Here is a 128,576-nt window from a genome sequence, read left to right on the forward strand (position 1 = left end):
GTTTGTTTGTTTTTTAGAAAGTCACTTGTATGCCAGGCTGAATATACAAGGCCCGGAGCAGATAAGACTACTATAGTCCGTACTCTGGGCGGCCCAATCTAGTTGAAGTGACAAGCATATTTTCAAACTAGAGTAAAGGGGTAAGAACAGAAGTATACACACAGAATGATGAAGTCCACGGGAGGGGTGGTCAGAACACATGAATAAAGGGGGTCTTGCGTCTTCAAAATCAGGGAATGAGGAGATGGTTTGGTCAGTAAAGTACTTGCTGACCATAATTAAGCACCAGAGTCCTGATGCCCTGCACCCACGTACTAAGTTCAGCTTGGCAGCAAGAGTCTGTAATCCCTGAAATGCACTGGACAGCCAGTCTGGCTGAATCAGCGAGGTAAACCAAGGTTCAGTGAGAGACTGTGTCTCAAAAAATAAGACCAAGAATAAAAGAAGTACATATGTGCTCCTGTGTGCGTGCGCGTGTGAGTGTGTGTGTGTGCGCGCGCGCATGTGTGCGTGCGTGCCTGCCTGCCTGCCTGCCTGTCTGTCTCGGTTTCTATCTCTGTGTCTCTGTCTCTCCCCCCTCCCTCTCTCTCTCTCTCTCTCTCTCTCTCTCTCTCTCTCTCTCTCTCTCTCTCTCTCTCTCTCTCTCTACACACACACACACACACACACACACACAACACAGTAAAGGGAATGAGTGGGGGAAAAGGGATAATGGAAAAGAAAGGCCTCCACTGTATTTATTCTTCTTTTACTCTTATTTTAAGCATAGTGGCCATGAGATTCCTGGGTAAAGATGGCAGACTGATCTCATGCACCTGATTCTCCTCCTACAAATGAATAAACGATTTGTATATCCGCATATGGTGGAGTAGTATTGGGTCACAAAAGGAATCTGAAATTCGAGCAGCATGGTGAACCTTGAAGACACTAAGCTAAGCCCAAGAAGCCAGGTGCAAATAACCACATAACTGGTGCATCTGGATTCAGAAAATTCACACAGAGGGTGGTGAAGCGCTTTCCGAGTTAAGAGAAACTGGGAAGTGACTCCATGTATATAGGTTGCTTTTTAGGGTGTTAAGTGTGTTTCTAAATTTAGAGTGTGGTGACAAAGCTCTGAATACATTAAATACTCATGAACTGTACACATTAAATGGGTGAGCTTTGTGGTACATAAAAAACGTCTTAACAAAGCTGTTTAGAAATCTCATCCACTAGAGAGATATTGGCAAAACAGAACCGCTGCTAATATTTTTTGCAACACCATGACACATTTTCTCTATTATGATGTAAGACCCTTGGGTACCTTTTCAACTCAAAGTAACCTTGCAAGACATGTTGGTCTTCAAGAGATGAAACAAGCCAGTACTTTGTAATTATAGGTTCTCTGAAGCTCAGTTTTTAAACTCAGCTGGAGAAGTAGGTCAGCAAACATTGCTTTACGATGTCTTCTGGCCTGACCCAGCCATGCATGCTTATTAACCATTCACATGGAGTTAATAACACCCATCTGTCTCTTGGGATGGACTTGAAGAACAGGCAGGAGAAAGATGACTGGCCAGTGGTCCCAGTGAGATTTTTGGCAATGTTGATTATCTATATCCTTTGAAAGTGAGACAAAACAGAATAAGGAACCAATGGGCCACGCTGGTGACAAGGACGGTTGCCACACTGGGGAGGTGAGCTCCAAAAGACTCTGTCTGAAGAAAACAGCATGGCTGGGTTGGGGAGACAGCACAGTGGGCAAAACGCTTAACCACACAAGTGTGACAAACTCGGTTCAAATCCCCAGAACCCACATTAAAAAAAAAAACCCGGATCCTTTAGTGCACGTCTATAATTCCATAGCTCCTGCAGGGAGATGTGAGGTAGAGACAGGAGAATCCCTGGGAGATTGCAGACCAGCTGCCCTGGTGTGGGCAGCAGAGAACAGTATGTGACTGCATCAACGTGGAAGGCTAGAACTGACACAAGAGTCCTTCGATCTCACTCATGCACACACACACACACACACACACACACACACACAAGGTGTGGGGAGAGACTCTAAGGAAAACAAGATGGACTGTGCCTTAGGAGGGACAGCAGAAAGTGTCCTCTAACATCTACACACACACACACACACACACACACACACTCTCTCTCTCTCTCTCTCACACACACACACACACACTCTCTCTCTCTCTCTCACACACACACACACACACACACACACACACGCACGCACGCACGCAGGCACGCACACAGAGTTGCCATTTCTGGAGAAAAGACTTTTTTCTATTAGTTTGGCTTCATTCCGATGACTTTATTATTATTAAGTGGCTTGCTCGAGTACTCTTCTGAAACCATCATCAATAAGTCAGGAAGTCAAGGACTCAAGGACTTCATTCCTTACCAAGGGTGGCTGGACCACTTAGCAACGGAGCATCCAGTGCGGGTGTCAGAGAGAGCCGCGCTGCCGCCACGACTCAACCTTCTTGCCTGGGTGTGTGTCACGGCCAATGGCAGGAGCCAGGGAAAGCCAGAGAGTCATCAGGCATTCCTCAGCTCCAAATTGCCTTCAAAGGTCCTGTTCATCCCAGAGTCTTTGCTGGCTCGGTAGTGTTTTCTTACAATGCACACGGATACCTCCGTGACCACCGTCTACCGTCCGGGGAGTTGCCTTCTGTGTTCCCCACCTCCCGCTTGTTCTAGGACTCCACAGTCTGTCTTTCTGTCTCTGTCTCCCTTTCTCTTTCTCGTCTCTCAGCACCTGCCAACGCTGGCATCCATTCATGGATGCACCACTGCTCAGCCCCCTTTGGGGAACACCTCCATGTCTTGTCCTTGGTGCTCCAACAGACCCAGATTTCAGAGAGGTCTGTGGGTGAGTCCTGCTGCTGTCAGAGCTGGACACTGTGGAGAGGACACAGGGCTGAAGGGTTGGGTGCCCTTGGGGAGGAGGGAGACAAACCACACAACCTGTTGGTTCCCTTCCAGAGACCAACCGGGTGGATTTCGGTCAAGTTCAGTATTTCATCCCTGGAATGCTGAGAATTTCCCCCTTTATCTGTGTTCCTTCGGGGTTCCTAAAGGGGTCGGGAATTAGCGTGTCCACCTAAGTGAGGTCCTTATGAGCAGCTGAGAAATATACAATACTGTTTTAAAAAATCTAATTTATTTAAATATGTACGAGTCTACACAGAGTACAGGGGAAGTGCAATACTGGTGATTTAAATCGGCATCTAAATGAAGAAAATAAAATGAATGCTAGAAATGGGAATTATTTCTTTTTTTCTACTTCTATAGATTGAGTCTCATCACATAGTCCAGAAGGGCTGCAAACTTCAAATCCTCCTGCATTCAGCCTCCTATGTACTAGGATTACAGGCATGTACCATCATGCCCAACTAGTTTTTCTTAAAGGTATTTAAGTTTTCATTACATGGTCAGAAGTTTAAGTAATGGGTCCCAAGATCTCTCAGCAGGTAATGGCATTTGGCACACAAGCCTGGTAACCTGAGCTTGATCCCCAGAGTCCCTATTAAAGAGGAAAGGGGAAAATTAACTTCACAAAGTTGTCCTCTGGTCACCGTAGTGTATCATGGAGATCATGCTCCCACATACATCATGGATATGTGCACATATATACATAATAATAATACATAAAAATGTAAAAAAACCTAAACATTTTAAGTTTAAAAACCATAGCTTTATTCAAATAACTTATTTTTATTTACCAATTATGATTTTACTTTGAATTTTAACGATAATAGGAATTTCATATTTAAACCTTTTACTTCTTTCATAGCTTAGAAGGAAACATATTCATACTTATGTATATAATTGCATTATTTTAGATCTTATAGTTAATTACTGTCAGAAACACGTAGATTATATACTTTGATCATAACTGGTACTTTTTTTTACTATGACAAAAATTATGGGATGGATAACTCATGAAATGTCTTTATTGTTTCACTCACTCAAATATCCCTGAGCATTATGCATACGCACAGTAAAACTGAAATTCGATGGTCTTTGATATTGAAGGTACAGAGTTTTAGTCATTTAAACACTACAGCTTCCAGTTTAGAAATATCTGCTTTTACAAAATAGTATTGTGCTGATGTAAAGAGGTAAAGAGAAAAGGTGACTCGAGTCCAATAGCTGGGTTGGGGCGGTAACACCATTGTAAAGTGCTTGTCTTTCAGGTACAAAGACCTGAACCACAGTAACACAAAGCTAGGCATATGGCCCACGTTTGCAATCCCAGCACCAAGGGGTCAGGTGGATCACTGAGACTGGGGTTCACCACTCAGCTCTACTCTGACCTGAGTTCCTGGCCAATAAAGATTTATCTCAAAAACAAAAATACCACGACTGAAGTTGTCTTCTGGCCTCCATATATATAATACACACACACGTAGGCACACATACACAGCTAGACAAAGCTTAATAGTTTGGCTTATAAATCCTAAAATTCAGGCATACAAAATATACCAGAAACTGCTCTAACTCTACAAATGCTAATCATGGGGCCAAATGCTTTACTCAAACAGGGTGATTGTACTGTTCCTAGAAAATTAGCTGACAGTACGGAGCCTATTGAAGTTGACACGTGACAGGTCATATGCTGAGCACTGTCTTTGTGTTATCAAACCCTCCCAAGAGCCCTGGGCCACCACCCCACTTCACGTGAAGGAAGCTAAGTCTTGAGCATTTGTGTAACTTGTCCCGGGTTGTGCAACCATCAAGTCCTAGCTCTGAGATCCCGCCCCAGGGAAACTGTCTTTGAGCAACGACCTAGGGAAAGATGACCTCAGTGGTCACCTCAGTGGGGACCCACACCCACAAAAGGAGACGTGAGGTCACGGGCTGTAGGGGGGGAAAAAGCGATGTATGGCGATGTTGCACCTTGCCCTTACCCCACACAGTGTGGCCAGAGATCTGCTCCCGCCTCCAAAGAACACTCAAGTGGCTCCAAAGGAAGACTCAGGCGCAACTTGTGCAATCCTTCCTTTGCTCCTACCTCCACAATGAGCCGGCAGGAAAAGTGTCCTATTGCTCTGGCTGCTCTCGAACACTTAGTCATCTCAGTCCTTTCAACAGGCCGAGGGACTGATGCCACCCTGTCCTCCTTCCCTCTCCTCCTCCCCCTCACACTCCCTTTCTCTTTTGTTTTTTTCTCTCTCCCTTCCTTCCTGAAAATACAAGCTAAGTCAGTGCTCTACAGACATCACTACCCACAGGGAGCTCACTAGCAAGCCAGGAGGCAGCAGACAGAACAGAGTACCAAAGGCCACAGCTGGTGTCTGCAGTGAAGGAGAGGCAGAGAGCCCTTGGGATGCGCTTTCCAGGGGGAGTTTGGCTGGGTTGCTGAAGTCGAGGAAGAGCCGGGTGAGAATGTGGCCTAGGAACGGTGTTCTGGGTATTCAGTTAGAGTCGACTGTGCACAAGTTGCTGAGGCTCAGGCTGAGCGGAATCTTAGATTCTGAGAGGAGGCTAGTGAGGTGGACGTGTATACGGGCATACGAGTTCAGAACTTTCACTGGCCGCATCCGGCGCACAGCCTGTATCAGTAAAGTTTTCTTAAAATATAGCCACACCCAGTTTTTTACACACTACCAAGAGCTGATGCTTCCTGCTTTGGCGGCCAGATTGAATAGTTGCCGTGGAAATGCGATGGCCCACAAAACCAGAAGAGTTCTCTCTTCCCCTTCAGAAAACACCTGGGAGACTCCTGACCAACTAGTTAGTGTAAACCAAGATGTTGAAAGCCTGTCAAGGATCGTGGCCTTATCCCAACAATAGTGGGATCTACAGGAGTGCTTGAAGACAGAAGAGGATAGGAAATAATGTGACCCAATTTCCCAGGAAGCATACCAGAAGGATATCCCAGGTAAGATTCCCTCAAAAACTCCTGCAAAGAAACCTGGCCACTAACCCTTGTAGGGGTGTCCACTAAGTGCTTTCTTGTGCGTGAAAGTGGCCTCAGTCAACTTTTGCCTGAACAACCACATAAGTCATTTGTGAGCAAAGTTGGAGGTGATCAGACCAGTTAGCAACGTTAGTAAGGATTTAAGGGCAAGATGTAATGACCCAAAATGGCCTAGCTTCAGGGCACGGACAGAAGTAAACCTGTTTGGAGAGCAGTCAGTGAGTTAAGCCCTTGTCTGTTTGAAGAAGATTTGATTAGAGGTGTCCGAGAAGGGGGACAATCAGGTTGACTCCAGTACTCTCACGACTCCAGGATTATTTCTGTTTCTGAGCAGTAATGAGAGAGTCCACAGCCTCGAATGAAAGATCCGAAGTTTGGAACTGGGCTAGTACCGTAATTAAAGTGCAAAGTAGGCAGAATCTGGTGCTGTTGTTAGACTCTTTGAGATGTATTATTAGAAGCAGTTTTTTCATTTCCACTAAGAAAAGGGAAACAGTCCATCCTGTCTCCCCGCCACCCACCCACCACTGTTCCTTGAAGTGTCCTGTGGTTCCCAGAGAGAGGGGAACCGAATCACCTTTTATCTCCATCCATAAAAGTGATCCCCCACTGAAGGTGGCAAACTTGTCCCAGTTTGCTCAGAACTTTTGGTTTTACTATTGAAGGTCTTACTCCCGGGAGTCATCTCAGCCCAGAGCACACTGAAAAGCTGGGCACTCAACGCTCAGGACTCTCCTCTCAACGCTCAGGACTCTCCTCCGGGGAGACTGTTTTCTGTTACTATCTCTAGCCCCAGAAATGTTCAGCCACTTTAAAGGGACAGTTTCTCGTGTTGATGACCAAACCGAGAACTTTTGAAGTCTGGCATTACTTGGTGTTCTGCACAGTCTTGTCAGGGGAAGGAAAGGGTTCGAGGAAAGGGGGCACCATCCATATTGTCAGAGGGACTTCAGAACTCTCAGGTAAACAGCGACAGAGGAATGGCCAAGAATGGAAGTGGGATGCCCTAGTTTCATTTCTGTTGCTGTGAAAAACCACCCTGACAAAACAAACACAAACATATCAGGGGAGGCTGGGTGGAGATGGCTTAAGAATTTCAAGCCACACTCCATCATTTTGAGGAAATCAAGGCAGGGCGGGATCACACCCACAGTCAAGAGCTAAGGGAATAAACGGGCCATTGGCTGACTCGGGAGCTGAGGCTCAACTGGCTCAGTCTATACAGCCATACAGCCCAGAGCCCCAAACCAGGCCGTAATACTTCACACAATGGGCTGGGACTTCTTAACATCAATAATCAAGAATACCTCTTCTCCATCCCTACCCAGCACAACATACCCACGGCCGATCTCATCTAGATAATCGCTCATTGAGACTCTTCAGCCTGATGATTGGGGGTTGTGTCAATTTGATCCTTAAAGCTGGCAGTGCATGGGGGTTATTGTTCAGACAGAAGTAGGACCACACCGCAGCGGATGGAGGAATGAGGAGAAGCTACAATCAGAGTAAACTGGCTGGTCCTTTCGAAAGGCTTGACTCTAGGTAAGGGAGGCTAAGAAGGAAGTTGGGGAGCTGAAGGTAGGATGCTCATGGGGTTTTGGTTTTTTTTTAAGTAATTTTTAAAGGTTTATGTATTTATTGCATATACACTGTTCTGCCTACATGCCAGAAGAGAGGGCACCAGATTGAATTGTAGATGGCTGTGAGCCACCATATGGTTGCTGGGAATTGAACTCAGGACCCCTGGAAGAGCAGTCAGTGCTCTTAACCTCTGAGCCATCTCTCCAGCCCCGCTCATGGGGATTTTGTTGCATTTTGTAAGTTGTGTGTATGGAAGGAGAGGAGATGGACCTTCAGGGGCAGACTCCACTGCACGAATATAGTGTTACTTTATCTTGTTTGTTTGGTCTTGCTGTATTCTGGGCTGGGTGGTGGGGGATGCGGACATGTTCTTGTATATGCAGGAACACGGCGTATGTGTCCGCACATGTAATGGCCCTAGGACACACTTTATCGTTCCTCAGCCCTCCACTTTTGTGCTGGAGGTGGGGTGTGGGGACACCAGTCCTTGAGCAGAAACCCACTTCCCCTTCGGCCTGGGAGCAGGCAGCTGTGAGATAATGTTTACTGAAAACAATTCAGTGCTATAAAGCTCTTGATAGGGCTCAGATAAGGGCTTGCTCACTGAAACACCATGACTTTGACACCCCCTAAGGCTAGATGCCTCTTCCTGCTCCCTGCTGTGTCTCCCAGGAGATTAAACCACCAGCCAGGAGGGTAAGAAGTCTGGAAAGAATTGTATGTAGATGGATGGCAGAAGTCCTTAAAAAGGGAAGGGGGGGTTTTCTTGGGGAGACTTCTCCTAAGCCGACTTGGGAAGCATAAAGTTTTCTAAAAACAACCGACCGGTCTCTGTGTCATCTATCCCGACCACCTCGCGACATTCTCGGATACAGGCTGCACAGCAGGTGCAACAGTGGGGGGGGTAATAGATGCCATGGTGGGACTATAGAAGTCAGAGGACAACTTGTAAGAGTTGGTCCACTCATGTCCACCTTATGAGTCATCTTGCGGGGCCCCCTGGCTTCATTTTCGAGATAAGATCTTTTACTTTACGGGTCCCAAGTAGGCTGGGCTAACTGCCCAGTGAGCCCCAGGGATCTGTGTCTAGCTAGCTCCTCGGTTCTGGAATTACAAGCATGGGCCACCATGCAAAAAATTTTTTTTGATTGGATTCTGCGGCTTGAACTCAAGTCCTCACGCTTGCGAGGGAGGCGCTTTACCTGCGGAGTATCTCTACCTTGTCTCTGCACTCTTGTTGTGGTTATTGTCACCACAGGAGAGAGAGAGGACTCTGTCCGAGGAGCTGTTGCCAGGGAAGAAGGGAACACGGGCCAGGTTAGCCGACGGGCTCTCTTTCTTCCCTGAAATGGAAGGCTTTGTCCTCCCTTGAGCACGGTGGGGAACGAGAGAGGGGGAGAGGCAAGGGACTGGTCGAGATTTGAGGGCACTTTGTGGGAAGTGGACCGAGACGCTGACTGGGATAATGGAGAAAGCGTGGGGGCGGGGAAGGGATGAGAGCTCTAATGTGCGTAAGGACCATTAGTGTACAGGGGCAGAGTGGAGGTTGGAATGCTGTCTGGGTTGCTCCGGTGTTGACATTTTGCCAGCGGTGGATGGAAGGAAATGTGTTGTTATGCTCTTGCTCAAAAAAAAAAAAAAAAAAAACCCTTCCCACGCTACAAAGTCAGCAAAGTAGAACTGGACCTCTCCCTGAATTTCCCTAGCTCAGCTCACTCCCTTTCCCTACCTGGCCTTTGTCTTCTTTCCCACTGGTCAGACCCAACCCTTATTCATTCCACCTTCTCCCAGGCACCCTACCCCAATTTCCTTAGACTACGTTGGATTTTCAACATGGCAGTTTTGACTCTTTCTAATGAGAAAATTCCTCCAAGCACCGAAGGGAATTCTATTTGCCCCAAAGCCTCCCATATTCCCCAGAAAGAATCCATTTCTTGTTTCCTATCAAACTAGAATGGTCCATAATTTTTTTCTCTTTTTTTCCCTCTGAGGCAGGGTTTCTGTGTTTAACAGAGCCTAGCTATCCTGGAACTGGATTTGTAGAAGAAGCTGGCCTTTGAACTCACAGAGATCCACCCGCCTCTGCCTCCTGAGTACTAGGATTAAAGGTGTGTGCCGCCACACTGGACAACCCATTGTTTTCTTAGCCCCTCTTGGGAGAAGTTGCCTCACTATGCATTTGCAAGCTCAGGGGCACAAAAGATTGATTTAGTGTGGACAATTAAGGATTCTGTCCCAACACTTTTTTTTTTTTTCGAGGCAGGGTTTCTCTGTGGCTTTGGAGGCTGTCCTGGAACTCGCTTGGTAGTCTAGGCTGGTCTCGAACTCACAGAGATCCGCCTGCCTCTGCCTCCCGAGTGCTGGGATTAAAGGCATGTGCCACCAACGCCCGGCTCTGTCCCAACAGTTAAGATTGAACTAGAAGACCTCTCTAGATTCGGGACCAGAGCTGATGCCTTCTTGGCTCCTTGCCGGAGTCTAGAGGGCGGACAGGAACTAAGAGCAGAGCGTCTTGACAAGGTCATAAGGGTAAAGGAAATGAGACACAGCTCTCTCAAGTGAGGGTATAGTGACCAGCCTCCCCATTTTAGCAGCCATTACAGGCTAACATGTGCTTACATGACCTGGCAGCTCCACTCCTGGTCACTAAGGTCAGATGCCTTCCTCTTGGCAAGGCACCAATCAGAAGTTAGCTGGTGGGGCTGTGCTTTACAGCTCTGGGTGTGCTTTACGGACAGTGCACAACAGTGACATGCAGGGCATAGCAACCGCCCTGGGAGGGCCTATGGGCCATAACAACCAGTTGACCAATCAACACAGGGCAGGTCACCCAAACCTGGAAGCGCACCAATCCTGAGACTGTTTCATGCCCCTAGACACACCCCTTATACTGCCCTTTAAGGTCCCTGCCTTGAGGTTGCTTGGAGGTCTTTCTCCAGCCATCCCCAAGGTGGTGGGATGAAGGGCCCGAGCTAATGGGTTAGCTTGTTAAACATCTACAATAAAAGACTCTTTGCTTTTGCATCGAAATGGGCCTCTTGGTGATTTTGGGGTTCAGAATTTGGGCACATGGCAGTGAAGTTGGCCCCAGGCAGCTGCTGTTATCTGCCCCTGAGCTAGAAGGCTCCCACAGTATCTCCCTATGACCCTCCCAGAGCACTGACTCTCTTGTCATTAGAGTTATGTGTGTCTGTGTCTGCCTAGGCCTGGCATCCCTGAGGGCAGGGACCCTGCTGCTCATTTATTACACATGGCTTGGTATTTTTTCTCAGTATGGCATTCTCATTTTGTTTCTCTGCGTTCCCTGGCGACTCTCCTCCCCTGCCCTTCTCCTTCCCGTCATCCTTAGTTTGGTTGCCCCACCTATATACCCTGCTTGGCTGCTGACCAATCAGCGCTCTATTAAACCAACTGGAGTGACGAATCTTTACAGTGTGCAAGAGGGTTATTTCTCAGCGTTTCTCTGTGCAGTTCTGGCTGTCCTGGGGACTCTGTAGACCTGGTTGGCCTTGAACTCCAAAGACTCGCCTGGGATCACAGGCATGTGCCACCACTGACTGGCCAGAAGAATAACTTAGGAAAAGGCTGGGCGGGGCCTGTCCCCAAGGACGCTCCCCTACTGACACACTTCCTCCATCAAGGTTCTGCCTCCTGCTTTCCACCACCTTCTACTAATGTCATCATGTTAGGGGCCCATAAAGGGATGAAGCCAGAGAGTCCTCAGGGCCTAAACCGTTTCTGGAAATGCCCTCACAGACACTATCAGAGGCACACACGTCAGGCATTCTCTGGGTGTTTCTCGATCAGTCTAGCTGACAAGCTTTGTGTTATTTTATGTAATTTTCGTTAAACTGGCTTTCAGGTGGTCCCAAAGCCCCTCCACCCCACCTCCACCTCCACCAAATTTCATAGGTTTTGAGTTTTTTTCCTAGTTGGAGTCCAGTGCAAAGGATTCAGAGTATGGTGACATTAGAAGGCCCTGCCTCTCTCTTGGTGGCTGAGGCTCTGGGTCTTAACAGGAAACCTGTCTTCTCATTGTCTTTACCTCTGGGATGGATCCTGTTGCCTCTGGGATGGATGCTTCCCAGGAAAGCTGCCTGGGCAGTTCCCTTATTATTTTTTCTTCTATTGAAAATCGATTTTCTCTTACAATATTTCCTGATTGTAGACCCCCTCCCTCTACTCCTCCCAGCTCCTCCCTATCTCCCCTCCACTCTGGATTCACTCCCTTTCTGTCTCTCATTAGAACAGATTTTGGGGGGGGGTTGGTTTACGACAGGGGTTTCTCTGTGTGGCTTTGGAGGCTGTCCTGAAACTCGATCTGTAGACCAGGCTGGCCTCAACCTCACAGAGATCCACCTGCCTCTGCCTCCCAAAGTGCTGGGATTAAAGGCGTGTGCCACCACTGCGGGTTTCTAAGAGATAACAACCAAACCTGACAAAATAAAATATAAGATAAAGCGAAAACCATCCGAGTTGGACATGGCAACCCAACGGGAGGGAACGAGTTGCAAAAGAAAGCACAAAAAAAAATCAGAGACCCACTCAATTTTTATGCCAATGAGTCCCATAAAAACAGTAAGCTAGGGCTGGAGAAATGGCTCAGTGGTTAAGAGCACTAACTGTTCTTCCAGAGGTCCTGAGTTCAATTCCCGGCAACCACATGGTGGCTCACAACCACCTTGAATGAGATCTGATGTCCTCTGCTGGCATGCAGGCAGAAGACTATGTATACACAATAAATAAATATTAAAAATAAAAACACTAAGCTAAAAGCTGTATTATATACACAGAGGACCTGGTGCTGACCCGTGTGGGCCCTGTGCTTGCTAATTCAGTCTCTGTGAGCTCATATGAGCCTTGCTTACTTGATTCAGAGGGTCTTGCTCTCCTGGTGTCCTCCGTCCCCTCTGGCTCTTACACTCTTTCTGCCTCCTCCTCGGTGGGATTCCCTGAGATCTGAGGGCACTGGATGGCGACATCTCATTTACACTGTCTCTCCCTGTAATGTCTGACTGTGGGTCTCTGCATCTGTCCCCATCTACTGCCGAGGGGAGGGGCAGGGACTCTCTGATGATGACTGAATAAGACACTGATCTATGAGTATAGCAGAATATCATTAGGAGTCATTTTGACACTTTTTTTTTTTTTAAGACCAGTAGGGTTTGGTTTCACCCCAGGTCTCCAGGCTATCTGGTCTCTGGTTCTTGGTTACCCAAGCAGTGCTGATTCCAGGCAGGGTATGGGTTCCTTCTCATGGAGTGGCCCTTAAGTCAAACTGGTTGGCTACTCCCACAAGTTCTGTGCCACCACGGGGCCACTTAATTTCAATGACGTTACCTGACCGTACATCAGTGGGTCATTCTTCTTCAGATCTACTCAGAATCTCAGATTTTCAGAGTCAAGGACACTGGTCCTCAGATTTCTAAGCACTGATATACCAGCATTATTATGAAGATGAGGGTTCCTGGATTTATATTCATCTAAGAATAGCATTAAAAAACACCAAGCTTCTATTAATAGAGCAGTATTTCCTCAAGGGCATACCACACCCAAATTATTGTGAGTACTACCAACCAAGTATCAAACACATTTGACTATAGAACCATTTTTATTTATAAACTTAAAAAATACATTTTAAAACAATAAAGTGTTGTGGGAGCTCATTTTGCCAGTAGCCTCGGGGTACCAGTCCTAAGGTCTGGTTTTGCCTGCTACCAGACAACTGATAAGCTGAGGGGGAAGGGTCCTTCTCTCTCTTGCTTTCTCTAGGGCGTGGTACTGCAAGGCTACTGGCAAAATGAGCTCCCGGAGCAATAAAGCATTTAACATGCCTGGCACATCAATGCTCTGCTGGATTAGTTACTTTTATGGCCACTCTGGCAAAACTCCTGGCAAAGAAGGAGGGGATTTATTTTGGTCACTGTTTTAGAGCGTCACCATCCATCATGGTGGAGAGGGCACGGCTGAGAAGGCCAAGCGGCTCAGTTCCTGACAGGGGCTTGTAGGTAGGAAGTTGGCCGGAAGGTCAGAGACCAGACAGAAATCAGGGTCCTTCCCCGGTGACCGACTTCCACAAGCCAAGCCAATCTCTTAAAAGCTCCAGCCTTGAGAATAATAGCCCACAAGCCTGGGGATGCAGTGTTCAAAACATGATCCTACGGCAGGCATTCACGCTGGAATCTGTGTTGTTATTACTAGTGTTCCTCTCCCCAACCCCTGATTCTTTCTCTCCTGTTTCCTCAAGGCTTGCTGAGCTCAGTAGACTGGAGTGTGCCCTCTGGGTGACACGGGCAGCTACTGGTGAATCGAATGGCCAATTAGCCAGGGAAGATACTGGGTTCCAAGAGGTTTCCCAGGGAGTAAGGAGGATGGGGAGATGGAATGAGATTGAAGACTCTTCCCACGGGGCTTACCAGCCTTGCTAGTAAGGGGAGAGTACTGGGTGTAGGGGTCATCCGAGAGCCATGATAGATCAACACGTGTGTGTGTGTGTGTGTGTGTGTGTGTGATGTGTTCATGAACATGTGTGCATGTGTATGTATGTACAGGCCAGACATTGACAAGTATCTTTCTCAATCACACTCCTCTTTCGTGCTTGAGTTAGTGTCTCTTGGTGAACCTGGAGCTCAGGGCTTGGCGAGCCCCGGGAACCTCCTGTCTGCTTCTGGAGTTTACAGAACCGTGGTGCAGTGTCCAGCCTTTTAAGTGGGTGCCAGGGTTCCAAACCCGGGCTCGAAAGTTTGAATGGCGAGAACTCTACCGATAGGGCCACCGTTCCAGCCTCCCTGCTGCAAGTTTTAATACCTCACTGGTGCCAAGAACTCCCCACCCCAGCCCTTAGTGTCATGTGTGGGGCAACATTTCTGGTGAAAACTGAGCAAGGGCTTATGGCTCTCACTTGGGTTGAATTAATATATAGCCGCGAAGGCGGCCCAGAAGCAGAAGCAGAAGAGGGTGACGACTAACACAGAAGTCGTCTGAAACTTCTAGAAACGTCAGCCATTCTGGTCTCAGACCTGGCCATGAGTAAGAAAGATGAGATCAAATTGATTTCAAACCTGGCCCAGCTGGGTCAGAACTCTGGTTTAATTCTAGAATCACTCTGTCAAGACGATCCTTGGCCTAGATATGTTCAAGGGCTAGAAAGGATATCCGCACTGATGTCACAGAGGCAGCCTGAGTCCTCCAGACTTTTAGTACCCGAGTATCTGACCCCCTGAGGGCTAAAAGGTTGTGTCCACGTGGAAGGATGTTAAGCTATGATGAAACAACGGGAGTTCTCAAGAAAGCACCAGAGGAGACACTGTTGCCAGGGAACACAAAGGTTTCCAGCTCTGTTGGTTTGGTCCTGGGGCTACCCTGTGCAAAAATCTCCCCCTCCCCCAGTCTCTGCATCTCCTTTTTTTTTTTTTTTTTTTTTTTTTTTTTGGTTTTTCGAGACAGGGTTTCTCTGTGGCTTTGGAGGCTGTCCTGGAACTCGCTTGGTAGTCCAGGCTGGTCTCGAACTCACAGAGATCCGCCTGCCTCTGCCTCCGGAGTGCTGGGATTAAAGGCGTACGCCACCAACGCCCGGTACATCTCCAACTCTTTCTGGAGCACCAGGGACCCGCTAATACACCGAGTAAAAGCCAAGGACCCCAACGACTTCTTTTGGGCCGTGTCACTGTAGTCACCTGTGAAATGGGCGGGTGCTAAAAGCAACCAGCTGCCTCAGGGAGAGCGCGGCTGGTCCGTGCTGGCGAGCGACGGCGGCCTCCGATGCACTCGGTCCTCTGGGCCGGCCTGGGCAGTGTCCCAGCCGCCCGGCGCTCAGGCTCTCTGCGGCAGGGGGAGGCAGCGACACACTGCGGGACGCAGGGCGGCCGCCGCAGAGGTGCCCGCGGCCAGCGCGGGGGATGGGATGGGCGCGGGATAACGGGCGGGCTGCGCCAGGCCCGGCCCGGCAGGCTCTGATCTCTCCAGGTCACCCTCCGTTATCCCCCGCGCTGCGCCCCCACCGGAGAAGACGGACCCGCGGGCTCTCCCTCCGGCGGAGGAGGAGGAGAGGAGGAGTGCGAGCGCGTCGGGAGGGGGGCGCGGCGCTTGGACGCTCGTCCGGGAGGCCCGGGGAGGCCCCGCGCCCGCCCGCCCGCGAGCACGCCCCGCCCGCCGGGAGCGCGCCCGCTCTGACGTCACGCGCCGCTCGCCCAATGAGCGGCGTCCCTGCGGGGAGGCCGCGTTCCCGCCCTCGCCCGCCGCAGCCTCCGCCGCCGCCGCCGCCGGTCACCGCCGCTCGGGCCGCCCCCGGGGGTGGGGTGTGGGGGGGGAAGGAAGCGAGCGTCTGAGGAGGCGCGGGGCCGCGGGCGGACGGTGCAGGCGGGCTGAGACGCCGCACGGCAGCACCGGGCTGCGGACGCCCGGGACGGGCTCAGGGAACCGCTCATCCCCGACCGATGTCCTCAAGATGGAGGCGGCGGGGGCGACGGCGTGAGGAGGGCGGCGCGGAGAGCGCGGGAGCAGGCCGGCGGGCGTCCGGGGCGGCGGGATGGGGCTGCTGCTCCTGATCCTGGCGTCGGCCGTGCTGGGCTCGTTCCTCACGCTGCTCGCACAGTTCCTGCTGCTCTACCGCAGGCCGCCCGAGCCGCGGGCGGACGAGGCGGCCCGCGCGGGCGACGGCTTTCGCTACCTCAAGCCCGTGCCGGGCCTGTCCCTCAGGGAGTACCTCTATGGCGGCGGCGGCGGCGGCGAGGAGCCCGGGGCGGCCGGGTCCTCCGAGGCCGGCGCTAGCACGACCCCGACCTCGACCCCGACCGCGACCCCGACCCCGGACAGCCCTGCGGCCCCTCCGACGCGGGAGACCTGCTACTTCCTCAACGCCACCATCCTGTTCCTCTTCCGGGAGCTGCGGGACACGGCGCTCGCCCGCCGCTGGGTCACCAAGAAGATCAAGGTGGAGTTCGAGGAGCTGCTGCAGACCAAGACGGCCGGCCGCCTGCTGGAGGGGCTGAGCCTGCGCGACGTGTTCCTGGGCGACACGGTGCCCTTCGTCAAGACCATCCGACTGGTGCGGCCCGTGGCGGCCTCGGCCTCGGGCCCGGGCGAGCCCGACGGCGGCCCCGACGGCGGCGACGCGCTGCCCGCCACCTGCCCCGAGGAGCTGGCCTTCGAGGCGGAGGTGGAGTACAGCGGCGGCTTCCACCTGGCCATCGACGTGGACCTGGTGTTCGGCAAGTCCGCCTACCTGTTCGTCAAGCTGTCGCGGGTGGTGGGGAGGCTGCGCTTCGTCCTCACCCGGGTGCCCTTCACCCACTGGTTCTTCTCCTTCGCGGAGGACCCGCTGATCGACTTCGAGGTGCGCTCCCAGTTCGAGGGGCGGCCCATGCCCCAGCTCACCTCCATCATCGTCAACCAGCTCAAGAAGATCATCAAACGCAAGCACACCCTGCCCAGCTACAAGATCAGGTGAGGGGGAGACGGGGGCGGGGGTGGGGGCGCGCTCAGGGGTGAGTGGGGGGAGAGCTGCGGCTGCTCAACCCGCCCGGGGGTGGGGTGGAGTGGGGTGGGATGGGGGTAGGGGGGCCGGTGGCCAGACAAGGGTCGAGGTCCCAGCACGGCCCCCCTGGTCTGCACTGAGCTTCCATCCCTGGACAAGTGTGTGTGGGTCGTCCCCCCCCCCCCAGGCGGAGACGAGTGTGCGTAGTGGGCATTGTCACAAAGACGGCAGTGGGGGCTGGAAGCCCGACCCGGTGCCCCCCGGGAGTGTTGAGGCTCCCTTGCCTGTGGGTGCTGCACCCTGGGGGCTGCAGCTGGGGCGCTGGCTTTTCTGCAGAGTGTCCTGCGCCTCGTGGAGAAGTTGTTCTGGATCCCCTGCAGGCCTGAAGGGCGGGCGGGCTCCCCCAGCCCCAACCCGGTCTGTTCTGTGTGGCACAGGCTCTGTTGAATGCTTTGACAGCCCCCGGGGGCTAAAGGCAGGGGTGGGTGGTTGCAAAAGGGTGTGTCTTAGGAGTTGAGCCCTGTGCCTGGTGGGTGTCCCCTTTGTGGATTTGGAGTGACTGTCACCGGCCGCTCTCCAGTCATCTTGAAGACGGTATTTTAAAGATAGGGATTTTGAGGTTTTAAAAGTCCCCTCTGTAATCTGGTGACCTATTTTTTTTGTGATGCATTGTTTGGATTCATGGATTGAGTTTTCTTCTACTGACATGGAAAGTGGAAGGGGAAATGAACATTTGGAGGATTAGACTTCATCTGTGGGTCTTGGGAGGCTTGTTTGGGTAGAAAGGCTCATGTTTCTTTTAAAACCGCCAGTGTTTTAAAACTTCTCTGTGTGTCTTCCACTGATTCCATGTTCACTGAATTGAGCGTTTTAGATTTCGTTCTTTGAAATTATCCATGTAGTATGGCCTTAAAACTGCCCTTTAGTGGAAATCGAATGTCCCCGGGCATGGGTTTTCTACCACAGTCTCAAGCAGAACGAATTTCTGATTTCTGAAGCTTGGACTTTACCAGTTTATGTTTTGTTAAACTAATAGAATAAAAGGCAGTTTAAAGTGTTGGGTGGCAAGAGAGCTATTGTGTGAGGCACATACTCCCTTGGGTTTGCAGGGGATGGTGAACTGGTCATTCACAGTGCAGGATTTCTAGTTCTGTAAAGTATATATAGTTTATGAAACATACTTTTACGTGATTACATTACCGAGTTGTAGTTTTGAAGCAGTAATGTGTTTATAGTAGTGTTGCTAAGAAAGTCATAAGCAAAAGTTGCAGACTTTGATAATTCATCACAATTCATTGGTCAATCAGATACTACTGCAGAGTGCATCACTCAGTACACATTTTTTGGACGTTTATTAGGTCCTCCTTACTTTTCTCAGTGTTTGGAATTCAGTACTGATCAGAAATAAAGATTGCCACCACCTTCATAGAGTTTGGAGTTCAGTGAGAATTGACTTGTCCACTCACTAACATTTAAACTGGGGTGGAGTGGGTAGAGGGTTGAAATCACTAGAAAGCTGCTTTCAGGTTAGGAAAGGGAAGATAGAAATGTGGGGATGAAGAGTACTGCCTGAGGAAGTCCTAACATTTCTCCAGAAGTGTGCTGCACGGGTGATAGTTGCCGGACTGACTTCGTGAACTACAACACATCTAAGACGAGGCCCCATTCCTACAAAGAGAACGTAGCCAGCATTTATCCTGTCTTGTTATTTGAAAGAATGAAGCACGTAGTAGTTTAAGTCACACAACTGTCAAGTGATGAAACTCAGCTTGGATAAAGTGAGGCTGTCCTTTTAATTTTTTGTAATTTAAAGTAATTTCAACTTCATTTATTCTTTATATTTCTTGGACTGGGAACTATCCACCAATAAATGCTATTGGTGTAAATTTTTGCTTCCTGCTTGCAAAAACTTGCTAATCATTCTGATTAAATGAAGAGATATACACAAAAAGTTTCTTTTGTTTTTGGAGTTAAAAATAACATTTTACACAGGCCAAACTTTTAACCCCAGATCTTAGAACTAAGTCCCATTAAGTGCATCACGATGACTCCATTTAATTATCTTGATTATTAGTAATGGCGGAAAACAAAAACAAAAACAAAAACAAAACACAGCATAAAGGCTCCCAAAGCAGGACAGATTAGCAAATGGGAGAGGGTGCCTTCTTTGGGCACACAAAGTTTTGATCTTGATAACTCGTAACACCACCACATAGAACCTGGAGCCTGGAGCATGCTGGGAAAGCCTTCTGATATTGAGCTTCCCCATCAATAGTTCCACATATCTCCTCCCTTTTTTGTTTTTCTTAAGTGATTTTTTCCAAATTATGATATCATAGCAATAGGCTAGACAGTTTTCTAAATCCACAACTCTGAATAGAATGTAGCTGTGAAACTTCCTACCTGACTTAAACTGGGCCTGTAAAGTTATATTGTAAGGCTAAATCTTTGGGTGGTGTTCTGCACAGCATTTCCTTTTTAATCCCCTAGTTTGTGTTTATCCGTTTGAACATCTAATCTTCTTTAAGAGCTAAAATAGTAAAGCAAAGTATTTTGAGTCTGGGCTCTTTGCTGCCTTAATCGTTATATAACAAGTTTCTTCTTGGTGAACATTGTTGTTCTTTCTAAACTTTTGTTTTTCTTTTTCATCTTCTACTTTATGAACTATTTTAAGGAAAAAGATTAAAACAACGAGGGGAAATTAAGAAACGACTCCTAATACAACAGAACATATTTTTAGGATATTACAGTTCATCTTAGTAAAACCTAGTGTTTTATAAACTGCATCAGTTGGGTAAAATCTAATCAGCCATCATCTGAGTTCTTAGGAAGCTTGACTGTTTCTAGGTCAGACACTGGGGCCCTGGCAGTTGTGAAAGGTCCTTCATCACTGTTGTCGTCTGTCTTCTCTGTGAAGTCTGGGTTATAGTCCTGGGGTGGCCGGGCAGGGATCTCTGGGGCTTGGGAGTCTCAGGAATGCATCTGGGGTTCTCACCCCTTCCAGTGCTGCCACCCTCTAATACAGTTATTCATGCTGTGAAGACCCAGCCATTAAAACTATTTTTGTTGCTACTTCATAACTGTAATCTTGGTACTGTTAAGGTTGGTAATATAAGTACTTGTGTTTTCCCATGGTTTTAGGCGACCCCTGTGAAAAGGTGGTTTGATCTCCCAAAGGGGTCTCTACCCACAGCTTGAGAACCACTGTTTTAGTGTGTGTTTTGCCTGTAGCCAGCACTGGTTGCTCAAGGGAAGTGCAAATTCAGTTGGCCAGCACTGTTATTAGCCCTGCCCTGGTTTCCTAATGCTAAAAGGTGGGAGATTTTTTCCATGAAGTCAATTTTCATGATTTCCATCCATATCTGCATTTGTCGTAACAACAGAAGCAAAAGGAACTGCAGTGGCTAGCAGCTTTGGAGTGAGGCTTGTGTGTGACCTTTTCCCATACTTCATAGTTACTCCTCACCTGCCCCACTGAGCTGGGACCTGCTTTGTTTGGAGTCCTGTCCTCCTTTAATGGAGGGCGATTGTTTTACCTTTTAAATTTTGTTTTTGAAGGAGCTGCCATTGAGCAGTTTACTTTTATTAAAGAGTCTCTGTAATGCTGAATTTTAAAAAGTCATTTTGCCACAAATTAAAAACCTTGAAATATTTCCACTTGATTTGTTGAGTAGTAATAGTAAACAGTGGTGTCTGCCTTTTGTTTGAATTTGGAAAATGTTTTGCTTGAGTGAATTTGGTCAGTAATTAAACAATTCTCAGCTACAAAAGAAGAAACAAAACATACTTAATGGGCGTTATGCTTGAGTTTATTGGATATGGACATGTGAGGATGTCATTTATAGGTGTGGGGTATCTTTTGAGTGTGACTTTGTTGTAACTAATTATTTTGTCCTATCTTTTTATTCCTGTAAACATCCTGAAATATATTTGTAGAAAATTTTCACTTATCCTCAGTGACCGGAAGGCAAAGAAGACCACTGTATTATCCTTGCTAAGGTTGAGGGACAGGGCAATAGCATCATTCATTATATTAATGTAGACACCATTGATTTCCAAGAACTAAATTAGGCTTGGTCTGTAAAACCTCCTACTTTATAATGTAGTTTATACATAATTTATTTTGGGGTCTAATGTGATGAAAAGAAAAGCATTTATTCTTAATGTCAATTCCATTTAAAATTTTTTCCCTGATTATTTGAGGTAAAGATGACTTTAAATAATCCATGCTGTCTTAAAAACTTCCAAAGTAAACTCACAGAAAACTTACAAAACTGTTTGGGAGGTGTATTGTACTTGCTCTTTCAATACTTTTCTCTTTGTGTATAGATAACTTTGGAAAGTTATGTTCCCTTTAAGGTGGCTACTAAAATTTCTCAGTGGTTATGATAATTGTTAGCTTTACTTACTAATATTGCTAGGAAATGTAACGAACCTTTGGTACTTCAAGATAGTAGAAACAATGGCATGAGTGTGTTATTGTAGCTATCCTGAAGTAATGATGTAATATAATGCAAAATTTCATCTGCTGTGTTTTTTTTTCTTGTATTATGGCTCAGAGGAAATATGTTTTCTTCTGTTTTGTAAATGGAATTTCAAGATCATTTTCTCAGAGATGAATCCTGAAGTCATTTTAAAAGTCATTCATTTTTCAGAAAATGCTAATCATATACTGCACATACCTACCTAGCTTTGTTGGGTGTTGGGTTGATAAAAATGGTTATAAGGTATTCGTGTTCTCTAGGGCAAACAAATAGTTCATAACAGCAGCATCTGGATATGTTGAAGATGGTAAGTTTGTGAGGAACAGGAAGAGGAGAGATCAATATCTCTGCTTAAGCAATTAGATGATTACTTGTTTTATATATAGCATAGTATGTCTAGGGAAAAACTTTATATGTAGGGTTCAGTACTACTCAGTTGCATGTATCCACTGGAGTTGTAGAGTGTTGCCACCATGGATCAGAAAGTTCTATTGTGTAAGATACTAACCTACAAAGAGTAAAGCTCTCTGGTTTAATGATAGTTTTATTTCTGGCACATTGGATTTCCTGAAGATAGTATTGTTACAGAAATGTATTGAAATCTGAGGGTAGCTGTATAAGGGGGAAGTCAGGCCTTACTCAGAAATGTGTATTGTATTGGCTATCCTAGAGAGCCACAGTGTTGGAGGAGTGGCCTGATCAAACATTAGTGTTGATGTGTAAGTATTACTAACAGTTCGTTAGATGAGCTGGGCAGTAAAATACATATATATATTATGTGTGTCAACCAGGCACTCTAGGCAGTCAGTCCACACACTTGCTGTGTCTCCCCCAAGTGAGAGAGGTAGGCAGCTTCTTTTTACAGATTCAGAAACTCAGGCTTATAAGGGATCAGTGACTTTCTCAGAATCCTAAATAAACAAATAGTAGAAATCCAGGAATCTCGAAGTCCCATGCTGTATTTCTGTAGCAATAAAACAATCATAACATCCAGAGGGTTGTGCTAGCTAGATTCTTTTAGCCCTATAAGTTCCATTTCTCTCTCTCTCTCTCTCTCTCTCTCTCTCTCTCTCTCTCTCTCTCTCTCTCTCTCTCTCTCTCTCTCTGTGTGTGTGTGTGTGTGTGTGTGTGTGTGTGTGTGTGTGTGTGTGTGTTTAAAATTTAAGAGATGATGAGGAAACTATCTCACTGGAAAATCCTGAACTATTCACTGCCTGGCCTTCAGGAGAGCTTTGCCAGTCCCTTGATCTTTACCCTCAAAAACAAAGACAAAACTAACATGCTTTTCCACAAAAATGTTTCTTAGCATTTTAAAGGGCCTTTGGGGTTTATGGAAAGCTAAAGGGGGCTGTGGATCATTTCTGCAGAAGAATACAAAAACAAATTTTCACAAATGTAGTTTGTTTCCTTGAAGCATATGTAGGGTTCCTACATTTTGGGCTGAAAAGTAAACACTGAAAGGAGATAATTTTGTTGCAATAATTTAAACTAAAACTAAAAAGAGTGCACATAGAAGACACTTCATAGTCTAGTTAGCCTTCTTAGAATGTACACAAGATTGTGTGGCTCAGACATTTCTAAACAAACTTCCATATAACTCTATTCTCTCTCTCCCTCTCTTTCCTCCTTTCCTTTCTGTCTTTCTTTGTCTTTTCACTCTTGGTGAAATTTCCCTATAGAATGCTGAGGCATTCAACTCAAATAATGATACCATTAACTTCCTACCACCCATGTCATTGGGTAAATGTTGAATTTTTGACAGTATTTTGCCAGTCATTTACAGACATTCAAATAGTGTGTAGTAATTAAAAATACTTGTAGTTAAAAATCTATTCCTGCTATCCTCAGCATTCTTTTGAAGTATACTTAAATGATCAAACAAACACACCGACACCCAGTCATTTTGTGCAGAGTCGATGCCTTGCAGTTCTTCCTCTTTCTCTCTGTACCTGTCCTCTCCTGCTGCTTCCCCTCGTCTCCTTAATAATAAAGTGCAGTGTTAATGTGACCCTGCAGGCGCATCTGTGAATAACGTGGGCAACCCTCTCAACAGTTATGCATGGATCCAATTCATGTACTCTTCATTCTTGTATTTTTATTTTATTTTAAGCAGTCTTTAATGAAAGTTGTCCGTGTGATTCCTCTTCTCCTGCATCTTCTCAGTTGTTCTTCCTTGTACTTGACCTTCTCCTTTCCTACTTATTGGGACTTATTGGGACTTGGCTTTCCTTTCCAGGGTCTTTTTGAGGTCTCCGTTCAGCTTTAGCTTGGATAATTACCACATGGATAATGTGCCATTAAATGCCTTTTCTTGCTGTACTGTTTAATGTAGATGGCATATTTCTTCCTGTACTCCTGAACCCCTTTGCCAATCTGCTGGCCTTGGTAGTGTCCTTGGACAACCTGAACTTCATCATCCTTTCCAATGGAAACAGATCAAACATTATGCTCTGTCTCAGCTCTTTGGAAAGAGGGGAAGACATGATCTTCCCCTGAAAGTGAGAAGGTGCTGTCTTTGGTTCTTGCTTTGGTCAGAAGTCACAGGAATTGAACTTCCTTTTGGCGGCTGTGGGTCCAGTGATGGCCACAAAAAGGAAGAAAGTTTAATCTTTACTCCTGCTCTTTCTTTGGATTTCTTAAATAGAACATAAGGAGTGTGTTTAACACACACACACACACACCCCTTTTTAGGTGTGTGCGCACGAATGCATGTGTATGTGTGTAGACATGCATGTACATGTATATTCATGTGTCTGTTCATGTACAGTCCAGAGTTTGGTGTTGGGTTCTGACTCAGTCATTCACCACCTTTATTTTCTGAGATAGGTTGTCTTACTGAACTTGGAGCTTGCAGATTTGGGTAGACTGGCTGGCCAGTCATCCTCCTAGCCTTAGGATCTGTCCTACCTCCCTGGTCTTTATGTGTTGGTTCTAGGAAATTGAACTCATGTTTACAGGAGCACTTTACTGATTGAGCAACCACTCCAGGCCTGCCTTGTTTTTTCCCCCTTAGTGGTTAAAGATTATTGCTTATTGATGGTTTATAAATAAGTACTTTTGTATAGTCTCTACATAGATGTGTGCCTCTTCTAGTGACTTGCATGCACACAGTTGTACAGATATTAATTCAGTACCAGGACTTTGAGCCTTATCTTAGCCCCATATTGTGTACAGGCCTTTCTTTTCCACACACAATGAAAAACCAAGCACAAGTGTTTCTACAACCTTCTCTAAAATTCAAAAGGCCTTGGCTTTTAATTTTACATTCCTAGAAAAGTCAGTATTGATTTCATTGTAGATTATTTTCCCCTGAACTGATATAGAATAAAAAGAAATATTTTCATTGGTCTCGTGTGTAATTACCAAGTTTTGTGAAATCAGTAGAATGTTTAGAACATATTTCTCTTTATTTGTAGTCAGCACATTGGGCGTCATGAATTCTTCATGTATTGTACGAACAATGAAGCTGATTTTATGGCGAGTGGGATACTTAAATAGCAGGGCTCTGATTTCCTTAACTTTTAGTAAAAGAGCTAGAAATATCTCTCTCCCAAGCATTATCATTCTTGTTGTTGTATACTTAAACATGTTGTGGTTACTCTAGTAAAAATAAGGGAGGAAGCTTTATTGTTTTGCGTTAAGTATTGTCTTACTTTTCTATTACTACAATAAGACAACATGTCCAAAGGCTTACAGTTTCAGAGGGTTAGACTCTATGACCATCATGCCAGGAACATGGCTTGAATGGCACTGAAGCAATAGCTGAGAGCTTACATCTGTGACACAATCACAAGTTCCAGGAGCACACACTGCAACAAGGTTCACACTTCCTCATCTTTCCCAAACAGCTCTACCAACTGGAAAGCAGGTATTCAAAATATGAGCCTCTGGCAGCCATCCTCATTCAAAAACCCACAAGTGCTTCATGTATTTCCATGGGTCATTGCTAAGATCTGTACCAGTTAAACAGTCATTTGTGACTTAGGTATGATGTTGCTCCTAGGGTCAACACCATAGTTACCTCTGCAACCTACAACATGTAACTACATGCTTTTGCTGGAAAGTCTTTTGTAGCAGTAGTAACTCCATGGCTCAGAAATTCACCTGCTTCTGCCTCCCAGGTGTTAGGATTCAAAGTGTGTACCATACTTGGTTTAAGATTATTAATTCTTTTTTGGTTTTTCAAGACAGGGTTTCTCTGGCTGTCCTGGAACTCAATCTGTAGACTAAGCTGGCTTAAACTCAGAGATCTGTTTGCATTGCCCTCATGAGTGCTGGGATTAAAGGCATCTACTACCACTGCCTGGCCAAGATGATTAATTCTTTGTGTTCAACTTTTGACATCGGAAGAATTAAGCTAAATATAGTAAAATGATTTCCTTTTGTTTTCTAATGTTGATATGGTAAGCAGTATAAACTTAAATTTAGTTCAGATATTTTGAGATAAGGAGAAAAATTTTGATGATCTTAATTTGTTTTTTGTTTTTTTGTTTTTTTTTGGTTTTTCGAGACAGGGTTTCTCTGTATTGTTTTTGAGGCTGTCGGTCCAGCCTGGCCTCGAACTCACAGAGATCCACCTGCCTCTGGATGATCTTAATTTGTAATAAACTCTACAAAGAACTGTTTATATCAGTTATAGTTTTTTTAAAAAGTAAATTACTTAAAATAACTGAATACTGACTAAAATATTCGCGTAAACAAAACAGCTGAGTAAATTATTTAAAACTTAAATTTTAATAACTTTAGAGCTAGGATTTAGACTGTTTTGAGAGTCTTGGAGGCCAATGAGAATTTATTGAACCAAACTCTATGATAATAATTGTTGGAGCTTAGGAAATATCTGTGCTCTTAAGGTTTCTATTAAGAGTAACTCAGCCTCTGACCCTGAAATAGTAGGATTAGCAGATAAGGAATTTGTGGTCTATTTCTATAATTACTATTGGTTTCTTGGTTTAGTTTATCCTAGGACCAATCATGCTCTTATTGTTTTTGAGACTAAATAAAATGAAAATTTGGTTTTTAAAGTTGAGAGAAAGAACTTCATGAATATGTGACTTAGCAATTGTTTCCCTGTTTTGTAGGCTATGTCTTCCCATAGAGTAGACTTCATATAGATTTCTCAAAGTGTAGATAGGAGGGTTGTTAGTCTTACAAGTATTGTGTAATTTGTTCCGGCTTGAATGAGGTGATTATTATAAACAGATGTGGAGAGAATGACTATATTAAAATCAGTTATACTTCAGAAAATATTTTGATTTTACTTGGGAGAGGACACTTAAATAACTGAACAGTTGGCTGGATGGTGGTGGCGTGTGCCTTTAGTCCTAGAACTTGGGAAGTAGATATAGGCAGATCTCCTGAGTTCGAGGCCAGCTTGGTTTAAAGAGTGATTTCTAGAACAGCCAGGGATACACAGAGAAACCCTGTCTTTAAAAAAAGAAAGGCTGAACAGCCATAACCTTAGAGTATAATGTTTTCCTCGTTGCTCTGTTCCTCTCTCTGCCTTCACAGCTGGATTGTAGCTTGTGTTCTGTCTGCGCCCAGACTAAACTTTAATTCTCATACTTTATTGCCCCTGTCTTTTCTACAGTTGGGAGGCAGTAATTTACCTTAAGTTGTTTTCTCTCCCTGTTCCACAAGAGTTCAGTTTATTCAATAACTATAAACCCTGCCTTGCTAAGGGTACCATGCAATCCAGAAATAATTTGTGGTAAAGGGAATACATTGAAACTGTCCCTTTTTCAATATTTAAAAAAAAAAATCTAGTAGTAAGAAACAATGTAACTAGGTAAAGTTCCTGTCGAGTGCAAGCATGAGGACTTCATTTGGGATCCTGAGCACCCATGTAAAAACTTAGTGAAGTAACATGTACCTGTAATCCCAGCCCTTGGTCATAGAATGTGTGGACAGGACTGTGAGAAGGTGGATCCTTAGAGCTCATTGGCCAGCTAACCCTGCTGAATCAATGAGTTCCAGGTTCAATGAGGGATCTTTCAAAAGATAAGGTGGAGGGGCTGGAGAGGTGGCTCAGCATTTAAGAGCACTGGCTGCTCTTTCAGAGGACCTGGGTTTGATTCTCAGCACCCACATATCAGCTCACAACTAAGTATAACTCTAGTTCAGGGGATCTGATGCCCTCTTCTGGCCTCTGCAGGCACATGATGCATAGACATACATGCAGACAAAATACCAATATACCTAAAATAAAGTTAAAAGATTTTTAAAAAGATAAGGCAGATTGTGACAGAGGAAGACAATTAACATTGACCTCTGGCTTCCACAATTATGTAACTCTAACACGCACAAGCCTTAGAGTCTTAACTCTTTTCAGAATGTAGTTGAGTTACTTTTTTGACTCTCCTAGACCTTCGTGGAGGGGGGCTACCAAGTCAAAACTGTACTCAGTAATACAAAAAAATGTAATTTGCCTTTTCCATTTAGTCCATTACAATGGAGTTTTCCAGAAGTCAGATGATATGACATCATTACCCTGACAGCTAATGGAATGTAAGCTTAATTTCACATGGGAATATTAATGGATATCATCCCCATAACAGCTCTTTTTTGGGTCCTTTATAATTGAAAAATACATATGAGGATCCTAAGAGCAAAGTGTTTGCAAACCCCTAGTTTAACCTGATGTTCATTTCACTATACATAAAGGAACTACTGTTCCTGTGTTAGTCACCTTTGGTGAATATTGGATATAGACATTATTTTCAGTTACTGTTTAGTACGGATAGCCCATGTTGATGGTGTAAGTCATAAATAGGAATGAATGGGTCTGCTGCAGTTTTGACTGTGCCAATTGTACTGTAATGGCAAACAAGATGCTTCAGTGCCTCATCTTTAGTCTTCATCTATAGAAAATATGTTGTTATAAGTTGTCAGAATCAAGGGTACATGTGAAAATACAGTGTGATTTACAGAAGTGCTGGGAATGTATCAACTGATACTTTTAAAAAAAGATTTATTTATTTATTATGAATACAACACCCTGCCTCCATGTATGTCTGCATACCAGAAAAGGGCACCAACTCTCATTATAGATGGTTGTGAGCCACCATGTGATTGCTGGGAATTGAACTCAGGACCTCTGGAAGAGCAGTTAGTGCTTTTAACCTCTGAGCCATCTCTCCAGCCCCCAAATGATACTTTTGTATTCTCTTATTCAAAGATAGGTGTTGGAGGTCCATGGTCTAGAGGAAAAGGAATGTAGATTTGCCAGCCTTTTTGCTTTTTAAAAGCTGATTTTCTTTTTGGGAGGGGATTTCCAGACAGGGTTTCTCTGTGGCTTTGGGGGCTGTCCTGGAACTAGCTCTTGTAGACCAGGCTGGTCTCGAACTCACAGAGATCTGCCTGCCTCTGCCTCTCGAGTGCTGGGATTAAAGGAGTGTGCCACCACCACCTGGCAAAAGCTAAAAATTTTAGACCATAAATTTTATAGGGGACACATGTATATAGGGCTCTGTGTATGATTTTAGGTCAGAGGACTACCTGTGGGAGTTCTATTGTGTGGGTCCCAGAGATTGGCCTTGGGTAGTCAAGCTTAGCAGCAAGTGCCTTTACCTGACAAACCATCTTATCAACCTTTGATTGATTGATTTACTGCTTTTTAAAAAAATATATGTTTTATTTAAATTAGAAACATGCATGCTTCACATGTCAATCTCCGCTCCCTCTCCCACCCCTCCTCCCTTGTCCATCCACCAGTACCCCCAAGCCCCCATCTAATACCCAAGCCATTCCCCAGGGAGGGTGAGGCCCTCCATGGGGGGATCTCCAGAGTCTGTCATTTCATCCAGGGCAGGACCTAGGCCCTTCCCCATGTGTCCATGATGAGAGAGCAACCCTCCATGTGGAATGGGCTCCCAAAGTTTATCTACTACCCAAGGCCCCAGAAATTGCTGAGGCCTCCTCACTGATACTACATTCAGAGAGTCTCCTGCTGGCCTCTCAGCCATCAGTCTGGGGTTCAAGAGCCCCCTCTTGTCCGGTCAGCTGTCTTTGTGGGTTTCACCAGCACAGTCTTGACCCCTTTGCTCATCACTCCTCCATCTCTGTCACTAGGTTCCAGGAGTTCAGTTCAATGTAGTATAGGATGGCATATAAGGTAGTCATCAATTGTATCATCAGGGAGGGGCTATTAAGGTAGTCTCTTCGCTATTGCTTGTTTGCCAGTTGGTGTTATCCTTGTAGATCTCTGGAAGTCTCACTGTTGTCAGCTCTCTCCGCAAACCTATAAGGACTCCATCTATTATGGTATCTCTCATCCTGCTCTCCTCTATTCTTACCCCGACTCAATCGCTTCTCGGCCTTTTGGCTAAGATTTACTGCTTTTTGTGTTAGTGGTTGGGAATGGAACGTAGAACCTTGTCCATGCTGCGTAAGCATTTACCACTGAGCTACATTCCCAGGACTAAACAGTCTTGATTATTTTTGTAGAACTAAGAGTTTGAAAACTAAAACTACTCCTAGATAGAGGATATGATTATTGAGGGAAGGACTTAAGACAGTATTTGCTGTTCTTGTTCTTAGTACCCTAACTATTTAGGAGTACTTTCTTTTCCTTCATAGGTGTATAGAAATTAAATATTTTCTTGAAGTATGGACTTGGCCATCAGTAGTACACACCAAGAAGGTTCATGAATAAAACAGTCCTCCGTGGGTTTCCTTAAGTCATTTTAAAGATGTGAATGTAGTTGTAAAATTTAATGGCTGGGAATACTGAAATGGGGGAGGCTTACTGGCTATTGTTGATTTGTTCTCTTGCATTGTTAGTTGATACTTACCATGCAAGGTACAGTTTTAAAACAATTATGGGTACTGAAATTAGGGCTATCTAAAAATCTAAAGTTGAGGGAAGAGAACTAGCCATGATTGTAAAATCTTGAGAACATGGTAAAGTTCTGAAATGCTTTGTTGTGGAGGAGGATGAGTTTGCTCTCTGACTTGTCTGTAGAAGACCTGCCTTAATGTTTGCTAAGAGGTATTTCTAGAGCGTGTCACTGTGTCACATGCTTCTTTTTTTAAAAGTAGTTTATTTTATTTTATATACATTGGTGTTTTGCCTGTAAGTATGTCTGTATGGAGAATGAGATCTCCTGGAAGAGGAATTACAGACAGCTGTGAGCTGCCATGAGGGTGCTGGAAATGAACCAAGTTCCTCTGGAAGAGCAGTCCAGTACCCTTAACCACTGAGCCATCTCCCCAGCCTGTGTGTCACATGCTTTATGAGAAAATTCTAATCTGATGCTTAAAATGCTTGCGCAAGATGAGTGCTATTACTATCTTACAAATGAAGAAACTGGACCTCTCAAAAGCTGAACTTGCCTAGAAGGTCTCAAACCTATTAAGTAGTAGAGCCAAAGTCTAAGAGCAAGTAAACAGCACTGCTTTAAATTGCTTTGTTAAAAACAGACAGACATGGGGAAATCATAGAAAACCCAAGAAGGAATTCAAAGAGAAGACAAAGATGGGGGTTATGGACGTTAAAACGGACATGGAATGAAGCATTGGAGAGTAAGGGCTAGCAATGAGTAGAGAACATTGTTCATTCAAGTGAAGCAGACATGAAATCCCAATGAAAGATATCTGAGCCATATCTAAGTTAACCCTCTTCTGTTTTGTTCCTCTTTGACTCTTACCACCTACTTCTCAGATACCTACCCTAAGAGTAGATGGAGTACAGAACATATTATTTTGTTAGCATACTGCTCTAACTTAGCTTTCGCCAATGGCGTTAAGAGTAAGAACAACATATCACCCACCTGAAGTGTGGGTGGGATTATCAGATTGGTAGGTTCAAATGCAGCTTTATTCTGAAAGGAGCACTGGCCTTGGTGTGAATACACTTCTGCTTTCAGAGTTGGTTGTATCTCTGTTCTCTATAGTTTCCAGTTTTCTCCTTTACATTATAGGATATTTGTAAATTAATCTTTCACATATTGGCAATGTTTTCATTTTCATGATTCTCTTCTGACTGAGTGTTACATGTAATACATGCTGTGTTTTTAGCCAGTTAAAAATTAAATGAAATACTGTTGCATGTGTCTTTAAGAGTTAAATAAGTTAATAGTATAGACAAAGCTCGTAGTGCAGTGCCTCCCACGTAAATGCTGGCTGGGTAAGAAGAGGACAGGCTCAGTGATGATAATAGTTCTAATAAGTTGGTTGTGGAGGCCCATCACTTTACTTTTCAGTGTCTTTGGTTCCTTGGAGAAAATGAGGAGCTTACCCCAGATAATGTTGTTGACTGAGTGTTCACATTAGTTTTGATTATCATGTAGTAGAAAAAAGTTGCTCTTAAAGAAAACATGCTTTTGTACAGTCCTGCACTGAAATCCTGTATGTGGGTGTAGAAGAAAACACATGTCCTTTATAAATACAGAGCAAACTTTTAAAGGTTGTTGACAGGCCCTTTAGAGGTAACATAGACACGTGAAGAATTCTGTGTTTAACAGGCAATGTTTATGTGACACCTTGCAGTTTATAAAGTGTTAGGATACAGTATATCTCCTCACAGATAGAGAGTATAGCCTCCCCAACTTTGGAACAAGAAATAGATGAAAAGCCTTACTGGAATCATGTGCTTTGTTTCATAATGGAGTTAAGCGTGCCGTCTCTATTTGTATTGTTTTAAATTTCGTGTTCTTTTCATAATACTTTGCCTCTTTGACAAGTCCTCCACTTGCCCTTGCCTGGGTATTTCTAGAAGTAGAATTCTTGCTTTGCATTGAGGTGTTGTGTCCTTTGTAAAACCAGCTCTAATTGTTAGGGTTTGCCTTTTACTGGGCTGAAAACTAAGAGTACACAAGCTGACTAAAGTTGAGTAGCTCTAGACCTCGGCATATTTTTATTCTGGGTTTGTAGTAAACCCTTCTCTAAAGATCACAGTGTTTGCAAACAGTTTTACTGCTGCCATGTGATGGAGATGTCACCAGCTGGCATGCAGGGTGTTTTACAGAACAATCCTGAAAAGACATCGTAGAGAAAAACATATTCTAGATGAGAAGAAGGCTTAGCTTCTTAAGTATAAGATTGAAATAACATATTCTAATATATTTTTAATATACTGAAGTAACACAAATTTAAAAATTAGACTTGTTTCTTGTCCTTAGACATTAATTGAAGATTTAACTCATTGCTTGAAAAGTTTGTAATTGTGACAGTTTAGCTCAGAATTTTGGCAAGATAAATAGTCATAAAATCAGCATGAGGATCTGAGTTCAGTCTTCTAAACCCAGATGAAAATGCTGGGCATGGTGGTATGCTTGTAATCCAGTGATGGGGAAGCTGGGACAGGAGGATCTTTGGGGTTTGCTGACCAGCCAGTGAAGTGTACAGAATTGGCAATCTTCAAGGCAATGCAAGACACTCTCAAAGGAGATGGATAACCTTATTGAGGACAACACACAAGGATGTCCCCTGGTGTCCACACACCTGCGTACCTGCACAGAAGAACACACAAGTACACACACACACATACACACACACAGGCACATGCACACACGCACGCACTTGTGCACACATTAAACAAATGAAGCATGGCCTGAATTAACTACTCTCCTGGCTTCTGATTTTTAATACTTTTTGTCCTGGTTTTTAACTTTATAAATTGAATTGTGTTATGTACTCATTTGGGTTCATTTTATTTTCTGTAAAGTATGTATAATTATAACTTAGTAGAATGATGGTAGACAATTGCTTAGTGTTATTATGAATGGCTCTACACACGTCTCTTCATGAGCATTGTGTACATTTCTTTTAGCTACTACTTGGACTAGGATTTCTGAGTCTTAGGCTTATATGTATTTTCAGATTTAATAGAGAATGACAACTTTCTAATTGTCTAATTTGGCAGTCTCACATCCCCTAGTATTTGGTTCTGTCTCCTCATTTTAGTTAATGCATATAAGCTTAAAATAGAATAGAACAGAAGGATTTATTCAGGTGTTGAGAATTTAAACCAGAACCTACTTTACCATTAAGCCACATCCTAAAGAGAAAAGATTTTATAAAAACTGCCAAGTTACTGCTCTAAACCGTACTGTCTAGGAGTGATCACTTGTAGCTATTTCTCTTTTTAACATCTGCTAAATGGTGTAATTCTAGCTTCAGTAATGCCACAGCTATTTTTGATTCAACTGTAATGTTCTTTACTGTTTAACCTCTTAAGATAGATGATATAATGTATACCACTTCTTACCATCCCTCTGCCTTTTTCCAGTATAAATATTACTGTTTTAAATTGATGACATCTATAGTCTGTTAACTCTCACAAGCAGTTTTTTTCTATTATTTTCATTTCCATGCTGGATGGATCATGTTTTCCTGTTTGTTTGAATATTTTGTAATTTTTTAAGTAAAAACTAGAAGTTTCAGGTAGTATGTTTTAGGAGTTCATGAGTACTGGGCTTTCCCACCCCAGTGCTTGTAACTGCTTTGTTTGTTTTTGAGACAGTATTTTTAATGGCGTTTTCACACGTGCTCGACTTTGGTTTACCCTCCCCCAGCTCCTTGTACTACTGCACACCTCAGTAAACTCACCTTTCTTGTTACCACATGTGATCTTTGAAACAGGATCTTATCGTGTAGCCCAGGCTAACCTTCAACTTAAGATGTGTGCTGTGTTTGTCGGGGTGCATCAGCATGCCTGGTTGTTTGCCCGTTTTTCCCTGTTACTGTCTAGAGTGTTGTAGTACAGTGTGTGGCTCCTTTCCAGGCTAAGCCTCTGGTCTTGAGTCTGTTGTTTATGACAGTTCTGCCAAGTGTAGATTGTTGTTCTTCAGCCTATCAAATCAGTGTGGCTCCCTCGGCGTAGGCTCTTTATATTTGTGTGATCCCAGGAGAGATGCTCCCAGCTCAGGAGACTCTGTAGTCCTAGGGGCTGTATGTTCCCTGAACTCTTGAATCTTCAGCAAGTTTCTATAGTCTATTGTACACCAAATTAGCTTTGCTAGGAAGAGATTTGTAGAGAGATTTTCATGCTCTTTCCTTCTCCTCTCAGTACAGTATCTGACAAGACTCTGAAAGTGGTGGTGAAAAGGAAGCTTCTCTCTGGGTGAACCCCAGCTTCAGGAACTGAGCTCTGGGTTGCCCCAGACAGGCTTATGTTGTGCCCAAAGTAGACATCTCATTCCACAAATCAAAGGACAGGGTCGTCACCCTCTACTGCACTGATGAGAACTTAGCCTTGTAACAGGCAGCTGGGGAATTGACAAGAATACTGATCAATCTTTCCCTTCTAGAGACAAAGCCCTTCACAGTCTAGAGCAGAGTCTGTCTCCCTGGGCTTATTAAGCAAGAAAGGGAGCCATCTTGGTTCAAATGTCAGACTTGACTTTCTTGCTAAGTTTTTCTAGAATTTTTGAATAGATGTTCCTTCATTTACTATTTGTCCTTAGGACCATTTCAGAGACTGTGTTTTGTTTTTAATTTCCTTTAAAATATTTTTTTTTCACAGATTTTACTGGGGAGCAGGTTAGATGATCTCACTGTCTCCCTTAATTCCAGTCTTCCTAAGATTAGTGTTTTCTAAGTTTTCTGCAGCAGGAGGAAGTGCTGGTAGCTTGCTAAGGAAGGCCGATTTTCTGCGAGCCTGAGTGGGAAAACTAACGTTTTTAATTGCTAGGTTGGCAGGAGATGGTCGAAGGGAAAGTAAAGGCAGAGCAGAAGTGGCCTGCTTTGTTGGAGGGCTTCCTTATGGGCAGAGAAAGGCTCTGTCTTGAACAGTTTTGAAAGTCAAATGTTCTTTCTTCCACCCAAGATTTACCCTCTTTATTTTTTTAAAAAATGAATTTTTAATAATTTTATATCCTGGCCGGTACCTTCCCTCCCCACCTCCCAGTCCGTCCTCCCCCCCCCGTTCCCACCTCCCAGTCCACTCCCCCTTGACATCTATTTAGGAAAGGGCAGGGCTGATTCTTTTGACTGGCTTGCTGAATGATGGCTTATCCTGTTCAATGTATTCATCTTAAATGGAATTCATCCATTTTCTGATTTTAATGTATTTTATGCATAAACATTCTTAGCAAAACACTGTAGGTATTAATAAGTCCCTCATACACCGTTTAGCTCATGCTCCTTTGAGAATTGTGACGACTTTTGACAAGGAGAATGGATTCTTAAGGCAGCTGTAATTTAATTTAGCTAAATAACTCTGAGTATTAGCATTAAATTTCTAGAGAATAATGATATTTGGAAATTTTTAAAGAGCTAATGGATTTTTATATGTGCTTCAGAAACTGTAAGGCTTATATGGTCAAAGATATCAGATATAACATTGTATTAATATATATCTCATTTCTGATCTTTTTTTTTAATCTTAAGGAATTTGGAATATGTCTGAGTCAAATGGCTGCAAAAGCAAATCAGTGCAGTCTTTTGGAGAAACTGCAGAGCCTTCTGCTTTCTATCCTACTTTAAAACCAGGAGAAAACAATAAGCATTGTCTGTTACTGCTTCTTCCTTCAGTAGATTTTCCCTTTATTCACATTTACTGGTAAATAGGACTTCCCTCCTCTGTCAGTGTTCTTCAGGATAAACCACAGTACACTGCTGATACTTTCCAAGTGTTTAATTTTTAGTGTTTGCTTTTTATAAATCAGCTCAACAACACTGAAACACTGAATGAACGAGAGGCACAGACAGTTGTGAGATGATGCCATATTGGAGATTGCAAGGCGCAAGTGGCCAGCACTTTAAATGACTGTCAGATAAGAGAAAAGAAGCCTGTGTGTTTAGTCCGCTGTGGTCTGGGCTCTGAAGCCAAGTAGAAAAAAGAAGCATGAGACCTTGAGGACCTTAAGGAGCCAGGAAAATAAACCTTCAGTTGGCACTAAAGGTCCAAAGTTATGTGCATGGTGCCTTCTGGGAGCCTGCAGTGACTTCCTAGGCTGAAAGGCTTGCTGCATTCAGAGGGTGTATGATTAGAAAGATGAATTGTGGCTGAGCATGGTGGCATATGCCCGGGGGGCAGAATCAGGTGGATCTCTGTGAGTTTGAGGCCAGCCTAGTCTACTAAGAGTTCCAGGACAGCCAGGGCTGTTACACAAAGAAGTCCTGTCTCGAAAAATAAACAAACAAACAAACAAACAAAAAACCAACCAAAAAAGGGAGGGGAGGGAGGGAGGGAGAGAGAGAGAGAGAGAGAGAGAGAGAGAGAGAGAGAGAGAGAGAGAGAGAGAGAGAGAGAGAGGAGACGAGAGGAGACGAGAGGAGAGGGAGAGAGAGATTGTGATGGCCTTTATATGTGAAACTGAGAATCTCAGTGTCAAAGTCTCTTAGAATCAATCTTGCTTTGTTGCATAGACGGGTTTTAAACTCCTGGTGAGTTCAAATAATCAAGAGGTCTTAACCCCCCCCCTTTTTTTTTTTGGTTTTTTGAGACAGGGTTTTTCTGTGGCTTTGGAGGCTGTCCTGGAACTCGCTTGGTAGTCCAGGCTGGTCTCAAACTCACACAGATCCGCCTGCCTCTGCCTCCCGAGTGCTGGGATTAAAGGTGTGCACCACCAACGCCCGGCCGGTCCTAACCTCTTTTAGTTGCTAGGATTGCAGATGTATGTCACCACACCCAGGTGTTTTCTGTTTGTTTCTTCTTTTAAACTTTAGAATTTTTGTAAACAGGTAAATGTCATGGCTAGTGTAGATTGAAAAATCACAGAACCTCAAGCCCAGTTTTCTCTTATATTCTTTGTCCTTTGCATTAATGGGGGATTATGAGTTGTGGTTGAAGTTCAAGTTTTGCTCTTTTTAGACTCCTACAATTTATAACCGAGCACAGGTCATCTCCATAAGAAAAAGGTTATTAATGTTAACCACAGAGTGTCCAGTAAGCCATAGATGAGATGTTTTGTAGTTTGGGCTTTGATAAAGTCAGCTTAGCTTGAATTCTGGTTAGGCCCTGCTTTGTAAAGTTGAATCAAACCTTTAGCAACCTTTCTGACCTTTACTATCTAGAGAGGGGAGTAGGCAGTAACACCCAGTATTGAATGTGAGCGTTAAGATCACTCATATAAAGCCATTCCCATTGCTAGCAATTACCTTTGCTGCTGTTTGTTATTATTTTCATTATTATGTACTAATCACTATCATCTTGTGTCCACTGACCATGCATTCTGAATTTTGATCATGTATTGTAGGGATGTCTCATCTGATCGAAAGAATCTGTCTCCATTCAAACCTCTTGGTGTTTCCCTTTTTGATATTCAAGTTACCTGGGCTTGTCAGTAAGGGTATTCACAAAACCACAACTCCTGGATGATACAAAGAGGGCTCCATTTGTTTTGGTTTTGTAGAGCTAATGTGTTATTAAGTGTTTTGAATCTTTTGTTAAACAGGTAGATATTCATTATGCTCTAATCTATGGTTATTATACAGAAATTTAGACTTATCTTTACTTTTGTCAGGTTTAAGCCGTTTTTTCCATACCAAGCCTTGCAAGAATTTGAAGAAGATGAAGAACTTATCCATATTCAACAGTGGGCACTTACTGAAGGCCGGCTTAAAGTTACTTTGTTAGAGTGTAGCAGGTATGTCCTTTGTTTTCTCTTTACTCCGTGTGGGCAAGAAAGTATGATAGAAATGTACTTAAAGACTGTTATGTTTATTCTGTTTCTATACTAGTTTATATCGTAGTATTTTATCCTTTAAATAGTTTGAACATAAATCTAATGAAAACAGTGTTTTCCAGTTTGAAGAACACATGGAAATAATTTATTTTGCAATAATCCCCAAATTTTCACATGCGTAGGTGCTATGCTGACATTTTATTGGAGAGTACTTGTAGCATAGCAGTTTTGAGAATTATGATTAATAAAAATGATCACTAAAGCCAGGAGGTGGTGGCGCGCGTGCCTTTAATCCCAGTACCTGGGAGATAGAGGCAGATGGATCTCTGTGAGTTCAAGACCAGCCTGGTCTACAAGAGCTAGTTCCAGGACAGGCTCCAACACTGTCTCGGAAAACAAACAAACAAAATGTTCACTAAAGTGACTAACCCATATTTTTAACCCTGTGCATTTGGAACTAGTCTTTCCTAGCCTCAGTGTTTTACCACCAGAATCCAAGTTGTATTAATTTCTTGCCTAAATTAATTACTACACTAATTTTATCACTCTTAACACTTTTGGTTTCCAGTATGAGAGCCAAAAGGACCTTTAAAATGCAAATCTAACTGTCTCTCTCCTACTTAAAGCTCAGTAGCTTCCCTCTCACTCCTAGGATGGCATCCAGATCTACTCCTGATCTACAAGTGTCCTTTTATCCAGCTTCTTTTCCACTGCCTTCTGTTCAGGCCCTCACTCATAGCGTGTCAGATATACAGGCCTTCTTACGAGAGGGTTTGACAAGACTTCCTTCAAAAAGCTAGGTAGCAAGTATTAGGGGTACTGTGTTTCCCTTGGTGCCTGTCATATCTCCCCAGCTCTGCTGTGTAAGGCAGAATCAGTCACCAGCAACGTAGAAATGAGTGGGCTGAAGTACTGTGATGACTTTTTAACCACTTAAAAATGTAAAATCTATTGATAACCTACATAAACAGTTGCTTGAATTTGGTCCATAGCCTCCCACTTTCAGCCTAGATATCTTTTTTATTTTTTTGAGACAGGGTTTCTTTGTGTAGCTTTGGCTGGCCTAGAATTAGCTCTGTAGACCAGGCTGGCCTCGAACTCAAAGAGATCCGCCTGCCTCTGCCTCCCTAATACTGGGATTAAAGGTGTGCGCCACCACCGCCCAACTAGCCTAGACATCTTAAAGGATAGCTCCTTACTGCTTGTCACCTGCCTTCTTGGCCCATATTGTCTCATGCTTTTTGAAACTAGCCTGTCTTGGTACACTCAAAAGCTACCTTCTTAATGTCTGCTCAGCATTCTAAATTCAGTATACTGTCCTCCAGGCTTACATTCTTGTGACACTTGATTATACGACTATTTAATCACTTTCATATTTTATTTCCAACTCATAATACAAATAAGCACTTGAGTTATATTTTGTTCCTAATACAGTTGAGTCTTGCAAATAGATTCATTCTGATTATACTGATTATGTAATAACTCATTTTTGCTGGAGTTTTTCTTGTCCTGCCAGGTCCCTCGACTGCTTGGCCCCCAATGAACACACAGACGCTACATTAGTTATAAAACTGTTGGCCAGTGTCTAGGGCTTCTTATTGGCTAGCTCTGTCTTAATTATTAACCATTTCAACTAATTTATGTATTTCCACATGGTTTTGGCTTACTGGAGAAGGGTCCAGACCTGTTATTCCTTTGGCAGCTACATGATGTCTGTCTCTCATGGTCTCCCTCTGCCTACTTTTCCCAGAATTCTCTTCGTCTCCTAGTCACGCCTAACTTACTGCCTCTATTATACAATTTTATTCATCAATCAATTAAGAGAAACACATATGCAAGAAGGACATCCCCATCAACTCATTTTTTTAAGTCCTGTGGTTACTGAGGATTGTGCTTCATTCTGTCAGAAAGTCTTGACAGGAGTCTTTAACTGAAAAAGGGAGGCCAAATATGCCACATGTGTCATAAAAGGAACCATAGTATACACTAAAACAGACACAGTAGGTATGAGGCTAGGTATTTAGAAAAACAATTATTTCTTCTGCCCCAGTGCTCCTGGGGGTCTCAATGGTTGATTATGTGTCTGTTAGCTTGTGGTCATTGACTGTGCCTTTGTTCACATTCCTGCTGTGCTTAAGCAGCTGTTCACTTAAAGCCTTGCTAAGGAATCAAAGGCTGTGTTAGGCATTGAGAAAGAATAGGTGGGCATTAATATAGGCCATCTTGAATCGAAATAAATGATACAAAGGAAAACATTAGGATTTGTGGAATATTTGCAACCTTCTGTATTTTAATAAAGAACGGCTTGCTGAATCTCAGAAAGAATATAGAAGACTTATTTAGGGAAGTGTAGGGGAACTGGGCTTATGATAAGGGCCAGGGTCAATGTGACAGCCTAACTCTTCACTATACATGTTTTTATATTGCATTTTTGTGACTCTGTCACCTGTCAAAAATTAGATTGGAAGTTTTGTTTGTCTGTTTTTTTGTTTTTTGAGACAGGGATTCTCTGTGGCTTTGGAGCCTGTCCTGGAACTAGCTCTTGTACACCAGGCTGGTCTTGAACTCACAGAGATCTGCCTGCCTCTGCCTCCCAAGTGCTGGGATTAAAGGTGTGAGCCACCACCGCCTGGCAGGTTGGAAGTTTTATGGAGTACAGAATTGACTTAAAAGAGAAAGTAGGGAAAATAGTTTATTTTATCAGTGTTCTTATGTTAGCTCTGTGTGCTTGGGATAGTAACCAATATTTTTAAGCAGGTGGTAGCTTCATATTTGAAATGTGTATACCATCAAAATAATTTTCTAGGTATTATTTTTATAAGTGCAAACAGATAAATTTTAACCTTATGATAAAATGTCATTATTCACATAATTTAAGGATTAATTAGAGTTTTTATATAAGGGAGAAAATAAGTTGTTGTTCTCAACTCATCCTAGTATTTTTGTCTCAAAAGACTGGCATACACAATAGGGATGAGTTGGTTCAACAGTGGCTGGCTGTACACTAGAGATGCTAAGATTTGTGCAGTTTCTCGGTCTATGAGGCTGGCTGACACTGAAGACCTGACATTCAGTCTGTGTTGGAAGGCTAAAGAAGCTGACTTCTGATGCCAGCAAAGGATAACAGCATAGGATAGGTGTTCTCACCAGTAGGGAGTAAAGGCAGGCAGGCAAGCAAAAGCAGTGTTGTTTTTCACCTGTATCTCTTTACATATAGGCTGCTATGGGAAGGTGTTTCCTACCCTGAGAGAGTATCTTTCCCACTCAGTCGGTCCTCAGGAAATAACTTTATAGACCCACACAGAAGTGTGTCTTAGAGGATCCCACATTCAATTAAGTTGGCAGCCAAGATTAACTATTACATATATTCTATTTTTTAAAGATTTATTTATTTTCATTTTATGTGTGTGAGGATTTTGCCTGCATGTATGTAAGTGAACTGTGTGTGCCTGGTGCTGGCAGAAGCCACAAGAGGATTCTGGATCCCCTGGAACTATAGTTAGGAACAGTGAGCTGCCATGTGATGCTGGGGCCTGAACCCAGGTTAGAGAAACAGCAGTTTCTCCTAAGCACTGAGCCATCTCTCTGCCCACCTTCCATTCTTATTAAAGCTTAGATTGTTCCTTAGTATAGATTTCCTTTTACTTAATATAAAAGTAGAACTTTCTATTCAGATAGGGTTTGTGTGATTCAAACTAAAGGAATTCTCGTATTATTTCAATCTTGTTCAATATAAAAATCACAGTTTATTATTATCTCTGAAACAAAATGACAGCAAAGGAGTAAAAGAAAAGAACAATGAAAGTGCATCTTTTATAGAAGACAGCCCAGAAAATACTTACAATTTTACATTTAGAGATGATATAAAGGCCTAACACCTTTTGAGATAATTTTCACCATAATTATTTAGTGATACGAAAAAGGTTGTAATGAATAGAATATTCAAAAAAATTTTAAATGCAAGACAATTAACTAAAAGTGTTTTTGTAGACCATTTGGATATAGATAGCTAAAGTTCTAAATTGGCTTGCTTTTGCTGGGGTTTTAGTACTTACACACACACACACACACACACACACACACACACACACACACCAATAAATAAATACAAAGAAAATCTTCCACTAATTTTCCTCCTAATCTCTGGAATGGAATATGATACTCATTATCTATGGTCAACCATGGCTCTTGTAAAGACTTTATTTTTTAAACTGTTCACTTTGAAATAGTGAAAAAGTTATGTGTGAATAGTACTTATACATTTCTAGCTATTTATTTTGAAATCATTTTAGACTTAAGAGCAAGCATGAAGTTTTTTTTTAAAGATTTATTTATTGATTACATATACAGTGTTCTGCCTGCATGCCAGAAGAGGGCACCAGACAGATTGAATTGTAGATGGCTGTGAGCCACCATGTGGTTCCTGGGAATTGAACTCAGGACCCCTGGAAGAGCAGTCATTGCTCTTAACCTCTGAGCCATCTCTCCAGCCCCCAGCATGAAGGTTTTTATCCAACTAATATGCTAAAAGATTTGAGATAAATGAAAATTTTAAGATATACTTTTTTAAAGGTGTATGAGTGGTTTGCCTGCAGTATTTATGTGTATTATGTGTGTGTCTGATACCTGCATAAGTCAGAAGAGGGTGTCTGGTCTCCTTGGGACTGGAGTCAGAGATAGTTGTAAAACTCAAGTGTAGTTATGTTAAGAAGGTAAATTTCCTCAAAAACAGCTGTGTAGAGATCAATTTCCCTGATACAAATGAAATTTAATGAATTTTTTAGTTTGTTTTTTTAAAATTTAACTTTTTTAACTGACAGTGTTTATCTTATGTAACATGCTTTAAAATACGCATACATTATAGAGCTACTAAATGGAGATAATTATTTTCCTGAAGTTCACATTTTTTTTTTTTATAAATTACACGTGTTGAAGAGAAAATGATTCTGGCTCTAAATTCTAAGAGGGATTTATCATATTATGTGAAAGATATTGGGTGACATAACAGATACATTGAGGGGCTTATTTTATCAGCCAGTTACACTTTGAAAAACAAATTGAAAACATGACAAGTAAAGTTTTGTTGTGGGAGTTCCATACTCCAAAGTAGCACACTCAGGATAGTCTGTTCTCACTTTAAGTGGATTATGCTAATTCCATCAGATCTTCACAGAGTCCTGTGCTCTCAGCAGCTTTTAGGATGTTGTTTTGTTTTATTGGGTTCTAAAAACACAGCTTTAAAAGTATGTTGTTTTCAGTGTTAAGTATGATACACATACAGAAATCCATCACTTGCCTTACCACCTTTATTTCTTGTTATTGTAATCTCAAGACTTCTAGTTTTTCTCAACAGTTATAATTCCTTACTATCTGTGTTGCTGCGATTCAATCCCTGACTAAAGCTACTTAGTGAAGGAAGGGATTATTTTGGGCCACAGTTTGAGGTACAGTCCATCATGGTGAGGAAGTCATTATGTGGCAGGAGTGTGAAGTTACTTATCACATTGCACCAGCAGGTGGAAAGCAGAGAGAGAGGGGAATGATTTGCTCAACTCCCTTTCTCCTTTGTCCAGGAGATTGGTGCTGCCCATATTTAGGGTGAGTGTTCTGTCCGTGTCAGTTCTCCCTCATATGACCATATGTTTCCATGGCGATTCTAAATCCCACCAAACCTAACAATGAAGATGAACACTCACAAGTCTGCTTCTCAGTGTGACACTCAGTCACAGCACTTAAGCTGTGATCTCACAATGCAGAACGAATGTATTCAGTCCAACTGCAGAAGTACCCCAGTCTGTAACTTTAACCCAGCACTGTCTGAGTGTCCAGAGTTGAAGTCTAGCACGAATTCTCTTTGGTCTTAGTAATAAAAACCCAGAGACAGATATTGTGGTTAAAGCTGAAGATCAGAGAAGCAAAGCGGCCAGCCAGTGAGTTCTCATCTCTACCAATGCTCAGACTGAAAAGGTAATCCTGTCCTCATACTACATCTCACATCTCTAGACTACATCTGTCTTCATCAGACCTCAGACTGCCTTCTGCCTAGACTGAGTCTCTCTTTTCTCTCCTCCTGCCTTGTATTCCTCTCTCTGCCCAGCTACATCACTCCTATCTTCACCTCCTTAGTGCTGGGATTAAAGGATGTCACTCGTTTGTGTGAGCTCTGTTTCTCTCTTAGAATGATTCAATCTTGTGTAGCTCAGGGTGGCTTTGAACTTCTGCCTCTGTCTCCTGTGAGTGCTGGGATTAAAGGTGTGTACCACCACTGTATGGTCTCTATAGCTAACTAGTGTGGCTAGCTATGCACTCTGATCTTCAGGCAAGCTTGATTTGTTAGATCATAATCAAAATATCTTCTGGATGATTGTTATACAAGCAAAAAGACATGAGTTTTAATCCCCAGCACCCACTTAAAAGCTGGGCATAGTCGCATGAAGCTATAACCCCCTCATTGTACTGTGGAGACAAGCAGATCCTGGGAGCTTGCTGCCTGCTCAGCTCTGCTGAAAAGGAACTTCAGGTTCCATGGGAAAGCACTAGAGGATGACACCCAAAATACCCCCCCCTCATGTGCTTGCTAAACATGTGCTGGGTATGTCTGTGCTCCCAAGGGCTTGGGTATGTCCACCCCAGTCCTGTTACCTATGTCACACAGCTTCTCTCTCAGGCCATCTGCTCCTTGCCTTCAGCTTTTCTTAGCAGATGACCTATGGTTCCGGGGTGTTCATTACAACTTGGCTTCAGCTTCACAGCTTCAGGCAGTGTCCTCTTTGTAGATGCTCTACCACATATTGCCCCCTAAATCTTGCAACTTTTGTTTCTGAAAAACCAGTGCCATGTGAATCATGCTGCCAGGTTTTACATTTGGCTGGGATGAAGCCTGGTTCCCTTGGACCACAGTTCCAACTACCTGGTGAAATACTTCCTTAGGCAGAGAACCCCTTTAGCTGCATATCCCCTTAAACTCTTTTCAAATTTTACAAGACAGAGCCTTTGGTGAGTGAACACCTTTCCTCTTGCTCCAGTACAGAGCAATGTTTCTCTTTAATGGTGCTAGTAATAGCTAGTTATATACAGCCAGTTTTGAACCTGCCTCATCTGTAACTTCAAATTCACTCACAGTTTTTTCCACTAAACTGCACATTTTTAATTCCTTCCTGCTCCACTTTTTGCTCTTTTTCTCTGTATAGTTGGAGGAGAGCAGAAAGCAAAACCATGACACAGCCTGAATGAATACTTTCCTTCTTGACATTTCTTATGCTTAATGGGTCAGCCTTGCACAAGTTCTCAGGATATTGGCAGAAGGCAGGCACACTCTTTACCAGAATAGAACACACAGAGTGTCCAGCCCAGTCCCTGATAGAGTCCCCATCTGACGTATCATGACCTAGTCTTCCAGTCCTAGCGGAGTGGCCCATTTGATTTTGCTTTTCAAATTCTCAGGCTTTTCTGTCCCTGTGTTCCTGACTCCTCCACATTCCTTCTTTAAACCAGGTCTAAAGGCCTACGACAGTCAGGTTATCACAGCAGCAGCTCTGCTTCTTGGTGCCAGTTTTCTGTATTAGCTACCTTTCTTGTTAACTCTGATATAATACCAGATAAAAGCAACTTGACTCACAGTTGAGGACACAGTGTAGCACGAATAATAAAATCCCAGAGACAGATATTGGGGCTCAAGGTGAAGATCAGAAAAGCACAGCAGCCAAGCCACCAGAGAGCTCTTACCTCTACCAAGGCTGGGAGATCCTGTCCTCAATGTGGCTGGAGACAAATTGCCTAAGACTGAATGCCAGCTCTGAGACCTTGCTCCTGTCTTAAATACCTCTCTACTGCTGGCCCTTTAGTTTATTCTTCAACATTCTTAAGTACCCAACCAAAAGTGGGGACATGGCAAAAGACTTGTATTGTCATGTGTAAGGAGCAAACAGACTTACTTCCCTTAATCCTCCAGGCATTTGGTAGCCACACCTGTTATCCCTTCTTCAGGGTCAAGAGCAAACACACCTGAGCTCAAGTCTGTTGTTGTTTGGATAAGACACCAACTAACAAGGCTGAAACATCCTGCAGTAGCCAAGCCTTAGACCTTTAGGCCTTTTGACTTATTAAGGACAGTTTTGAACTCTCTGACCTTGAGGAAAGATGAAGCAGACCCATCTTTATGGGCCCCAACAGGAAGGACAAAGAGGGAGAGCAAGGAAAGAGATATCTTGATTGAGGGAGTCATTATGGGGCTATGGAGAAACCTGGAACCAGAAAAATTCTCAGGAATCCACAAGAATGAACCCAACTAAGACCCTAAGTATCAGTGGAGAGGGTGCCTGAACTGGCTTCCCCTGTAATCAGATTGATGACTATCTGAAATATCATCATAGAATCTTCATCCAGTAACTGATAGAAGCAGATGCAGAGATCCACAGGTAAGCATTTGAAGAGAGGGAACAAAGATGTCAAGATTATTTTGGGGATATCCACAGAAACAGCTGAACTGAACTAGTAGTAACTCATGACTCTGGACTGACAGGGGTGGGGGAACCTGCATCGTACCAAACTAAGCCCTCTAAATTGGGTGACAGTAGAGTGGCTTGGGCAGTCTGTGGGACCACTGACAGTGCGACCAGGATTTATCCCTAATTCTTGAATTGGCTTTTTGGAGCCCATTCTCTTTGGAGGGATACCATGTTCAGCCTAGATATGGGGAGGGAGGGGCTTGGTCCTGCCTCAAAGCAAGGTGCCAGAGTTGGTGAACTCCCCATGGGAAGCCTTACCCTCTCTGAGGAGTGGATGGGGTAGGGTGCGGGGAAAGAGGGGTTAGCAGGAGGAGGGGAGGAAGTGGGAACTTGGATTGGTATGTAAAATGGGAAGAGATTGTTTTTAAAATAAGAAAATGATATAAAAACAACCCACAAACTAGCAGTTTTTAAAGGTTAGTTATATCAAAGCAGGCTTTTGTCTGCTTGGTGGTTTTCGGTGTCTGTAAGCATGGCTTCCGCATTCTTTCTGCCCAGTTCTTGTCATTGCAGTGTTGTGAGTTTCACTACTCTGACATAAAGTGTGTGCTTATTGGCTTTTATGCAGCTGTTGACTTGTTTTTGTTTTCTGGTTGCATTTGGTGCTTTTATGGGAGAGATTTAAAGAGTCAAGCCACTTACTTGAAGGCTTACAAACAAACACTTGTCAGAAAACAAAATATGTCAATGTAGTTACAGACCCTGTTAACTTTTATTTTCAGTTCCTTAACCCCAGTTATGTAAAATACGTGAGCATGCGCACTGGACACTAGCTGAACAGTGGGTTTTGTAAAATTGGAACAAAACAACAACAGTGAAGAAAGCTGATGAGTTAACATCAGGTTGCTTTTTTCTTTTAAAGTTTTTTCTTCTTTTTTATGTGTGTATGAGAGTGAGTATGGGTGCTTCATGGAGGCTCAAAGGGTGTAGGGCCCTCTGGAAGAGCAGAAAGTTTGTAACCCTGAGCCATTTCTCTAGCTCCAGGTTACATTTGTTTGTCTGTTAGTTTGTATGTTTAAGTTAAAGCAGAAGGAGTTAGCAGAAACCTGTTTTCAGGACAAATTGATCAGTTTGGGGATGCATTTACTTCCTTACTGTTTGTATTTAACTGTGTGGCATTGGTGTAAAGTATGTGCGGGTGAAGTAGGGTGGATGTTGGGTATCTTCCTCTGAAGGCAGAGTAAGGAAGTCCACGTACACACGAATAAGAATAGCATATTTATTTGGGGAGCACTCACAATGGAGATAAATAGACGTCATGTAGGTGCTGGAAACCAAACCCAGGTCTTCTTGCAGGAGCAGCAAATGGTCTTTATTTCTGATCCAGCTATCTAGCCCCCTCCCTCTTATCTGCTCTTAAATTGTGTTATTTTGCTTTTTATTGTTACGTCATAGCTTTTGTTCCTCCTAAATACTTGACCTTTATCAAATACATTTGAAAATATTTGCTCCTAAGGTCTGGGAATTGTCTCATTTATGTGATATACCCTTTAAAATATGAAAGTAATTCTCTGGGGTTTTGTGTGTGTTTTATCCCTGTGCTGGGACCCATCTCAGGACCTGTTATATAAGTGCTCTGCCACTGAACTAGAGGCCAGCTGTTTGTGGGTCTGGTTTTATGTCTTTTTGTTTGTTTTGTTTGTTTGTTTTGGATTTAATACTTTGTATCATAATAAAGCATAGCTTAGTCTAGGACAAGATTTTTCTTCTGAATTTTGTATCTCATATTTAATAATGTGACTGTTTTGATTTAATTTTTTGCTGTGTGTTATGTTATCTTTAAAACATTTTGAAATCACTATGAAAAATGTAGAATAGCTGATTATGACAAGAAGAATTCCTGAGACCTCTGCTTTCTGGTTCTTGACTGTCAGGAGCTTGGAGCTGCTATTGATACAGAGTTCTGTGCTCTTGGGGAAGCCTGAGGCAGTTCACTCTCTGAACAGATGATGGCAGTAGAGCTCTAGTGAATGAACATTCTTGGTAGTCTCAATCATCAGCATTTTTAAAGTTAGAATTTCTTAATATGTTTGACCTGTGTTCTATTTGGTAGTAGGTTATTAGGCACTAAGTGTGGAGTCATTTTAAAGGTTCTTTAATATTTAAATTTAGGGACTTTCTCTCCCATCATAAATCATTCAGTATTCTCTGTTTATAAAGCCAGTTTGTGAGATGTGGGTATGATCTGCTGATCTTGCTCAGTGTCTCCAAACATAGGACAAAATTTTCTCAAATGCACATGGTGCTTTTTCTACTTTTCTTTCATTATTTCATTCCTCCCTATGCTCTTTATGTAGTGATAAAGTAATAGAGTAACAGCCAAATCCTGGTAAATACTAAAGCTATTCACTAATTTATTCTAGGACAAACTGACAGGTTGCAGGGTATATACTATGATTATGAGGGTATATACTACAGAAGTTGGACATATGTATACTTTCCTTTTTAATTTCAGTAATAAAATTTTATATCATCTCAGAATTAGAGGTGTGTCTTTGTAACTGATTATTAGGCATAAGTTAGGTGTTTCCTTTATTTTGTGGCTATTGTGTTCAAGACAGGGAAAGACAGTCTGAAAAGATGGCTCAGTGATTAAGATCACTGACTCATCTTCCAGAGGGTCCTGGTTTGATTCTCAGTACCCACAACTGTCTTTAATTCTACTCCTGAAGAATCTGACTCCCTCTTGGCACCCAACATGCACGTGGTACACAGAAAGGCATACAGGCAAAGCATTTATACACATTTTTTAAAGGGAAGAAGTAACAAACATCAAGCACTCATTAATACTGTGCTAAGTAATATATATGTGTGTGTATGCGCGCACACACACACACACACACACACACAGTCTTTTAGCTTTAAAAAATAGCAATGCTATTATGCTATTTTTGTTCTGTAGTGTCCAGAGGGGAAAAGAGATTAAGACAACAAATAATTTAACTAGGGTTACAATTTTACAGAAATGATATACCTATATGCATCACTCTGCAACTTTTCTTAAATCCAGCAGTTTGTCTTGAAAATCTCTATCTTGCTTACTGTAACATAGATATCTGGCCAGTTGTTTTATATGATTCTGTTTTTTAAGCCACTGAAAACAGCTGCCCAGGAAACCTCTAACTTGAGCCTTACTTGACTTTTCCACTAGAGGGTGTAACAAATGATTCTTTTCTGTTATTGTTAGTAATGGAGTAATATGTTGCTTCTCCTTATGATTATCAGAAAGGAAGTATTTATTGCGTATAACTGGTATGATACCCTTCCTGTTCTGTGTTTTTTGCAGGTTACTCATTTTTGGATCCTATGATAGAGAAGCAAATGTTCATTGCACACTTGAGTTGAGCAGTGGTGTTTGGGAAGAAAAACAAAGGAGTTCTATTAAGACGGTAAAACTAGTTTTATATTTATGTAAGATTTGTTCTATGAGCATGCCTTTATTAGTACTTCTGTATTCCTAGATGTATTTATTATTGGTCATGAGCAGATTGCTATTATTTGTCTGCCTAACAGTAACTGGTAGCAGCATCACTAATAAAATAGATCACCCGGAATTAATTTGGGCAGACTGAACAAAAAGTGGTCTGTTCAGCTTTCTTTTAAAAATGGTAACACTGTTTCAGGTAAGGAATGAGAGGTCATAATTTTTGTATGTGTGTGTAGGTGCACATGTATGAGCCCACATGTAAAGGCCAGAACTTCCTGCAATTCCTTAGATGCCATCTACCTTTGTCTTTTCAGACAGGGTCGCTCACTGGCCTGAAACTCACCAAGCTGGTTAGGTTGGCTGGCCATTGAGCTCAGAAACCTACCTATCTTGCCATCTCTAGTGCTACCATGCCTGATTTTTAAAACAAAAACCAAACAAACATGGGTTCTGGAAAGTCTAACTTAGAGTCTTCGTGCTGACAAGGCAAACACTTTACTGACTGAGCTATCATCTCAGCCCATAGAAGGAATTAATTTTAATTCCTCAGGAGGCTTGTGAGTTCACAGCATTTATTAACCCAGCAGTGTTTTATGAATAATTACTTTATGGTAGGCACTGTTTCTGATGCTGGAGAAACAGTTAAAGATGAGGAGATAGTACTGCTCCCGTGGGACTGGTGTCAGCCATAAATGTGATGTTGAAGACTGGGAGAGAGGGGAAGGAGCTGTAGGTAAACCACAAAAGTGAAGATGGCTATCCCCAGATCTTGACAACCACCCCAAAGAAAACAGGGTTTTGAAAGTGATGCTCTTTAGTTCTTACCATGGGGAACAGCCTTAAATTCAAGAGTGGGTGGGATACAGTTTTCTTGGAAGAAATAGAATAATTTTGACTTGAGTGGGAAATAGAAATGAAATTAAGCTGGCAAATGATGATGTGTGCTTAATTTTGAGAAAGTTGCAAGAGTTGTTGGAGATTGTGAATGTGGTAGAAGAGGATTAAAAGTTGTGTGTGTGTGTGTGTGTGTGTGTGTGTGTGTGTGTCTGTCTGTCTGTCTGTCTGTCTGTCACTTTCCATCCCTCCCTCCCTCCTCTCTTCTCCCTTCCTCCTCCCTCCCTTTCTGATCATTTTTCCTACCTCAACTGTTTTCATTTTCAGTCAGTTTGAATTAGGGTCTCCAAGGATCGAAGTAGCTAGTTTTAGAGTTTGTGTTGAAACACATAACTGTATGAGAAAGTGTTATTATTTTGTCTGGTTAAATTTTGACTTTGAGTTGCTCATAACTTGCCATTGCTACTGGCATTTTCAATTTCCTTTATTTTATTTTTAAAGACATGAGATTAGACAGCTTTAATATTTTGAGATAAAAGTTAGTAAGACTTTTAATTTTGAATCATTATTTTAGATCTTAGCATATGTCACAGGTAGTTTTCAAGAAAGAATTTTAGGTTACTAATTGTACCAGATGTTGAAAATGTCAGCAATAGTATTTGCAATCAATAAGCTGAAGCTCTGTGTAGCTAATAATTTTAAGAAGGCAGATTGCTATTTTCCAAGGGAATTTAAATTATTAGGAGTAGAATTTGATACTCTGGGATATATGTGGGAAATTTGAGCATTAAATCTCACATCATTAAAAAAAGATGCTAAATAATTTGATGGTTTTAGGAAGTAACATACACACATACACACACAATTTTCAAGTTTAAGTCCACTTTTTTGTTGTTGTTGTTTTTTTTTTTTTTCTTTCAAGACAGGGTTTCTCTGTATTGTTTTGGAGGCTCTCCTGGAACTTGCTTTGTAGACCAGGATAGCCTCGAACTCACAGAGATCTGCCTGCCTCTGCCTCCTGAGTGCTGGAATTAAAGGCATGCGCCACCAGCGCCCGGCTAAATCCATTTTTTTAATGTTGAAATTTATTCAGTGAATTTGGCTATTAATTGCAGTGAATATGAAGCATGAAAGGAAGTCACCCACCTCTGTTCCCCTATCACTGGGGATTCAACCCAGGGTATCACACATGCTAGGCAAGTATTCTACTACTGAGCTTATCTTCTACCCTTTAACTTTTTATTTTGTGATAATTTCTCTCTAAGGCTGGATTTAAACTCGCTGACCTCCTGCTTTAGCCTTCTGAAAAGCTGGGATTACAGGTCTGCTTGTTTTGGGATGTGTCAGGGGAGGAAAGAGGAGAGAGAGTGCATGCTCAAGTGAGCATAAGTAGTAGTACAGGTATGTATATGCCACAGGACAGAACAACCTGGGGTGTGGTACTGCCAACCTGTCCAACAGTACCTGAATGGGGCAATGAAGATTAAGAAAGGAAGAGACAACAGACAGAGATGGAATTGGGAGGGCTCTCAGGGAATACTGCATCAGCCCCAAATTTATTCCTCATAGCCCTTTTATATCCAAATGGAAGGGGAAGGGCAGATTTCCTTACCATGATAGAAGAAACAAACAAGCATAATTACATTCTTATTCTCTACATATCTAGTAACCATGCCTTTGCCCAAATATCCTATTATTTGGCCTTGAGGAGCAAGAATGAGCTTGAGGTCTCTGACCTTAAGATGGAATGGAGTCACTGTGGGCTCCCACATGGTACCACCCCTGTCCCCACCTCTTACCGCTGCTGCATGTTCTAGATTAACTGCCTGTGAGCTTCTGGGGTTCTTCTGCCCCTATCTTGCATGTCATGGGATTATGGAAGTTTGCTGTTGCACCTGCCTTTATTCAGGTTCTGGGGAAAACTCAAGTCCTCCTGGTTTTGCAGCAAGTGCTTTACCTGCATCTCCTACTTAAATGCTTTTTAGACACTATTTCCAGGGGTTTTCACCTAACAGCTCTCATTGGTAGAACTGAGCCATATAGTATGGGAAACCTGTGTGTGTGTTAGTATGTATTCGTGTAGAGGCCAGAGGTCAACCTCTGGTTCTTCTGGGGCTGTCCACCTTTGTTTCTTCAGGTGGGATCTTTCACTGGCCTGGAACCCACTGAGTAGGCTAAATTGGTTGGCCATTGAGCAGTGAGCTCCAAGGATCTACCTGTCTCTGCCTCCCCTGCACTGCGATTACAAGTGCGTGCCAACAGGGTGTCTTCTTGTTTGCTTGTTTGCCTGCTTGCTTTGTGTTCTTTTAATGTGGGTACTGGAGGTCAGATTCAGATCCTCACTCTATCCTGGTAAGCACTTTTATCAGCTGAAGAATAGAATTCTGAATGATTTTGGGTAGCTAACACACAAGAAAACAAACCTGCTTGACTGTTTGATAACCTTTTTTTTTAAGTTAATAGAAGTAGGCGGGGTGGGGGAGGCATTCTAGAAGTGAGTGCGCTAATGAGCTGGACAGAGGTGTGTACCCAGAAGCACTGTGCTAGCAGTCTTAAGGCCCTTTGTACCTACACCCTTTCCACTACACCTGTCTTCTCTAGCATTTGTAAGTCTTAGGCTGTTTTCATGGTATTCATTCTTGCATGTAGCCCACGTGGGGAAATGTTTCCTAACCTCTGCCAACTGGCTTTTGTATGCTAATAATCTTGATGCTGTTTTCTCCTGTTACTATTCCTGCCACAACTAACCCCATGAAATAACTATGTAAAGATAAATGGATGAGGGGAAAACTAGTGTTATCAACTGAAGAGATAGGTGACTAGTAAATCCAGGTATTACCAGGTGGGGAACTCAGTCTGTGGAATTATGAAAAGAAATCTCATGCCCCTGACGATTAATGCTAATAGAAACCTTACTGCAAGTCACACAAATGTTGACACACAAATATTAATATGCTTCTTATGCGATCTGTTATGTGATTCATTGAGTGAACGTTCTGGAAGGAAAGAGGAGATCTGATTGGCAGAAATTATTGTATCACAGTGCCTGATTAAATCCCTGTGTGATTCCTTATTACTCTAATGATAAGGGCAGATTCCTTGGTAGGGTCAAGAAGGGGAACTGCCTAGCCTGGTTCCTGTCTTTTTTCTTGCTCATTTTCTTCCCTCTAGTCTCAACTTTAGTCATACTAGCTTTCAATCCTTCTTACTGACCTTATTCTGTACTGTATATCTCAGATAATTGTGCACCCTTCCGAAATTGTCCTGAAATTCTTTCTTGAAAAGTGTGGTATGCTAGCCCATCTTGTTTCTCCATATACATTTATATTCTTCAGAATTCTGCTTGTGCCATCTCGGCCTTAGCTTGCTTGCTCTTGTTTAGATAAATTCCTGGACTTTTGTCCTGGTTCATTCCTGGAGAGGGCTGACCTCAGACTGTGGTGATATATTATTTATGATTTATTAAAGTTTGCATGAGGATTCAGAAAGCAAAGCCAGCCACACATCTTTAATTCCAGCAGCCATACTAGCTAGCCAGGCAGTGGTGGCATACACCTTTATTCCCAGGACTCAGGAGACAGACAGATGGATCTCTCTGAGTTCAAGGCCACCCTCACCTACACAGGAGTGAAGAATAACAGAGCTCATGCCTTTAATCCCAGCACTAGGCAGGTGGAGACAGGAGTGATATTGATGGGCAGAGAAAGGAGTAAAAGGAGGAGGAGAAGGGAACTGAGAGCTTTTGCCTGTGAGGATTTGTGGAAACGGGCTTGCCGTTTCGGCTTGGTAGAGGTAAGATTACTGGCTTGGCTGCTTTGCTTCTCTGGTCTTCAGTTTGAAGCTTGAACCCCAATATCAGTCTCTGGGTCTTTTATTTTTCATGTTACATCACACAGCTGTATTTCAGTTTACAGTGTCAGTAGCGTTCAACTATAGTTGGTGGATGTGAAACACTCCTAGGAAATGAGAATGGACTGGAGAAAGAAACCAGGGTATTCTTCCTCTAACCGTAAACCTGCCTGGCAGCTGGTTTATCTTCTTTGGCACATGCTTCTCACAGAACAAGCCATCATTCCAGTTTCTGTTCTTAACCTCTATCCTTCAGTCTAAAGTTGATGGTGACTTCTTTTACTGGTATCTGAGTTTAATACTATTATCCTATTTGGAACTCAGTTCTTCTGTCACCAACTAGTTTTTCCATTTGTAGATTGCCCTTGCTTTCAGATATTGAAGAATTTTCACTTTCTGTGCCAGTGTCATCTGTATCCTATAGTCCTCACTTCTTCTGGGAAACTTCTCCTAATGAGCACAAACCTGCTTATTAATTACTTGTCACACTGGAGTATTTTAGTTATATTTGTATGATAATTTGATCAGTGTTATCTCCAGCAGTATCTTCCATTACACTAAGTGCCTTGATTGGTTTTGTTCTGCATATTCAGTAAATATTCTGGGAAAACTAGATGTGACTCTCAAGGACAGGAGCCTCCAAGTAGCAGTTTTTGTTCTAGACCTTTATAGTTTTAGCATGACTTTTAGTTGTACTTTGATCTCCTTTCTCCTTCCCAGAATATTTCCTGTCTCTGTTAAGCAAAGAAAAATTTAGAACGAGGAACTCTACGAAAATGAGATTTACTGCTCAATATTGCTTTTTGTGAAGAGCTGTTTTTAAAGTGTAAGAATGTTAGTTTACAAATGTAGAGCCAAGTATTTTCTTTCTGACAATACTAAAACATCAACAGATTGCCTCCTGAGTGTAGTTCAGCATTGCTGAAATAAATGGCTTGTTGTTAGTTAAAACTGAACTGTCTTCACTTCCTTTTCATTTTGGAGACTTTCAGAACCTTGTTGGGTAATAATGAATTAAAAATCTACATTTCCAGATCTGTCTACGTACTATTGACAGTGCCTACAAAGGATTTAAAAGGACTCTGAAAACTGTAATTTTAAGTGAGAACATTTGAACAGAGACAGACAGACTTCTGAATACATTAGACCAGATGCCTAGGACTTGGCATTTTGGTGTATTTACTCAAGGCCAGCATGCCTGGCAGGTTGAATTTTGGTGTGCCTATTTAACCATTTGCCATTTGCAGTCTTAATCTTATCAAAAGGAAGAGAAAAATTAAAGCAAATAAAGCTTTGTTTAAAATGTCAGTCTTTTATGAAAACTTTGGTTTAGTTCAGCTTGATAACATTTGAGAATGCAGTAGGGACTCAATGAAATTTTAACCATATGTAATATTTTATAATTGGTTTCTTAAGTGAGTCAAATGCCTTTCAGCTCTAATAGTAAGTCCTGTACAACATTTCCATTCTTAAAAGTTCTTCTTAGTTAAAAATAAGGAACAAAGTTCTCTGTCCAGCTTTCTACCTTCTGTTATGATTGTGACATTCCAGGAAGGAGTAAGAATTTATGTTAAAATACTGTTTACTTCAAATCAAATTAGTGTAAGACACTAAGAATGAGGGGGAATAAACAATACGGGGTACAATTTATTTTACGATCCTTCTTGTCAAGAATAGATCAGCATTCCTGTGTGCATCATGTATTGCTACTAGCAGCTCAGACTATATCAGAGCTTCAGTGCAAGGGTACTGTGAGCTTCCGGTGAAGAACAGTAGCATTCTTTGGGAAAAACTAGTAAACAATGTGTTAAAGAGGTGACAGGTAAAAAAAACTTCAAGAATAAAAGTTTTAAATAGCATCTGAAAAGTGCTATTACTTCCAAGGCAGTACAGACTATGGAGGCGTTTAGAATAAAAGAGTTTAAATCCGAATCTCTCTTAAGGCAAGCTAAGAGTGGGACTCAAGTCTTAGCAAGGCCTCCTTTTGGCAGCAGGCCAAGTTAAAGTCTAAATCCATCTCATCTACAAGCACATTGTTATTTTGTAACTAAGACTGTGTTGCTCCTCACAGTCTCATGAGAGGCAGGTCCTTCTGTAAATGTCTGGCACAGCTCCTAGAGTCAAGGATGTGGTCAGCTAAGGGAAAGACTTGAAATAGTAGAGGAGAATAAAGATCTAAACTAGGTTGGTGATTATGGAGATAAATGGAATCAGGATGACTATGGATATTTCTGGAAATGGGAGAGTTTTAGAGAGGTAGCCAGGGAGTTTTAAGGAGGTAGACACAAGAGGAAAAAGCATGTATTTTGAGCAACTTAGGTTTGAAATGATAGTGACTAACAAAGAGCACTCCAGAGATGGAGTTTTCTGTTGATTTGCTGTTTTTGTTTTTATATTTTCAGTGCTATTATTTTAGCTCTCTGTGAACTTTTACATTGAACATTTTTTTGGGGGGGGCATCATGCCTGCTTTGTAAGCCTCTTCCTTCAAGTAGGATAGGAGAAATAGTGATTTCATAATATAGTGGTGAAAATTAAGATTCATTTTGTATTTTGGCAGTGCTAGGGATCAAACCCAGGGCCTTACACGTGCTAAGCAAGTGTTACAGCAGATCTACATCCCCAACTCTAATTTTTTTGTTTTTGTTTTTTGCTTTTCAAGACAGGGTTTTCTCTCTGTAGCTGTGGATCCTGTCCTAGAACTCCCTCTGTAGACCGGCTGGCCTTGAATTCACAGAGATCCACCTGTCTCTGCCTCCTGAGCACTGGAACTAAAGGCAGTGTCCGTCACTATTGCCCGGTGCTCTGTTGTTTTTTAAGGGCTGTTGAAGGGGCTTGGGAAATGGCTAGGTGAGCTGTGCTTGCCAGTAAGCATGAAAAAAACTGTGTAAAAGCCAAGAATGGTGGTAGGAATCTACAACCTCAGCCACAAGGACTTTGGGAGGAGGGTTGACAGCCAGATCCCTAGAGCTCACTGGCCAACCTGTCTCTGGACAAATTGCTGAGATCTGGTTCGGTGAGAGAGCCTGTCTCAGAATATAAGGTGAAGGTGAAGAATAATGGAAAATACCCAACACTGACCTCTGACCTGCACATATACATAAACATGTGCAGAAAGGAGCTGTTGAGAGAAAACTAGAGAGGTAACAGTCACAAAATATAAGCATTACTTTTAAGTTCTATTTGTTAATATAGAAGAACTGAACTCAGGAACTAACATGCTTTTCAAAGCACAGTAGCACCTCATAAAATCTTTTTCACAGGGTAGCTTGTTTTCTGAGTCATACATAGATGCAGAGCTGGGTCAGGAATGTGGTAAAGGTACTGCCAGGATTCATGCAATTAAGTGGTATCCACCTTACTACCCACAAATACTCAGTCAAACAGAAAATAATGCCCAATTAGCAAGCATCAGAGGCATTCTGTAAACCCAGACTGAGTGATCCACAGCTGGCATTCTGACATAACAAATTTGACTTCAACAGAAGTAAGAAAACTGGTGGTTTTGGATCAAATATGAATAACCATGACCAGGAAACATGAATTTGGGTTACTCTGAATGACATATTCCATCATGGAAACAGTTACACAAAACAGTTACAGTCACAGAACAAAAAAGTAAAGTCATAAATCAGGCAAGTGGATCATAAGTTAGGGGAAAATTTCTCATACAGATTTCAGATGTTATAGTACACTTTGCATTAGGATTGATTAAGGTTCTACTAAACTTACTCAGACACATCCTGAGAAGTTTAAAATTGATATAATAGAAGAATGTTAAGCCAGATATAGAAATTAAGATGGTTGGCTAAAAGGAACTTGTAACATCCATAGATTTTGGTTATGAACCTGCAGCATTCCATCTTTCCAAAATTGTATTCTAATTAGTCAATGTCAAGCAAGCAGTCTATAGGACATGTAATATCGATAACAGCTTCTTCAGAGAGAATCATGTTGCACTGTTACATCTTCTCCACAAATGGAATCCAGTATGCCTAGGTTCCAATCCACATTCTTCCATTTTAGTTTTATGATGGTGGTGCGCACTTTATTTCATGCCCTCCAGAGAAGAGGAGCCACTCCTGCCCAAGTCCTTTGTCCTGTGTCTTCAGGAGGAACTGTAACAAGGTGAGGAGGGCAAGAGAAATACTCTATATGGCCATGAGAGAAGGTGGTGATTTTTCTTTGGTTTTAAGAGTAAGAGATCCAGGGCTGGAGAGATGACTCAGTGGTTAAAAGCACTTGCTGGAGAGAATCTGAGTCCAGGTCGCAGCACCTGGTGGCTATTTTATGGTTCATAACTATCCATAACTCCAGTTGCAGATATCCAGTTATGTGTTGGAACCCTCTTCTTATCTCCAAGGGCAACAGGCATATACATGATACACACACAGGCAAAATATTCATGAAATAAAATCTAAAAAAGGTTTTGAATTAAAAACTATTGTTAAAGATAAGAAAGACAAGTGGTGACCTTAACATAAACAGGTTTACTATAATAAGGGGCATGGCTTATTTGAGAGAATGTCCTTGTTAGGGAATATTGAAGTAGCTAATGAAAAAGGGAATCATGTCTGAGCTTTATTGTTAGGTGATTCAGAAAATATGCAAGAGAAGAGAAAATGTGGTGAAACACTAGTCAAGACATATGGCTAAGGATAAATAGGAAAAATTGTGACTTTTCTGTTACTTCTGAGATTATTTCAAGATATAAAGTTATTTTTAAGAAAATCATATTTTTAAAAATCTTTCCCTACATCTCCCCTCAGACTTGGTCACATCTGAATCACTTTGCAGAAGTGTGTAAAGGTTGACTTGGTGACTCAGATTAAGAACTGTTTCTCTGACAGGAATTTCAAAGGACACAAGTATTCTATAACAACCTTAGCCTTTGACTACTTTTCTTAGCATTTTATTTCACTAGAATGGTTGTGTAAAATTTAAATTTGTTTCATATCAAAGCATTAATGAAGGCTTTAATCAAATTTAAAAAGAAACTCTAAGCATATTGATGATTCAGATGGAATTACTTTAACAGCCCTTTGAACCTAAGTAGAAGACCAAAGCCATTTATTTTTACTCCTTAGATCTTTTAGGTCATTTGTGTTTATAGAAGGAAGTTTCTGTTCCCAGTGTATTTCGGTGTCTCTGTTGTATCTTTGTGACTGAAGGATATAGTCCTGCTTTACCATTCAGTATCTTTAGAAGCTAAGTCACCTGATGGCCAAGCTGCCATTGTGTTTGGAGAGGTCTTTCTTGTTTTTCATCTAAAAGAAAGTCTTTCTGAAGAAAGACTGTGGGGATATCCTGTTTGTGTTTGACATTTACGCCCAGTTTCATTTAATCATGACAACAGCCCAGTGTCCTAAGATAGTGGCCTCTTCACTGTGCCTTGGATATGGTTTGTTTCTCCTAAAGGTTAATGTGTTGGAAGCTTGACCACAGTTTGGCAATACAGAAGATGATAGAACCTTTAAGGAAGTGAACCCTTAGGGGAAGTCCTTGGGTCACAGAGTTATTCTCAAAAAAATTAATGTAGCTCTCATAGGACCCCTGAAACTCTCAGTCTTTCTGGCTTCCTGCTCTTTTCTCTTACACATGTTCCCGTTGTAGTAAGTGAGGCCACTTACTATGCAGTCCTCACAAGAGCTGACTGGTGCCATACCAGTGAGCCTCCAGAATAGCTAAGTAAACCTCTTTTCTTCACAAATACAGATAAAGATCCTGATACAAATTCTGATACAGATCAGGATTTTTTTGTTATAACAAATATGAATTAAGATATTCTCTTTATAAATAAATTCTACAATCCAGATGTGATGGTGCATGCATTTTAGTCCCAGCACTGGAGACAGAAGCAGGTAGGTGTCTGTGAATTTGAGGCCATCTTGGTCTATATAGTGGGTTCCAGGACAGCCAAGGCTAAACCAGGGTTATATAGTGAGACCCTGTCTCAAAAGTAGAAAAAGAAAGGAAGGAAGAAGGGAGCGAAGGAAGGAAGGGAAGAAAGGGACATAGGAAGAGATAGAAAGAAAGAGAACAACAGAAAATAAGTCCCATAGGACTAAATAACTTTCCAGATTTGATAAAACTAATACTTTAAGCCAGAATTCAAACCCCAGCTGAGTACAAAACTATCCTAGGTAACTTTTAGTTGTCCTTCAGAGTTTTTTTCAGTATGCCATAACTATTGGGACTTGGGAGACTAAGCTAATTTTGGTGGGTTTTCACTGTTCATTGAACATTAACTACTAAAAAGGCAAACATCATTCCAGTAAGGAAAATTTTACCTCTATAGTTCATATGAGAGAATTTAATTTAGGATTCATTTTTATCCTATACAGATCTACCCATTTAAACACCATGGCATATGAGGGTATGGGGCAGGAGATTATTGTCATCATTGAGACAAGGATATAAACATTTACTTCTCCAATTTTACTTTGTAAAAATTTATGAATAGGTTAAACTGTAATGATAGACATTTGAAACTATAGACAATTTAATTCTACATATCAGGGACTTATCTATCATTATTATATTAAATATTTATTTTCAAGCTCTGAATTATAATTGAGAGGTCAAAATTTCTAAAGCTAGGGCTGTACAAGATGGCTCTTTGACTAAAATCTGACAACCTGAGTTTGATCCCAGGACCTACCCGGTACAGAGAACCAACTTCCCTTGAGTTTTCTCCGACTTCCACATGTATCTCCTCCACACACATACAATGAATAAGTGTAATAAAAATGTGCTTTTAAGATTTCTAAAAAGAACAACTTTTATGTTGCATAAGTTTAACTGTTTGCAAGGTAAACATTTATGTACTTGGCAGACAAACATGTTAGAAATGTAACTGTTTCACTGAATACCAGTTGTTGGTTCATTTGCTCATGATTACAGAGCACAGATTGTAACCAGACTGGGAACTAACTGCTTTCTACTCAAATAGAAAGCAACATGCCTGTGAAAGATCTATATGGATAGATGTTGTTTCATTTGATTTTATAATTCACTGCCTTTAAAAGTCACAACCATAATTCATGAACCTACTGTCTCCATTAGTACAAGTCATAAAGAGAAACATATTCTTGTCCGTGTTCATTTTCTACACTCCCCACATACAAGTATAAGATAAACAAAAACGTGGTTCAGTTAGAAATGACTGAGTTAGATGTATTAGTACAATTGCTTAATTTTTAATGAGTTATAATTCTGAGAAATTAATAAAAAGCAACATTTAGATTCTATCATAAAGAAAAATCCAAAATAATGAATCTCTGCAGATCATCCTGGTGTTGGTCTAGTCTCCTAAGCAAATATAGATTGGAATTCTGATCCAGTTTGGACAAGTTGGTATCCCTAAACCATCTATCAAGGCAAGTCAGTAGAATTGTGTCATGTGGCATGCATGGCTGTGCCTATTAACCATATGCAGGATAGGAGGATAGCAGAGATGATTACTCAAGCAAGGAGGATTAGAAAATATTAGTATCCACAATAGGTATATAATGGGCATTTAATATTATTGGTTTTATTCCTTTTTCTTAAAAAAAAAAAGCCATTAAGTATCTCAGAAGCATACTGAGTAGACTTTGTATACACCATATATTTATTGAAAGATAATGTACTATAGGATCTTTTATTAAATAGAATTGTAGAATTCTTTGATAGGTCCATGCAGTGCTGCGGCTTTTCTCTAGTAAAGCCAACTCTGTTATAATCAGGATTGTAGTCTCAGTTAAGTCAACTGATAACTAGACAATTTAAATTTCCCATTGTGCCTATCACCACTCTCCAGTAGTGCCAAAACTGTAACCCTAAATGATAGCCTTATCCATTTCCCCAGTTTCTCATGCTTTAAGACATAGCCAAATGCCATACCTAGACCTTCCCAGAACACTCACCCAGAGGCAGGCACTTCCTATCCTGAATTCCCATCGCATTCTTGGAGTGCAGCTTAGTCTCTAACGAATTTCTGACAAAGATAGGGTTCTGTGATCTTAGCTATCTAAAGCCCTGGAGTTATATGTCTTCTATCATAGAATTGATCTTGAAGGGTTTGACCTGAAATTTTTCAAAAAAATCCATGAATATAGCAAGCTAGTTAAAAGTGTTAGGAATACTGATATGGAATGAGGTGATTGCAACAGGTGGTGCCACCAGGTGGCAGGTCCCGCAGCAGGCGAGGGACAGCAGGCAGACAAACACCCCATCAGGCAGAACATACATGGAAAGGAAGTTTTGTTGGGAAGGGATTGGGGGAAGGGGGGGTGACAAAACAGACAGGGATCTGTCTGCCTCCTCAGGGAGATGGTGGGACAATAGAGGGCAGATGAGTGGAATTTGCCTCTTAAAGGGCCAGGGTACAAAGTATACCAGCCATGCTCACAGAGGGATGGTGCACTGTGCCAGGGTCCCAAGGGATGGAGTCAAGTTTGCCTGAATTACAACAAAAGTCAGAGGTGTAGTGGCTTCATTTATTCCTGTCCCACTCCCCACCCCCCAACCCAGCCATTCTGTCCTGATGCTTGCTTGGGACAGTGAGGAAGCTAGGTTTTCATAGTTTTCTAAGAGAAAAGCAAAAGACACATTTCCACAGTGCAAAGGGACTTTGAACAAGGTGTTCTAGCAATATGAATTGCCTTGCTGCCTTGTTTGTAGTTTATCTCTTTTCCCTCCCTTGTCTATGCCTGTCCTGGAACTCACCAATTAAGTTAGGCTGGTCAGCCAGCAAAACTCAGTAATCCTGCTGTCTCTACTTCCCCAGGATGGGAATTACAAGGCACACCACTTCTTTTCCTTCCTTCCTTCCTTCCTTCCTTCCTTCCTTCCTTCCTTCCTTCCTTCCTTCCTTCCTTCCTTCTTCTGGGGATTGAACTCAGGTCCCCATCTTTATAAAATGAGCAGTATGACTTGAACTCTCTTCCAGCACCACCATATATACTTATATTAAATATATATTATAGTATAATATATAACTAAACATGTATGTTAACCATATATAGATGTCTTATAGGCATACACACACAAAAATAAAAATAAGCCCTTAGAAGTTTGACGTTTATCCTAATTATTTTCATAGAATAAAATAAAAACTTAGAATGTTTTTTGTGGAATTTTTGCTTTTGGTACAGTGTTCTTTTTTCTATCTATATCTGGCTTAATCTAGTATAAATTAAATAAGTAAAGTTTCCTCTGAAATAGTGCTCTGTGAGTTAGGTACCTTAAGACAAAATTGACATATTTGGGGGATTATCCATTCATTGCTATCTGCAGTGACAAGTTTTCTCCTCCCTTCCCAAGACACATACTTCCCCTTTTTCCTTTGTTATGTGTAGTCCTTCCCATATGGTGTTGACATGGTGTGGTGATATATTGATTGTACTCTAACAAATAAAGCTTGCCTGAAGATCAGAGGGTGGAGCTAGCCACTAGCTAACCAAAGAGGTCGGGAGGTCTGTACAGACAGACAGGAAGTAAGATTGCTGGGTGGAGAGAGGAATATAGGCAGGAGGAGACAGGAACCAGTCTCTTTTCAGTCTGAGGATTTCATAGAGGTAAGAGCTCCAGTGGCTGGCTGCTCTGCTTCTCTGATCTTCAGGCAAACTTTGTTTGTTAGAGTATAAGGTAGTAGAAATGCCTTGTTACTCAGGCAGGAAATATTAACTCTCTCATCAATTAGCTTTATGTTGTTTATAGATTTTTATAGTTCTTCACAATCAAGTTTAGGAAGTTCTCTTATATTTCTAGCTGGCTAAGAGTTCTTATTATGAAAGGGTGTTGGGTTAAATGGGTTTTCTTTTGTATTTGTTAAAATATTTTTGGCTTTATCCATTATTTTGTTACTGTAGTAAACTAACTGATTCCTGAGTGGTTGCTAACCTCTAGTTATAGAGTGAACTCCACTTACGATGATTATACTTTGTTATATTACTGAAAGGGATTTTACATCCATATTTGGATATTACAGACACTGGTATATAGTTTTGTTATTCTTGATTTGTCCTTATCTGTGTTTGGGATCAGTGTAACATTAACATTTGATTAGGTAAGCATGTTTTTATTTCTTCATGAGGAACTACCAACAGCTAAGTCTGTGTACTGTAGTTAGGAATCCATGGCCTGCTGCCTCTACATGGTTTGAACCCAGCTTGTGTTACAAGAGACCCTGTCTCAAAAAATAATTCTCTAAAGGTTTACAAAGCCTGTCAACACAAAAACTAAAGAACAGTTTTTAATAAGGTCTCTTTTACCAACTACCAGTCACCAGTTAGGAGAAGCGAATTTCTAACTAAGCAGAATTTACATAGTAAAGCTCTAAAAACAGAGATAGCTATCCTTGGATATTAGCAGGAGTTTTAGAAACATATCCTTAAAAAGCAGGACCCATAGGCGTTGGCTAAAGAATAATGCAGCTATCCTGATTCCTAATAGAGCACCAAGTGAATTATTGCCATCTGGAAGGATGTGCTGTGTTGTCCTTTTCTTCTTTTTAAATCAGCAAGTTGGATGAGAGAGAACAAATTGATAGTGCTCTTACTAATTTACAGGTGATGTTAATCTGCTGCATACATCCCTGATAATTTTAATGACAATTGTCAGATTTAGTTAAGAAAATGCTCTAAATGAGATAAATGACATCTTACTCATCAGATAAGTCTAGTAAAATATATTGGTAAACTTGCTTCCTTTACATCCCTACAGAAAATTCAGCAATATAGTCATCTCTCTGCAGTGAATTAGTTCTTGCTCGGAACTCCTCACCCCTCTTTAATATAAAATGGCATTTAACTTATACATATCCTCTTTATACTTTAACTTCTTTGGGTTACTTACAGAAATCATCATAGTGTGTTATTTAAGGAATAATGATAAGGTAGAAAGTCTGTACACTATCAGTACAGATGTATTGTTTTTCCTAATGTCACTTTCCTTCTTTCTTTCTCCTTCTCCCCCACCCCCCTTCCGGGGTAACCCTTTCTCTGTGTAACCGTGGCTGACTTGGAGCTCACTATGTAGACCAGGTTGGCCTCAAACAAATGATCTATCTGCTTACCTCTGCCTCCCTAGTGTTGGGATTAAAGGCATGTGCTATCACACCCAGCTTTAAATGTCTTTAAAGATTTTGTTTTATAATGTATATGGGTGTTTCGCCTGCACCTAGGTCTGTGAGCCACACCTGTGTATTGTCTGCAGAAGCCAGAAGGGGACCTCAGGTCTCCTGGAACTGGAGTCAAGACAGTTGTGAGCCACCATGTGGCTAGGAGTCAAACCCTGGTTCTCTGGAAGAGCAGCCAGTGCTCTTAACTGCTGAGCCAACTCTCCAGCCCCTTAATATTTTTGATGTGTTGTTGCTTGAAAGTAGAAGTCCAATTCGGTACTATAAAAAGTAGAGTTCCAAAGCCCATCTAACAACATGGATTATTCCCACTGGATTTGAGAAAAGCAATATTCAGAATTATATTCACCGTATATGATTATATTCACCATGTCTCAGTTTTGAAACAGTTCTCAATTTTGTATTAAAGTATAAGCAAATGCAAATTCTAGCAGTAGTTCTAGATAGTATGATTAGGGGTGGTTTTCTTTAGATTTTGTTTCTTCCAAAAGTTTTACTGTAGGTGTGTTTACTTTAAAAAGATTTATTGAATACATTTTGCTATTTATTGTTTGGCAATTTCATGAATGTATGTATTTTGATATTTGATGTATATCTTTTGATCATATTCAACACAAATCCTCTCCCACTTTCCCCAGGACCAGTATCACCCTACTTCCCTCTCCCACCTTCATATCTTCTTTTTTTGATAAACTTTTATTCTTTGAGAATTTCATACATGTATGCCAGTATTTTGATCACATTCTCTCCTTGCTCCCACCTCCAGTTTTCCCAGGCCCTCCCCCGACACATCCTCTCTGCCAACTTCATGTCCTCTTAATTTTTAGTAACTCCCTGAGTCCAATTAGTGCTTATCATAAGTGCATGGGCAAACTACCAGTGATGGCCACACACAAAGAAAAATAACTGCCTCCCCCTACAGCCAATAGCCCCTCACCCAGACCGCCCCACAGCATCTTCGTCTCCTTAGTTCATGATCGTCTCCTGCTCCTCCTTTTAAGAAATAATCCACTTGGTCCACTTGGGGTTGTTTGTGTGCACATGGGGGTGAGGCCATACACTGGAGCATAGGCAGCCTGTAATTTTTAGGACTACATTGAAGTGTTCATAATCTAGAAGTGTGTTAATTTAAATTGTTACAGTAATGACTTCATCTCTCATTTATCTGTAATTATAGTCACCATGCTTCAAAAGTCATGGCTGACTAGGGTGCTCTCAGGTGTATTACTTTCATCTCAATGTTTTCTTTTTTTTTTTAACCCTTTGCCAAAGGTTGAATTAGTAAAAGGGAATTTACAAAGTGTTGGACTTACACTTCGTCTTGTTCAGTCAACTGATGGGTATGCTGGGCATGTCATAATTGAAACCGTGGCCCCAAACTCACCTGCTGCGATTGCAGATCTTCAGCGAGGAGATCGGCTCATTGCTATTGGAGGTAATTACATACTATGAAGTATAACTTACATGTACAGAGAAATTACAAAATAGACTGGAGTGTTTTTCTCTCTTCCTTCTCCCTATACCTCAAACAGGCATCTGCTAGTTTTATAACAGAAAACCATCATTATAAACAGAATTGTAAAAGCTACCTTAGTATGCTTGTAAAACATTCACTAGGATAGTCCTGATCTCTAAATCTTTAACATATTTCATCTTTAAACCACTTTACTTCTCTAGTCTTCTTTCCCTTCCCACCGTCTCTGTGCTTATTATTGAATGCAAAATTTAGAGTAAGCTATCCCTTCTTGTATATCCGTCACCACTGTGACCCTAAATATGCTGATATTAGCACCACTGGCATCTTGTTATAGGACTAGAAAGTTAATGGGAGAGGGACTAATATTCCTGTCCCAAGAGGAAGGGTACACCCAGCACTGTTCTGAGGCTCTATACTATATGAAAGGCCAGTGGTTTGTTACTACGCTGTTATTCAGAATCCAACCCAAATCTGTGGTAAATATGTAACCTGCATACCTTCCTGCCAGCTAGATTGTTGTAAATAATAAAAATAAAAACCGGAGCAAGCTATTTGCTTGAATGTATATACCTGACAGTAGAGCTCAACTGTGCACAGCAGCACAGAAATAATACAGGCCTTTCAGACTTTGTAGTACCTGGCCCACATAAAATTGTATGTCATTTTCTTTTAAGAATATATTGTGTTCACTGGGTGTTGATGGCACATGCCTTTAATCCTAGCATTCAGAAGGCAGAGGCAGGTGGATCTCTGTGAGTTCAAGGCCAGGCTGGGATACAGAGTGAGTGCCAGAACAGGCTCCAAAGCTACACAGAGAAACCCGTCTCAAAAAAAGAATATATTGTGTTCTTTCACAGCTAAGACAGTAAAGTAGAGCAGGTAGGTCCCAATAAAAAGCAGTTATCCTTGGTTACATTAGAGAAACACTGCCTTTGGTTCAAATCCATCTTGACATTGAGATAATGGAAAGGATTTAGTTGTGCACCCAGAGGTCAATGAAGTTAGCGTTGTCACATGGAAACCCCTCTGGACCTGGCATGTACAGTGCCTTTCAAATCACAGTCACCAGGGAGAGTATTCAAAAGTCCAAAAATCTGCATATCTCTCTCTGCTTTTTTGTTTGTTTGGTGGTATATTGTGTGGTTTTTGGTTTGTTTTTGCATGTTTGTTTGATTTTTCAAAACAGGGTCTCCGTGTAGCCCTGGCTGCCCCGGAACTTGCTCTGTAGACCACACCGACTTTCAGTTCAGAGATCCAAATCCTCTGCCTCCAACTACCCAGCAAGAGTCTGCATTTCTAACAAGCTCCCTAGGCCATTCTAGTGCTCCTGGTTCACGGACACTTAGGAGGACAAAGTAGACTTTGTCTACTACATGGCTCTGTATATAAATATAAAAACCATGGTTCAATAAAAGTGTTTTGCATTAATACATATTCTGTCTTGGTCTTACCTATAGGTTACTTTAATTATTTCTTTTAAGTTTATGTGTCTTTTAAGTTCTGTTTTCAATTATACAAGTAGCAAATACCAATTACCCAAAATAAATAAGTCTAAGCCATACAAATATTTACAGAGGAAAAAAAAAGCAAAAATTACCTTTTCAAGATATCCAACATTCATAAAAGTACAAATTTTATTGATTGAAAAGTCAGATATTATATACCTTCGTTGCTGAAGTTTTGAACATAATGGAAAAACTGTTTTTTTATTTAATGTGTATGCATGTTTTATCTGCATGTGTACCACATGTATGCAGTGTTTGCAGAGACCAGTAGGAGGCATCACCTTTCCTGGAACAGGAAGTACAGAGGATCATGAGCCACAATGTAGATGTTAGGAATCAAACTCCATCCTCTGAAAAAGTACTCTTAACTGCTGAAGCTATCTCTCTAGCACCATAGAGTTCAAGTCCTACAATATATTCTTAGTGACTCTTCTTTCTTTAAATATGCAATAAACTTTGCCCTGTATTATTAGGTATTTCTTAAACAAATTGTAATTCATCTAGATTTATAATAGTTCTATTCATAGATTAGTAGTAGAAATAAAATTGGCAAAATATTATGTTTAGGTTCAAAAATAGAGTCAATTTTGCTGCTTTCTAAATTTCTGAGCATGTTTGAAATATCCTGAAAAAAAAAAATCCAGATTCCAGTCTTGGTATAGTGACCACCTCCACAAAGCACCTGAGATGAGATGAGGACAAGTTTCCCCATGGACAAATAGAGAGGTGGGATTGGGGTGGAGCCTTTGCCTACTTACTAGAGTTCATTAGATGATGCTTCATTTGTCCATATGTCAAGCTACCGTGCTTCTGGAACATAGTATTCTTGGATAGAAGTAGTAAGGTTTGTAAGCTAACTGAGTCAGGAAGAGCCTTGTGAATTACACTGGAAGCTGGCAGCATGTGCATCACAGCAGAAAAGCTCTGATGAGACACTGCAGTTAAAGGTTGTTTATGGCTGTAGTCAAGGCCAGTGATCGGGAGGAGAAAGACCAGAACATTAAAGGCCAGGAACCAGAGCTCTGAGTGGGTTAAGAGGGCAGTAGCCTGTTGATTTTTAGTCAGGACAAGACGACGTGCATTATAGTCACCTTGTTTAACTTTAAAGCAACTTTCCTCCCACTCTTCCATTCTCAGAAAGGCTAATCAACAGGATCTGTGATAGGGTCTATATATATTACAGTATTTTGTCACATTGGTTTCTAAATTTGAATCATTTGCTTACAAGCCCTGGAGTTATTTGAGAATTTCCTTCAGTAAAGTGACTGCTTTCCATCATTCAAAGTGTGGCTTTTATTTTAGCAGCCCTGTTTGAATAGGCCTCTGCTCACTTCAAGCATTCAGCTGAGACATACTGTTTTTAAGACAAAAGGGAAAGGGAGCCGTTAGGAGTCAGCAGCTGTTCAGGGTTTGTGTCACTCAGGTAACACAGTGTTCCAGGGCATCATGCACTGATTCATTCAGATTTAAGTAAAATGTTTTTTCAGGTTTATTATTGCTCTTCCATTTATTAAATAACTATGAGGTAATGGCAGTATAGGCAAATTTTATTGCAACAATTTACATGTTTTCCCTTTTGAATCTTAACCCAGGTGTGAAAATCACATCGACCCTGCAGGTGTTAAAACTCATCAAGCAGGCTGGGGACCGAGTCCTGGTGTACTACCAGAGACCTGTGGGCCAGAGTAACCAAGGGGCAGTGCTGCAAGACAGTCTGGGCCAGTTGGAAGAAAACTTCTTGTCAAGCTCCTGCCAGCCAGGTTATGAGGAGGAAGCTTCTGGGTTGTCGGTGGATACTGAGAACAGAGACCTGGATTCTGAATTTGAAGACTTGGCAAGTGATGTCAGAGTACAAACAGAGTTCAAAGAGGACCCACAACTGTCAAGTCATAGTCCCAAACGCACTCCAACAACACTCTCTATTAAACCCCTTGGCGCTATATCCCCAGTTTTAAATCGTAAACTAGTTTCAGGAGTCCATCCACCACCACAGAAACTTCCATCTAAAGAAGGAAACAAACCATCGGCTCTAAAAACTTCCGAGGCCACAGAAGCAGCACCAGTGTCCAAACCCCAAGGACCCCCTTTCAAACCACCTGTGCCACCACGGCCACAGGTGAAAATTCCTTTGCCTTCCACTGACTGTGCCCCCACTCAGGCCGACCTGGAAGCTGTTGAAAAGCCGGAGAAGGTGCTGCTCCCTCCTCCACCTGCAGAGAAACCTGCTGAGAAGCAGGGGAAAATCGTGGATCACGGGGAAGATGTGGCAGCAGGGAAGCAGTCTTCAGCAAAACAAGAAGTAGTGAAGGATCTTCCTGCAGAAAGTTGTGGGCCTACGAAGGACACTTCAGATGACCATCAGATGTGGGAGTCGTCAGAGGTTCTTTATCGTAATAAGGTAGGAAAGTGGTCAAGGACCAGAGCATCCTGCTTGTTTGACATAGAAGCCTGCCACAGGTACCTGAATATTGCACTCTGGTGCAGGGATCCTTTCAAGTTAGGAGGCCTCATCTGTTTGGGGCATGTTAGTTTAAAACTTGAAGAGGTGGCTTTAGGATGCCTAGCTACATCAAACATGGAATACCTGTCAAAGTTCAGACTGGAAGCCCCTGCTCCTAAGGCCATGGTCACTAGAACTGCACTACGCAATCTGAGTATGCAAAAGGGCTTCAATGACAAATTTTGTTATGGTGACATTACTGTTCATTTCAAATATTTGAAAGAAGGAGAACCAGATCACCACATAGTTCCTAATGTAGAGAAAGAAAAAGAACTCCATTTGGTTGAGGAAGTTCCTACACTCCCTAAAGAGGAGCATTTTGTGGGACAGATGAATTTGTCAGAAAATAAACATAGTTTCCAAGACACTCAGTTCCAAAACCCAACTTGGTGTGATTACTGTAAGAAAAAAGTTTGGACAAAAGCGGCTTCCCAGTGTATGTTCTGTGCTTATGTTTGTCATAAAAAGTGTCAAGAAAAGTGTCTAGCTGAGACGCCTCTTTGTGGAGCAACTGAGAGGCGAATAGATCGTACCCTGAAAAACCTCAGGCTAGAAGGACAGGAGCCGCTCATGGGCCTTCCTCCTCGTGTTGAGATGGAAGCTAACAAGTCAGTCCATAAAACAACAGGTTTGACAAGGCACATCATTAATACTAGCTCTCGTTTACTAAATTTGCGTCAAGTCTCTAAAACTCGCCTTTCTGAACCAGGAACAGATCTTGTGGAACCATCACCAAAGCACACACCCAACACATCCGACAATGAAGGCAGTGACACAGAGGTGTGTGGTCCCAACAGTCCTTCCAAACGAGGACACAGTGCGGGAATAAAGTTAGTGAAAAAGGAAGGTGGGTTGGATGACAGTGTTTTCATTGCAGTTAAAGAAATCGGCCGTGATCTGTATAGAGGCTTGCCAACAGAAGAAAGGATCCAAAAGCTAGAGTTCATGCTGGATAAACTGCAGAATGAAATTGATCAGGAGTTAGAACACAATAATTCCCTTGTAAGAGAAGAAAAGGAAACAACTGATACAAGGAAAAAATCCCTTCTTTCTGCTGCGTTGACTAAATCAGGTGAAAGACTGCAAGCTCTGACACTTCTGATGATCCACTACAGAGCAGGCATTGAAGACATTGAGACCTTGGAAAGCCTGTCTTTAGACCAGCACTCGAAAAAAATGAGCAAGTACACAGATGACACAGAAGAAGACCTTGACAGTGAAATAAGCCAACTGATAGACTCTCAGCCATTCAGCAGCATCTCAGATGACTTGTTTGGCCCATCCGAGTCTGTGTGACAAACTGTTTAAACTCTGGGTGGTTGGGGACAAATGCATCTGGAATGCCACGGGTATAGCCATGTTTCAGTTCTCTCATGGTGCACTTTGGCCTGCTTCTACAGTTACTTGCTTGTAAAGAGTGAAAGGTGGTTTTCCGGCAGAAACATGTAACGAGCTCACCAGATTGGTGTTTGGATTGTGTGTATACTTAATGGTTTGGGGGTTTATACTGGGAATTGGGTTTTATTAATTTATTTTTAACCTTTTCTAATTATGTAAGCTAACTTTGTGTTTATCAATGTGTGATGTCTCACTGTCATTTTTTTTTTTTCCTTCCTCCTGGTTTTTGAATTAATGTTGAGTCAGAAGCTGTCCAGAGTCCTGAAATATTTTCATTCTCATTTTTATCACGGTTCTAGCAGCAGATTTGTTGCATGCCTAAATTGACAATAGTGATCATTGAGGGAGCAGGTTTGAGTCTTCTTTTGTCTGTGTTGTGGGGTTTGTCATCTGCACTTGCTTGAGGTTTTTGTTATATAGGGTTTGGGGGATTTTTGTTTTGTTTTCTTTTGCTGTTGTTGCCAAATATAAATGAAAGTGGACCCTACAGCTTTAAAAATGTTATGCTGATTTAGTTTTTTTTTTACATATATTGCTTGCTTACACTTCTGTGATATTTTTAAGGCTTTTACGCAGCTGAAGTATAGTGAAATTAAGTAATTAGCTAGAAGTTGCATTGAATAGAGGATAAATGCAAAATCTAGTTGGTCAAGAATTTTGTAGATTGGGTAACAGGATTTTATTATTGAAGAACAGTAACCAGTAGGATTTTTAAATATCTCTCAAATGTTGATGCTTTCCTTTTAAATGAGCACTCGTGATGATTTTTTTCATCTTTGGTTCTCCCATAGGAAATAAAGCATGTGCAAGGATATTAGAGTTTCACAGGACTTGTTCTGACAATGGCTGCATTGATAACTGGCTTTGTTTGAAAAAAATTTAATGTAGAAATATGATGTGGAGGACAATTATACAAAATGTTTACTATATCATTTAGTGTCTTGTGGCCTTAAAGGAATGTCAGTCATTCTGAATACTTTAGTAGTTCAGACCATCTTCATTCATTGTAAAGAAAAATAAAGATAGACAGTGTACATAGTACTTGGGGCTAGTTCCTCAAAATGAAGGCCTGCTATGACACTGGGTTCATATAATGGATGCTGGTAACACACAACTGAGAGAAATATGTGAGCTTGACCCCTATTGATATATCTTGAAAAGTCTGAGCCTGTTATACCTGAATTCCCTTTTACAATAACTACTATGATATCACATAAACCAACTGAATTTAAAACTATGGAACAGCTCTTTGGCAGCAGGAAAATTCATAGTATAATAGTAAAAGACTGGCCCATCTGTAGCCCCAACTCCACCAGGAGTTTAAGGTCAAGCTTTTTAGTGAGCTCTGTAGCCACAGGCAGGTTACAAAGGGTCACACAGCTTCTCCATCTCTACAGGTACTTACTCTACCTCACGGAGCCATTGTGAGGCAAACAGGAGCATAACTGCAAAAGTGCTTTGAACAGTAAAAAGCTGTAAAAACAAAAGGTATTATATAAGAAAAGCACTGCTGAGTGTAGAAAGTTATTCCAGTTTTAAACTCAGTAGCGAACTCTCATTCCTGTTATTAAGTGACATATTAGGACACTAGACACAAACCTGTCTTTGGCAGATTTATAGAAAAGACTGTATCTGTGTAATCCCCACCCCACTCCTGCTTTTTTTATCGTTTATTTAAGCATGCTCACAATTTAAAAGAACAACGTAATAGAAAACTTTCCACAACAAATCCCAGAAGCTAAAATGTTGTTCCACATCTTATGCTTGAAACAATCTGCTGATATTATATAGCCATGTTTCATCTTGTAAGCAGTAACTTGCCATTGCTACTAAAGATGATGTGTCTGTAAGTGGCTGGTGTGCTTATGGGTCAGACCATGGAAGTTTCAGTGATGCCCAAGCATGCTCCTGCGCTGACCCACTTGAAAAAGAGCTGTAGAAATAATGCAAAGCTTTAGTTCTGAGAATCTACTCATGCTTTCACGTATTTATCTCTGTAGAACCACAATCATGGAAAGCTCAACACTGCTGCTAATGATGTTTGTAAACTATACCTTTAAATGTAGTGCAATATTTTTCTATTGGGAGAGACCATAGGGGCATCACAGTTGTACTTTAGAGCAGGGAAGGAGGGGAAACTCCAAATATCCTAGAGCATAGTAAGGGATAAAGGCTTCAATTTAAAAGGTTGTATTATATTACATTACTCATGTAATCTTGCTGCCATGCTATGTTATCTATAGCTAAAATAACAATAAAGACTACCACAGAAAATAAGAATATCTTCATTTGATGGCATCTGAAAACAAGGTAATTGGTTCATCTCTGTGGCATTAGCCTGGCTTAATTTGGCCATGCAGACAAGCTAACAATTCACTTTTACTAAACAAATTTGCAAAAGCATTCAAATTTTTACTGTCGCTTCCTTACCTTTTGAAATAGATATAGATTTTTTAATGCTATATGATAATAAGTAGGTTATTCATAGTGAGACCTGTCTCAGGAAAGAAAAATTAAACTATTTAAAGTGTATTCTTTTCATTAGCATTTAGATGAATGAGTGTGATAGATAAAATGAGCAACATTTTAGTATTATTTTGTAATCACAATATTCTATATTTCTTTTTTATTTATTGTGTTGGTTTTTTGAGACAGTCTCTCTCCATAGGTCTGGCTGTCCTGGTCACTGTATAGATCAGGCTGGCCTCGAACTCAACAGATACCTGCCTGCCTCTCTGCCTCTGGAGTGCTGGGAGTAAAGGCATGTTCCATCATGTCCAGCTATACTGTATTTCTTAGTATCAAACTTCATTCAATAATACTAGAACTTATTGTATAGATGCTTTCTCATTCCAAGAAAAAGAACAGCCTAAAGTTTTGAGAATAAAGTCTATCTAAAAAAAACTTTTAACATATTTGGTTCTAATAGTAAGACAATAGAATTTAAAATTTTAAGTCCTCTAAAGCAAGTTTGAAATCACTTCAATTTTTAAAAGATGTATTATCTTAATTTCTAAATTGAGATGATGGATTTCCTTATCCCCTCCCCTCAAAAGGCAAATAATGATGAAAAGGGGATTGATTACCTTTATCTTGTTTGATCCTGTGTTCCTTAAGGTCTGAACAAAAACAGCAGGCTACCCTAATCCTGGGAACTATTCCACTCAAAATGATCCTAATTTCTACATCTTGCAGAGCCTGTTCTATCAAATGGCTAGATGTTAGAGCTCTCTCTTCATCAGGTAATTATCTGCTCACAGCAATTAGAACAATATTTGAGGTGAAGTCCAGGGAAACTCACTGTTTCTCCACACTGATAGGTTATAATTGGTCATATGTTTCATTTAAAGCAAGCAGTGGAAAGCCAGAGGATGGTTCACCCTAGTCTGGAGTGACTTTTGTCTGACGCCTGCAAACACAAAGAATGCTTTTTAATTAAATATCTACAGCCAAAATAATATTTATGTATTTTATTTCAACAGCAATGTTGATGCAATGGCTTATGAAGGAATATAGGCAGGCACAGCACAGTGTTCAACAAGATTTATTAAGTAATTTAAAGTGCAACCAGGCTGATACACTTAGCAGTCAAAAGAAAGTTATCCATTGCTACCTCACTAAGATTTTTGTGTCTGAATTACCAAGTATAAACAAAAACCACCTCTACTTTGTAAACACAATCAGAGAGCTGTAAGTTTTTTTTTTCTGGTACATGCACAGTATTTTTTAAACACCCTATTTTCTCATGTACCCAGAATATCAGTCATATAAATGTCTTCCCACTGGGTACAAGTTATCTTTTGTTCTTCAAACAGTTATAAATGTCTTATCTTTTCCCTGGAGTTGAGTGACAGGCATGCCTTTGCTGACTGTTCTTGCTGAAGCCTCAGAAGCAAAAATGACATCAGCATCAATGATTGTATATGGTATTGTGAGTGAGGAAAGCTACAAGCCCTCTCTAATCACACTACTTCTGAAACTGCCCTGGAGAAGTATAAGTTCTGCCCTTTGATTTTAGTCATGTGAGAGTCCTCTACAGCCATCCTTCAGAGTTGCAGACCTGTGTGACTATCTAGTAGTTTAATGAGTAGGAAGCCTGTTTCCCTCAAACACACCAGATTTCAAATCACCAAGGTCTCACAGAAAGTTTTATAAAGCAAAAGAAGTATTAGCCACTTTCCTAAAGAATATGTAATTGCCAATAAGTGTGAGGGGTTATTATCCTAAAGTTCTCTTAATGTCCAAGGTCACACAAACACAATTCAGCTTAACAAAACTTACAGGTATTTTTTATAATTACACAACTGCAGAATTAACACATACTATTTGAGACATTCCATACTGTATTTGTATTCCTGAAGGTTGTAATCTCACACAAAGCAATTACAGATAATGGTCACTAATAACATTAGCACACTAGCACACTGGAAAGGTGTATCAGTGTCATGCTTAGAAAAATTATTCTACCCAGCACACAAGATGATACAGTAACACATACACATTTGTAGATGGTTTTTTCTTTCTGCTTCAAAAAGGGAAAGTGTCCTGACCACCCTATAATCTTTTTTAACATAATCATGTTAGACATGAACAATTTCATTCCTTCATCTTTGTTTGAAATTCATTTCTATGTTGATATGAACAACTTTTAGGAGTCTAAAAAAATAACAGCAACTCAAAATTAACAAATCTAGAAAAAACACTTGGATGACCTGCAAGCAGGTGAGAAATGTAATCTGATTTTTCACATATCAGCTTGATAGCCTTGTTTCCTTTTCCAAAACATGAACTAGGTTTGATAAATCATCGTGCTTTACCTTGCCATTGTATAAAGTGCATACTTGATTTTCACCCAATAAGACCATCAAGTATATATCTGTCAAAGAAAGCAACATTTAGATTATTTTTTCTGCTTTCAGAACATGTACTTTTTACCCCTTGTTGGCTTTAATGATTGCTGCCAATGATATGACACAGAAAACAGAATTTACAACCATCCCTTTCTAGGTAGGTGGTCGTAATAGAAAACTAATGACAGCAAAGGTTTATGAGTAAGTTTGAAAGATGGCTGACACAATTTCTTGTCCTCTGCGCTTGAATGACTAACTTTTAACTCATAAATACATTGATACTAATTACAAGTTAAATAACAACACATTCAGTGTTGCTACCTAATGGCGCTGTCTTACATGATCTGTTTCTCAGACTTCTAGTTTCTTGTTGGAGAGTCTCAGATAATGTGTGCTTTAAACACTCATTACCAGTATTCAGAAAAAATACAAGATTTTTTTTGTCCAAGTGTTCGTGAATGTAAGTTAAAAAATTATATTTGATTTGGATTCAAATATTTATACATTTACAATAGACCTATCTCGTCAAAATATATTGTGTAATATTTAATAAAATCAAATACATAAAATAAAGTTTTCAACACTATTTATACAAACCCCTAGAAAAGCTGCTTTTTCTTTATAAGGCTGTTGGCAGTCTATCATAACCATGGAAAAGAAAGTATCACCTTTGGTTGTTTTACTCTTTGCCAGGAATGGATGGTGTGACTAAGACAGCTCTGCACAAGTCAGTTTACTGGAAACATTGCTACACAGTTAAGCACTTGGCAACTTCAAGGGTTCTCAGTCACTTTCAGATTCTTCATCATCACCGATAGGGTATGACTGGACGCTATTCTGAGTGTACATTTTTGTCTTAATGGGGCAGTTGTGATCCATGAGGATAGCCTGAAAGCAAAATGCAAGTACATTAGCTTCTTGTGTAAAGAGAAAATGGTTCTAACCCACTGCTGTGAAAGGTTAATATTTTGAAAGCAATTGCCGTGTCTTGACCTCAAAGACCTTGAATTCTCCACTTAGTTTTAGGTAATAAGAAGTAAAGTGGTCTCTAGGATGTTTTCATTGTACCTGTTGGAGGAGGTAGAAGTTGAGTTTTGTGAAACAGGATGGGTGGACTAGTTTAAGAAAAGTTAAACTGGAAGCCTTGTGAGGGGTGAGAGCTGTAGACCACCACAACAGGAAACTTCATGAAGATGTTTGAAGGGAACTCTTTCTGGAAACTGAAGTCTGAACTGAAGTGCACTCTTATTTCTAGTTAGGACTCTTGCTCTGTTGGTAACCAGCTACATAGATTGTTTTACAGTAGGTTAAGACCACATTTTACCATGGCCTTTTAGATAGTTTTCCAAGTCAAACATCCCAGGGCTTTGTTCATAAATGTGATGTTCAGATCATCTCTCTCCTAGCTGTTCTCTTTTAGCACAAAGTACACACATAAAAGCCCTCTCCCCTCTTGTTTCTGAAAGTTAAACCAAAAATAAGTGTACCTGCAAGAAGGAGAATACCAACAAAAATGCTTTCTTTTCTAAGCCTCCCTCAACAAGAAGTGCTTGTAGTCATTATTCCTGCTGACAGTGTGCGGAACCAAGCAGGAATCTGATAACACAGCTGGCCTCCTGTCAGGAATGGGACTACAAAATAGGTGGAAGCCTTAGCTTCACAGCAAGCCTAAGTGGGGAACTGAGAAAATGGGCACACAGGCTTACAGAACTTGGCCTAAGGATGTTCACCTCCCAGCCACCAAAAGCTACAGATGGTCAAGTTCTTTATGTAGAATAGTGTATTTGCATAGGACATACCTCCATGTGTATTTCAATTCAGCTTTACAGTACCCAGCACAATATAATGCAAATGTGTAGTGTAACTAGGTGATGATTTTAAAATGTACAAATTAGTACAGATAATTGATTTTTAGACATTTTGGGTTCAAATTTGTTGAGTCTACAGATCAGAACTAGTGGGTGCAGAGAGGAAAAGTGTAGCCATACATAGCTGAGGAAGAAGCCCAGGCAGCCCCAAGACAAATTCCACTGTTTTAAAGCATCCTATGGCAGCTGGAGAAGTGCAGTGTGAGGCCTTGTGCAAGCCACGTGAGTCAGGTATGTCTTAGCAGTCTTTCTCCTTTATAGAAACCATTCCCCCCAAGGGGTGTGTGTGTCATCTGTGCCTGTGTGTGCGTGCGTGCGTGCGTGCATGCATGCATATGTGTGGTCTGCAAATCTGAATGGATTAAAATGTGATCCTGCCTGTGGCAGTCTGTCTTGGTGTCTATTCGTTATCCCCAACTTGTCCTGAAAATGTGATAAGAACACTCAGTTCTTAACCCTTTTGTCATTTCCCAAGAGATTCTCAAATGATCTGCTGTGTGACACACAGATAAGGACTTATGTTACCCTAGTCAGGCTGTCATCTCAAACCGCCAGCTTCAAACCAACTCCCTTTCTAATTACGCTGCTTGCTGAGCAAGTTGATAGTTGTACTTAAAAGATTTGATTACTAAAATAGTTGAGACAACAGACGTTGTATATGTCAGTCATTCTCCCTGTGTTACTCAAAGGTTTAGCCTTTGATATCTAAAGGTAATCTCCGCAGATTATGTGCCTAAATATCACTATGGAGATGGTCTGGGGGTCGAGTGGAACATGATAAAAATGAAATCCCAGGTATCCTACCTTCACAGTGACAGTGCTATCAACAGTCCCCAGAACACTGCCTTGGTTACAATACATTATATAAGACTGGCAGTCATCAGCTGGTCTGGATTTCTAGGGCACCTACTGTGTGTATGACCTTACCCTGAAGGTCCTATACCAGTGACTTAACTCCAAAGGTATGGACAGGTCCCCCAGGGTCACAGGTGCCGCTAACTTGAGGTTAAGGGTTAGCAAAAGTTCTGCAGGGGGGATGAGAGCTTAGGTGAATCCTGAAAGACGGGAGGATTTGCAGAATATAAATTTGAATGAGTACATCAGATTATGGAGGTAAAACACACTAATTGTCATGACCACCAGACATCTTAGCAGGCAATGGAGACACAGTTGGAAAACACCACCAAAGCCAGGAGCACCAGGCATGAGCCTTGGCCTTCACTTAGTCCAAAGGAAGCAAGGCAACATCAAAAAGGGTGACCAACATTGCCTTATTCATAACCACCTTAGACTTCTATAGGTAATCTCTAGAAATCCTGGACTGTAACATAGAATAAAACTCAATAAAAACTGATCTGGAGGTTGCTGGATGTGGTAGCACATATCTTTCAACTCAGCACTGAGGAGGCTGAAGATAGACAAGAAACCTTTTTAAGTGTGTAAACTTTCACGTGTGTGGGTGGGTGTGTGCGTGTGCGTGTGCATGTGTAAAGGCCAGAGGTTGACACCAGGTGATCTTCATGCTTCACTTTATATATTGAGGAAAGGTCTTTCACTTGAAGCCATAGGGTGTCAATTTGTGAGTTAGCCAGCCAGCTTGCTCCAGAGGTCCTCTGCTGAGGTTACAGGTGGGCCACCACATCTGCCTGACATTTACGTGGGTGCTGGGGATCTGAACGTGGATCTTCTTGAGGCACCAGCTTTACCTATTGAACTATCTCCTCAGCACTGGACTGGGGTCTAAGCTAGGAGGACCTTAGACAGCCATACGCTTAAAGGTGCCTGCTAGCCAAAGACCACTTCCTTTCCCGCCTTGTCACATCCTACCTTTTAAAAATAGTTCTCTAAATCTGAAAACCAAAGCCCGTCTTGGAACACCCTGTTCTCACCGGGGTGTTCTGAGAAGTAGGAGTCCTGTGTCATTGTCTTGTTATAGGGGCAGTTTTCCAAAATGGTGGTGCTGATATACATGCCTTACACTTGACAGAGACTGAGTAATAAGGAGGATCTCCCCCTTTGCCATTATCAGTTGCATTATTTTTAAAAGCAGAAACAACTGTCGCTTACAGTCCTACAAAACACCATTGCATAGGCCACTGTCTCACACAGCCGCAGGGTGAGTACCTGCAGGAAGTACTTGGGGAGAGAATTCTTTGCTCTGGGTGGAATGTCTTCTGGCCCCCATGTCTCTGACACTCGGTGGCTCATGATGTTGCACTTTAATGGCATCCCTCCAATTGTGGGCTTTGATTATAGGCAGAGAAATGCCCACCTTAAGAGCTGATGATTTATCTCAATGGGCACTGGCTAAGGATTGGGACATTTTACAGTGAAGTGGCTTTGAAAACCCTGTCGTTCATGGTGTTTTCCCTTTCAGGGCTGCTCCTCCGCTTCCCTCAGTATCTTTCAAATGAGCCAAAGCACTGGTTGAAATAAAGAAGAGAAACTGGCTTTCTCCCATCTTCTTTCAAAACACTGTGGCAGCCGGGCGTTGGTGGTGCACGCCTTTAATCCCAGCACTCGGGAGGCAGAGGCAGGCGGATCTCTGTGAGTTCGAGGCCAGCCTGGTCTACAAAGTGAGTTCCAAGACAGCCTCCAAAACCACAGAGAAACCCTGTCTCGGGAAAAAAAAAAAAAAACAACACTGTGGCAACTGACTAGACAAATACCTCCCCCCTCCAGCATCTCCTCAGCTAGTCTTCTAACCTCTTTCATTTCCTCCACTAGCTCATGCTGGAAGCCACATATAGATAACACAACAGCCACTAACGTATACTGTCTCGGTGCTGGATGCAGATTCCAAGCAGCAAAAGGAAACTCTTGCCTTGAAGAGCAAAGACATCTGGGTGCTACTGGGTGGGCAGAGTAGAACAGTGCTTTCGATAGAGCAGGAAGGGTACGTGGGTGACACTGGAGACGGTTACTGTTGAGACTCTCAGGACACTCCCGTGGGGTGTTATTTTCTAGTGCAATGGAGAAAAGTGAAGATTGCAGAGTCCTGAGGGGGGGGCAGTGCAGCTGCCCCCAGGCCCATGCCAATTCTTCATTGTCCCTAACAGCCTTAACTGTCTCCTGGGTGACAGAAACATTTACTGATAATTCAATGTCTTTGGTCAAAAAGGTTTGGGAGTAACCTTCATTTAACCTTAATCAAATTATTGATAATGTGTCCACGGAAGGACAGCCTCCCAGCGCTGTGTTGAGAGTCTTCCATCCATTCCTGAAGGGTATAGGCTCAGGTCAACCAAACAGGAGCCACAGTGATGCATACAACCAGACAGGAAGCAGGAAGTTAGAGGAGGAGTGATGCTTCCACCAGAGGGTCTCTACAGCACCGCCCTCCTTTCCTAGGAGCCCAGCCACGAAAAAAACTGAAGTCTGTAGTCAAATCCTACACAGTTAAGGGCACAAAGTCAGTGGCTGGAGATCAACTTATTTTTAAGCTATAACAAATGGACAGGTGAGGGTAAAATGCCTCAAACTTAGGTTACACAATCTAAGTTTTGGTTCTGTCTTTAAATTTGCTTTTGGAGGAAACCATCAAGAAATGATAAAATATCAGGACCTGTTCAGTTCATGTCAGAGAACCATTCTGTGCTGGGCTTGGTGGCAAAAGCCTGTAATGCCAGCTACTCCTGAAATTGAATCAAGATCCTAACTTCAAAGCCTGTCTGGTCACCTACAGAGTAAATTCAAGGACAACCTGGGCAACTTAATGAGACCCTGTCTCAAGATAACATTTTTAAAGGTAAAAAGGCCTGGAAATGAAACACAATAGAAGAGTGATTTGCCTGGCACACTCAAAGCCCTAGATTCAACCCACAATATCAGAGAGGGGAAACCTACAGAAATCGCGTCTGATCTACTCCAAAAGAACATGACAAAGAAGCCTTAGATCTCTCCCTGAACACAACACCAGCACTTCCCATGGACTTCTCCTTCATCCTTAGTTCAGACAGTCTCCTTTCAGCTAAACAGTAAGAGCATCTGATGCTTTAGTCTGGGGCACCACTTCCAGGACAGACGACGCAGCAGCAGCAATGAGCTCTTTCTGTTGGGTAAGGTAAGCACCTTAGAAAGGGCACGAGACCTAACATCTCCCACTTCAGATTTAGAGCCAATAATTTGAGCTGGTTGGAAAAAGAAGCACTTAATTCCCTATAGCTTGCCCCGTGACGGTGATTCTAGTCATGAAGACAAGAATTACATAGTCCTTTGTGCTCACGTGCTCGGCCCAGAGTGTAAATGTAATCAGCTTTCACAAAGACTCCTAAGAGCATCTCCAGACTCTCAACGCCTGGTGAGGACCAAGACACCACCTATCACCGAGTGCTGTGAGGATAGAAGAAAAGCAATGGGTACCACACCCTAGGAATCAGGAGGATGTTAAAGAACCATAACCAGTTAGATTGAATTATCTCAGGGTTATATTTGATTGGCAAGAATCACACAGTGTTAATCTGAATACAAGAGTAATTTCATTGTTCAAATTCATGAACATGAGGCTTAAGAGAAATAAATGACATGAGTAAAGGAAGTTACTGTGTTGGTGCCTAAAAAGGAACCCTCATATCCTTGTCTCTGTTTAGAGACTTCCATTGGAAAGGAGCAAAAATGTGGTTAGAATTGAACTGTGCAGAAAGTATCCAGACAGCCATACCCAAATCATCAAAAACCAGCTTCCTTACCATTTTCTCTTCCTTAGCAGGTGGACTTCGAAGAAAAAAGCAGAGCGGGGCAAAAGCAATATCAACTATCCCGATAATCGTCATGAGCCAAGGAAAGCCGATTGCCTTCGCAATGGCACCACCAGCAGAGGGACCTTTGGAGAAACAGAAAATTAGCCCTTTCTCCAAATGTGTCATTGCCCAGAAAAATGTAAAGATTTGTGTATTCCAAGGAGGTTTTTATCTGTCCTGCGTTAAGGTAAAGGTTGTCTTGAAAGTGATTGTTCTTACCAACAGCATACCCCATGCAAAAGGCCACATCCGCAATGGCATACACACTCCCATAAACAGAAACGTGCCGTAGGTCAACCAGGTAGCCCATGATAGGCATCATGGAGGAATCCACCATCCCTGTGGATAGTTAAGGAACAGTGAATGGAAAAGTGATATGAAGCAGAAACAGGCTGAACACCAGGGTCTGTGTCCTAAACTCAACACATTGCCATCTGTTTCCCTCTGTCACTGCCACTTGCTCATCTATGACAAACTCCTGACAGCAAACCTTTCACGGTGACCAGTAAGCCGAAGGCTTCAGAGAGGAGTGGAATTCAAGATTCTGAGACTGTTTTAGTCCACCTTCTGTAGGCTGTATTACCTCACTTTGCAATCTCTTGTAATGGGCCATGTTTTGGGGTAATGGGAAGGTTCACCCAGTCCTCTGACAACTCACCTATTACTGTTCTACAGAGGTAGTATATATTACAGGCCACTGGAACCTGGACTACTAGCTGACCCCTTCCTGATCCACTCATTTCTCAATCATTCTTCCCCTTGCTAGGTAGCACATACATTAGTCAACCTCTCTCCCGCCCGTCTCCAACACCTGGCCTTAGACCATGTGAGTTACCAAGCTGAAAAGTGCCTGAGTACTAGAACACGAAGGAGGGTGAGAGAAAACCCCTTTCCTGCTCAGAAAGCTAAAGCCTGAAGAATTTGTCTTGTTAGTTGGCTGAAACCAACACCAACTAAAACCAGTGTGACAAGCTGTGACCTCTTGACAAGGATCAGAAAGAGCACAGGAGTTCAGAGTTCTGGGTGCAAATCCGAGCTGAATGAGCACGGTCACGCCTAGCCTCTGAGCACTGCTTCCGTCTGTGTACATATGGTGTTTTGAAAGCGGTTTTGGTGGCTGCAGTAAATGGATGCCTATGAACACATGCTGAGGGGCTGGCACACAGCAGCTGGATGAGAGAAATGGCCTTCATTTGTTTAGTATTTGCTGATCATTTGATGTGTGAAGCCTGCTGGAGAGAGAGTAGAGCAAAGCCTCTTACTAAGCAAAGAGATGAAGAAGGAATTACAACAGGAATGGTGTGAAGGTCCATGAGGGGACAGAAGATGCCCCGGTCGCCCAACCTCCTCTAGAGGGTCGGACGATATCCCATTCGTCTGTTCTGCTATACCACTCAAAGACTAAATTCCTGACACAACGGTGTAACAGGTGTGGCCTTTATCACAGTAATCAGTATTTATAAGTGAGAAACAAAAGCATACCATTAGTCCAGACTTTCCCTAGTGTGTTATTTTTCTTTGCCTCTGGAAATCCCTGCAGTGCACAGCATGGGACCTCACCAGCCTACGTCTTCTTTATCAGGCCTCACAAGAAAAGGGCATGGGAAGTCTGTCCCTAGCCACATTTCGGAAGGTCTGCTGTCAGATCTGAAGCAAATCGAGCGTGCTACAGATGAGGAAGCACGTGCTTGCTAGGGCGTGGCAGTGAGGCTTCCCCTTTGCTTCTGCCAACACCACCTGAGGCCAACAGCATCTTCATGGACCTGGACTATGGGTTGCTCCTGAGCTAATCTCATGGCAGCCTCCACTTCAGTTCCTGGAAACCCGAGCTTTGGTACCTATCTGGAGTCTGTTCACTATTCAAGAAGAGAGTTCCCACGAGAGACAATGCAGTTCCAAACTGAGGCACAAGGCCTGGGTGACTTACCAATTGCAAAACCAACTCCAAAGTTGGGAGCGATGAGTCCATAGATGTTTTTTGCAAAAGGAATCTGTAAGAGGAAGTTAATATACTTAAATAAAAGATATTGACTTAAATAAATCATCTTGGAAAAAAAAGCCTAAAACTATCTTCTATCTGGGCCTAATGAACCTGTTCCCTTTTGAAGGAAATTAGAGTAGGAAAAGGAAGGGTGTTGCCATCCTAGCCTTTAAAAATCCAAAGCCTAGATTGAGGGTGCATTTTAGCGACAAAATACCCACCTACTATGCATGACACTTTGGGTTCAATCTCCAGTGCAATCAATCAATAAATGTATGACAAAGTCTGAAATGTAAATCCTGCCTTCTGTGAAAACTTAATTTCGTGGTTCCTCTGAGAGATGGTTTCATCACCTAAGTTTTGACACAGAGAAGACAGCCATATTTGGCCACTAAAATATGTTTATTCTGGTTAACATCTCGCTGTTCAGAGTAGCTGCCATAAAGTATTTAAGACCACTGTCAAGTTTAGTGGCTCATATCCATAAACCTAGCATTTGCAAGAATTAAGGAAAGAGGATAGACCAGTTCTAGGCCAGCCTGAGTTACAAAATGAGACCTTAAAGGAAAAAAACTACGAAAATTTAAAAAATTTTTAAAAGATAATTGAAAAATAACTTTGTAAACTACAGGATAAAACAGTTTAAATAACATCTGGCCTAAAATTAAATGAGATACCCATTGGAGTCTTTCCACAAATGTTTTAAATGACTTTTAAAAGCTGAAATAAAATGAAGAACATAATAAAACCAAATATTAGCAAACTCAAACTGTTATAAAATGTTGCATATGGGAGTTTCAGTCCCATATGCTCCCACCCCCTCCCCCGATGGCCTGTCAAATGAAATCTTTCACTCACACATAAAATGCTGATTCCAACAATTATCATTCCCAGAAGAGCACAAAGCCACCTATTGAAAGAAAAAGCACGTCAGTGAACGAACACTTAGGGTGGGCTTTCCCCAAGACACATCTTCAATGAAAAATCACAGCAGTTACTTGTAACAGTTAAGACAGAAACACTGAATGTCTTCAAAGAACCACATTATTACCCAAAACAATGGAATGAATGCTTTCATTTAATCTTACCTTCCCATTTTGTGTGCAAGTATCCCAAATATATTGGTCCCAATGAGATAAGAGACACTTGCTGGCAAGAAAGCAATGCCTGTGGGTTTATGAAAGGATACCTTATCAGTACTTCGACAAGCCACACGTCAGAAAAACTAATAATCACAGACCCCGAAGCAACGATTCGAGAAGATGAAATGAAGTCTAGGGCCCTGCACCCACACAGCTAATATCCTGTTTCATTCTGGACCCCTCATGGCTTATCTGTCCCAGAAAGCTGCCGAGATGCTCCAGAAATGGGAACCATTTCCCTATCAGTGGCTACATCTCCCCTCCATCTGAGTCTGGTGGCAGCATTACATGTGGACTGACAGAGACAATCCCCACTACAGGAGCCCAAAAATGACCACCCAGGTGGTCTGCACATTTGCATATGTTTCTCACTTCTGTAACTCTTTCTTTTTTGAGACAGTGTTTCTCTGTGGCTTTGAAGGCTGTCCTGAAACTCGCTCTTACCACTCACAGAGATCCGACTGCCTCTGCCTCCCGAGTGCCGGGATTAAAGGCGTGTGCCACTGCCACCGCCTCTGCCCAGCCTCACTTCTGTAATTCTTGGCAAAAGGCGCAACCATTGAAAGAATTAGGGAAAACTGAGAAAGCAGTGGAAACTAGCCAAAGCCCATAGTTACTTTACATGTATGTGTGCACACAAGGCTTTGTCACAACAAGAGGACTATGTAACACTACTGCTCCATGACCTATTTTCCTCTTAATTATCTGAACATCTTCCTATCTTAAGAAGAGAGAGGAAAAAAAAGCTGCTTGGTCGTTTTTCATAATAAAACTGACTGACAGATACATTACGTCCAAGACTTAATGGCTCTCCAAGGGGAGACAATGAGCCAGGAGCAAGTTCCAGCAGGCGAAGGCAAAGCTGCCTTGAACGTGGCCAGCACTGAACAAAAGGCACATCAAGGTAAGCCATACAAGCATGCAGGAGATCATCCACTTCAGCTCTACTGCTCATTGCTAGGGCAATCTCTTGACAAGAGGCCACTTTTCAATTTCTCAATTTCAGTGTTTTTCCCTTGAAAGGAGATATACTAGACTTCATCCCAGACCTTGCCCTCAAACAGAGCTTCCTCGTTGTGGATGCCAGTTATGCATGGTGAGTGGTCAGCAAGTGCTGACACTAAGCCATTAAACCCTGGGAGAAACTGTCTGTCTGGAGCCTGAGCCTCTAACGCAATAGGAATTCCAGGTCAATGGGTCCTATGATCAAAACTCGAGAAACAGAATCATACCGGAACTAGGATTCTGGGAAATGACAGTAGAGAGAGCAATCACATGTTCCTGGAAATCATTTCCATCACACCTAGCAATATGCAGAGGCCAAACAGTCAGTCAGTATAATCTGATCGGGCAAACATTTACCGACAGCCTTGTGCCCCGTACACCACCAGCTTACAGCAAAGGCAAGTGACAAGAGTCCTGTCACCGTGGAAGTGTTTTTTAGGGAAAGAATCAGGTGGTGTTTGATCTGTGACATGAGGACGTCGTTAAGATACAGTTCTGAGAACCCTGAGCCTGCAGCTGGTCACACTCTCTGAAGCAGACAGTATTAAAAGGAAGAGCTTGCCCTCAACCTTGTGTAGGGCTGTTAATAGGGCCCAAGTTTCCTTTTGGGGAGTCACAGACCTCACCCTGAACTCAGCCCCTAAGCATCAAGCTATCTGGGAGAAGTCACTTGGCTTTGAACTTGAGGTGCAAAGGAAGCAACAGAAGGAGTCTACCCTCAACAGCTCCAACTCGGGACCCACCCAACACATGACGGAGGAGGCACTGGGAACAGGCTCACGCCAAAGCCGTCCGGAATAGACATCTGCCGATTCCTTCCCCCAAAAAACTACAGCCAAAGCCATTTCATGAGAGCAATCACATGTCACTCATGTAGCAAGTAGGTCTGCTTGGCCCTGACTTTCAGTATCCCCCAAATTACAGGGAAACAGAGTCAGGCAGAGGCCAGATTTCTGGGGCAGCTCCAGGGCAAGGGCCACTGGCTCCAGGCACAATATCCTCCACATTCCTCATCCCACAGGACCCTTCGTCCAGGATCTGGTGTTTGCAGGAGTCACTAGTCCCAAGCTGTAGAGACCACTAAGAGGATCTTTCCTGTCACGCTGAAGATGAGACAGGAGGTAAAATTTTATTCTCTCCAGGAGACAACCCCACCTCTGAGGTGAATGGCAGGCAGAGAGAGCCAAACACTAGGCAATGGCAAGCCTGCATCAGACAATCTTTGATTGGCATCAGGGAGTCTGAGCACTAACTCATTGTGGCCCTGGGGTTCCTCCCTGATCTTAGAGGCTTAAAAAAAACAGCAAGCCACAGGCTTTGTCTGGAGAGGACAAGAGCAGAGTAGCCAAAGTGCCCTGCACATGGCCAGGACACATTCAATTAGGGTCATAAGGCAGTTAAGCGGAGACACTGCCAACGTCGCAACGCTTCCCAGCTGAGACGTGAAGCAAGTGTGTGGTGCTTGATCAAGCCATGCAGTCCCCAAGCGGGCAAACGGTGCCTCCTGAGAACCCTTGAGTGGCAGGGTGCTGAGGACCAGAGGGAAGGAGAAGTTGGCACCTCCCTAAAGGATCAGCTGTGGTCTCCGCGCACGACAGCCTGCTCACACTGAGAGCGGGAGAGCGTGCACCTAGCAGTGGCTTTTTCTCCAGGAGCGTGAAAGCTTGGACAACCTCTTCTGCCCTGACGGAGAAGGTCTGAACCATAGTTTCCAAGCTCCAAGAAACCATCTGCTGCTGAATGGCACATGCGGCTTGTGCTTAGTTTTGCCGCAGGATCCTATAAGATCTACCCTTTCAGTGTCTCCAACTGGGTGGTTTTCAGGATATTTACAAGGCTGTGCAACTGTTGCCATGAACAGAATCCAGAAGGATGCCTGATGGGGACTGTCCTTCTGTATATATGTCTCTCTTATTGGTTGATGAATAAAACGCTGTTTGACCAATAGAGGCAGGAAGACAGGCGGGGCTAGGAGACGAGGAGAATTTTGGGAAAGGTAGGCAGAGAGAGACCATGAGGAGATGCCATGTAGAAACCGGGAGGATAGGATGCACCAGGCCTTCTCTGGTAAGATAAGACTATGTAGCAATACACAGATTAGTAGTTATGGGTTGATAATTAAGGCAGAGCTAGCCAATAAGAAGCCCTAGCCATCAGACAACGATTTTATAATTAATATAGTGTCTGTGTGTTTCTTTGGGGCTGAAGGGGCTGCGGGACCTTACAGGACAAGAAAACTCCAGAAACAACTGTCACCTTTCTCAAAAGAAACCTCCCACCTGCTAGAAGTTCCTCACCCATACCCTATCCTGGGTTGTTTGAAGCCTTTTAGGGACTGTCTGATGGACAGACACAACAATCATTATAGAACCTGAAGGGGCTGGTGCTTTGTTGAGATGCATGTCCTGAGACAGGGAGAGCAAGCTAGGTTTGGGGAACAGATAAGTTTGACTTGAGTTTGATCCCATAGACTACATGGTGGAAGGAGGCAAGCTGTCCTCTGACCTTTTCAAGTGCACTATGGCGCGCGCGCACACACACACACACACACACACACACACACACACACACACACACTCACAGAGAGAAAGAGAGAGAGAAATATAATGAAGTTAGAACTAAGCATCTTCATATGAAGACATCCATGTGAGCTGAAGGAATCAAGGAAAGCAAATAATAAATAAAATAATAAATAAAAATAAATATCTATGACACATAATACATACTTAAACAAAATTGTATGTTCATGGGGACTAGCTTTCCAGATACTTTAAAGCTACAGTGAGTGATTCAAGAGGAGGTCTTGACGAAGGGACAAGAGAAGAGAGAATCCAGAAATGGACCCAAGAACACGTGGCCACTCAAAAAAAAATGGAGATAGGAGATCAGATACTCCCCCTAGAGACATGGCCCAGGGATGATAGCTGGCCACATGGAAAAAAAAATCACATCCCCATCCCAGAATTAGAGCAAAATTAATTCCATGCAAACCTAATAGTATAAGGCAAAAAAACATAAATGCATTAAAGGAAAACAGGGGCTATTTAATTTTTAAATGATCTTGGCAATGGAAAGGCCTTTTTGAGCTAGACAATGACATAAAAACAGAAGCCCGTCAAATCTGACACGCAGCATTTTAAATGTTCTGAGACATGGAACATACCACTTGCAAAGTAAAAGGACACAACAAAGTGAGGGAAATATTTGCAAAATTTCTTGTAAAAGGTTAATACCTGATACACAAAAGGTATCCTACCAGTAAGAAAAGAACAAGCAGCTCAACACAAAAGTGAGATTATCAGCAAGAGTCCCACACTAGCCAAGTGTGGTAGACAGACACCTGTGAACCTGGTTCTCAGCAGACTGAGACAGGAAGATCAAGAACTCTAACTCTCTCTGTCTCTCAGGTGCACATGCATCTATGAAAAGAGGCTCCACTATTAACCTATTGGATCTAGTACCCGTGTTAGTGCAAAAACTACATCAGTTTGACTTGGGGAACATGCCCTACAGATATCTGTCTAAGCATGAGGGAAAGAGGAAAAGGCATGGGTATTCTACAATATGTATTGGTGGCAAAAATGAACTACGGTGCCCTTCAATAGGGATTGCTTGAAAATTCATATCACTGGGATGGGGTCACTGATCAAGCCACAGGGTGTGCAAGCAAGAGGACCTGAATTCAGTCACCAGGATCCACAGAAAAAGACGGGTATGGTGGGCTACACCTGTGATCCCAACACTGGGAAGGTGGGACACCCTAGGGCTCATTGTTCATCCAGTTTAGCTAAACAGATGAGCTCCAGGTTCAGTGAGGGAAAAAGGGCAAGAAAGGGAGTCAAAGAGGACGCCCAGATGATGGAGAGGAAAGTTCCCACGTCTAGATTGGACCATGTTTAGACTGGAGAGCTAGGACTGATTGCCATAATGAGCAAAGGCACAGCAAACTCAGCTCAGGTGATAGACCCAAGTGGGGGTCACTCATCTCTGCCAGAGAGTTCAAGAAATACATTGGTAAATGCTACACAGAGAACCGAGAAAAGAGAAAGGGAGGGCAACGGCCGACTCAAGGAAAAAATGAACTGGGGAAAAAAAAGACCATTGATCATAGTACAATCCAGAGTTCAGCTTGGGGACAATGTTCACCGTCACAATAATGTCAATAATAAATACCAGTCTACCAAAGAACTGTGAGGCAATTATGAGTCGTCTACCATAATCGTCTGTGGACGGTACATCCTAAGACCTCATCAGATACCTGAACTGGAGTACCAACTCTATGAATATGCACCTGTGATACAATGTAGCTTGTAAAATAAACACTGAGGGATTGACAATGAAGTATGACAATTCTAACAGTGTCCTGTAATAAGATTAGTGCCAATGTTTCCTCTCCCTCCTCAATCTCGTTGTACTTTCCCCTTTTCACTCGAAGCATCAGTCAGGAATAGTTAAAAAACAATAAAATAAAAATAAATATATAAACAATGAAATGAAAACAGCAAAAACAAAGCTAAAGTTGAAATTGACCCCAAAGTCCATTTGAGGCAAGCAATAGTGATCATTCTGTCACCTTCCGCAGAGCGGGCACACAGACAAACAGGACCCGCCCTAGTCCTTACCCAGCTGCCACTTTCGGGAACACATGGTCTCCATCATCCAGATGGGCAGGGCGGGCTCCAGCATGGCTATCCCCATATTTGCAAAGCAGATGGAGCCTGCATAGGAGGAGGAATGTTAGTGTGCTTCTGCCTCCATGCTGACTGACTGTGATTCACTTCAAACACAGACCCTGTGTGCCCCACTCAGAAACCCTGCTTCCATAAGATAAACACTAAACAGCAAGCCAGGAGGATAGCGAGGAGTATTAACTTCAATTTTTAGCAAGACCAATCCCAGAGTTATAAAGTCTATAGCTGGAGGGAGCCATTGAGCTCGTTTGGCTTAACCCATCCACCTTTAAAAAATGAAGAAAACCTGTTCCAATTCATTAAGGAAGAGAGCAGCATGGGGCAGCCAACAGAGCATGCACACTATGGGGCATCCTGGGGCTCTTGTGACTGCATTATACTGTGCAATGAACTTGGATAGTTTTCACGATCCCTGCGGTGTCAGAAAATCTAAGGATCATGGCACCCTGGGTAAAAGGGTGCTGGGCACAGGTGTTTTTCTAGCCATACACACAGAGTATACATACAATTCATCATTCATCTGTTAACCAAGCTCTTTGTAAATACAGAGCCGTCTGGAAAAAGACACACAGAATTGCCCTCCGTCATTCTGGAGGCTTCCTGTGCTTGTGCTCTGTGGAACCTGTAATCTGCTAGGACAAATTCAAAGAAAACCGGGCAATCATTCCTGGTGACATTTAACTGCAGAACATCTGAACGATTGGACTCCCTTCCCATCCACCTTGCTCCTAACTCCCCCCACCACCGCCACATGTAACGAGAACCGTGGCTAGTATAATAGTGTTGGGTACTCTTTGATTTTCCTTTCATCACCGAGGTTCCAAGAAGCACCGAGGGCCCAGGCTACACTGCCTGGCTCGTAGGTGCTCAATTCAGGACGTTTACATCTCTAGGACCCCCACCCTCCCATACCACTATTTTCCACCTCTCCTCGGCTCTGGAACATGCCCTGTACCATGCAGAGTCCAGTGCAAGAAGGGGGGGGGGCACTGGCTTCCCAGCACTTAGCCTGTGTGCTGCCCTGGCTAAATCCCACAGCAAAAGGGTTCAACAAAAAAACAGTCCAGAATTTGACTGATTTTTTCTTTCTTTTTCTCTTTCTCTTTGTTCCTTCCTTTCTCCCTCACTCCCTACCTCCCTCTCTCTCTCTCTCTCTCTCTCTCTCTCTCTCTCTCTCTCTCTCTCTCTCTCTCTCTCTCTCTCTCTCTCTCTCTCTCTCTCTCTCCCCTTCTCTCCTCTCCTCTCTCTGTCTCTCTCTCTCTGTGTCTCTCTCTGTGTGTGTGTCTCTCTCTCTGTTTCCTTAAGACAAAGTTTCATGTAGTTTTCTACACAGCCAAGGATAAACTTGTACTGGGATCGCAGGTAGGCATTTACCATGCCAAGTCTATGCAATCCACGGAATGAACCCAGGTGTTGTGCATGACAGGCAAGCTCCATCGACTGAGCTACACCATCCTAGAGCATTGAAAAGAGCTGAATACAAATCTCCTACAGGAGGCAAGATCCATTTGTCTCAAACACTCAGTTTTCTGTAACATGGGAGCCCCGCTAGACAGGTTATCCCCTCTCTGGGCTGAGCCAGACTGCTGGTCTCAGCCTTGTATCTGGGCACTGGGAAGGGAGGCCCAGGTTCAGAAGGGAAGGTAACTGTCTCCCCTGGGACAGAGCCACAGAACCCCCAGAGTTTTCTTTAGTCCATCTAGGCCCCCACGTTCCAAGACATGACTTCTCATTCTGCAGGCAGGCAGGCCAAGTTCAAAGACATGACTTCTCATTCTACAGGAAGAGAGGCATCCTCTAGGGCTCAGTTCTCTGCCAAATGCGCACCTGAGACACCTGAAGTGAGGCCAGCAAGCCCTTCCAGAAAGTTCAAGGCCAAGCAGTGAGCCCTTGACATGAAGACAAACAAACAAGCTAGGATAATGCAGGATATCCCCATCCCTGACCACACACATCCAGCAAGGGGAAATCGCTACTACCCAACCACCACCTTAGAACTATCCCTAACGTCAAGAACCCAGGAGCCCCACCTGCGGCAATGAGGATGTAAGGATCCTTCAGCAGGGTGGTTAGGGGCGTCCCCTTCTGACTCTGTCAGGCAAAAACAGGCGTTAGAGAGAGAGTTCCCCGGGGGCCACCCTTCGGCTTTAACCTCCCAGTTGCTTACCTCTGGCTGCACCTGAGATGGCTGGAGTACAAAGAGCTGAATGGCTACAAGGCAAAAACACAGATGACTCTTGGAAAGCGAATGCGTCCCAGGCACACGCCGCAGAGCCTAAGACCACAGCCACTCACCTCCATCCAAGAGCACCAACGCCGCTAGAACCAGGAAGGGAGCTGTCTTCCCCACAAACTCATACAGCACGCTCCCGAAGGGGGGTCCCACTATAGGAAGAGAGAGATCCATCCACAGGACAGCCGTGGTAGGCGGGTACCGCTCCCCAATGGGAGAAAACCACCCATTTGATACTTACGTTTTGTTCCCTAAAAGACCTGAGGTGACGCCATATGTTCAACTTAGTATCTATCATGTTGGACTCCCCCGTACCCCCCTACAAGGTATCTTTTCACCTAAGGAATGGGAAGACCACACAAAGGCATCCTCAAAGACCAAGGGCCTAAAGTAAATGAGACAAGCCAAGAGCTGTGTTGGCTCTGCAGCACGGTAAGGTCTACAGACCCATTTCTTTGCTACCAGAAGACATGAGAGCCGCTGGGTCCAGAGAGAAGAAAGATGTCAAAGATGGGAAAAGATCCAACTCTTCTTCAGGAAAAGTATCTGTCCCCTGGCCTAGGATGTCAGCCAGGGCAGGGGTCATGGCAGATACAGAAGGCTGGAAGTTTCTCTCAGATTATAGTGTAGACTTTTTGAGAAGAGGAGATCTGACAGATCATCCTACTCAATTCTGTGTTTTATATTGGGACATATGAGGTTTGGGGACAGAGGCCAGGGAGGGAAGGGTATATCCTTCCCCAAAAGGGACTCTGCCTACCATTTTCCAAAAACTCTATGGAGGCAAAAAAAAGAAGAAGAAGAAGAAGAAGAAGAAGAAGAAGAAGAAGAAGAAGAAGAAGAAGAAGAAGAAGAAGAAGAAGAAGAAGAAGAAGAAGAAGAAACAGTAAGGCTGGATGTCTGTTCCCAAGAATACAGATGTGGCTTCAGTGTGGTCAAAACTAATGGGCAAGGAAAATTGTAACCCAATTTCAAGCAGGTCCTACCTTCATGGTAACCATTACATACCTAAGACTCCCATGGCCAGGCCCCCCAAAGCAATCCCCATGGCGTTACCCCTCTCTTCATCATCCGTATACACGCTGGCCAGCATGCCCATTCCTAAACAGAAGAAGACCCAGTCAGTGCCCATGCCCTGGGGAACACCAAAAACATTACCCATGACATCCTCCCTCCCCATTGCATCCTCCCTGCCCAGCAGGCAAACCATCTTCCTTAGCCCACGAGACCAACTGAAATACAAGGCTAATCAGAATCCAACGAGCAGGTGGCCACCCTCTCCAAAAGCCTTTCTCCACCCTCCTCAACCTCTAGTCCCAATGTTAGCCCACCCAAGTGCCCACCCAGGCTCCCCGCCCACTGGAGTTTTCATGCCTACCAGCCACGGATGAGCAGGAGGAGCCAATTCCCTGAAGGGACCTGGCGATCAGCAGGAAGGCGTAACTGCTGGAGAAGGCAAACACTGCCAAGAGAAGAGGCCCAGGCCCTCATGTCAAGATCATGCCCACAATCCAAACATTGTGTGATTCTGGAACCCACCCTTAAACTAATGAGCATATCCATACTTGAGGCCGTGGGCTGCTCCATGAAGCCCCCCTTTCTGTACTATTGCCAATACAACACCCCCTCCTCCCCTAGGTCTAGTCTGATTCCAGCTCAAGGGAGACAGGGCTCCTTCCAAGACCAGAGTGCAGAAGGCAAACAGCAGATACTCACTAACTGTTGAGATAAACATGATGCAGAATCCAGCAAACATGGGAATCGGATAGCCAATTCTGAAAGACACAGACATGAAGAGTCCGATGATGGCTGGCCGCTTTTGTAAGGCTCTATATTGATTTTTGCAGCCGTTATCCGTTTGGGATCAGCTGGATAAGTGGTCTGTCGACTTGTCTGGAAATTCATATACTCAGTGTTTCCTACGTGACCTTTCTGTGTTTGGCTTGTCTTAGAATATGAATACACTTATGGGCTGCCACTCTGGATGGAAATTTCTCTGGAATAAATGTTAACACAATATTGGCAAGTAAACCCAAACACATCAAACAGATGGAGAGCCTATTTCTGTCATCATTGTTATTATTGTCATTAGTGTAGTCTCTGCAAGAACTTCCCCTAAAGGGACAGCCACGGTCAGTCAAAGCAGCACCCAGACACCTCTGCCTGGAAGTAAGGCCGCCCTGCTTTGATAAAAACCTATCAAGTGAGTCACCTGGCAAGAGAAACAGAGGCATTAGAAATCAAAATGTTAAGATATGTCTTCCTGCCATCTCCTGCAAAAAGTCTTAAGTCCAAATTGCTTGGTAGGACGGATGTCCACCACCGAGGATCCGGCACCAGGACACATTGTATCAGGAAGGTGCAATACATTTGCTTAGATAAGTATTCCCCACCCCCACCCCAGGCAAGTCTCCTTTGGTCTCCATGGAGAGAAAAGGCTACCACCCTGAACCTGAATACAGAAAGGTGTCCATACGCAACTGTCTGCCAGGGAACCTGAAACAGAAAAGATTCTTCAGAAACTTCATTTGCTCCTTGTTCCTGTGTGTGTGTGTGTGTGTGTGTGTGTGTGTGTGTGTGTGTGTGTGTGTGTGTGTGTGTGATGCCGAGGAGCTCTTCAAGTAGGCTAGACTTGCTGACCGGCAAGCCCCAGGGGTCCATTCCCCAACACTGGGATTACAATTGCATGTCACCAGGCCAAGCATTTGTATATAGGTCTGGAGACCAAACTCAGGTCCTCATGCTCAAAAGGCAAGTGCTTTACTGACTAATCTATCTCTCCAGCCTCTCCCCTCCATTCTGACTGAGTCACCTCTCCAGCCTCCCTTCCACTCTGCTCCATTTTCTCCTTTCCCCTGCTGTGTGGTCAGGAGCATGGCAGCGGCTACCAAGCACCTCTGCCCTGGAGGTAACTCCAACCCTGCCTCAGCTACTGCCCTGTGGCTGGTTCTCCCTACATAGGGAAGCTCACAACTCCCCAGGTCTCTTCTCCCTCCAGTCTGGAATCCCAGGGACCTGGAAAGGGAGCAAATGAACCTGCATTCAAGGTTTCTTCTAGTCCAGACCATCATGCAAAGTGTCCCATCAGCAAAGTGTCCCTTTGAAGACTTGATACCCAGCCCCACAAGCAGTCACATGGCTGGCTAGCCCACATGGCTTCCTAAGAGTGGCTGACCACCATCTCATCTCACAGATGGGGAAACCAAGACATGAAAAAGTGACTTGTCAAATGTCGTTTGAGCTAACTGTTCTTGGGCTGTGCCATCCAGACCAGGGCTTTTCCTTGTAAATTTGGCAACCTCATTGTGTAGGCAGAGGTCACAGATGTGGTTTTGAGTAGGATCTTTTCAACAGTTCTTTTTGTCATAGATTGTGTGTGTGTGTGTGTGTGTGTGTGTGTCTGTGTGTGTGGACATGTACATGTGTGTGTGCTGTCTTCCCTTAGCCCAACACACATGCGCTCCACACTCTACACTGGCCAAGCGGGCAGACACAGCAGAATGGTCAAGCGGTCACCTTGGCAACACTGGTGCTCAGCCCCAACTTAAAGAAGACTGAGTGGGCGCCTTGTGGGATGCCACCATCAGACTCTCTTAGCTCTCTGTACAACTTCAGAAGGAGGAGGAGGAGGAGAAGGAGGAGGAGGAGGAGAAGAAGAAGAAGAAGAAGAAGAAGAAGAAGAAGAAGAAGAAGAAGAAGAAGAAGAAGAAGAAGAAGAAGAAGAAGAAGAAGAAGAAGAAGAAGAAGAAGAAGAAGAAGAAGAAGAAGGAGTGTTGTCCTGTGCTCAGGACACTGAGTAGTGAAGGGGACACAACAGCCTTCCTCCTTCCCCACAACGGCTCTGAAACAACGGGCAGGGACTCAAGTGACATTAGTCACCACTGGCTGAGTTTCCTCCCTTGTCTCCACCCAAGGCCATCTCAATTAAAGTACTGCTAGCAAAGCTGGGTCTGATTCAACCAGCTGATATCCTAATGGCCCTGTTATCAACCCCTTGTGAGCCATGCTGGACCACAATCATTCTCTACACAGCACCAGGGAACAATTGGTCCGGTTTGAATGTGACTGAAAAAAAAATCACGTATTGACTCCCTCAGGAGACATCTAGAACAATAGATGCTATACTGGCTGCAAAAAACTAACGCATGTGGAGAAACCCCCATGCCCTCGTTTGCTTTCTAGTGCTGTGACGAACACTGTGATCAAATCCAGCTTGGGGAGGAAAGCATTCATTTGGCTTACGCGTCTCAATCGCCCAGGGAAATCGGGACAAGAACTCGGGCAGGGACCATGGAGGAATAACGCTTACTGACTTGCTGCCCTCAACTTGCTCAACCTGCTTCCTAACACAACCCGGGACCAGAGGTGGCATGACCTTGGACCCTCCCACATTCATCATATTTGTCAAGGAAATGCCCCCCCCAAAGACTTGCCTACGGGCCAGTCTGATGGGGACAATTTAGCCGAGGTCCCCCTTTCCAAAGTAACCCTGGTTTGCATCAAATTGATAAAAACTAACCAGAGTGCCCGCTGACAATTGATACTTCTTCTGTAATGCTAATTGTTCCTTTTTACCAGAAAGACTAACACAGACTCTCTTCTTGGTATGGTCCCTTCAACCACGGCAAATGAAAGAGAAGGATGTAAATAAGGACCCTGTAGAATGTGACCTGTCACCAGCGGAGGCACGATCTCCTTTTCAATAATGTCTGCACACCCCTAAAAGGTGCAACAGGAAATGAATGTCAAGAAACAAGAATATCTTAAATTCGCCCGGTTATTACAGGAAGTTGGTTCGGCATTTAGGAAATGAAATTCTTAAGCTCAGCCCTTGGGTCTGCTGGAGTTCTGGCTGGTTGTGTGCAGGGACCTGTGCAGACCACACACCTGCCTGGGTTTGAGTCCCTGTGCTGGGAGCAGAACGCTCTCTCTCATTCTGTTCCTGGTTCCTTCTGGCTTCAGTGTGAGAAGCCCATTGTGAGCTCATTGCCCCCCTCCCTACCCATCCCAGGGATGTCTAGGACGGGAGATCCCTTTCCCAAACAGCTGGTTTCCCTGTCTGCAGATGACTTTGAAAAGGTCACTGCCTCTTTCTACAAAGCCCACTTCAGACCAAGCGGCTGAAGCTGGAGGGAACAAAAAAAAAAAAACAACAACAAAAAAAAACATAACCCAAGAAGATTTCAGAAAGCTTTTATGCCCTGTGGCTTCCTGCCTGTCATTCAGATGTTAGCTAAGGTCTGCAAGGAGAAATAACTGCTTTCAAATATACTGGGTAACTATGGAAATAAATTAAGCCAGTGACACTGGCTTGATAAAAAGCAGACCACCCAGACAACGACAGGCTGAGAAGGAAGTGAAGGGAGATGGCTCCCAGTGATGGAGTGACTCTGCTCTCAGGCCATTTGCTGGCTTGAAGCAGCGCTTGACTCTAAAGGTGCAACGACTATTTAAAGTGGGCCCTGAACAAGCCAAGACGTGGTGACTACGTCCTGGACTGGGGAGTGTGGCCAAAAAGTTGCTTGTGCATACCTTTCCACTAAAAAGGAGAGGGGAGGAGAGAGGGGCAGACGGAGCTCACCATTACCTGGCTTGTGAGAGAGGAAGGTAACAATGTTCTCACGTTGCCTTTCTAGAGCATTCCTTTTATACACATGCATGCCTTTTATTGCTTTTGTTTATTCCCAGTTACCCCCATCCATCCCCTCTTCCTGCTCTCCCCACCTCCCCCTCATCTCTGCCCTGCATCTGCTCCTCAGAGAGGGTAAGGACTCTCATGGGGAGTCAATGAATTCTGTCCCAGGGATCAGGACCCTTCCACTTGCCCCCTCCCCCACTCCCCGTGTCTAGGCTGAGCAAGGTATCCACACATAGGAAAAGGGGCTCCAAAAAGCTAGTTCATTCATTAGGCATTGCTCTTGGTTCCACTGCCAGTGGCCCCACAAACTGCCCAAGCCACCCACTGTCACCTGCACTCAGGGGACCTACTTCAGTCTCATGCAGGCTCCCCAGTTGTCAGTCCGGAGTCAGTGAGCTCCCACTAGTTTGGGTCAGCTGCTTCTGCGGGTTTGCCCATCATGGTCTTGACCCCTTTGCCATACATGAATTTTACGTACATAAAAGTCAGTTATTAGCCCAAATGATGCCACGGGAGCCACTAGTAGAATCCTGCTGCCTCCTTTGAGATACAGCTACCATTATGGAAAGAATAGTTCAACTAGAATTATAAAAACAAAAAAAAAATGCATGAGCATCCACTAGGGAAATGGACCAAACCCCCGAGACATTAGAACATGTGAAAAGTTAAGTTCCTGTTCCAAAAGTCAAGCGTCCTTCCTTCTCTCTCCTGTTACACAGTGGCTGCGAGGATACAGTAGCCCAAGTGAACACAAAACAAGAAAAGTGTGCAGCCAAGGCTTGCCCCAAATGGCCATGCTGTGTTCTCAAAATTCAGTTATGAGATAGTATCCCAATATTTCAAACAACAGACAAACGTCCTACACCATCGTGTGTCACCACATGACAGCCACCTTGGTCACGAATACCAAAAGGGGAGTGGAGACTGTGATGTAGGGTGTCTGGGCTCAGAGTGGGCTCCTCTTAAGCAAACACAGAGTATTAGAGAAGAGGCTCTCGACAGGCTCTTCCATGTGTCTTTAGGAGTGTCTAAGCCTGGGTCAGTGCTGGGGGAGGTCCAGGTGGGAGAGACTATTTTAGTTTTTAAGTTCCCCACATGGGTGGTTAAAAAGTATACCTTTATCCATTCGGGTTGGCCCAGAAAGGCCCCAAGGAGATGTTGAGAGTAACAATTTTAGACAAACTGTATCATATGGCGCAGGAAAAGAATTGGAGGGGCGAGAAGCCAGGTTAGAAACAGGTGTATCTGCTCCACACACCACAGTTGTGTGTGAGTATTTTTTTTTCCTGATGCCATAAACGCCTTTACCTCTAAAATTCTAGGACTGGAGCAGAGGCCTCTGGTAAAGCCAACAAGGTGTTTGCTATGGCTTTGTAGCCAGGAATCTAGGTACCGTCATTCACTGCCCTTTAGGCATTGATGTTTACAACACAAAATGCGAGTTACACACAGCTGGTCAAATCAGAAACACGTCTGTCAGTTTTAAAACGCTGTTTTGAACACATTTGCTCACAACACTGAAAATGTGAGTCACGCCTCTTGTTGGTAACTGAAAGCAGCGTTGGAACAAATTACATCAAGACTGCAGTGCCTTCCCGGGCGACTGGGAGAGCTAAAGCCAACGAACTTGCCCTTCTTGGTTAGTTGGCATCAGAACAATGGCTGGGAGCAGAGCCTTCGAGCGGCCACAGGAGTCAATGCAAGTGTCTAAATCTGCATCTCCTGAGCTCGGAAAGCATTCTCGGAAATTGCACAAAAACTGCAACAACTTCGAAGGGATAAGAGAGTTCACCTGACTGCTCTGTTGTCAGTAAATATTAAAAATGTTTGCATTTCTGCGTTCCCAGGCAGCACCAGATTCCAAAATAAAATAAAATAAAAACGTGTTTAAATGTAATGCATACCCAGGACAAACAGTCAGGGGTTTGCTCTGTCTCATTTCCAAACTGGGTCGCTCACCATAAGATTAGACTACCGCTCACAACCCAAAACAAAACTGGGATTTTCTTGGAAGGCAGTCTGAGGCACAAGCCTGTGTAGCTTCAACCTTAGAGCTTTAGGGCAGTGATTCTCAACCTTCCTAAGGCCTCCACCCTTTACTACAGTCCCTCGCGCTGTGGCGACCCCCCAACTATAAAATTATTTTTCTGCCACTTCATAACTATAACGTTGCTGCTGCTACTAGCTGTGATGTGAATATCTGGGTTTTCGGGCCCCCTGTGAAAGAATTGCTTGACCCCGGGGCCACGACCTCAGCTTGAGGGGAAGAGTCTCACTGCTGTTTCTCAAAGACATAAGTAAAGCATTAAAAAAAAAAAACAAGATTGGGATTTTGAAAGTGGTTTGTTCGTGACTCCCACTTGGAAGATTGGAGTATTCGCCCCACTCCAGCAAGTTGGCTAAGTGTTACCCAGTGCCTAGTCATGTTCCCGCCTAAGTGATTGGCAGGGCATCATTACGATAATGTCCTCAATTTTCCCGTGTAGCATTCGAGCTGTTTGCTCTGTCAGAACACAAAACCCTGAGCCGTTTTTCTGTAATTATACCAGATGCATTTAAAGAAGTGCTCTTAGTCTTGAAAAAGAAAAGAAACAAGCCTATGCGTGACTCCCGAGCTCTGTTTGGTTTTGTCCTGGAGAACAGAGGAGGGGCAGAATGTCACCTCCATAATGGGGGTTCTCGGTGGGCGTTCACTCAGTCATGCCCGGGTTCAATTGCTAAGCCCGCTTTGTGTGGAAGCCACGCAGTATTGCTCAGAGGACAGGAAGGTTGGCTGGCTGGAGCCTGGGTGGTTAACACAGGCTCGGTGGCGGCAGTACCCAGTCCACAATATCACCCTGCAACAGGAAGTGAGCTCTCTGTCTCTCCCCGTGAGTACCTCAGCCGGAGGCTAGTGCTGGAGGACAGCAAGAGTTGTTACACCCTCTCTGGTCCTCTGAGGTCACCTCAGACCTTCTCAGCTCGCAGACCTTGAACCCCAGAGAAGCACAGGGCTCTACTCATGTTGGACCTTTATTAGCTCTCTGCTATATAGTTGCTATCTTTGATACTTTCTAACATTTGAGCACAGGAGGGCCCATATTTTCATTTTACACCGCATCCCACAAACCTTCATTGTGTGGCTCTGGGATCTGAAATAGCTCACTGCCCCAATAGTTAATGCCTGTGTCTCTGGTCTAGCACTTGGTACCTGATAGCTTCACCTAGGGACCCCTTCCTGACCACTCCCATGCCCCTCCCTCTTAGCACCATCCCATCCTCCAAGCTCTTGTCCTTGCCTTTTCTAGTCTGTGTTACAGCTATGGGCCTGAAATTATGGTCACTCCCCTCTCTACCATTGTAAAAATGAGACAGAAAATCTTGTATAGATAGCTCAGGCTAGATTACTCTTTACTATGTAGCATAGACTGACCTTTATCTTAAGGCAGTCCTCCTAGATCAATCTCCTAAATGATGGAGCTGCAACCTAACTCCACTAGTTCTCACTCCTCACAGCTGACATCTTCAGGATGTCAGTATCCTGGGCTCTGAACCTCCAACAGAGAACCAAGCCAGCTTAATTGTAGAGGAACACTTGTTGGATGGCTGCCAACAATGGAGACAAAGATGCCAAAAAAAAAATGTAACTTCTAGGTTAACTCAAAACCAACTTCAGTGGCTTGGGTTCTCTTCCCTTGAAGTATGAGGACAAAATGAAGTGACCAACAGCAGGGAAAGAACTTACCCCAGAATCTCCAAGTCAGCTCAAGTTTAACCTGTGCAGCAGGGCCATTGATCTCTCCCACGCTTCATCCTAGCAGCTGTTAGATCTTTCCCATGTTAGCCCTAACGTAAAGCACCTTGGCTTTCTGCTTTCTTTTCTTGTTTGGTGTGTATTTGTTTTTATTGTTGTTTTGTTTTGAGATAGGGTCACACGTAGCTCGGGCTGGCCTTAAACTTGCTATGTAGCCAAGGATGACCTGGGACTTATTTTTCTCCTACCTCCCCCTCCTGAATGCTGGGATTACAGTCGTAGGTTACCATACCCATTTATGCAACACTGGGGATTGAACCCACGGTTTCATGTATACTAGGCTAGCACACCTCCCCCTCCTGAATGCTGGGATTACAGTCGTGGCTTACCATGCCCATTTATGCAGCACTGGGAATTGAACCCACGGTCTCTACCTGCTGAGCCCCACCCCCAGCCCCAGCCCTAACCTTAGTTTTCTCTAATCAGTCACAGAGGTAGGAAGCCATGTGACCATGCTGGCTATGATCACTGAAGGGTCTCTGCCCCCTCACAGGCTTCATCCGAAGCACACGGCTTACCTGTTGGTCAGCAGTCCGATGAATGGGTTGGTAAGGAGCTGGACGGTGGCTTTGGAGGCAAACAGCAGCCCAACTTGCACATTTTCATTCAGGAGGTCTTTGTCTTTGCTTGGACAGTCAGAAGGAACAGTGGATGCGTTGGTCACCATGAGCTGTGTGGTGGTAGCCTTGTATGGCTGCTCCCCTGGGAGGCTCCCGGTGGCATTTCTGGTGACATTTCCAGTGATGGGAATGGTAGAGTTGTCATAGTAAGAGAATATGCCCTGGAGGCTTCCTGAAGTGGAGGCTGTGAGTGCTGGCTTGGTGGTCTGGATTTCTGTAGCATTTTTCTCATGCTCCATGCTGTACAGGTAACTGGGTATGATGGGAACTGGGGGTAATGTCGGGGAGAGAATCAGTTATCACATCAGAACCTTTTCTGAGACAAAAAGCCATCAAAATTAATGTCCTGTGGAAAGACAGATGAAACCCAGAAAAGTGGACCATGTCTCCCTAAAGAGGAAACCACGTTCAGACAACATACAAGGGACAGTTTCATATTGCTTAGTCTGAGAGGGATTAGAGAGATAGATGATAGATTATAGAGGTTTTCTCATTACAGAATTCCTTCAGAGGAATATGCAGCGAAGGTAAGCAAGTCAGTGCTGACCCAGGGTCAGAGAGGTTCAACAGACTTCAAAATGGATAAAGCAAGGAAACGGACATCTAAATCCATTATGTACTTTGGGGGGTGGGTGTGGGTGGGGTAACCAACCCTTGCAGGCAGTGATAAACTGGGCATTCTCAACAGATCAACTGTACCGCTTGACCGGCGACCTGCAGGTTTTCATGGCCCTCACTGAGAACCCCTTAGACGTCTATCGTGGAGAAGCAAAGCTGCTACTTAATGTTCTACAAGCTCTGGGCACACCGGGAACATGGGGCGCTGAAGACAGAGGCCAGCAGAGACCCTGGCTCCCTGGGAATCCCACAGCTGACTCTCCTGAGCTGGAAACAACAGAGCTTCTCAGACTCTGCAAGTGGGGGGCGGGGGGAGGCAGGCGAGGAAATGACTCACCACCTGAGAGTCTGAATGAAAACCAAAATTTTCTCTTTCAATTGAAACTTGGTTTTCAAAAAGAGCCTTAGGTCTTTCACCACGCTAACCCTAGAGTTAAAGCACCTTGACTTCCTGCTTTCTTTCATTGCTTGTTCTGTTATTTGTTTTTTGCTTTTTGTTTTGTTTTGTTTGTTTTAAGATAGGGTCACTTGTAGCCCAGGCTGGCCTTAGTCTGTTTGATGGACTAAGAGGCCTGGTTTTGAACCATGTGGTCTGAAGTTGTCGTTTTAGGAGAAAGTGTGGGGCGGACCAGCTCATTCCCGTTCTCTCTGTCACCGAGTCCTGCTCCCACCACAAGGAGCCCTCAGACCAAATACACTTGAATGCCGCTTGCTTTCCTTCAGAGCTAGATGGCGACTTGCTCGTTCAGTCGGCCAGCAACTGTTAACCCACCTTTCAGCAGCCTAGCACTAGTCCTAGAGGGCGGCAGGCAACTCAGCGCATTGCTCCACTTTTGACAAGAAATCTTCTTCATCGCAGTGAAAGTGGGCAAAGGGAAGCAGGCAATTATCAGGAGGAAACACAGCTTCTGGTGCTTATCGGACCTCACGGGTTCTGACCTGACCTCCAGGAAAGCGAAGCCACAAATGCAGCTTCCAGGAGCCCGGGTGAGGCAGGCTAGTATTCAAGGATAGGTTTTCGTTTTGTTTTGTTTCGTTCAGCGCGTTCTTCAACTTTTTTTTTTTTTTTTGGTGTGGGCAGAGCTGCTCGGATAAACTGGGGCCCATGGGGGTGCACAGGACAGGTTGCCAGGGACGAGGTGCCTGGACCCAGACCAGGGCCAGGGGTGCCGGGGACCCAGGGCTAGATAATGAGGGCAAGGTGTTGCGGACACAGTGCCAGGGACAGAGTTGCTGAGGACGAGGTGCTAGGGACCCAATGTCACGGATGGGGATGTCTGGCATCCCCAGATGGGATGGCTGGGACGCGAGGGCCATACTTACTTACCCACGACGGTGAGCAGCATGTTGTCCAGCAGCAGCGCGAGGAACACGATGAACAAGATCAGCTTGCGCGAGTGGCGGCTGTCCCGCAGCCATCGCAACAGAGCCAGCTCGCTCAGGGCCATGGCTCTGCTGTGCTGCAGGTGCGGGTGCGGTCAGTGGCTGGGACAGCCTGGAGTCCCGAGCCACACGAAGCACAAGGAACCGCGTCCACCAGCGGTGGCCTGGGACGACAGGGAGCGTCCGCTCAGCTCAGTCCCGGATAACGTCCCTAGGACCTCCTCCAGAGCCGCCGTCGGGGACCTGACCTGGGACCCAAGGACGCGCTGCCCCTCCCAGCCGCGCCCAAGGTCCCCGCTCTGCCCGAGTCCTGGGATCCCCGGACCCCGCCCACTGCCTTAGAGGATCCCCGAGGGGTCTCTACCCTCCTCGGCCTCGTGTACCTCCCAATCACCTGCGAATGCCTGCTGGGTTCTTGCGACACACTGCCCGGGTCTCAGTCCGTGCGTCCCCGCGGCTCCAGGTCGCCTTCTCCGCCCCAGCGCCCCAGAGCCCTGCTCAGTTTACCCAGTCCGGCTCTGACGTCACGGACAGTGCGGAGCGGGGGCGGAGGGGGGCTGGGACGCTGGCCTCCGCCCACCCAGAGCCGCCTCTTGTCCCCAGCCTGGACTTCCGTCACGCGCCCACCCTGGCGGACCCTGGGGACCCGTGCAGGGAAAGAGTGGGGAGGGGAGGGGAGAAGGGAGCTGCAGGGGCTCCGGACAGCGGACAGCGTCAGGAACCCAGAACAAGGAGTCTAGGGTCCTGGCGAAAGTGTCAAGGCCACTGACTGGTGTGCAGGTAACTCGGGCTTTCTTCTATCCCTAGAGCCCAGGAGAAATTGTGTAGGTCTTTGAGCCACCATACCCATAAACTGGCGCCACCATGTCCATAAAATGGCCCAAAATGATATGAATGAAGGCTATGGGATGCTGCCCCGGGGTCAGAGTGCAACTGGGAGGCTAGAGCTCTGGGCACCTTCGGGTGCGATTGAAAACAAAGGAAAGGAGGGCAAAGAGGGGATGAAGAGACCCACGGAGTTGAGGCCATGTTTAAAAAGGTGGGGCAGCCAGCTTGGGACTCTGGGGCCACCAAGAGCCACCTGTGGGTGGATGAGCAGGAGAGCCAGGAACCAGGAGGGTGCATAGCAAAGCGTAGGTGATGACACCTTGATAAGTGAGCTTTCTGCCTGCTGTGCTGTGCCTGGGGTGTGATTTCGACAGTTAAGAATGGCAGAGCCCCTGAGCGACGGACCTGCTCTGTATGCTGTCTTTGGTTAGGAATGTACCTGTGATATAGACAGTAGAGAAACATCTCAACACACACACACACACACACACACACACACACACACACACACACACACACACACACACACACACACACACACACACACACACACACACACCACAAGGGGCCGGGTGGTTTCTGATGCCCGTCTGTGAGGTCAGAGGATGAGAACTGTGGTTTTGGCCACTTAGCATCCCGGTTACTGTGGCAGGCTCTCAGCAGAGTCTGGCCCTGCTTTGTTAATGCTCGTCTGCTCTCAGCAGGGGCCTTCTTGGAGCAGTCTTGTGATGTGTGGCCCTCTCTAGTCTCTCCACTGTCTCTTTCCTTTGGACAGAGACCCCCGCGATTCCCACTGTTACCCTCCTCCCCATCATGATAAAAGATGCATGGATGGGAAAAGTAGGTCAGTGACACGGGTCTCTGAAAAAAAAAATCTCAGAATGTGTGAAACTTAAATATTAAACAGCGAGGGAGGCGGATGGAGACACACTCAGGAGGAGAAAGCAGATGGCAGAAAACTAAATGGTGGAGGAATGGAATTTATGGAGCACCCCAGGGTGTTGTCTCTGGAGCTTCTGGGCTCTGGTCTGGGTCACCGGGTCGGTGATCGGTGACACGTAAGCACTCTCACCAGATGCAGAGACCCCAATCTAGGATTTCCTTGATTACTGGAATATGACCGGTTATATGGGCTTGCCCCACCTTATTTCTCCCAGCGCTGAAATGAGGATATTCACTGAACCTTCTCCTGCCTGGTGGTAATGAGAATTAGTGCCTTGAGATGTCTGAATAACAGCCCCCAGCACAGTGTGTGGCACACAGAGCCTAGCCATCCATTCAGCCAGCCGAGTGCTGCCAACACCATCACCCTGGTAGATTCTGGAGAGACATTAATGACCAGAGGAGACCAAGTCTTCCCATTCAGATATGTGGGGGGAGGGTAACATGAAAGAAACAACACAAAACTCCAGTGCAGCTAACTGGAGAAATGGGGTTCCAGGGAGCATTCCAGACCCACAGAACTCGGCCTACATGGGGGTTTCAAAATTTTTGATAGCCCTCAAAATCTTTTTTAGCATTATTTTTTTTCTGTGTATGGGTGTTTTGCCTACACAAAAGTCTGCACACTACATACACCTATGGTACCATAGGTGGCCAGAAGAGGACATCAGATCCCCTGGAATTGTAGTTATTGTAGTTAGTGAGCCATCATGTGGAGTCTGGGAACCCACAGGTGCTCCATTCAAAGTGGCCAGGAAACCTTTTTTTAAAAAATCAAGCTGCCTCACCCACTTTTAAATTGGTATCTCTTTAATAACAAATTAAAATATTAACATTATGTATAAATCTATCTTACTGCTTTTTTTTTCCGAGACAGGGTTTCTCTGTGGCTTTGAAGGCTGTCCTGGAACTAGCTTTTGTATACTAGGCTGATCTCCAACTCACAGAGATCTGCCTGCCTCTGCATCCCGAGTGCTGAGATTAAAGGCGTGGGCCACCATCGCCAGGCTTCTTACTGCTTTTTAAAATGTATCCAGTGGAATATAAATGTTATGAAAATATAAAACCACCCCATTGGCTTAAAAAGGCAAACATGTTTCTCTTTAACAGTTAAAAAAATTTATATTGTGTCCTCTACTGGTTACTTTTGTAAGCTTGAGACAATGTAAAGTCACTCCAGAATGGAATCTCAATAAAAAGAAATATATAAATTAGATTGGCCTGTGGGCATGTGTATAAGGGTTATCTTGGTTGTGTTGACACCCAAGGTGGGAAGACCCACCCAACATGGGTGTCACCATTCCCTATGCAGGGAATCCTGGATTCACACCCTTTGCCCTTAACTGAGGATGGCATGGGACAGTTGAATCAAGTTCCTTCTGCCTTGACTTCCCCACAGTGTGGAATATAACCTGCAGTGGTGAGTCAAATAGACCCTTGCTGTAGAATATTATTTTAGGATGTGTTACGTTTATGCTGTGAGATGTTTATTTAATGATAAAAAATTGTCTTGCATTTCTTTGTGTTGCATTTGTTTAACTCTGTGGAACTGTGCTACTTTGCCTATTTAAGATACCTGATTGATCTAATAAAGAGCTAAACAGCCAATAGCAAGGCAGAAGAAAGGATAAGCAGGGCTGGCAGGCAGGGAGAATAAATAGGAGGAGAAATCTGGGAGGAGCAAGATCAAGGAGCTAGAAAAGAAGGGGCCAGCTAATCAGTAACACAGCCAGACATGGAATAAGAAGGAAAGAAAAGATATACAGAGAGAGAGAAAGGTAAAAACCCAGAGGCAAAAGATAGATGAACTAAGCTAAGAAAAGCTAGTTAGAAAAAAGCCAAGCTAAGGCCGGTCAAATATAAGAAAGGATAAACCTCCTCATGTGTTTATTTGGGAGCTGAGTGACAGGCCTTCTAAAGAGTGAAAAAAAAAACAAACAAACCAACAACTACACACCCTTAAGTTGCCTTTTTCAGGGTGGGTTATCATGGTGACAAGGGGACTAAGGCCACATATGCTTTTACAGCTTCAAAGTGTTCCTGCTTCCTTTCCAACAAAATTGTATACTACTTTGATGTTTCTGAAATTTAATTCCTTTGTTCATCACCTCATCTATTATGTGAGCTGAGGTATATGAATAATGCATTAACTTTTAATTCTTTCCTTATGGCCACAAGGCTCTAAAACGCCTGAGTTTTATTCAGGGCGGTGTGATTATAATTATTAGTGGCTACTGATTACCAATGATACACCACATATGATATGAATTTAACAAATAATTATCAAACATAGAAACAAAAATTGAACTGGAAGCGTTATTACTTTGGACATGTGTGGCGGTACAACCTCAGCTCCCAACGCTTGGGAGACTGAAGCAGGGGGATGGAGAGTTTGGTGACACCCCTTGCTAATTTGTGGGATTCTGCCTCAAAAACATAAAAAGCAACGACAATAAACAAACAAGTAAATGTGCACCGTCTTGATTAACAAGACACCAATATTGCGCCTTTTATTTAGTGCCCACAGGAATTGTATGACTCAGAGCATTGTGACAGTAAGATGATCAGAGTTAGACCGGGTGGGAGGCAAGCTTTTACTTCATCCAGGGAGATGGCAGTTGATTGAGAAGGGGTCAGACAAAGGAACACCCCGTGTCCTCAAGCAGGTAACGCTGGTCTCAGGTGACTTCTAAAATAGAGGACACTTGGAAACGTAAGGTTGCATGTGAAGTCTTCATGTGTATTAGAGTCTCCCAGTCCCCACAGCCGCCTCTTACACTACTCAACCCCTGACTCCCCTTCTTGTGGTTTAGTTTCCACTGTCGACTTAACTAGATTTAGAGATGCCTAGCTATAGGTGTGGCAACACCTTGGTGAGTGTGTGAGGCTTCTTAACTAAGGAGGGATGATTCTTCCTGAGCACCGGTGATACTGACCCACGGGTTGGAACCACAGACTAGATTAAAAGAAGAAGCTGAATGGAAGACACACCATCTGTGTGCACTGTGACCAAGACCAACTGCTTGATGCTCCTGCCACCACGATGGACTGTACCCCTTTCAACTGGGAACCAAAATAAGCCTTCTTTCCTTCCATTGCCTTTGCCTTTAGGCACTCTCCTTTGAACTTGACTTGCTTGTGTACAAGTTGGAGCCTTTGGTGGGCAGGGTCTTGCCTTCAAGGTACCTTTCCTGTTATCCCAGTGAAGAGCTCTGGGTTTCTCTTTAAAGACACCAACCTGTAACTAATAGCTATTTCTCTGAGCCCTCCGCATCAGTGATTTTAAATTCACCATCTCTCCTTTCCTTGCTAAGCTTCACATTTTCTAGATCTTTCTGCCTCTCTCACCTCTTCTCTCATTAGAAACCTGGGCAAGGGCGTGGAGTAGCAAGCATGAAGAGTTAGCCTGTTATGATAGAATTTGGCCTCATTCAATCTCTCAGGACATGAGAAGAACATAGTCACAAAAGTCCCACCATGGTTGGCCTTTCTATTAAATTTCAAGACTTAGGGACAGTAAAGAACATTGCCATCTGGGACAGGGTGGTTTTAAAATCAGACATTGTTTGAGATCTACTGGCCTGAGTCAAAGCTGCAGAGAGCAGCCTAGCTTGGACACCTTTCTCAATATATACGAATGAACTTGCATGCGCTACCTAATCTTATGTACCTCAGTTTCTCATCTGTTCCTGCTCAGAACTGACATGGAGACCTGAGCATGAAGGATCTCCCACCTATGTCCCAGAAAAGTCCCTGCAAGCTCCCCGTGGGAGTCTGTTAGTCGCTTTTCTCATGTTGTGACTAACAAATGAAAAGAGACAACTTGGAGGATAGCGTGTCTATTTCATCCCACGGTTTGAAGGAACACAGTCCATGGGGCGGTGTCAGCTCTATGGCGGCGGGAGCTTGTGCTTGCTTGTGTGTGTGCAAATCAGAAAGTAGAGTTCAGACAGGAAGCTATGAAACCTCAGCCCACGCCCCCAGAGACCCGGCATACACCAGAAGAGCTCTGTTGAGTGCAGCCTTCCCGCCAGCCTGGTTCCAGAGCCGCATCAGTCCCAAATGAACACACAGGAGGCTATATTAATTATGAAGCTGTTGGCCGTTTTGCTTGTTTCTTACTGGCTAGCTCTGACTTAAGTATTTAACCCATAATTGCTAATCTAAGTATTTCTCTTACCGGAGAAAAGGGTCCAGACCTCTTATTCCTATGGTGGCTACATCAGGACTCTCTGTGTTTCTCTTTCCCAGAATCCTTCTTGACTCCTAGTCCCACCTATCTTGCTTCCCTATTGGCCAACAGTGCTTTATTCAACAATCAATAAGAGACAGATTTACAGAATGGCATCTCCCATCAGAGCTCTATTTCCTAAAAGCTCCACAACCTCCAAAAACAGGCCCATCATCTAAAGACCAGGGGTTCAGGCACAGGAGCCAAGGGGCAGTGAAACATTTCATGTTCAAACCACCACAGGAGACACTTTGAGTGGAAATGAGAGCTGAGCTGATTTTAGTTTCCACGACAGTACATACAGGGGTCCCTCCAAATGCAAAGTCTCCCTTGTGTGCCTTTAGCTAGCTGTGGCCAGCTGTAGTCTGAAAAAGACTCAACGGAAAATTCCAGAAATAAGCAACTTACACGTTTTCAGTCCTCTACCATTTTGAGCACTCTGTTTGAAGTCCTAGGCTAAGTTGTTCCATCTAGCCAGGGGCATGAGTCATCTCTTTATCTCAAGCTTGTTTACGTGAGCACACTGCCCCCCCCAGTCAGTCACCTAATAGACATCTTAGCCATTAAATGGGCAGGGGCAGCCTCCTGGTGCGTGTGTTCAATGGCCCCAGGGTTCAGGAACAAAGATGCCGTGGATTTAGACATGCCGCGGAGAAGCCACCAGGCCCTTCCCTGGAGCAGCACCCCCCCTTCATCGTAAGAAGGGTGAGTACCTGCAGAAAGATATTCTGAGACGATGCGTGATGGTGATTTGCCTTAATGTTTCTGTTTTGCCATGAGTTAATGTCGCCGATATCCCACTATGCTTAATTCACAAAATTGAACTTTATCAGAGGCACACATGGGCAGGAGAAGACGGCATATAGACCATATCATTTCCCTATTAGTTCCTTTTCTTATCACTATGACCAAATACTGAGAGCTTAAGACAGGGGTGGGGGGGATTATTTTGGTTCGCAGTTTGAGGGGGGAAGGCATGGATTTGGGGGTGTAACCTCTGCAGTAAGAGGGGACCCCTGGGGACAAACTAGGGGTGCTCACTGAGAAGCATGTTGTAACCAGGAGAGCCGACGTCCTGAACTCACACACCTCCGCGCCAGCAGTTTAGAACATCCCGAGTGCAAGAGGAAGAGGAAGGAGAGGGGCGCAGAGGGACCCTCCCCGAAGTCCGCAAGCAGGTGTCAGCGAAGCCCACGAGACACCGCCGGAACAGCCGGATCAAGCCCGTAGGAGCCTGTGTTTGTGGAGGAAGGACAGACAGCAAGCTCACGGGGTGAGGTTTGAGCATGGGCGGGAATGGACACAATTAGTGGGCCTTGGTCGCAGTGTGCTTGGAGCCCGAGGAAGGTGTCCCACTCAGCTGTCTGTCGGCGAAGACAGACCCACAGGGCTGCCACCCTCGAGAGCCGTTGCCTCTGGATACCCAGGAAGGGCATTCTGTGCGGAGCAGCAGCGCTGAGCACGAGCCACAGAGGGAGAAAAATGTCCAAGGGGGGGGGCAGGCCTTGCTGGGTCAAGCCAGACAAAAGGGAACGACAGAGAACGAGAAAGGCCCTTGGAGAAGAAGGTCAGTATTTAGCCAAAGGCAAGAGACTCTTGGGTAGAGGTTTTTTTTTCCTTTGTGTCTGTTATAAGCCCTTATCTACTTAAAATCGGGATTCTGTCATCATCTGGAAAGGTCTACGCTACATAGCTGTTTAGATAGATAAACTGCAACTTGAAGAAAAATGCCATGGGCAGACAGGCGGTCACGCTCCTCTTCCATTCACATGTGTGGGTGTGTGTGCAGGCGGGGGTGTGTGAGTGGGTATGGGTACGTGTGTGTGGTGCATTTGAGGAGACAAGAGAACAACCCAAAGTGTCAGTCAACCTTCAAGGATCTTCCTTCTACCTTTCGATGAGGGATGGTGTCTCACCAGCCTGGATCTTTGCCACGTAGACCAGCCTAGCTTCGGGGATCCAGCAGCCTCTATCGTACAGTTTGGCTATGCTTAGTTACTCTAGGCATGGTATTCTCTGCCCTCAGCGTTTCTCCATGCGTTCATAGTTAATGAGAGACCACCTTACACAGAGCATAGAAAACCAGCTGGGCCCAGGTAGAAGCCAAACTGTCTTAGAGAACAAAGAACACAAAAGAGGAGAAGGAATGTATGGGAAAGCGCATTATGAGGGAATACACTCAAAGCCTATCGCATCCTCGTGTGAAAATACCTTGTGTAACAACTCATTGGTATAATGAGACAACAGAACAACAACAAAGAGTATTTTAAATGATTTCAACATTATGCCATCTCTAGTAGACATTTTCTCATAATTGCCTTATATTTTATCTATTTCGTTCATGTGTGTGTGTGTGTGTGTGATGGTGGTGGTATGTCACGAAGCATGTGGCAATCCAAGAGCAGCTCCCAGGCGTTGGTTCTCAACAACCACACAATATCCAAACAAAAGACCCACAGGTGTAGACAGAGACAACAGTGCCAACTTCCTTGGCTTTGGAGTTTATTTCCTCCAAGCAGTAGCCAACTTGACTTTCCTTCCGAGGTACCAGAAGGTCTCAGCCATTCTCAGCCCCATTTAATTAGAGGGTGTTTTGTTTTGTTTTATGATACCAACTCTCACAGTTGTTTAGTAAAAAAAAAAAATAGGTTACAGCTTTAAAGAGTGTGTCTCTTGTCCTTCTGTTTTTCTGAGGCCTTTACACCGGGAAAGAAACTCTTGTGTATAAAATGTAACTAAATCAATTGTTCTGACTTGGGAAAGAAACTCTTGTGTATAAAATGTAACTAAATCAATTGTTCTGACTTTAGGAGGGACTAGCAAAGCAAACGTCAATTTGCTTGAAGGATGCCTAGCTGATGGCCAATGAAATTAAGTCGCAGATGCTGTAACGTAATAATCCAATCACCGAATCCTCCCGCTTTGCACAGCATTATCTGCACACTCCGGTCTCCGGGTTTTGGTGACTTTAATAGCATCACTAACCTGTCTGGGGAGATTTGCTGGGGCTGAGATGTGCAAGAAGCCACGTAACATCCCTCGGGCTGTTTGTCCCCTCCTCCGCTCTCCCCGAAGCTGTCACGGTCACCCCAGTGTCTGCCACAACAGCCACACAGGCATCTCCTTACCCAGCCAAAAGAGCATCATCATGACCTCTGGTAGCTATGCCACTATGTAAACTCTCTCAGGGGCTTCACCTGGGACAACGTCAGATTTCCGGGCCTGACCATTGTCCAAATTGATCTACCACCTGTCACTGTCTCAACTCTAAGACCAGCTGTTTGGGCTCTCACGTGGCTTCAGGGGTCTCTACGAACCCCAACATCCCAGCATGAGGAGTTGGGGCTTGCCGGGCCCCCTGTCACCTCCTGCACCTTCCGCCTGTGCTTCGGCGTGGAAGCTCTTGTTTGCCTCTGTTTACTGTGCTCTGTGCCTGTCTCTTCCTGTGCCCTGTGCTTCTGGCCACCCCGGGACTCTTTTTTTTTTTTTTTTTTTTTTTTTTTTGGTTTTTACGAGATAGGGTTTCTCTGTATTGTTTTGGAGGCTATCAGTCCAGCCCGGCCTCGAACTCACAGAGATCCACCTGCCTCTGCCTCCCGAGTGTTGGGATTAAAGGCGTGCGCCACCACCGCCTGGCTACCCCGGGACTCTTTTGCACACACCATGGTGGCTCTCTGTAGCATCTGTCCACCCGTACCATTTCCGTCTTAGATTAAAGCACTGGTAGCTTGGAATGAAGTGATGGATGGGCATTAAGTCTGACCTTTGTGCTTGTGACCTGAGCTGTGTTGATGGGCCCCTAAATGGCTGAAGTGACGGCTAATGTTTGGTTTCTGCACCCCTCCCTCGCCCCCCCCCCCGGGCTCGGTGAGAGCTCGGCCTCCTGTCTTTTCTGTGTCCTGTTCAAAGCTTTGTTCCCAGAGCCTTAGGCGACCATGGACAGAGTAAGAGTTGTAAATGTCACTAATGACTCAAGTTCCCTGGTCACTTAGGCAAAAGGCATTTGCCATTTGAGGGTGACTCACTGGATCGCTGGCCCCATGGGCCCACCCTCTCCTAGGCTGCTCCAGCTCCCTCTCCTGGTGCCTGGGACTCCCCCAACCTGGAGTACCCATCTCCTTCCTTCTGCTTTCAACACTCATGGCTCCTGCTTGGTTTGGCCTTAGAAAACTTGTCCTATGCTGCTGCTGCTGCTGCTGCTGCTGTTGACCGGAAGCCCGCTCAGTGATTAAGGGCCCGGGAGTTGCCGACTGTGTCTCCTAAAATCTTGTAGAGCAGAATGGCCTGCGGCGCCAGCATCCCTCCTTTCCAGCAGGTCCCAGCAGCCTTGCCCTGCTTACCTTATCCTTCCTGACTCTGGGTGGGGGGTATGAGCTGCCTGCCTTCCAAGGATGTCTTCCTGCCCTCCCTCTATCAGAGGAGCACTGCCTGAGGCCAAGTCTTGGGTACCATCTCCTGCTCATAGTTTCCTTGTCAAAGCCGAGGGTCACAGACGCCACCCTGGTATCTGCCGTGCTGAATGGCTCCTCTTTTTCCCTCGGTCTGGGTCACCTCCTCCTGTACCACTGGCTTTCTAGCACAGCTGCTGTCTCTAACCCAACAGAGATACAGTCCCTCCGCCCTGATGCCTGCTTCCCTGCAGTGAACTCCAGTTGAGAGCCTGGTACGGCTCCTCGGTAATACCTCACGTAAATCCTTCTAGCTGGCTTTCAATGTCATCTGCAGTGCACCCAAACCTCTGCTCTGTCAGACTGGCCTCCCGATGCCCAGGAACCATCATCATCCCTGCCATTGTCCTCTCCCCTCCCTCCTTTTACAAATCCTCACTCTAGAGCCCAACTCCGGCTGCAAATGTCAAGCCAGATGGCACAGCCCTGCCTGGGCGTGTTTGCACCAAAGCGTCTGGCAGCCGACACTGCTTACCAGAGCCATCTGGACATGCTTTTTTGCCTGACTTCCCCAACCCCCCCCAGCCTTGTTCCTTGAAGGCATAGGACATGGTGCCTACCTGCTGAGCCTTTTCTGGGACTTCAGGCTGTGTTGCCCACAGAGCAGACCCACATATCCACAGATAGACTCAGCGTGGGACAGGCTGGTGAAACCCTGGGACAATGCAAGCCTGCCCACAGGTGTGGCAAGCCTGCACAGGCCAGAACAAGAGGGCAGCTTGAGGTGTACGGGGAATTAAAAAAAATGGACATGCTGAACTTCAATTACTTAGTAAAAAAACTGTAAACTGACTCACCATTTTTATGTTACTCATTCCTAAATGATAGAGTTGCATTAAGCAAAACATTATTAAAAACTAATTTCTCCAGTTTCCTTTTGCTGCTCCCCCCCCCACAGTGCTCAGACCCGAACCCAATACCTTGCCCATGTTAGGTGAATGCTCTACGGGCTGAACTATATACACGCTCTGCTCCCCTACCCCCTTCTTTTTAACATGACTTCTAGAAAGCTCTACCGGGCTTGTGTCTGTGTGATTCACATTACGCTTCCACTAGACAAAGCTATACGGTCCCATGACCATTTTTGACCCTAAAGATGGAGACCCAGAAAGGAAGAGTGTTGTGTCCTGGTTGATCTGGGGCAGTGAGAGCCAGAGCTTTGCTTCTTGAACCGTGGGGGCTTAACAGCAGCCGAGGTCTGGCACTATTGCGGGTACCTGCTGGCGATCCTCCGCTGCAGAAGACTCAGGGGGGATCTCAGCCTCGGGTCCACACCTATGCAGAGACTCCCCCATCCCCTTCTCTGAGCTGTGTTCACCCACTTGTTATGCTGACCGCACACCCAGACATCTGCAGGGCAGGCTGCACGACCCAAACCCAATTATGTTGTTCAGAAACTTGTCTGTAACTAAAAGGCGTCTGAGAAATCACTGTCACCATCTCCGAGGGGGGAGAGAAAGCCGGTCATTATGTCCAATTGGATTTATATTGACTGTTGTCTGTTGTTTAAGCACAGCGGGGCCGTGTAGACACACGTGCGTGCATGCACACACACATGAACACAACTCTCATTTGCCGGGACATCTGGGGGATAGTTCCAGTTTACCCTCCTCATATATGTGAGCTGAGATTCTGTAATAGACAGGGCGACTTCCTGTTCTTCTTCTACTTTTTTGCTTCGAGACGGAATCTGGCTGCGTAGCCCTAACTGGCCTGCACTCCGCATGCAGCCTAGGCCGGAGTTACTTGTTTTGTAACCCACATAGGCCTCGAACCACAGATAATCCACTTGCTTCTGCCTCTCAGCACGAGGATTACAGATACACACTTCAGCTGGTTTCATCTCGAGCTTCTAGAATTCACAGCCCCAGATCTTCACAGAAACGCAGAACTGAAAGAAAAGGCAGGAGAGACTCACTATCTCCTTTGACTCCAGGCTCTCAGCTAAACCCCCAGAGGAGAGCCGGCACTTCAGCATGAGAACACTTGGTAATGCCCAAAGATGTCTGTACATCAGACCTGAGACTTCCAAATGGCGGTGGGGGCAGCCTGGGAGCCTTTCAGCCAGCTGTCTGCGTGGGAGGACCTTAGCAGCCCATGATGGCCACCTGCACTGGGGATGGTAGGGACAGGAAACTAGAGTGATCCAGACCAGCACTTCCCAACTGTCATTTTAAAGGTTTATCTGCAACAGACTCGTATGTGGTTTTTCACTGTGAGACAGACAGATTGCGCACACACAGAAGACAGCAACTACATCTTAACCGCGTGAAGATTAACTGTTCCGTGAGGGCCAGTGTGACCCCTGCCCAATCCAGGGTACAGCTTCCAGCAGAAGCCTGCTGGGGCCCTGAGGACATCCCCTGCCCCCAAGACCTTTCTGTCTTGCCTCATGGAGTTGAATTTTGGCAATGCCATCCTTTTGTGGCAAGCCATAAGAATAATAATTAAAAAGTTTACATTTGTTGTGTTTTTTCCCACTACAAAAAAAAGATAGATGTTGATTGTAAGTGTTTCACTTTCATGGGACAGGCCAGGGGCATACCTCAGTGGTAGAACCGTTGCCTTAGCTTCATGAGGACCTGGGCTCTATCCTAAGAGCCACAAAATTCATCAATTAAGACTGTTTGGGCCAGCAAAAAGGGTAAAAGCGCCGCTATGCAAACCTGGAAGCTTGGCTCCGGGTTGGTTCCCTGGAACATATGGTGGAAGGAAAGGACTGAGTCCTGAAAGCTGTTCTCCAGCCTCCGGCATGCCCTGGCACCTACACTCACACACACACACACACACACACACACACACAGATAAACAATTTGATTTTCCTCTCAGTGAGTTGAAGCAGTGCATTAGCCTCTGTCATTTACTCTCTTGACAGACATTTCCACCATTTGTCCCTCGTCGATAATGCCGCAGGAGCAAGCCCTGTGACCCCATTCCCTGCGGCCCTGTGACCACACCTGTGCTCTCCAAGAATCAAGCCTTAGTGAACAGCGAGGAGAGGTACAGTTGCATCCAAGAGCAGAGGACTTCCATAGTGGATAGAGTCTGCTCCAAAGGCCTGTTTCCAGGAACCCCAGCACCATGGTTGTTAGCGAGGCTGGGGGAGGGATTGGCCAGTGACCAGAGTCACTCCTGCCTGTTAGCTACAAGACCAGTAGATGGTCACCTCTCTCCATCCCTTGAGCTAAAAAGATGATGGCTCAGACTGTCCCCGGTGCTGGGGATGTAGCTCTGGTAGGACCAGCATGCCAGAGGCCATGGTTCAATCCGCAGCTCACGCAGGCCTGTGATCTCAGCCACTTTAGAGGTGGAAGTTGGAGGATCAGGATTCTTCCGTGTCATCCTCAGCCACCTGGGCTACATTTAGACTCTGTCTCAAAATGACAAAAGGAAATGTCCGTGGCCCTGTCACTGTTGCACAGTGTATACACAGGAAGGTCTTGGGGCCTCCAGCTGGGAAGCAGTCCCCATTGTGGCTGTGTCCATGTCAGCTACTCATGGTTTCAAAGCCCTGTTCATCCCACCCTTGATGGTTCTAGAGCAGTGATTCTTAGCCTGAGGGGGTCAAATGACCCTTTCCCAGGGGTCACCTTAGGACCACTGGAAAACACAGACATTCGCCTTACGATTCGTAACAGTAGCAAAACTACAGTTACGAAGTAGCAATGCAAATAACTTTATGGTTGGGGTCGGTCACCACAACATGAGGAACTGTATTAAAAGGTCACAGCTCAAGGAAGGTTGAGAACCACTGCTTTAGAGGAACACTGGGACTTAAGGGAAAGTCTGCCCCTGGATAAGTCTATTCTGAATGGTCTCCACCCAAAGATGTCCTCACCCAGGTGTCTCCCTGAGCACAGAGTGGGCTCTTCCTACCCCAACTATGGTTCAGCCTAGAAACATAGAGCATGTCCTCCTACCCCAACTCTGGTTCAGCCTACAGACAGAGCAGGAATTCTGTCACTGACCCACTAGCCTATCAAAAGGAGCGTTTGGGTCCTAGGGGCAGAGTTTTTGTTGGGAGTGTACATGTGAGTGGTCGGGTCTTTTGGAACGAGGAAGTGGCCTAGCAGCCGGTGACCCAGTTAAGATTCTCCACTCTGTTTTGTGATAACCGTGCATGGACTTTGCTTGTTAATAAATGGCAATTACTGGACTTCATTCATTAGCGGAACCTTCCAGCGCCAACCCTGGCTCAGCCTTCAGACTAGTTACAGACATGCTAGAGACCTTTCTGTGTCCCATGGCTGGGCTCACAGTTGAGACCTATCTCGCACTGTCTAATATCTACTAATCAGCATTTACTAAGCACATACTATGTGCTAGGAGTTGTGCCAGCTTAGGACACAGTAGTGGGTCACTCACAATACCCTATGGAAGTGACAGGCATCAAACCTGGCCACTAAACAATGTGCAATCAGAATTGGGGTGGGGGAGTCCCACATTCGAGTCCACAGAGTTATACGGCACTTACAGACCAGTAGAGTGGGGTTTGGGACACTAATACCCATTGCCCCTTGTGTGAGCACAGGTAGGGAGGGAACAGAGACCTTGAGGTTTGAGTGCTATAGGGCTGACTGGTGCCCTCAAACAGAGGTCACTGATAACCTGCCTCACCCAGACAGAGAGCAGTCAGCTGGCTTGAAGACAACTGCCCTGCCTCCCCAGCTCCGTCACCACCTCCAGTGGGCATCCTGTGCTGACCGCTTGCCTCTGAGACTGGGGTGTGTCTGAGCGCTGACTGCCAAGCACAGAGGTGAAGAGGCAGGGCCTCGGCTCGCTGGAGCCACCGCCACCCAGAGAGCCAGGAGAAAAGAGTCTTACAGCCGTGTTCAAAACCTTGGATAGGAGTTGTTTCCAGTTAAAACTTTGATCTGGGCCTTCAGGGAGAGAATTATGCTAACCTCAAGTAAACAAAGCATGGGAAGATTGGATCAAGTCGGGAGGGGAAAGTGACAGCTTGAACCCTGAGGGTCCTTACAGCACAGAGGCTGGGGGGGGGTGCTTCCCTGTTTTCCTGTAATCACACACACACACACACACAGACTCACATACACAAACACATGCACGGGAACACACATGTAAGCAGGAATGTACACATGCACACATATGCACACACATGTACATACATGAACACATGCACAGGCATGCACATGTAAGCACAGATGCCCATGCACACACACCTGAACTTGTGCACACACAGAGCATGCATGGATGTTTGCGTGTGTGCATGCATGCGTGTGCATATGAGGGGCTCCCTTTTGCAAACTAGAGGTTACAGGGAAGCTGAACTTATAAAACAGAGCAAAGCAAAACAGGGACAGGAAAGGAAGCTCCCCACACAGGAAGATCCCAGGGGCCACTGCACAGCCTCATGTGCTGGGGGTCCCAGTCACGGTTAGTGTTGCAGTGATGAAACACGGTGAACAAAAGCAAGTTGAGAGGGGGAGGAGGGTGTATTTAGTTTACACTTCCAGGTAACAGTCCATCACTGAGGGAAGTCAGGAGCTCAAACACGTCAGGAACCTGGGGGCAGGAGCTGAGGCAGAGGCCACGGAGGCCAAGCTCACCGGCTTGCGCTCCATGGCTTGCTCAGCCTGCTTCCTTATAGAACCCAGGCTCACCAGCCTAAAGACGGCACCACCCACCGTGGGCTGGGCCTTCCCCCATTGATCACCAATTATGAAAATGCCCTACAGACTTTCCTGTAGCCAGATACTGTGTGGGCATTCTCTCAGTTGAGGTTCTCTCCTTTCAGATGACTATAGCTTGTGCCAAGTTTTGATGTAAAACTAGCCAGCACGCTGGGGGGAAACTGAGACACAGAGAGACAGTCCTCGTGGGAAGCCCTCAGTTGTCCAAGCAAGTAGTAACTGTTTAATAAATCCGTGTTGGTTCAGTGACATACCAAGGGTACCAAAGTGTTTCCTGAACTTTGTCCTAAATATTTTGCTACAAATACTTTTTTGAAGGAGCCAACCTGGGCTTAAACCTCAGAGGGACTCCTTAATGGCCTGTAGTTTGAATTTATAGCACTTAACAAGGGTTTTATCCTGTGATCTAAATTGCAGGGCTCAAAGCAGGGCAGCTGAAGGAGGATGAGAAGAAGCCACAGTTTGCACCCAAGACAGATGTTCTTCGTTGTCCTGTGCTCAAATCAGCGACCGAGTTCTCACTGGCTACAGGTGAGCATCCGTCACCACGGCAACAGCCAGGCCACTCAGGCCACCCCACCCCTCCTTATGCCTGCTGCCTGCCTGGTTGGATGCCAGATCCCAGAGAGCAGGTTAAAGACAATAGGGGTCACTGTGGACCCAGCATCACTCCAGAATCACAGAGTATATCTCAAGGGTTCTGCGCCCTTAGGGAAAGGCTGTGTTATTCATCTGCGCCAGCCTAGGAACAGGTCCTACATGCTGAGCATCACAAGGTCAAGGCTTTAGGACTGCTTTCCAGGGCCTGGCACACTGCACTCCAATGAGCTATGAGGCCTGGGTCCCGAGCGCATGAATACCACCAGACTGACCTGGAGCTTTGGAAATGACCAGATGCCAGCTGCACTTAGAACCCGCTGCGTGGACTGAAGCCGGGGCCTCACACCCGGGGGCACACGTGGCCCTCTAGAAGAGGGACGGCCTAGACCGCTGGCAGGCTGGAGCTGCACTCCAACGGGGGCGAGGCATCCTTGGGGGTGCCGAGGGTGGAGCCTAGAAATGCAGGTGGGGATCGGGGATGTAGGAGGCTGTATTTCTCCTTCTGATGCCATGGATGGTGGCCTGGGGGAGCGGAGAGACCAGCCCGAAGCGTCCAGTGTAACACAGATGGGACAGTGTACCAGGCAAACAAAGCACATGTTAGCGTGCCAAGTAAGTGGGGAGCCACAAGCGGGTTGTGGCACGGGCAGCACGGGCGGCTGAGCCCATGTTGTGGAGATTGAGGTCCGGGAGAAGCCTGGGTGCCCTGGAGTCATTACCAAATTCAGACTCGCAGTCGCCTTTTCTTCCCCCAGCAAGACAGTGAAGGAGTGCTGCCAGGACCAGCCACCCCACCCAGGCTCCGCAGGAGCCGCGAGGGAGTTCTTTTTGAACAGTTATTGCATGCTGGGACAACTGAATGGAAATTACTCCAGCGGTAACATGTACTGGAGATGTGCTGAGTGGGACAGTAAGCGAAGCCACAGCGGAAGCCAAGGCTGGGAGGCTGCTCTTGTCAAGCGGGCACTCCCAACTGAAGCCTTTTCTTTGCTTGGAGTAGTAGCCTGCAAAGGGGAGCAAAAGAGGAGCGCGCCACCTGCTGGCTCTGGAGCGCGAGGTCGGAGCGGTCTGGTCTGGCTCGCCACCTGGTGGCCATTTGAGGACTCGCATCCTGCATCTGGCGTGGCCTTGCCTGGGTCTGGCAATGCAGTGGACACGAGAAGGTTCCCCAACAACTCCCATCTCAGCAACCCGGGAAGCAGCCTTGATCAAGCGAACTCTGCAGTCTCCGGGGACTCCCGGGACTGGATCTTCCAAAGTCATCGTCATCTATTTCCCCACCCTGTCTCATTGGCTGTGGCATGTGAACCCGCCTCTGGACTCAGCCAAACTTTAATCCTTTAGTTAAACCGAGTCAGACGGCTGGACAGCTGGGCAGGATGACGTCACGGCCTCTGCACTAGTGTGACCCTCGGGCCTTTGGGTCCTGGTACAGGTCAGACAGGGCAATGGGCTTTTCCGTACCCCTTGGGTGAGAGACATAGCAAGTCCACTCCAGGGCCCTAGGAGTTTACAGGTAAATTGAGACTCCCCACCACCACCCCCGCACACACACACACACACAGAGCCATCTGATAAGGGTGCACGGAGTTCTACGTGTGGCGGGCTGTGATATGGACACGGTGGCTCCAGGTTTAGACAGGGGGACAAAGGACTAGAACCTCATCATGGTCTGGAGATGGGATGCAGCTGGGGGAGCACAAGAATGACCACTTCTGGTGACTTGGGCACACCGAGGAAGCTACAGAGAACTGGGCCTAGGGGACAAGTCCTCACCCATCCTACGGTCTGTTTGCAGACTTCAAGCTTCCAGACCCATGGGAGGAAAAAAACAAATGCGCCATTAGGCCGTTCAGTCTTGCAGCGACGTGCCGCGGGAGGCCGTTGTGCGCGCAGACAAAGGCCGCATCCCCAGATGGTTAGCATTACGCAGAGGCTAAGGCTGCAACCTCATCAACGAGCTAAGCCATTGGTGAATTCATAGGTAGTAGGAGATAAGGCATGGTGGGGGCAAGTCGGTCACCGTCAGTCACCTTGGGAGGTGTATCTTGTCCACATCTCCTCCTCCTCTTCCTCCCCCATCTTCTTCCCGCCTGTCCCATCATACTGCCTCATTACGAGTCCCAGGAACACGCCAGCCGAGAGATGGCTAAGTAAAACGCTGTGAAACCATGAGCCCAAACCATGTCTTTCCATCCTTAGATTTTCCTAGGTATTTGTCACAGAATATAAAATATAAATGCATAGTCCAAGCTAATAAGACAGATAGTAGAGCGGGAGGGGGCTTAAGGAGGGCAACAGGAAGTGCTTAAAATCGAGGTCTGGAGCCATCCGGGAGAGGCTTGGAGACAGGAATTCATCGTCTTGAACCTGGACCTGGACGTGGAAGCCTGTCTTCTGGACTAGACAGATGGAAATGTGTCGCCGCCTGTGGGCTGCACACAGGGCATGAAATGAGGGGCAGGAAGACGCACAGACCCATGTCTCCCCTGAACCACGGGAAATCCCACGGCTAGCAAACGAGGCAAGCACGCGAGCAAGGTGTTTCGTTTATGTGATTTCCTGACAGCCTCCGGGTCTGTCTTTGCCTCAAGAAGGGAGTGGCAGGGTGGGGTGTAGGAAGTGGCAGGGTGGGGTATAGGAAGTGGCAGGGTGGTTATAGGAAGTGTCAGGGTGGGGTGTAGGAAGTGGCAGGTGGGGTGTAGGAAGTGTCAGGGTAGGGTGTGGAGAGTGGCAGGGTGGTGTGTAGGAAGAGGCAGGGTGGGGTATAGGAAATAGAAGATCTGGAGTATAGGAAAAGGCAGGACTGGGATGTAGGAAGTGGCAGGGTGGGGTGTAGGAAGTGGCAGGTGGGGTATAGGAAGTGGCAGGGTGGGGTGTAGGAAGTGTCAGGGTAGGGTGGAGGAAGTGTCAGGGTGGGGTGTAGGAAGTGGCAGGTGGTGTGTAGGAAGAGGCAGGTGGGGTGTAGGAAGTGGCAGGGTGGGGTATAGGAAGTGGCAGGGTGGGGTGTAGGAAGTGGCAGGTGAGGTGTAGGAAGTGTCAGGGTGGGGTGTAGGAAGTGGCAGGTGGGGTGTAGGAAGTGGCAGGGTGGGGTGTAGGAAGTGGCAGGTGGGGTATAGGAAGCAGCAAGTGGGGTGTAGGAAGTCGCAGGGTGAGGTGTAGGAAGTGGCAGGGTGGGGTGTAGGAAGTCACAGGGTGAGGTGTAGGAAGTGGCAGGGTGGGGTGTAGGAAGTGTCAGGGTGGGGTGTAGGAAGTGGCAGGTGGGGTGTAGGAAGTGGCAGGGTGGGGTATAGGAAGTGGCAGGGTGAAGTATAGGAAGTGGCAGGGTGGAGTATAGGAAGTGGCAGGGTGGGGTGTAGGAAGTGGCAGGGTGGGGTGTAGGAAGTGTCAGGGTGGGGTGTAGGAAGTGGCAGGGTGTGGTGTAGGAAGTGGCAGGTGAGGTGTAGGAAGTGTCAGGGTGGGGTGTAGGAAGTGGCAGGGTGGGGTGTAGGAAGTGGCAGGGTGGGGTATAGGAAGTGGCAGGGTGGAGTATAGGAAGTGGCAGGGTGGAGTATAGGAAGTGGCAGGGTGGAGTATAGGAAGTGTCAGGGTGGGGTGTAGGAAGTGTCAGGGTGGGGTGTAGGAAGAGGCAGGGTGGGGTGTAGGAAGTGGCAGGGTGGGGTGTAGGAAGTGGCAGGGTGGAGTATAGGAAGTAGCAGGATGGAGTATAGGAAGTGTCAGGGTGGGGTGTAGGAAGTGTCAGCGTGGGGTGTAGGAAGTGGCAGGTGAGGTGTAGGAAGTGTCAGGGTGAGGTGTAGGAAGTGTCAGGGTGGGGTGTAGGAAGTGGCAGGGTGAGGTGTAGGAAGTGGCAGGTGGTGTGTAGGAAGTGGCAGGTGGGGTGTAGGAAGTGGCAGGTGGGTTGTAGGAAGTGTCAGGGTGTGGTGTAGGAAGTGGCAGGTGAGGTGTAGGAAGTGGCAGGGTGGGGTGTAGGAAGTGGCAGGTGAGGTTGTAGGAAGTGGCAGGGTGGGGTGTAGGAAGTGGCAGGTGAGGTGTAGGAAGTGGCTGGGCTAGGGTGTAGCTCAGTAGCTGAAATGCTGCCTTGCATTCATGAAGCCCTGGGCTTGGTCCTCAGGACTGAATAAACTAGGTATAGCAGCAGACTCCCGTAATCCCAGCACGTAGGAGGTTGAGGCAGACGCATCAGATGTTCAAGGTCATCCCTGACTGTGTGCCAAACCCAAAGCCAGCATGGATCTGAGGAGACCCTATCTCAAAAATAAAGGATGGATGAGACGGCTCAGTGGGCCAGAGTGATGGCCATCGGGTTTGACAATCTGAGTTCTATCCCCAAAAACACACAGTAGAAGGAGAGAACCAACTCCACAAATTATCCTATGCTACCTGCCATTGCGCACACCTTGGTACATGGCCACATGTGCACACAGACAGACAGACAGACAGACATGACAGATTTTTTTTGAAAAAGAAAGGTGGAGGTAACTGAGGAGTTCCAAGCCCCCTGTCATGAAGTTACTTCTGTTCTGAGGGTTCACTTAGTTCATTTTTTGCATGTCCTGATCCGAGGGAAAAAGCCGGTGTTCCGTGCATATCTGTAAAACTTCTAGGCACCCTCTGTCCCCATCATGTGCCTCTTGGAGGGGAAAGTCTTCTGTAAATTAGGATTTTG

At 44.3% G+C, this 128,576-nt stretch overlaps 2 protein-coding genes across 4 annotated transcripts; one reads left to right on the top strand and one right to left on the bottom strand.

Moving 5' to 3' along the window:
- Positions 1 to 15,815: 15,815 nt before the first annotated feature.
- Pdzd8 (PDZ domain containing 8) lies at positions 15,816 to 74,923 on the top strand. Of its 2 annotated transcripts, XM_013124675.3 has the most exons (6): positions 15,816 to 16,942; positions 37,867 to 37,989; positions 49,822 to 49,924; positions 58,671 to 58,772; positions 67,039 to 67,201; positions 70,341 to 74,923. In XM_013124675.3, exons 1-6 carry the CDS (start codon positions 16,026 to 16,028, stop codon positions 72,542 to 72,544), a joined length of 3,612 nt encoding a protein of 1,203 aa, XP_012980129.1. In that variant the 5' UTR covers positions 15,816 to 16,025; the 3' UTR covers positions 72,545 to 74,923. The 2 variants fall into 2 exon arrangements, with proteins under 2 accessions (XP_012980129.1, XP_005085399.1); XM_005085342.4 differs by lacking the exon at positions 58,671 to 58,772 and having other exon boundaries at positions 15,817 to 16,942.
- Positions 74,924 to 76,174: 1,251 nt separating this feature from the next.
- Slc18a2 (solute carrier family 18 member A2) lies at positions 76,175 to 107,677 on the bottom strand. 2 transcript variants are annotated; one of them, XM_040742085.1, is made up of 16 exons: positions 107,602 to 107,677; positions 107,152 to 107,371; positions 105,105 to 105,474; positions 96,872 to 96,930; positions 96,534 to 96,617; positions 96,164 to 96,256; positions 95,218 to 95,307; positions 95,090 to 95,133; positions 94,953 to 95,013; positions 92,854 to 92,949; positions 87,173 to 87,251; positions 86,943 to 86,994; positions 86,031 to 86,094; positions 84,323 to 84,442; positions 84,053 to 84,186; positions 76,175 to 78,384 (listed from the first exon to the last, which is right to left on the bottom strand). In XM_040742085.1, the coding sequence occupies exons 2-16, from the start codon at positions 107,270 to 107,272 to the stop codon at positions 78,280 to 78,282; spliced, it is 1,572 nt and encodes a 523-aa protein (XP_040598019.1). In that variant the 5' UTR covers positions 107,273 to 107,371; positions 107,602 to 107,677; the 3' UTR covers positions 76,175 to 78,279. The 2 variants fall into 2 exon arrangements, with proteins under 2 accessions (XP_040598019.1, XP_040598016.1); XM_040742082.1 differs by lacking the exon at positions 76,175 to 78,384 and having other exon boundaries at positions 83,902 to 84,186.
- Between the last annotated feature and the right edge of the window lie 20,899 nt (positions 107,678 to 128,576).

This window comes from Mesocricetus auratus, unplaced genomic scaffold, assembly GCF_017639785.1.
Source record: "Mesocricetus auratus isolate SY011 unplaced genomic scaffold, BCM_Maur_2.0 Super-Scaffold_4256, whole genome shotgun sequence".
NCBI lineage: Eukaryota > Metazoa > Chordata > Mammalia > Rodentia > Cricetidae > Mesocricetus > Mesocricetus auratus.

Excerpts from the sequence above, each read along its gene's own strand:
- Pdzd8 (XM_013124675.3), top strand. The coding sequence starts at position 16,026 with ATGGGGCTGCTGCTCCTGATCCTGGCGTCGGCCGTGCTGGGCTCGTTC. Across the intron at positions 37,990-49,821 it reads ACTTTGTTAGAGTGTAGCAG|GTTACTCATTTTTGGATCCT; the intron begins GTATGTCCTTTG and ends TGTTTTTTGCAG. Across the intron at positions 58,773-67,038 it reads TCAGGAGGAACTGTAACAAG|GTTGAATTAGTAAAAGGGAA; the intron begins GTGAGGAGGGCA and ends CCTTTGCCAAAG.
- Slc18a2 (XM_040742082.1), bottom strand. The coding sequence starts at position 107,272 with ATGGCCCTGAGCGAGCTGGCTCTGTTGCGATGGCTGCGGGACAGCCGC. Across the intron at positions 87,252-92,853 it reads TTCCCGAAAGTGGCAGCTGG|GCATTGCTTTCTTGCCAGCA; the intron begins GTAAGGACTAGG and ends ATAAACCCACAG. Across the intron at positions 86,095-86,942 it reads TTGGAATCAGCATTTTATGT|ATTCCTTTTGCAAAAAACAT; the intron begins GTGAGTGAAAGA and ends TTCCTCTTACAG.